A 144,179-nucleotide genomic window follows, 5' to 3' on the forward strand; every position below is an offset into this window, starting at 1 on the left:
GCACCCTCCATTCCACTTTCCCCAGAGCGGAGGCATTTTGCACATCTGCTCTTAAATAAGTAGATCATCGCTGAGCCCTGCCTTTCCACACTTTGCTTGTTTACAGAAAGCAGTTTGTTCCATGCAGTTTTCTCCCATGCACGTTAATGCAAGCAGTCAGGCTTCTGCCTAGCAGCACTTACGTTCCCTTTCTGTTCCAGGCTTCTCTTTTCTTCTGCTCTTTTATTCCCTTGTTACTTATTGATGTGTTTTCCACGGCAGTAGCACTGCAGAGCAGCAGGGCAGAGTGCTCACCTGCTCAGGCTCACCTAGTCCATGCCGACCTCCATCCCACCAGGATGCACCACCAAAAGCACTCAGCTGAACGTGTCTAAAGCTAGAGACATGCATCACATACATCACACACATCAATGCTATGCTGCAGAGCTACCAAAGACACAACAGGCTGGCCAATAACTGAGTACTCAGCAAAGCTCCTATACATTCCCACCCAAAGTATCAAATCCATACAAAACGACATAAAGAACAAGGGGGAAGAACCTAGGTTCTTTTGTAGTTACAGCTTTCACAGAAGACTCTGTCATTTCAAGGTTAATGTTTGATGAGGCAAACAGCCTTTGCACAACATCAAATCTTCCTTTGTCAGTGAGGGAAGCCACCACAGGACTGCTCAGGGCCAAGGAGCCATCGGCCGCAGCGATGTTAGGCTGTGTTTATGAGAAAGAGCAAGAGACACAAAGATGTTAAAGAGGTCTTCCAAGCAGTGCTATACCTGGCGTCACAGGCCTCGGTTTCCTCTGGAAAAAACGAGTGTGTATGGGGTGCTGGTGCAGCCTTTCCCCACAGCACCGGAGCGAGGGCATGGGAAGCTCCCAGCGCTGGGAGGCAGCAGCTGGGACACGGCCCCGCGAGCTGCTGTCACGGGGCCGCTGCTCTGCCAGGAGGCAGAGCTGCTTTTCCCCCAGTCTGGCCCTTCTGCCTACCCTTCACATTGCCCCACTGCCCGTTCCAGAGGGGCGGCTCTCCTACTCCTTCCTTTCTAACTCCACTCTAACTCCACTCACTGGAGTTCCAGCATCATTTCAGAGTTTTAGAACTTCAGAACTTGCCAGCTCCAGGCACTGCTGGCATCCATGTGAAACTTCTGTTTCCCAAGGGTAGGTGATTACTGGTACAGAGGTTTTATAATGGCCTAGTGAGAATTCAAGTAAATTAAAATTCAAGCCTAAGTTACCATTTTCTTTTGCTCACCGCTCGTGGAGTTTTCTAAATGCAAAGATGTTTCAGGAGTCAGGTATCTCTTTGCATTAACTTCACTGTTTGCCACCGCCAGCCTCCCACCCTGCTTAAGCTCTGCCTAGAGCTGCAATGTGCCCTGGGCTCTAACACCTTCATTATTGGCCAAGAAACACAACAAAGCAGAGCAGAGCCCTCAGTGCCGGCGGGCTGCGCGCCTCCCCGCGCGTTTCCGTCACTCACCAAGCCGCGGAGCGCAGGGAGGGCCTGCAGGTCGCAGCAGGCACGCAGCAGGACGCGGCAGCGATCCGGCAGCTCTGCAAGGAGACACCGCGGTGAGGAGGCCGGCTCCTGGGGCACTGCAGCACGCCGGCTGCTGAACCGCAAACTGGGGCACGGGGCTCTCCTGCTTCCGCAGCAGGAGACGAGGGAAAGGGGAGAGGCTTTTTGGAGGGCCCCCAGGGACAGCAAAGGCTGTTCCGAAGACCAAAGCAATTCAAAGCTCTCCCAGGAGTGCCGGGGAACATTCAGAAGAGGCTGATCCACCCTCTCCTTGTCGAACCCAGTCCATCTTCCAGTTTGTACCACAGAACAGGATGGGAGTGGTACAAAACCCTATGCTGACAATCCCTGCCCTTGAGACAAGCCTTGTTAGGGCTGGACAAGTGATTTGGGCCTTGAGTAACACAAGATCCTTTGCTCTCAACACTAGCATGAGCTGCTGACTCCAGCAGAAACACAATTTGAGCAGACTCAAACAGCTGACCTCTCCCTGGGGCAAGGACTGAACGATCCCTTTGGAACCCTTCAACTCTGTGACTCAAAGGCTGCAATTCCTAATCGAAGCACCAGGCACAAAGCAGCTTTTGATTCCTCAGTTAGGCCTGCACAGCAGCAACAGGCACCATGCACAAGGCCAGGTGGTAACACAACACATGCAATGAACTGGGCCCGCTGTTAGCGGCGGGTGGCAAGTGTTACTGCACCACTGGCTCCCTGTTTGCCATTTCTGTTGCCTCTTTACAAATGAGTTCAGCCCTCCTACCTGGGTCCTGTTGGTATATGCATGCACACTGATATTCTGCTGCACATGCCACATCTAACTAATATCTCACTGGACTTCCTTGGTTGTTTTAATGTCAAGCGAGGAAAGAATATGCCTTGGATTTTGCAGGTGGTTTTTAATTAACATTGTGGCGCCAACTAGATTTTGTGGATGGCATTTGTCTGACATTTACAGTTAATCACCTTTTTCAATAGCAGCTAAACAATCCTCTAACTGCAGTGTCTCTACGCTAAATTCATTTTTGCTAAATATATTTTACATGGCAACAATATGTGCTGCTACACAGAAGACAACACCTAATATGCAATCCTCAGTATTTAGGTGGGAAGAACTCTGGCATGCAGCAAGCACAGAAATTAGCTTGCCAAACTGAAATGCCTACTTTCAATGGAAACTAGAGTTGAGCAGTCTTGAGGGAATGTGTATTTTACAAGCAAAATCTGTCAGTGATGGAGGACTGAATTTAACTCGCAGCCAGGATGCCAAGCACAGCGAACCACTGCCACAAAAAGGAACAGAACAAATTACACTCACTGAGCTCACCAACTGCTCAAAAAGAGCAGCAACTGTTTTATACAGAGAGAGTTTCTAGAATGAAAAAAAGGCTTTTCATTCATGGCATACCAGAGATTGCACTGATGAGGAGGTGAGCAGCTGAGAAGAGTCCCTCATTCTGAAGCTGATATTTCTGCAACAACAGCTCATCCTGCAATCTGCACCCTAAGAGCTGCAAGAAGTCATCCAGTTCTTGCTGCTGTGCAGGTTTTAGCTCCTTCAGGTCAGGCCTGTCTCCTGTGCAGATATCATCTAACTGTAAGAAAAGAATAAATAAAAGTAACTTGAAAGAGAAACATTTGTGCAAAAAGAAATGCTAGCTCTATTTTGAAATTGCTTTTAGGAAGCCAGCCAAAGTTCCTTCATCTTACCACATCTTCTAGGGCAGCGACCATTTCCTCACGGAGCAAGAGCTCATACAGGGTTTTATACAAAGCTCTTCGCTTGTCTTCTGGCAGCTTCGCAAGGGGCTGGAACTGAGTATTCAGCCGTGATAGCTCTTTCCCAAGAAAGCAGTAAAAAGTTAAACTAAGTATTGCTGCACAAATGCCAGTAAAAACAGTTAACATTTTTGCTATGAGTTTTAATAGCTAATTTATCACCACATCTTGACATCCTGATTTCCATCTGTGCAAGTCGTAAAGAAATGCTGGAACACATTTCGTTATATTTCCCTAATGAGTCAGTGAAGCATCAACAAAACTTCTGACAAAAAATAAATACTGCTACTAGGGATCAACACTGTGTTCGACATTTTAAGGTTATTAAAATTAAATATGAAGTGGTTAATTCAAATATTGCCTCTCACCTGAAAGTTCATCTCCAGAGAAAGTTCATTAAAGCAGAATGAGGAGTTCTACTCATAACCTGACTTCTCCACATGAGTTAATATGAATGATCAAGCCAAAATACTTTACGACAGGCATATTACCAATAAGCTCAAAGAAAATAAGTTTTTGGAGTCAACCATACCAACTGGAAGGCTGGAATGTATTTTTCCACATTCCAAAAATACAGGCATGCAAGCAATCTTAACCTTGTTTAAAAGAAATTAAAGAAGTTTCCCTTCATGTCACTCTGGACAAGAAATGTGCTCTCTTTAAGGATGCCTTTTATATCTAAAAATTCCTCTGCTGAGGAAAAAAAAAAAAAAAAAAAAAAAAGAAAAGACCCAGCCACAGGCAGATTTTTTCTATCTAATGCAATCATATGACTGCCCAGCCAAATAAAAGAGCAAAAATCAGAGCAGAAAACCCTCTTTAAGTTACTTTAGTAGAAACACTTTTTTTTTTCCAGTCCTTTTAAGAGTTGGTTTCTGTTAAATAAATAAAGGAAACCTGCAAGTCCTGCAAGCAAAAAATGCACAAAGGTATGCAAGCTAACTCACAAGCCAAAGCAGTGGCACAGTGTTCTTTCATTCAAAAGTATTTTCTTTATCCACAGAGATGCACTTATTCCTTTCAAATAACTCTACATTAAATTCTACATTAAGGGCACAACTTACTTCAGCACAACAAATAACTATTTTGGTCATAATTAATCTGCTGATGAAGCCACAAACAAATGGTTAAATACAGCGATCACAAATGCAATGCTCATCATTAGAAATAGCTGTAGGAATTGTAATGAGAACTGTTGAAAAGCAAAAGGGTGCTGAGGCCTTGATTCACTTTTTCCTTTTTTTCATTCCTCCAGACTAATGGCTTTACTTGGGACAATCCTGACTCTTCTGCACAGTTTCCAAATTACGAACCAGTGCTTCAATGACTCTTTTTGAGTTAAAACATAAAGCATTACTAATCTTACAGAGTTTGGCTGGAATATAACAGAACTGACATAAAAACCGAACTTTGGAAGATCATATTTATGACAAAGGGATTCAGCATGTTCTTAGGGGACAGTCCACTGCATATAACTGCTCCAGAAGTAAATGTTTTCTTTTGTTTCTAAGCATTTCCCCTGGAGTTCCTGATATGCACTATGAAAATGAACTAACATAATTTCTTATGGAATATTGTATCAGAATATTTCCCTTTATCATGTTACTTAACTCACTGTAATGTAATCATGTAAAGCATTTCTGGCAATACCTTGTTTCAATGCACTTAAGGAAGCACCACCGGGAATGAGGTTTTTAGCCCCGGAGTATGTCTCATTATCAACAGCATCTGGTTGATACAAGAGAGAAGCATCTCCAAATAGTGCAGAATGGGGAGAAGTGGAGCCTTCTGTGCCTTCTCTTTCAAAACCTCCTTGCTGCTCATCCAGCAGACAGAATTCTGTAATTAAAATTCAATAAAGAAAATCATGAAAGCACACAAGCAAATACTGAATGAGACGCTACTTTATATTAGCTGGTATTTGTGCACACAATTTCACTGTGTCTCATCTCTTCCAGGTGGAAAGAATGCCAAAAACTGCACTCTGTGTGAACTACCCAGTATTACTGAGGCCTCGATGTTTGGAGCACAAACATTGAATGTGCAGGCAGAGGCTGGGAGGTGCAGTTACCAAATATAAAATGTGACACCAACTTCTGTGAATTAAAGGAGTGAAGTCTACAAATAACACGAAAACGTCTCACACACACTGTAAACCTGACGTAAACGTACCACACCGTTTCATAAAAACCCCCGTAAGGGTCCCTTATAGAGATTTTTCTGGCCATGCTATCAACAGACCCCTCTGAGTCAAGCCATAGGTCTACTGCCAAGTCCTCCCACTGAGTGAAAAACTTGGGGCTTCTTAGAGCAGATCTCTTAAGCACGTCACCCAGCCACATCCAGGACCAGAGTCAGCCTTCAATACAGTGACTCTCAGTGTTTCATGGGGAAAACACTGCAACCCTGCTGGACTATCCTTTTTAGATAGGCCTTAGGAGGAAAAAAATAAATAATAAAAAAGCAAGCACTGGTCTACCCTACCTTACCCAAACTGGACCGGCGAGCTCCCGCCACCACACAGCCCTCCGCTCACCTCGTGAAGGTGAGCGACTCAGGCAAAGGTACCCAGGGAGCCTTTTAAGAGTTATACTGAGAAATCTGCAATGTCAAGGTCTGTGCTCAAGCCTTCGGTACTGTGTCTCTAAGCTAGGCAGATAACCAAAGACTCCTGTATTATTTTGATCTTCCTTTAATGGTTCGAACGCAAGATGTGGAACTGTACCCACGGCACACTGCAGCAGGGCTGGCGAGAGGAGCATGGGCAGACTAGCAAGGGAAAGTCGATTTTAAAGTAATACCTGACAGCAAAGGAAAAAAATGTAACTAATCAAGCACAGTGCTCACATGTACCAGGCACAAAGCCTAAATATAACCTTCCTGTAGTCGTAACAGCCTGTCTCACCAAATTAAGGACATTCAAAGCAGATGAGAAAGCACAGAGAGCACTCCAGCAGCAAAGAGCATTTTCAAAGGGGGAACAGAAAAAGAAATCTCTGCCACAGAAAAAGACAGAAACCCTTTTACTCCTGCTGCCCACACAATGCTTCCCAGAGAAAAGCAGGCTTCAGTGGAACAGAAAGTGATTAACACAAATTAAAAAGAACTTCCTAAAGCAACAAGACTGAGGACAGCAGCCAAGCACCACAAGGCCACTCTGCTCATGTTGCTTTCCTTGGTACTAACGGGCTTTCCCATGGGCCCTGAGGAGGAAGATGGTGCTCAGCAACTGGCTGCCCTCTGAGGCAGAATGATGCTCAGAGGGAAACAAGCACAAGCACCAAAGGTACATTTGTAAGAGCTACACACACTGCTGTGCAATCTCGTAGCAGGTCTTAATTCAGAGGGAAATACTCAAAGGTTTGTTTTATTAGGATTCTTTATTAATTTTATACCTCATTAATTCTAGCAGGCTCTTTCAAAGAAGCAGCAAAAGGAAGAAATAGATGAAAGAGTGTACGTGATACTGGAGTATTTTTACTATTAAATTCTCTTACAAATCAATGATAGGCCTCCACCAGTACAGTTGAATCTGACAATTATTCAAAAGGAAATTAACAGAAATGAAAGAAATACAGAGATTAAAGATGAAAAAGAGATTCCTGCGAGCGGAAAGAAAACAAATCAGGACTGTTTAATTGACTGAGATGCGTAAGAGGAGACAGGTCAAACATATACAAGAATATCAGAACAACACAAGTCGACAGGTGCTCCTATTTATCCAGTTTGGTAAAGCAGCAGCAAGGGAGCTTGCAGTGAAACTAGAAGAGACAAAACCGCAAAACAAAAAACTTTAAACAGGAGCAGGTTTTATATCCAATGGGTAATTAGCTTGTAGAAATCAAAGACACAGAGAATGATTACAGAAAAACATTGTGATACTGGAATTAAAGGAATTAAAAGGCTTATATACCATTATTTCTTACAGAATAACTCAAGCCCTGACTGTCAATGGCCAAGAGAAAGGAAGAAAACTTACATGCATCTTATTTCACAGTTATATGTGAAAAAAACTCATTATGTTACACCTGCTGTTGGCGACTTGCAGAACCTTGAAAAAGGATTAGGTTGGTTTCTGAATTTACCTTCAGAAGCTATTTTTATCGCCATAAACAGACACTTGACCACTGCTCAGACAGTAAGGAGCTGAAGACCAGGCTTTGCCATACTTATTTTTAGTGGTAAATCCCTCATTGTGATGTTGGTCCCTCCACTCACTTTGACTTGTCATTCACAATGAGGTAAGAGGAAAATGAGAATGCTAATAAAAATAAATAAGTAGATAAGGAAAAAGGGGGAGATGTGTTGTGTATGAATTCCAACAAATAAAGATGAAACAAGACTTTTTCCTTCTGAGGCTTAAAACATTAGAAAATTAACTATGAAGACAAGATAGGACAAAAGTGGCAAAAGCAAAGAGGAATGCATATCACTAACACCACCCATGTATTAATTATCAGCTAGCAGGTCATAAGAAGTTCTATCTGCAAAAGACATAAGTAGGCTGTCTGTTACATGCCTGTGTAGTCTGATAGCTTTAATTGCACCTGATTACTCTGAATTACAGCTCTATTATAACTGTGAAGTCAATGCCCTCTGGTGTATCTCTGTGCTCACCTTATGTCAAGCCGACTCTCAATTAAACAAAAATATATATATACATATATAGATATATATTTACAAGTTACATGATGTTTAGATACATTCCTGACCTGCAGACCAACTTATTCTCAGAAGTCTATTGAAGAAAGAGAGACAGTATCACCAGCATTTCTTCAACTATTTATTTGGTTTCTCTCTTCTTTCTCTCCACACTAGTCCTTTTCAACTTCCAGTCCATCTGATTCCCTTCCTTCTTACATAATATCCCCTGAAAGCTGCTTTAGGTCTGCGACTTCGATTGAGGATGGACAAGGGAAAAAAAAAAAAAAGAGAGAGATGTTGTTGGAAAGCAGAATTACCATTTTCTCTCCTCCCAAAGCCAAGAAAATAGGATGAGTGCAAGGAAGGGGAGAGGTGGGAAAAAGAAAAAAACAAACAAACAAACAAACAAAAAACACACCAAACTTCAGAAGTTGGCCCTGCTCTGAGCTGGTATGTAGATGACCTCCCTTTCAACCTGAGTTATTCTGTGAGTCTATGATTTATGTAGACTTGTAAAAAAAAAAAAAAAAAAAAAAAAAAAAAAAAAAAAAAAAAAAGCACTTTTTAAATCAGATAAGCAGCATTTCACACTGCTGCTTTTGCTTAAGTGCAAGTAACTATCAAGGCAATGGACATGACACAAGATTGTCAGGTTGGTACAAGGGGCAACAAAAACATTGATCTAGAGAGAGTTCTTTCCACAGCTGAGCCAAGTTGCCACACAAACTGAACTTTCTACTTACCAAACTGGCCGCTCTGCTTTATATACAGTTCAATTACACCATAGGCAATAGCGGTGGCTGGAGGGATCTCTAGGATCACACTGGAATCCTTCATTATGCTTCCATTTTCACTCACTGAAACCTAGAGAACAGGTTTATTCAACGTTTGGTTCATTTATTGTGTAGCCTATGCACAAAATTAATTAAGAGAAAGAGTAAAAAAATGCAGACAAAGAACATGCTTCATTCTCCACAACATTTGACTAAAGCACATGTGATATTTGATATTTATGGAAAAAAAAAAATAAAGCTACGTAAGAGGCAAGATTGAGGTACCAAAGTGTCATGAGCAACTCTCAAATTTTCACCTACCCTCTTCTAGTACAAAGTTGAGCTCCAGGCACAATTTTCACTTTTGCTACACAGGAATGAGAAACACTGTGTCAGGGGAATGTGGCACCCGATTCAGTGTCCTGACCTATCCTGGACACCTCTCCTGCCCAACTGGAGACTTGTACCAGGAGGGCAGCATTGGCACAGAAGACCATGAAACTGTCCAAATTTCTGCCAGTGGAGACTCCCTCTACACAGAAATGATTCATTTGCTGCCTTAAAAACTTAAGCATATATTGGACTTCGGTAGGCATTTTTTTCGGATGTCCTCATAATGCAATTAATCCCTACTCCCCTGACCACAAAAAAAGAGCTTCTCAATAAATATTAAGACTCAGGAGATAATCATTCATCAAAAGTATTTGCAGTATTTGGCTTTTCAAATGAATTTGTTTCAGTAATGCTTTTGCTCTTTAACATTCACTGAATTGTTATATTTGTTCCCCTCATGTTTTGCCGTTGGCAGGAATCTACATAGAAACTGAACCACAATTTGAGAGTGTTGATGGAAACAACAGTCCAAACCCGCACTAAAGGCTGGCACCGTTAGTCAGTGAGGTAAGAGCAAAAACATTTTACCTTTTTGAAGTCTCACAGCTAAGGATAAAGAATTTTTGCAACTGATAGAATGTTAAGAAAAAAAGAAAAAGAAAAAGAAAAAAAAAAAAAAAAGGAAAACACCGAAAGCTATTTGGAGAAATCCTAATTTTTTCCTCAGATAATCTGCAGGATTAGCTAGAAAAAGCATACTATTCTTAGAAGATTTTACCTTAACTATTTTTGCACTCCATCCCACGACGCCACTGATCTTCTCTTCTGTCTGGATATGTTCAGATATCACACACTTTTGAGTTGTTACTATCTTTTCTCTCAAGATGCAGAGCACTTCATGTTTTCTTTCTATTACTTGTTGCAGTAAATTATTGTTTAGATTTATTGTTCTGAAATAAACAAAGACACCAATAACAACATAAATACTAGAAATGAGAAAACATTTTCTTAATTGTTTAAAAACAATTATTTGAATAAGATTTTATTGTAAAATAACAATGTATAAGCAACCTCCACAAAATTATTGGGTCCTCTTTTGTTACTGGGAAGCAGCAAGACTATAAATATCAGTATTACCCAGTAAGTCCAACAGAGAACTAGAGACAACTGAAAGCTGCTGGTGTAACATGAAAACAACCATCCCAGCTAACAGAGACTGGAGCGAATCCTCTGCCACTGGGAATTCTCAGGGACATTATCAGGGCTATGGCCAAGGACGCCAGCTAGTCACTCTCTTCAGAGCCTAATGTTAGCACAGTCTCAATAAATCAATGGATTTCATGGATGAGCTCTGTTTAGAGGGAGAGATTTGCAGCGGCAAAGTCAAGCTATGGGATGTTAGGAAATACAGCAGTTAAGAGCCCTCCCAGGCTGCTTAGTTTCTCCTTTTGTAACCCTGACCCTCTTTTCCTTACAATGCCTCTGCAGTTTTTGGCCTCTGATCTGACCAGATCAAGATCTGTTTCTTCCCTATGCTCATCCATCTCAGCTTTGCTGCAGCCTGTCAGCTTCCCAGTCCCTTTTCGCTTGATCTTCCATCCTCAAAGGAGACCAACTAGCTGCCAACAGCTCCCAGCCTTTAAGTTGCCCTGATTATCACAGCTCCTGGTTTGCACTTTCCAGCCTTGTCCAGCCAATGCCAATCTCGTTGATCTCATCCTTGTCCCCATTTAGTTTTCCCATTTCTGCCTTTGTATGGGAAGCTTCCTTCTGCTCGCAGTAGGTGTCCTGATGTCCAGGCTCTCTCCGGACTGCAACAGCTTGAGGCAACTGTCACCTGAAAGCTGGTTTTGTTTCTGATGGTGCCTGGAAGTCCTGCTCCCAGATTCTTGCTCTGCATTGTGAGACACCAGAATTTTTGTTAAGGGAGAAACAGCACACAAGGACACCAGAGTCTTATTTCCAGTCCTTATAGCCCACTGTTGAGCTGTTATGGCATTTATTTAACGCATAAAGTGGTTAACTGGAACCCTTAACAACATGACCACCAAGCCAAAAGGCTGGAAAAGCTTCCATGGATCCTAAGATTGGGGAAGACTACTACAATCATCCCTACCACACAACGTACCTTAGTACATGTTTAAAAGCTACTGGAGTTCTTCCAATAACTACCTGCCTAGAATGAGCAGAAGTGTTAAAAAAAAAAAAAAAAAAAAAAAAAAAAAAAAAAAAAAACAGGTCCCAGGAACCACAAGAAATAATCGTTTTCTAAGAAAAAGGTGACAAAATACTTCCTTTCTGGGGTCAGAAAGTGTCTTTCTGGTAGAGTTAAAGCAACTTGCCAACTGCTGTCTATTGATTAAAATGCATTAATTAGACTACACTTCTGCAAAACACCCATTGGTGATGCTCAGATAAGACGTCATATTTTCTATTAACAGACAAATCTAGCAAGACAGCTGGAAGATTAAAAGATTGCTATCCCTGACTGAAGTTATTCAGACTTTTCTTCTCCATTTTACTGTAACTGGCTATTCATAGGGCTAAATGGCAATTCCCCAAAACTATGATAGAAAGACATGTTCTGATTCCAATTTATTTAAATCAAGATAGCCCTAGCTTTTTTAATTAAAAAGTTTTAGATTTATTAGATTCTTGGGTTTTGGATTTATATAGTCTGTGTAACTCAGAAGTCATCTCGATTCTTTATTGAATTAAAAATACCCTGAAGCAATTTTTGATCTTTGGAGAGTTATGCGCTTATATGAAAGTTCAATCATTCGGAATGAACTGCCTGAAAAACTTAAGGCTGATTGCTTTAACCAGAGAACCAAAATACCTCAGAAGCAATGCAAAAGCCACAAGTAAAGCTCCCCAAACATTCCCGAGATTATTAATATAACTTTTTTTTTTCTCTCCCTTTTAGTGCAGAGCCATGCTTGATGACTGGAGTCTCTGAAGTAAGCAAAAAATAAAAGAATTGTCAAATGACCACAAACGCTGCTATCCTTACTTTCTCCTGCACTTCTGTTCCTGCCAAAATGCAGCTATTAATTATCATTATATCTTTTAGCTAAGAATCCTTGAAAAATAATTAAGGCCTAGGGAACCTGCAGTTTTAGCACACAACCGAAGAAGCCACATGGGAAGAAATACAATTAAGATGCATAAAAAAAAAAAAAATCGATTTGCCACTTGCTTTCCTGTCATACACTTCTTGCCTGCTTTAGAGGATGATGAACACAAAAGGATGTACTCAGAAGTTGAGCATAAGACACACGAGACCGACAGAAGGTACCAAACCACAGAGCTACTCGCCATGGCACCCGCAGACGCGGCCTTGGAGGTAACTTGGGATCTGCTGCACCAACTTTACTGACCACAGGGCAGAGTTTAAAACCACACAGTTAAAAACACATTTTCTTCTAGAGTTCTGGCCCTGAACTGCCTACGACAAAACACTGGTGGCGTCGCTGGGCGCAGTGCAGAGGGCAACCCCTCTGCTCTGCCCCACGCGATGCTGACTCAAGCGTGAGGTCTATAAATACCCTGCTTATCTAAATTGTCTCTGAAAATAGGCATCAAGGGCAAAATGCAAAAGGGTTGAAGTTCAACAGTCTAATTAGGGCTTAAAATATTGAAGGGCAGTGGCCGCTGAACACACAAGTGTACTTTCGTGGGGCTGAACTCATTTGCTAGAGTGACAATCTGAGTATCGAGAACAGCAAGATGGCCAAGTTAAACGGCTATGAAAACCCACATGCACCTGCAGGTGCTTCTTTTATTCCAGAGGCCACATTTCAGAGCTCCTATTTCTGCTCTGCCACCATCACTCTTCCCATCTCTTTCATAATTTACTGTATGGAAGCCCCCACGTGCCGTGCATGGCCTAGAGGAGAGTAATGTATTCTTGAGAAGCTGAGCTCAAATGTTCAAAAGGAGACACTATAAAATACAACAAGAGGTCATATTCCTAAATCCCATTATCAACACATAGATTATGAAATGATATAAAGAAAGATCCTTTAAAAGATAAAGATCAGAAGGAGGTTGTTCAGTTGTTTGTTCTTTTTAAATAACCTTCCTGAGGTCAATGATTTACTCTGCCAGGTGCAATATGGGCCGCATACGAATGGAAGAGAATTTCTTCAGACTTTTGGTCTTACTCCACTCACATTTAATTGTATTACAAACTTCTAATATCCTAGAGTGCAAAGAAGGTTTCCTTCATTTTTATTTAACATTTTTCATCTTGCATGAGGAAAGAAATGGAGAATATATAGGCATAAAAGGCAACTTGCTGCTGCTCAGAAGTGGGAAAGAAGGGGGAAGTCAGAAACCAACAGAAGGCAAGAGAGGATCCGGAAATACGGCAGGCTCTTGCCGATCACACACCTAAAACCAACAGCCGGTTTTCCTTCATATGCAGGATCCCTGACTGGACTACCCAGAGGGAAGGCAGACCTGGACGATTTTCCCATCAAATCCTGCAGAGACTTCTCAGAAATGCATCCTGCAAATCCTCAAAGCGAGGTGCTTACTGATTTCCTGTGACGACCAAAACCTCAACTCTGAGTTGAGTTCAACTCTGAATACTCTTCATGCTCACACTAAGGTCAGCACATTTTTCTGGATGCACATAGTTTAATTGGCCTAAATTATCCACACCGAGTGACAGCATTTCCCACCTTTCCCTGCAGAACCACCTGTAAGGTGGGTATTTCACAGAACATCTTCCTCAAGAATACCATAGGCCTTGCAGAGTACAAATGGCAGCTATTTCCTCTATTTCCTATTCAGCATCCTCCTTATTTTTAAATCACAGACACATACTGATTTTATTCAGTCCTGTGTCATAGCATTCATAAAGCTCATGTAACACCTTTATGGGAAAACTAATTATCTCATCCTACTCGTAAATGCTCACAGAGTTTTACAGACCCAAAACAAAACGTTTGTGTTTGAATGAGACTTTAAATCTGCCGTGACAGGTCAAGCCAAAAAGAAGAGGGAGATCTCTGCACACAGTGAGGCCAATGCGCTGAATCTCCACTGTGCTCTTACCTAATATTGTCCCACTTTTCTCTCAGATGATTGACTGTACCTTTGAAAGTGCATCTTGAAGTGAAATACATAAGAATGTACAATAGTATAAAAATATCTTTCAACTATGTCAGAGTTTACTACTAATAATATTTAGTCTTTTTTTTTTTTTTTTTTAAACATGCCTATCATGAAAAGTCATTTCTCTGAAACCACAGAAATGTGACAGGCAAACAAACCTGTCTTTTCTGCCCTCTTGGAGCTTCTGCTTTAATCTCCTAACCCAACCCAGTAACATGATAAAAACAAACAAGTGAACTCTTAATCTAGGAGAATTTAACAGACTGTATCCTTCCTACAGTCATTTTTACCGGAGGGGAAAACACACTCATAAATCCAGAATGATCTCTCCAAGCTTGCAGTGTAGGACTGTGCCCTAAAATCAGTATGTTACAGTACCCTGTGAATTAGCATGCTAATAGAATATTTAAAAAAAGGCATAAATATTGTATCATAAAATATGCAAATATACTTTTCCTACAACATTCTATCCACTGGTAGAAACAAAATTTCTAATCTGGACTGATACTGGCTTGCACCAGATGCATGCTAATTTTACAGGCCTGGTACCCACTTTAATCCCAGTATTTTCTGTTTTAATATGGCATTTAATACAAAGATAGCAAGGTGCTGTTTTAAAAACAAGTTTGATTACTTTTGAATGCTCATGAGAAACAGCACAATGGGCCATTGTTCCCAGGGAGACTCAACATTGATTATTTCTAGAATGTCCATTTACCTAAAGAAAATGTACCCAACTTCAGACAACTTTTGCAGGGATAACTAAGAGCTACCATCATCTCTATCAACACATCATTGGGAAAGGCTATTAAAATGTATTACACCAGCTCCTACAGTTGTAGGGCACAGCGCTGTCACATATTAACTACCCTCAGCCCCAAGTAGGCTTCTGCCTGGGAGTTGCTGCAAGATTAAGTCAATCACATTTCAGCCTAGACTCTGGGGTATCCTACAAATTTAAGGTTACATCTTAGAATATCTGTTTTTCTCAGTTATTACTTTGTATAATAGCGATCAATAGTTCTATAAGTCAGTTTTTGTTAAACTACTTGAATGTGTAATCACCACAGTACTCATCTTTTCCAGTCTTTTATCTCACCTTCAAATAACTCCACTGTCTAGCAAAGTCTCTCACAAAAGAAGTAATTTTAAACCCTTCTTACGAGAATACTGGTGGTTCTGAATTCAGTTTCCGTAGCATTTACCCCAAAAATGCAGAGAAGCCAATCCATTTTCTTCCAGATGGCTACTTTAATACAATTCCCCCTTGAAGAAGGATTTGAGCCTTGTCCTACATGGCAATTCATGCAAATATGTATTTCCTGAAGTCCGATAGCTTGACTTTGCCACTCTATATCTCTCCTACAAAACAGAGTTTATCCATTAAATCCATTGATTTACTGAGACTGTCTTAACAGCAGTGAGGTGTTTATAAAACATAGGGGAAGAATCTGATCACCAAGATTTCAGGAAGATAGAAATTTTCATTTTGATATGCATGATTTATGGAAAATTTCATGTGCTGAAAAACAAGAGTTTACCGGAGAAGTAATTCTTCAACTGTGACAACACTAAAGAAATTAATTGCCTAGTGATCACATTAGCCCAAGCCTTTTACCTAATCTAAGCTCAGAAATCTTTCTTGGCCTTTGCAACAGCAGCATTAAAAACATACCTTCCCTTGACGTCTTTCATAAGCTGCTGCAGATCAATCTCCTGCTTCCTCAGGTTTCCAAAGGAAGACTGGCTTTCCACACAGCCCTTCCCTCTGACTCCCAGGCTGATCTTCCCGAATGAAGTATCAATACTTCCTTGAGCAAAATCTTCAAATCTCCCCATGTATTTCACAAAGTCAGACTCCACAATCACTGTGAAAACAATAAAAGTAATTTTAGCATGTGAAAACAAAGAAACAGCATCAGAAGAACTTGGAAAAACAACAAGAATGTTACATAAAAAAATTGAACACTCAATGAAAGCAAGGAACAGTACTGAGCAGGTAAATTAACACTTCCATTGCTCTGCAAATCTTAATTCTTCTTCCTCTATATTTTCATCATCTTTGCTCTGCTGATCTTTGTTCTTTTGCTATTTTAGGAAAAACCACGATGACTAAAATGCTAAGATCAAATGCTATAGAAGACTTGCAAAGCCAAACAGAAATTTATTTTGACTACAAGGCAAAAACTATAAAGTAGAACTGTTTGCATTGTTTGCTTCATATTTTGCTTTTTCCATTATTTTGAGGTATCTCATTAATCAGCCTGTTCCAAAGCTCACCAAAAACCAAAAGAAGCATCTAATGGTATATATATGTATGTGAGACTCAGAGTTTGTTTTAAACCAGAGAACATACTCAGAAAATCAGCTGCTCTTCCAAGCTAGCTACAAGTAAAATCTACGCCTGAGGACTGATCTATTTTTCTCTGTTTTCCTGTATGGAATTATGACATGCCCAGAAATATTCCTGCTGTCACCAACGAGGCCCTGTCCACCCAGCACACTCTCACCCAGAGCACAGCCCAGTTCCATGTTCTTGGGGCCTGCTGGAGTCCCCAGGAGATGTCCCAGGGAAGCTCCAGAGATGGCAGGGAGGATGTCAGAGCCCCTGCAGGGCTTGATAACCTCCAACACTCAACTGCACTAGTCTCTCTAGACAAAACTGTGTTTTAAAAAATTAACATGGTGTTGTTTTTAGCCAAAGGAACAGTCAAGTGCAGAAAATACCCAGTCATCCCATTTCTAAGAAGAGGAAATACTTCAGAGCATCCCTTTGAAAGGAGCCCTCAAGTAACACGATTAAGAAAAACAACAAAAAAGATGAGGCTCTGCATTCTCTTGGTCTGCCGCAGTACTGCTCTTCAAGTGTGGCTTTACCTGGCTTTATAGGCTTGTCTTCAACAAGCACATCACTCAGTGTGACTGTCAAGAAATGGTACTTGGGCTTCTGCCAGCACCAAAATCTCTTCCTCTTTGTAACCAAGCTCAGAAGTTGTAGTTTGTCAGAGGCATTCAAGTGGGAGACAGGGATCAGGTCACCTCCACCGTCAGTTTCCCTCACAAAATTCTTTGTTGCCTTTGCAAACATCTTGGAGAATCACTTAAAGCCTGAAAGATTAAACGTATTCTTAAACTATAGTTTGAAAGTATAAAATATGCACATTTTTCACTTTAAAAAGTTCTTTGCAGTAGTTAGCCTTTTTACACCACCTTCTAGACAGAGTTGGGGATCAACAGCTTGAATAACTTATTCAAAAGAGTAGGATTGCAACCTTATTACAATAACTGATGAAAGAATTTTAATTAGAATTTTAAATATGCAGCAGTGAATAAAGAACGCATTACAAATATAGCACAAAAGGTTTCCATGTTACAATAATAATGTATGTATGGCATTTATGATCATGCGGATAATGCAAGAAAATAAATGTGTGAGAACAGATACATTCCAATATAAAATAAAAATAGTCTTTCAAAGAACATTCACATGTAATTAGTCTGTTAGGGAGGAATAACTTACCCAATCTACCTGAAGTTCTGAGAAAAAGCTTCAAAGCAAGTCTGGGAGCATCGACTAATGAGAACCCTGCAGACACCCTCTGGGATCATGAGGGCACAGATGCAATGGCAGAAAATTCCTTTCTCCACACAGAATCCTTCTTTCATTACCTTACTGACAACATAAGATTACCTTAATCTGTATGAGCTAAGTGGATATTATTCATACAAATTATCTTGATTATAACAATGAGTAAACACATCTAGTGGCAATAAAAAATACTCTGTAAGAAGCAACAAAAATAGTATTGGCTGATCTATGACTAAGTTGTCTTTCTGAACTGCGCCCACGGAAAGCCCCAGTTCATTCCACTTTCTGAACCTTTCTACATTCAATGTTTTCTGATCTTTACTGTCCATTAGCATAACTACAGGTAAATCGAAAATACACTGCCTGCAACTGTCATTTGTAACTGCTAAGCTGTTACTTATGTTATTGTACTCTGTCTTCTAAATTTACCTTAAAAATACTGGTATCTCTTCTTGTGCAAAGTTTCCTTTGTTTCCAGCCATATCTTTTTCTGTGTTTACTGGGAACTTTTTCAACACAGGAAACTGACCGAACTCTCAGAAGAAAAAGCAAAAAATGACCATCACAGAGAAGGGCTAAATGTGCATTTCTAATACACAAAGTTTTAATTTTATAAAATAAAAAAAAGAATTTTTTTTTAGCATTTCAACTGTTTCTTGATCTAAAGATACTGTCAGAATTAAATATATTTTTAAGATGACAGCATGACTTTCAATCCCCCAGTTGACACTGGAAAGTTAAAGTAAAAACATAAAATCTCTTAGCTGCCCATCTTTTATCTTTGAAATGCCATATCTGCACATTCTCAATTAATTACCTGTCCCTCTCCATAGGGATATTAGATTTGTCAATTGTAAGTACAGACCCAAATAAGGTAGGACAGACTTCAAGCAAAGTAAGATACAGCAGTGGACATTCATGATTATTGTGAGAAAATGAAAAACTGAGCAAAAATAGTGGTCAGACCACAGTGTTCATGCTTTAGTACATGTGGGAGGAAGAGGGGGGAAAAAAAGAACTCTTTGAAGATGGAAACTTAGCCTTTTCCTAAATCCCACTGCAGAGAGTACTTCACACAGTATTTACCAGCTCGTGTTTAGGTATCTATCCTTCTTGTGAAATCCCTATGGCCTCCTCCTAGCTCCCTACATAAGCAAAGTTAGTAAAGGATATTTCTCAGCAGCACCAGCACAGAAAGGATTTCAGCAAAGTTGAACTCATGTAACATTTCACTGAAAAGTCTTCAGGGGCTTTCATTACAAACCATGGCTGCAGCATACTTGCAGAGCACTTCAAACTGCACGCACTGGGAATATTATCACTGACTTTCTGCTTCTCTGACCTTTGCCTGAACTGTAAACTGAAATTGATTTTTGCATTTTTAAATTTCCCTTCCTTAAGTTGCCAGTTTTCATCTTGGTGAGAATCCTTTTAACAGAATGGGTAATGGGTTCCATTTACAACCTAAAAACCAACCAAACAAAAACCCCTCAATAGCAGCAGATGTTTATAAGAAAAGAAATAGCAAAAATCAGTTCCTATAAGTTAGCTGTTACACTCTCACTAGATCAACTTTACCTCACGAGGTAAACGAGAAACGCATAAAACTTGTTTCTGGTGCACGACGGGCTGCATTGTGCCCTTACTCACAATTTCCACACTTTTGACTAGCAAAAGGGACACCTGGGAAGGATTGCATCTTCCTAATGAAGCCTGCTGAGACTCACCAGACAGGGGAGAGGGCTCTGTCATTAGCCACAGAGTGACAATATTAATGTCTCCTATGATCTGCTGTGTGGGGAATATCTTTGCAGGGAGCGTATTTGCTGGTGCAGCAGTACCTGCAAGGCAATAATACTCTGGGAAAATTGCTTTTTAGCTGGACATGGTGCCTTGACACAAATTCTGAAAATTCACCCAAGTATTTCATTTTTTCCCCCCCACTGTTTCTCACAATTAAGATGCAGAGCACTGAAACGTCCCTACCAACAGCAGGAGGTCAGTGCAGCTGAGCGGAGCCGTCCTGACTGCACGGGCCCAAAGCGGCTGTGGGCACCGCGTCAGGAAAGCTCTGCCTCCCCTTTCCCTGCTCCAGCAGTTTTGCCAGAGCCCTTCTTGCTTTGGCAGAACCAAAAGGGAGGCATCAAAGCCAGAATGGAGAGCCTGAGAGTTCCTACAGACCCCGAGCCAGGCCTGAGAGCAGCCAAGAAAGCAGACGCGCTTTCCTTGCCCAGCAAGGAATGTAAAATTAGCCCGAATCTGGGTTATGGGAGGAGCGTTCAGCAAAGAAGATGAGATTGAGTGAAGTTGTTCAGAGCAGCATCGCAATTCGGCGAAGCAAAACAAACCCTGTCCCAGGCATTTATCAAAGCCCCTTAACTCTGTATGCTGGAATATTAGATACAAGGAAATATTTTATAGAGCAATAATCAGAGTTTACCTTGGCTGTGAGGTCTGCACAGGTACCCACTATCTCTTACGCTCTGTACATACATAAAAATAAACAAAAAAATGAATTTAGGGGGGAAAAAACATAAGACCACCCAGAGGCCTGAGCAGAGCAGACAGGGAACTTGTGAGGAGGATGACAACTGAACCACCAAACAATACCTTAGCACGCCGGCTGCCCAGCAAGCCGCGAGGAAATACCTTAAAGGGCACGTAAAGGTTCTTTAAAGGGTACTTAAACACTACCTTCAAAGGCAATATTGAACCTCCCCCCGCCCTCTAGGGAGGATGGGGCCGCGGCTCTAACGGCAGCGGGCGGAGGCTGCCGCCCGCAGGGGAGCCCGGCCCCGGCGGGGCGGCCCCGCACGTGTCCGCGCCGCCCCGCGCCCCGCGGAGGGCAGCGCCGGGCGGGCGGCGGGACGAGCCGCAGCGGAGCGGAGGCGACCGACGCCGCCCTCGCTGCCCGGCCCGGCTCCACCGCGGCGGGCCCTGATAACGGCCCCGCTGCTCCCGCCCCGGCCCTCCCGTACTCACGGCTGCCGCGGCCCCGGCCCCGCCGATGCGGCGGCGCCGCCCGCCCCCTCCCCGCGAGGGCGGGTCCCGCCGGTGGCGGCGCCGCCGCCATTTTGCGGGGCTGCGGCGGGCGGTCGGGCCTGGCGCCGAGGCGCCTTCCCAGGCCGGGTTCCCAGGCCGGGTTCCAGGCGTTGCAGCCGCGGGTCGGAGCAGGGCAGCCTGCGCCTGCGGGGCGAAACCGGGTGAAGGGCTGGCTGGCCTTAAATGACCTGCCCTCGCCAGGGATATCTGCTAGTATACGCAGCCCAGGTTGGAGCAGTTTCTTCATTTCTCTTCAACTGGACATTGCCCAGCGCTTCCAGTAAATTTCATCAGATTTGAAGCTATCACAGCCTTCTCTGACCTTCCTCCTAAGTGACAGCTATCAGGAGTCCCTGATAAATAGACTTGAGCTAGACCTGCTCGAAGAGCTTTGAACAAAGAGCAGGTAACCTTCAAGCATCAGGCCATGCAGCAATTAACTTAAAGGGTTCCCACAAAGGCCAAAATGCAAACTGGCTACAAGTGGGAGAAGTTTAGGGATGATTCTCCACCTTGAGCCTTGAGTCCTCATGGAGATACGCACCTCTTCAGTGCTCTTCGGGGGTGTTGCAGCGTCAAAACTCGCAGCACGGTTATTTCATGGCTGTGTGGGAAGCCAGGGGAATGCGCTGGTAGAACTGCGTTAGAAAGGGGTCCTGCAGCAAGAGCAGAAGGAGAAAAGCCCGCACTTTGCCTGTGGGACAAACTGTCTTCTGTGCTGGATTGCTTCATCTAAATAAGCAGTCAACAAAATGAGACAGTCTACACAAGGGTGAAAGAGCCACAGCATAAAAAGATGAGTAATAAATGTGGCCTGTAGGCAGTGGAACACGTAGCAGAGAGCAAGGTAGTCTGAAAGGGAAACGAATCCACAGCAGGATGTCCTTTAAATCTCTGTATGTGGCGCTGCTGTGCGATCCTTGAGCAGTTAGTTCGCCACCAGGTGTCGGCATTGCAGAGCGGTTAGTCCTTCCTACCACTTGGAGAAAACGTCTACCACCCTGCAAGGTTTAGGCATTAGCTTTTCACAAGCTCGTACCATATGGGCTCATTCCCCAGTATGGGCCTTATATTTTTGTAGTCATTGGGATGGGGTATAAGTACAAAATCGTCTGCGCAGGAGAATTCCTATAATAGTTCTCTTTGGTCTGGGTCTCTTAACAGCTTTTGGTAGGGTCAGCATTGACAGCAGTGCCAAAGATACCAGTTCCTGGTAGCCGCCACTGACTTCCTTCAGGCTGCTTCCAGCCTTGCTAGGAAGTGCTCCCTGTGGCTCAGCCTGTGTGTGGAGGTGGCAGGAGCCTGTCCAAGTCTCCCTGTTGTTAAACCTTTGCAGTGGCTGGAAAAGGGTCTGTTGGCTGCGGTTCTGTGGAGGAAATGAGGAAGAAAGTGGGAGACTATTTTGGGCTTCGCTTTAGAACAGAAGGGTACTTGGGGGAGCCAAGTTTCTTTTTAAAGGTATCCAACATCATAAGCCAAATCACCAGTGAAAGAATGACCTTCTTTCTTTCTTCTCTCCCTTTTGCAAGGGCAGTTTTTGTTCTTTCAAAACAACTAACCAACCTGATTTGCATTTTGCTTTAAAATTCAGTGCTCTTTTTGGTGGCCACAACCATTCAGTCCTCCTAAACATTTCCTGTTGCAAACAACAGCTTTCTCACTCTCCCGCTGCTGGGGCTGTCATCAGCCCTTCCCAAGTGCCAGCAGTTAGTGACACGCTTAACAAACAGCAAGTGACTGCAGCCTGCACAGAGGGGACCTGTGGGAGGGCACTGTAAGGCAGGAAGGGCTGTTTGGGCTCAGAGCGTCAGATTTTGCTGCATTTCTCGATCTGTTCGTGTGAGCCCCTGTCCAGAAGGCTCTTGAGGGAGAGGATGTGAAAATAATGGATCTTTAACCCTTGGAAGATGCTGTCTGTGAAATTTGTTTAGCCACTTTTTAGAGGAGATGTGTTTCGTTGTCAGATGAATCCCTGCTACCTTTAGGGGCCAGTATGAGGAGAAAAGAGTGTTGTTCATGAGTGGATGTTTTAATCCACTGAAATAGACAGTGGAGAAGGCAATACTGAGAGACATAGAAGAATGAGGGAGATAGGCCTGATCACTGTAATTCAGTATGGCATTTTACTTTGTAACTTGGTCAGTTTTGGAGTTTGGGGTATTCATGTTGGCATGGAGAGAAATGGTGCAATATTTAGTTTTCTGTAGCTAATATGTTATGGCACAGGGCTCCCTTCTGTCGCTGTAAGAGCTCTCTCATCCCTGCAATGACTGCATTGCCAGCTTGCCCTAACTTCTAAAGATCTTCCTCCGACAACCTTGTGATTATTTTCTGGTTTTCCTGTGATTTTAAGGAAATTGCCAGAAATAGTAGGCTTCATTGACCCTTTATTTCTAGTAGACTGTGGTTACCTAAGGAATCATCTAGCTCTGCGTCTAATAATAATATGGGAGACAGACTGCATGGACCTGCATGAGCTAAGTGCTTCTAAGTTTAAAATGTAGACAGAACTTTCTTTTTATTTCTTTTGCAATATGATAAATGTAGAGCTAGGGATAGATAATGTTTCTTGCGTGTCTCCAAAGTCTTCTTCCATAGTAGTTTATTATGAACCATCTGGTCTCATTAATGTTTTATCAAAGACCAGCTGGCTGCTATATTGTTCAAGCTAGTCAGAGGTAGGACTTCATCATAAACGAAAAGGAATGGCTATCAGCTACTGCCTGAGAGCCTAAAACATTCATTTAGGTCCTATATAAAAGCAATTATTTTAAAAGCATATTATTCCACATTAGACTACATTTTTTTAAATAGAATTTGAAGTGAAACTTACCCTCCATACATTTTTTTCTTACCCTACATCTTTGCTTCTTGGGCAGTTGGAACAGTGCCTATGAAGGCAAATGATAATCTATATGAAAATAAGAAACATCAGAATTTATTTTTGAAAAAGGATTGCTTTCAAACACAAGGTCCCCATCACTGAGGCCAGAGATCAAAGGTGTCCAGAAATGAGATCCTTTAGCTTTGCGTCTAGGGGCGTCCCAGACCTTTCAGACTAAGCATTCTGATGGTCTTCCAAATGTAATTGTACCCAGCACGTGGCACTAAACACAGTTTTGTTGCACCGTGCCTGGCACTGTGGCAGCGAGGTACAACGATTGGAAGTTATTATTTACCATGCATTGATTTAATTATATTTTCAGTCATAATTATTCTACTGTTAAGGGTTCTAAATCAATAACATCGATGTGATTCTAAAGTCAGCACAATTAGTATTGATTGTGTTATTATAAGTAAGTCACCACTGACAACCGCAAGGTTAAAGGCCCTGGGGTTGGAAGAACCAAGTGAAGCAAGTCTAAGAACAGGTAGAAAGTTTAGGACAAAATTTGCCAAATGGGAGGAATTCAGTGGTCTCTGGAAAAGCACCTGTGGCTGAGGTTGCTTGTGGAGAGGAAAGGTGGCTGTGAGGAAGATTCACCTGCCCTCAAATCCAAGATTTATTTTGGCTCGCACAGTTCTTGCCTCCTCTGAAGGGCTGCGTATGTACAGGCACCTTGAACCTCACTCTGTAGCCAGTATCCAACTGTGGGTACAAAGCATTTGGGAAGCATTTTCCAGAGAATCTGCAATATTTGACTGCAGTTCCTTCCAAGCCAGCAGGCCTGATGGTGTTCGTAGTGCAGTGACACGGAACTGGCGCAGAGCGTCAGTCAACTCTTGCAGAACGTTCAAAAGCTGACATTAGTATTTCGTTGAACAACACCAGATGAATGTTTTCATCCACAGTAGTGTTTGTAGTGATAGCTTTATTATGAGTCAAAATGAATTCCGTGCCTCCCTATTGGGTGTTGAGGCTCCTTTGTTATATTTCCCAATTTTGCAAACTCCTTAACCCCCATTCTCATTATTTGTTTTCTGTCAGCTCAGTTTTCCCTTTAGAACTGAACGACAAGTGGAATTCCTGTTCCAGAGCAAACTGAAGGGCTCCCTGAAGAAGAACAAAACAGATGCATTTTTTAATTACCCACAGAAACTGGGGATCTGAGCAGTATATATTCACTTAGCTTCCTTCCCTTACTGGGAAGCGGGGTGTAAAGGGACGCCGCAGCACAGTCAGGTCGTTGAGGCAGGGCCTGGTGAGCACCTGAAGGCTGTGTGGGCCGCGACCCGTCTGCCTGGTTCCGCTTCCTTGAGGACGGTGCAGCAGAAAGGCAGCAAGATGCCATGAGCAGCGTGCTGGGGCTCAAAACCAAAGCGGTAAATGTGAAAGGCAGCGACTGTCCTGAGGGCAGCCAGCACGCGGCAGCGGTATCCGCAGGTCTGCACGGGGTTGGGATCAGGCCTGGAGCCCCAGACACGGACACTCGCTGCGTTGGAGCTACACGTACAGAGCAATGCCTCGTTATGCTGGGAAAACTCTCAAAACGCAGATTCCAAGTGAGAATACAGACGGGAGTCAGGCGCACGCACTCCATCGCAGGACCAAAACTTGTGTCCGCGCTCCGTAACCTGCCCTTGTTGGCCCGGATGACGCTGATTTGGGTGAACAGCATCCGTAAGCGGTGACACAGGTAACGCGCGCGGGCGGCTTCCTGGCACCAGCATCACCCCCTGCAGCCGGGAGAGGACACGGTGCCCGCTCCATGGAGGACGAGGAGCCCCGGGAAGCCAGGGCCGGGGCTGGATCGGGTCCGGCAGAGCTGCCGGCTGGAGCTGGGCATGAGCGACGCCGCTCCATGGAGGGGAGAGCAGCTGTATCCCGAGGGGAAGCAGGAATACGAAAATAAACAGTGAGCAACCAGCACTGGCAAAGCAGGAGCTGCTTTGGGCAAGAACCTCCTGCCTGCACGTTCCAGTACCAGAAAACTTCCTTCAACATATATCCACGTCCCCCTCCCTTCAGAGTAATTCTGTTAACGTTTACACCAGTGTCAGAGAACAAAGCGGTCACCTGAGCATCAACCTCAGGAAGCCTTGGGGCCAGGTCACGCTTTCTGTGGGGCTTCTAGACCCAACAGCGGAGCTCCTGCCATGGCCTTTCTTGTGCTATGGCACAAGCAAGATCCCATTCCTCTCCCAGTGTCTCATGCCACAAACGGTGTCAGAATGTCACATCCCTGAGCTCTCTACCCTCTGTCAACCTTGGCTGAAGTTTTACTGCCTCTCCAAAATAGGAAAGGGGACTGGTCTGGTAAGGGTGGCCTAGGCTCATCCTTCTTGGTGGAGACAGCTCGTGCTTCCATCCAGCTTGCTCTAACTGGGCTATGTGTAGTCCTTTCCCAGCAAAGTTTGCAGTGGAAGTTTCTCCTGCAGAAGGCATTAAGGGTATGTGTTGCAGTATTTTTGAATTTGGTAAGAAATTTGATTTTTTCATCCCCCAAACCTGTGTAGCTATTATATAGCCTTAGTTGCTCTCAAAAGATTAGTTTCATTGACTGAAATGTAGGTATCAGTAAATACAAGTAGGATGATCTCTGGACTTCACTCCATCTTCCATTTGACAATGGTTGAAAAATTGTAAGAGACCCAAGAGTAAACAAAACAGTAAATCTCTCTCTCCCTCTGAGCTATTAGACAGCTTCTCATCTATTGATAAATCTACATAATCTTCCTTGCTGTAGGCTGCAATCTAGCCATTGCAGAGATAGTCTCATAAAATCTAAAAAGCAAAAGATTTTTCAAGGCATGTGCTGCAGTAATTCTAAAGAGCTTTACTCCGTCTTTGCCCTGGATTTTTCATATCGAGTAAAAAAAAGTGAGAAATTGGTAATTTAGGAAAGCAATTTTTATTAAAGAAAAGCAATGTTAACTATGAAAAAAATCATAATTTAAAATTTTAACAGTCAGTCTTTGTAAAATTGCAACGGAAACATCATCTTAAATAAAATCTTAAAGAGAAATAAGCATATTAATACCTTAGAAATAGCTTGATCCAGAAATCTATGGAATCACAGACAGAAGTCTCAGCTGATGCATTTTGTACAGACTCCTCCTTAAGGAATTTATTAAAGGGCAGGTAAAAACTTGTATTGATGAACCCAGAGTCAAATTCTCAGTTAACTTAGGCCTCAGTGTCCTACTCAGCTCTCAGCAGAGCAGTGTTGTTTTACCCCAAATGAGGGTTTACACCTAGATGTGGTTTCTGGCAGCTTTTAACACCATCTACAGACTTAGACTAATCCTGCAAATTCTTGTGCATCTTCTGCACTAGAGGGTCTAAGTCAAGCTCCGTAAATTTAGCATGCAGAGCAATGTTTGCAAGATGAAAGAAATGTAACAAAAAAAGGAAAAAAGAGAAGCCGAGATGTGAAAGCTGTCCTGCAGAACAAGCGCTGCTCAGCTGACAGTGTTTGGTTTCTCCTCACGCTGGGTGCTTTGAGTCATTATGCAGTAAGGGCCGCCTTTAATTAAAGATGACTGGAAGTGAAGAGACAGCTGAGCTTAAACACAAATTGAAAACGGGTTGAGGAGCAGCCCGTTTGCCTGCACAGCCCTCACTCTGCTATGGGGTCCATGTGCAGTTGTGAGGTGCTGACCCCACTTCTGCTTGCCCGTAAGTTTTGGTACCATCCACTAGGTATTTAGGATCTGGGCACCAAGAATGAGGATCCCTCTGCGCTCTCCCTTTTGTAACAGTGAAAAAAAAACAGCTTCTGGGGGTGGCTTTTTCTGTTGACTTGGGCTGTATATCCCTTGTTCCAGGCTTCTGCTAAAGCCTGTGGCATCTCCGAGAGGGGAATCAGCAACGAAGTGATTCCCACGGACATTGTGAGCTGGTTCCGAAGTTAACAACCCAACACAGGAGACGAGTGGCTGCGTTTCACAAAGCAGGAGATGATCCTTGCCCACTGCTAAAGCTCTTTTGGCCACTATAGTTTCTTTTGGCCTTTCTGCTTATTCTGGCATGTACAGCAGCTGAGGATACCATGTGTAGATGACACACTGCAATTTTCCCAGTTCTTCCTGGGTCCTCCCGCTGTCTCTCTGGCCCTCGGAAGTGCTGCAGGGCTGCAGCCAGGAGTTACAGGTGAGTCAGGAATTACCTTCACTTTACATCCAGATGTTTCAAGATCCTAATCCATCCCCTCTGCCTGCCTGCTGTACCAAACAGCTATGGTGGGAACGCGAGGCACGGCTCTTCAGGGCTGCCAGCTGGACTGAATCTGTCTCACTCAGGGAGAAAACACCACGTTGGTACCGCTCCCTTCTCCGCTCTTTATTCTGTATGGTAAATGCCAGGTTTCCATGTTTTTAAAAGCTGCTTTATGGAGAATGTCATCTGTGGTCTCTGCTTTCTTGCTGAAGTGTAACATTTATGTGGCACATATGTCTACTAAAACTGCTTTTCAGCATCAGGTTATGGGTGCAAGTGAATTGGCTTATCCTTTTCCCTGCTCCCACTGCCTGGCTTCACAGTCATGCCATGGCATTGCAGAATGAGTGTAATGGGTAAACAACTGGAAAATTGCACAAGTAACTCCCAAACAGACTGTGAAAATGATAAATAAGGCTCTGACAGATGGAAGCTCCTTCATACTTGCCATTTTGGCGCGTGTAAAAATCACTGAAACTGCTAGACTTGTTCCTGCTTTACTAACAACCTTTGAAAAAAGATGCTTACAACCCCTGGTAAAAAGTTAGGGTGCTCTATGACCTTTTGCAAGAGTAATTTATTAACATACAACTAAATTGGTCACAGAGAGAGGAAAAAAGTAAATCAAGTTGTAAACTGGGCATCAAGGTGCTCCAGGGTTAGTACAGGTTTTTACAGGAAGTGAAGCAGAAAACAAGAATGATCCTGACTACATTCAGGATCAGCATTCTCAAAAATCGGAGTGACATGGTTATTTTAACACATAAAACACCATTCCTTAATCCTGAAGTAATATGCTATCAGAACAAGCAGCAAATTCAGCATTTAGCAGCTTCGCATATGTAATACCTCATACTTGTGATATGCTTTTCCAATACTGGTAGTAGGCAAAGATTTACATAAATACCAGTGTGCCTGACCCTCAGGGATACCAAATATTCCTACAACCACCTTAAAGATGTGGTTTAAAGCACTGAAGGAGCTCATCAACTTGTCTTGATAAATCTCCACAACATTCTTGCAATCTTTACTTAGTTTTGTTTTATACAACAGAACATCAAATCTATAATTTACTTATAGAAAAGGAACCATTAAAATAATCTATAATATGGCAACTATTTATGTGGAAAACTCTTATTGCTTTCAAAAGCTGCAGCAAGAACAATATCTAAGTATGGAGAGATACAATTATATACTTGGTGATAAGTTACAGCATTTACTAAGTTCCAACAGGTAAGTTAGGTAACATTGCACATTTTTGTCAACTCACGACTGCTGAAGTTAGCTGCACCCACCAGTAGCTAGAAAATAGAATGAGTTAGTGATTATTGGTAAATTTATTTATAGTAGGAATGTTTAATCCGTAAATAAAAACACTGCCAGCCCACAGAACCTTCTATTTTGACTTCACTGCTCCTTTGAAGCTTGCAAGGTGCATTCAGCTGCATGGAAAAGCTGCATTTCATCCTTTTCTGTTACACATGCCCTGTGGGTCAAGTTTTGTGTTCTTCTTCACCTTGATCCCCTTGTCTTAGTCATTTGTGTACCAAATGAAGCTGCACTGAACAAAACAAGACGTACCAAAAGTTTCCTACATTAAAAGCTCATCCGGTAGAGCAGACAAAAGAACAGACTTGCACAAATGCAGATTCCAGGATGTTAGTGAGGAGCCTCCCGACCACGTGTGGCCGTGCATTTCTGTGGGGTGCTACCCTGGCCCACGCTGTTCTCCGACTGGTTCCAGGGCTGCTCAGAAAAAGGTCCTTTCCAGTCAGAAAAAGGTATGGAAAGAGGCTACAATGTTTATGGAGAGTTTTAAAAACTGCAGATACTTACTAGATAGCGGCCAAAGTACAACAAGACCCAATCAATGCTACATCAGTGCAAAAAGTTTGGAATTGCATGCTACAAAAGTGCCAGCGTTACCCTAACTGTAACAAAGGTGTAGCATAGAAGCAAATACGAGATTAAGAAAAAAAAATGCTCTTTTAACAGAGTTTGCATAAGGGATTAGCAAAAGCATTGCCTGAACCGCTTCTATGTTTGACATAATTCAAGAGATAGCTAGCTCTAGCCTTAAGTAGATCATTAAAAGAAAATGAATCTCCTCTCAAGCACTAAACTTCTCAATTTTTTGAAAAAAACTTTCCCTTCTCTGGCACTGACCTGCTCAGGTTAAGGCAATCGTGCTTAGACTCAACATTTGTCTTAAGGCATTGTATATACTTCAATATCAAGAGCAGAAGGAGACTATAGCAGCTATTGGCAAGCCCTTCTTAGGATGACAGCTATTATGTTAACATATGTTATACACATATGTATGTATAAATGGGCTCCAGTCCTTTGAACGTGGAAGTAAAACTAGAGTTCCACATTGGCCCCAAGCTCTGTGTTTTGAATCCAGTGGATTTGCCTCATATAAAATAAAAAGTCTTGAAAATGGAGACCAGAAATGGATCGTCTCCCTCCCAGCCACATACCCCAACCCCAGAGCCATCCCTAGTCACTCCTGGACTCCTGTCTGCACAGTGATCTGGCTTCAATAATCTCCAGCTCTTGCAGGTTAAGTTTAAACACTAGACTGCAAAATAAGGTTACTGTGTTTGCAGTCCCCATCTCCTTCATGGCTCAAGTTCTTATTAAAAAAAATACAAATTCTACTTCAGATCCAAAGAAAATTTGTTGGTGTCAGCTCTGCATCCCAAGACCACCAGATCACTCTACGCGCTTCTTCCTCAAAAACTGGGCTGTTCTGGCTCTTGCTCTGCAATATTTATTTCTCTAGCTCTGTATAAAGAGCCTAGCTTCTTTATTGGATTATATTTCAAAAAATGTCTAAAAGAAGTAGATCAATGCTGGCAATCTACCATAGAAAATGCATCTCTGAGGGTGGGAATTACAGAAAGAATATAATGATTAATGGAACACCCTACTTCCACATCAATCTAATGACACTGGAGTGCCTTTTGTTACACAGAGCAGTCTCCCATACAAATTATGCTGTTGCTTCATAACCCCAAATCTCCTAGGCACCAAAATCAGGAATTGTCATGTCTACAGATACTGCTCTTTCTCTAAGCACTCTTACCCTGGCAATTTTTTCTTTCTTTGTTGCAATTTTAATACTGACCAATTGTTTTAACACCCAGAGGCCTGAGCTACTCCATGGTCTTGAGGTAAATTCATAGTTAGTGTTTTTACCTTCTGAAGGGCTCAAAAGGAGTTTTAAATGACTGGTTCTCAAACTGTGCCCCTTGAAACCATGTTATGAAATGGTCAAGAAAGAGCTCTAGAGAGCAGGCAGCAGTTCTCAGGAAATGTTAAGATTCATCCATTCAGCTAAATGTCTTGGGAATTACTGCAGTGTGCGAAAGGAAGCGTTAAATTGCCTGATATTTTTTTATTACTATTTGGAGTAGAAGTGTTACCGTGTACAAAACCTAATTGGGGGAAGAAATGATATCTAGATTTCAGTTTAAAACAATATATGTCTTACATTAGCCTTTTGCAATATGCTAAGTTACACACTAACACATCAGAATTGTTTGAAGTAAATAAAACAAAAAAAAACTACCACAACTTTTCACTTTACCTAGAATAACAATATAGAGGATATTGTTTTCGAAATGATGGATATATTTGTATACACGCACAGAAATAACATTAAGACAATTTTCTTCCATTTCTTAACATACCGTTGACAAAAATTTAACAGCTAAAACCGTCTCTTTCATACAAAATTACCAGGGACAGCTAAACTGGAGCTGGAAAGGTGGCGTCAAAGCATCGTTCACAACTGGTTATACCTGGCTGGCAATTGTGTAACACAGTTGTATAAAAGGAGATATTAACTTGTACAGTGATTTTGCTTCAAGTATTTAAGAAATAAACTAATGCCTGGTGGAATGCAGGGTATTGGGTATGTTAGTAAAATCCTTAACAGCTCCCCGTCCCCTGGGAAGGCTGCCAAAGACAACAATTTATATGAGGCCCTTCTCAGCCCAATGCTCGTCATTACCAAAATAACATTTTAGACACTTATTTAGACTGCATGATACAAGATAACATTGCCAGCCTGAGTTTTCAAAAATTGTAACACAGACACCTAAAATGGTGACATTAGTTTAACACCCACAGTATGTATGACATACACCCGCCCATGTATGACAGTTTTTTTTTTCTCCTTTTTTTTTTTTTTTCCTCTGACCCTTTGATTTTGGATGCCATTAACTATTAGGCCATGTACAAAGCATCAGGAAAAATCCACTTCCATACATCCAAAAAAAAAAGACCTTCCACTCCCCCCCCAAAAAAAAACAGCAGACAGGATGATGAGTAAGTTTAACACATCCTCTATTTCTCCACATATTTTACTTCGTTTCTTAAAAGCTTAAAAAACACCCCAAACACCCTAGCCCCTTCTGTTAAGTGAGCGTTATCTTGAATTTAAATGGTAATGATCAGCAGCAAGGATAATTACAAACATCAGCTTATATCTACACCAAGCTCTGAGAGTGAATACAAAAATAAAACACAACAAGGGATTAAGCTATGAAGAGAGATCTCCACTTTCCTCAATAATCCAAAGATTCAGATTTCCTTTGAAATCAAAGCCCCAATTTTTTCTTCATTTGACTTGAACCCTGCATCACTAAGCTGCTGGCCTCCTCGTCGAGTCTTGAAAAGACTAATGAAAGAATCATGTTAACTTTCCTGGGGGGTAATAAATTACAGCACTGATAGTGATGCAGAATTCCTGCACAAAGCCAATAAAGGTGACAGAGCAATCATCTGCTTCTAAGACAATGAAGTCTCAAGGTTACAGAAAGCAAAATGCAAATATTTATATATGTATCTACTCTCACAGATTTGCTTGCTTTAAAGAGAAAGCATTCTTAGTGCTTCTTTCGTGTTACATACAATACGTAAGTTATTCTTTATACCAGTGCAGGACGTGATAAGCTGTGAACGTCTCTAAGCTCCTAGTTCCTCTAGGAGGCTCCCTTCCCTTCCCCACACAAAGTCCAGTTATTCCAGTCCCAAGCCAGTCAAACATGGCAACAGCAGTTATCACAGGTACAGTTTATTTTGTATTACTAACGTGGCAGGATACACACAAGACAAAGCAAAAGGGGCTGCAGGTGGTAGTAGTGGTGATGAGATATGCTTTTTGAACTTGAAAACTCAGTTGTTGCAAGAGGGTCACAGACATGCAGAGCAGACGTGAAGAAAGAGCTTGAGCTGCAGACAAGCAGGAATGTAAGTTATTCTATTAAGGGAATGACTGCAGCGTTGCTGTTTGAAGGAAAAACAAGAACACTGCCCATCTCCATTATCTTCATTCAAAAGTGCAACTTCTGCTACATCTGTTTCCCACTGTATTTCTGAGCTATTGTTTAGTATTTCACTACTTGATCCATATGTATAAAATTACAGAAAAGAGGTGCAACCAATATAGTGCAAAACACTTAAATATTCATCTGAACATAACAGACAGTGGAAGATCAAAGACTCCATACATTTCTCTAAGGCAGATGGTCATTTATTTTTAAATATAAGATCTTAACTATGCTTTTCATTTCTGAAGAGGTAGAAAATATCAAAATACTACGACAAAAATTTCTAGGTTAAAACAATCAGTTTGCTTAGTCTTTATAAAGTCCTACTACTGCAACTTTTAGTTTAATAAAAACAAATGAAGCTGTGGAAGCACAGGATTTCGTGCTCTGTGTAGACTTTACTTACTGGAAAAAAGAGAGCTTCTTCATCTGTTTAGTGCTAAAGCATTATAAAAGAAAAGATCTCCACTTGCCCTGTTGGAGGCTACAAATCTGAAAATTCCTAGTGGAAAAATTTGGCGATTCCTGAATTCTAGCACTACATTTAGCTGGGTACAGTTTCTGTGTAAGGCAGCAGAAACTCTGATGCGATCAGCTCAGAACTACCTCTTCCATAATGCTAGTAAGAAAACTAGTAAGAACAAAAGCTTATTTAAATCTTTTCCACAGGCAACAAAGAACCATATTCAGATTCCAGCACCAACAGAAAATATCTGTTTCAGCAAATTTGACTAGCCCAGAGACAGCTTGGAGCTGCAAGGCTCCTGCTCCCCCTTCCCTCAGCACAGCCAGGAGGTGCTGATGTTACCATCTCCATTACAATTCAGTAAGGCATAAGTTAACTCAGAACTGACATTATTACACATTGCAAAAAGTAGTGTAAAAGGTCCTCTTTTCCCTCCAGTCATTAACATTCAGGAATATTTATTAAATACTTTATAAAAAGAAGTCAGGGTATTTATACATTCAAACAATCATTGCAATAGTCAGAGTAGAGAAAACAAATGCAGTATCAGATTCTAAATTAAGCACAATTCTGCAGATTGCACACTTGCACACATACACACCCCCCCACACATATATTATATGTGTGCGTGATATATATATATATATGTTTATATATATGTTTCATATATACTTCTTTTAAGTCAGATCTGAGAACACAACACAGAGTATCTTCACTTGGTTCCTCCTTCACCAGAGGACGGGATTGTCCAGCTTGGAAAAACCAGGATCTTTTCTAAGGTCCATGTAGGTTCCATTGCTCACCCAGGAGTCATCTTTGGATTTCCTGTGGAAGACAGAGCAGGGTTCCCAACCGAGGAGCGGGCATTTCCTGCGCACGTGCTGGTGAAGCAGTGCCCCCCTGCGCAGAGGGAGGCGCCCAAGCGGTCAGGCCTCGCCTTCGCCTGAGGTAATGAGCTCACTTCCACCCTGACTTGCCAGGGCTTCGTATTTGAAACTACAGTCAAAGCTTTTTCTGGGTCTCCAATGCCTGCGGGCTGTTTACTGGAAACTTCTGTTAAGAATGGTGTTCCTGGACCTTTTTAAAATCGGAACGAGCTGTGTTTCTGCCCTGAGACCAAATCTGAGTCTCTCTCTCTGCCAAAAGATGACTCACCATGTTCCTTGCATAAAGGAAGCCTTATAGTTCTCAGGAAGGGAATAAGGCTCTTTGCACTAGGTACTCTACTCTGAAGGAAGGAGTCCACTTTTAATCTGGTGTGCCACATTTTTGACACAACAGCAAATTATTCTTGCAAGTATGCTTATGGTTTTAGGAGCTTAGGATTTGTAGAGGACAGAAGTCATTGTGATCAAAAGAAAACTATGTACATAGTAAATATTGTAATTCATATGTACTCTAGCACTGGGTAACACTTTTGCTACTAAATAATAGAAGTGTTTATTCTATCACTTCAATTGGCAGCATTAATTGAACTTTTCAAAGAGCATCCTTCTATCCTTACTCTGAGTAGGCAATTTTGTAGTATTAGATTTTGCTTCTATCCTGTCTTTTCAGTCGTTTGAAAGCAAAGTTTTCTTCTCTGTGCTAGCTGTGGGGAGTTAGCTCACCAGCTCCACACACACCCACAGGCCTGAGCCACTCCATGCCTTGATGTAAATTTATAGCAAAATTTTTCACTTTTTGAAAGGGCACAAAGCAAAAACAGTTCTAGATGAGTTTCTGAGTTACTTCCTTTTGGCACCCATTTGAAACATTTTGGTGTTTCCCAGCGTCCTGCTCCTCAGAAATGCAGCATCTATCTACCCAAAAAAGGGTAGGGCCCCAGACCTAACAGCAACACATAGACCCATTCCTCGCCTCCCTCTTGCTCACTGGATCTTGAACAGTGCTGCAGGGATAAAACCCATCTCACTAGCATTCACTTTTGCCTTTTGATGATTCAAGCCCTCTTCAAATGTTATTTTTTTTTCCTATTGTGTATTAAATAAAGTGTCCTCTAACTCATAAATCTCTCCTCATTACATACAGGGTAATATGTTCAAAAACAGCCCTGGAAATGAATGTCTGCAATTCTGCACACTGCTGCACAAGGAAATCCCACAAAATTCAGTGGGAGTTCAGCAAACATAATTAAGCTACATCCACCCCCTTCACCTTGCCTGAAGGAAAGAAAGATGCTGCATTAGAATATGCCCAGGCTAATTCAAGCTTAGACCAAATCCCATTTGCCTTTGAGGCAAAAGTTGAAGAGAAATTCAGGGATACACTAGTAAAATGGCCAATTTATAATTCTTAGTTTTAACTAAGTTTGAAATGTTTACATTGAAAAAAAAAGCAAGAATATAAAAAGTGAAAAAGGGAACCTAGTACTCTGCTGTAGGTTAGATCCAGAACTCTAATCCAAATTTCAACACACGATTATAAATGCTAATAATTATATAGTACCTGAAGAATCTAGGCTGATGCTCCAGACTGTTTTCTTCCAGAACTTTCCGTCGTTCTCTCTGTAGTTGTTCAATCCTCTGCTTTTGCATCTCAGCTCCTTCGATATTCCCTTCTTCTAGAAACCTGTAGCACAGCAGTGATAGAAGACAATGCTGGGGCTTCCCGTCGGTCCCCGTCTTTGTCAGGGTCTCCGGGGCCCCAGAATCTAGCCCTTATGTTCATAGTATTTGAAAAGTAAACAACTACATCTGCCTACAGCAACACACATAATGGGCTCAAAGCAATTTTTATATTAGATGCTTTTCCTCTGAAGCTAGAAACAGTAGAAATTCTACATAGAAAGGAATTTCAAGTACCTCAGTTTTTGTCTATTCATACACAGTACGCTAGACAGCTGGCTAAGTCTGAAAAGATTTAGCATCTTTTAAAAGGCAGTTATCTAGAAACAGAAACACCCAAAATCAATTCTTGAAAATATTGATCCATACAGAGTAGGCCAGCCCTGGGTAAGTGATTAAAAGGTCCATTTCAGGAGTGTATTAATACAGAAATGGAAACATACTGCAAGTATCTACGCAAGATACTCAAGTCTAAGCTTGAGGAAAAGTGAGTGTATAGAAGTTTTAAAAAATATTTGAGGAAAGAATATTTCAATTTTGCTTATGACAGAAAACTTCTTACCTTTGGTCTGGCCTAAAACGTGTATCAGTGGATGGTAGTAATGATCTAGTTTGCGAGTCCAGTTCATTTAACTCTAATGCGAACTGAGTAAATCCATACCACTGCTCATAATCTTTGGGCATTGGATCTACAGAAGAAAAAGAGTACATTCCAAGTAATCCCAATTAAATGCTTTCATCTTTAGAAGGAGCCGTACAAACTTCCCCTCTGTCATTTGGTCATCTCTTTCAGCCAGGGTCTTGATTTGGTGGGAATCAAAACAGATTTCTCTCAGCTGAGCCACAGCAAAACTACAATGAGGTGCATGGCACCACCCCAGCAGTTTTTCAAACCACGGGCTTGGGTGACGTTCAGGTATGGCTCACAACAGAGTTGAGTTTTGTGGCATATTCTCCAATGTTTAATACAAGAAACCTGCTGCAGTTCTCTACTAAATAAAGTGTCCCCTTCCTCCCTCCCTTCTCAGAGTCCTCAATACACCCCTCACATGCAAATGTGGAAATGATGTCCCCAACCAAGGGAGAATGGGGAAGACAGACACGGAATGAAGTTATCTCAGTATTATTGATCAAGTTACATGGTTTATTCTTCTGGCCTACATATTAAGTACTTGATAAAAATCTATTTTTCCATACAAAGATAATAAGAAATTGGGCCCTAATATGATGAAAACAGACAGCAAGTATATTCTCAAGAAGATTTAAAATTCTGTATGTAATGATTCTGATCACTAACTTGCTCTCCATATGCAATTTGAAGAGGATGGAGTCCCACAGTATAAGCTTTCGTGCCATTTTCCAAAAATTCGATGCACGGCTTTCCCGGTTTTATCCACAACACTGCCTTCAATCTCATGTGCATTTGGATTCCAGTATTTTGCCTAGAATTAAGAAGAACAAGGATAAAAAATAAGCCACATAAGATTGGGTGTGAATGATTTTTACCACGTGAATAGCACCTTGCAGTAGTCTGTTTTTCTGAAATAAAAACTACTCCTTTAGGTGTCAATTATGGTACTATGAACGGAGGACTACTCTTAGTATTACTAATCAGCGCATTAAAATACTAATGTTGACAAATACATCTATTTTGTCTTTTTTGGGACAGTACTGGATGAAGTAATGTTGAGTTTCAAATTTGCCCAGTGCCAGATAACACTGATTTTGAACTGCATTCCCCTTAATCTGCATCTGTATCTACATTCTCCCCAAATTTGAAGAGGAAGAACTGTGAAGGAACTGATCCTTGAAGCAATCTGCACATTCACTGCTTTCAACTAAGTATTTGCATTGCATTTGTATTTAAAAAAAAACAACAGTTCAATGATTATTAGAAAGCATGAAATACTAATGAAAGAAAATAAGTAATGGGAAAAGGAACTGCTCAGAAATGATTATATTAACTTTCCTTTTGCTGCTGACTATGCCATGCTGCAGGTGTATGCTGGAGTACGCGTGGCTTGGAAGCTGACCACATAGACACAAGCTATGAAAAGCACGGCTTTGCTCTAGCAATCTCTTTTGGAAAACTTGGATTAAAACAAGCCTCCCAGCATGCTGCACAAAAGTGTGTTTTTTTTTTTTTTTTTTTTTTTCTTCCAGGAAAGAAATTCTGGCATCATGGCAAGGTGATTTCCCTTTACTTGGAAGAAGTCATTTAATCTGCCACCAAACTAATACTCAGTTTTCAAGGGAATTACTTCAGGATGTCATGTCTGAGGCCTGGTGCCAAAGTAAGAGTTCTGAACAGCAACAGCTATGAACCCCCTCAGTTAAGCTCCTTCAAATACATGGAAAGGGCTAGAAAAGAGCATAGGCTCTCCCATTAGCTAAGCATTTGTGCAAGGGCTGCTTTGACAGCTGCTGGACAAACACGTCCAGAGCGCTCGGCGATCCTTCAGGAGGAGGCCTGTAGCACACCACTACGAGCAGACACCTTGTGTGTGTGTATCTCTAGGGCTCTGATGACATTTCTTCCTTTCCCCTCATACTGTTTTATACCTTGACTGGAATCACCTGAGAAAACTGTTGCTTTTCCTTCTCGCCTGGCTCTACCTAGTGAGTTGAATTTCCTTCAGCTCCTTCAGCACTAAAGTCTCACAAAGAATCCGGGGTAATTACAGCACAACTATAAGAAAACACAGCTTTTAAGCGGTTCTACTCTGCTTCAGCAGACAGCATCCATCCATCCAGTGCTGTGCCAGACAGAAAAGGCACAGCCAACACTGCTGTGGTTACTGGAAGTCACCTTTATAAAAGTCAGTTTGCAGTGACAAGTGTCATCGTTGAGATTTTTGATGATGATCTCTCCATAGTGTTCAATCCATCTTTGCCCACTTAGGATGTTATGGATGCAAGATGTCACTTTGTTCCACTCATAATGGTCTCCAAACCTGAAAAAATTACATAAAAGAGAGAAATATCACGCTATGTTTAAACTAGCACATTAATTTAGGAAAAGATTTGTAAAGAATTCTACTTAGTAATAATAAAAACACGTTCTTTAATGCCTCACCCTCCTTGTCCCAAATAAATCTTGCCTCCTGGAAACCCCTTTTCACTTCTGCTTTTAAACTACAGTCTTTAATTTGATTCTTTCAGTTTCTCTGTCCCTCTTTACAAGCTTAAGTTTCTCAAAGTAATCATTCTAATACACACTGCTTGCTAAAATGCCCTATTTCTCAGTCTCTTGCACAGCCCCCAAGTCATCACATTGTGAGCACAGGGGCCTTTGGAGTCAACACGAGCGTCCTTATGGACTGCACCGAGCTTGACTCAGGCCCTTGGGGCTGACGCCATGTGCACACTCTGCTCAAGAGCCAAAGCTCTCACCAGCTTGAGCAAGATGCGGTGCTGGAAGAGAACAAATGGGGAGAGATCATCAACAGAAATACCGACAGGCAACACAGCATTTCACCTTTCCTTAAAAAAATAGATGTTCTTACAAAGCAACTTTACAGAAGCTCAAACTCTGTTTTCATGACAAGTAAGGTAAATTTGGAGAGCACCAAATTCCTTACAGGAACTGCACTTAGCTCACAGAAATGTGCTTATCAGCACACACCCCTCTAGGATATAAGAAACTCTCCTACATCCACCTTAGTTACTCATTCTCACTTAATGCATTGTAAGAGCATATGCAAGGACAACTCCTATGTACTAGCAGATACGCAGCCAATTTACCCACTGCAACTTGCTTTCCTGCTATCTGCAGTTCACATACTCTATTATGCACATTAAAAATAACATATATTCTCCAAAAACAATGCCAAGGCTTCATTTCTGCCTAGCCTTAGCAGATACAACCTTTTTTGTAACCAGTTCTAGACCAGATGCTTTTTTTCACAGGGATACAAACCAGCACATGCAGAGCACATGCCTCACACCTGGCAGTTCTTCAGCCCTCCACAAGCCCCAATTCACTGGTTATTTTGCCCCTGCACCTTCACTCCCCTGCTGACTATCTTTGGCAAACAGGTTTAACTGGAACACTCCTCAAACTTTAGAACTCTGGCTCTGCAAATAGGATTGACATAGGGCAAATTTTAAGGGATTTTAATTATTTGACCTACAATGAACACCCTAACAAGTCAACGTAGGAACAGTGCACCTATTTAAAGAAGGACTAAATCAACACTTCCCTACATAGGCTGCTTATTTCCTTTGATAAAAAAACACCAGCTATTCTACTGGGGCTGTTGATCACATGTAGTAGTTATTTATCCAGTGATATCAGCGGTCAGTCCCTAACCAGGACCCAGTAGTGTCAGGCACTGAACAAATACAGGCACAGAAACTACTTCTCTTCTACAAAACTCTGTGGCTGTTCTAGGCAATTGAAAAAATAGAGAAAGAATTCGTATCTTCCTCTACAATGTGGTGTTTACATGTAAGGTTAAAATACATGTAAGCCTGGAATTCAACTGTACCAGCGCAAAGCACCACCTTCTCAAGAGATACAGGAGTAACAGCGTTTATTTTATCTTCTGGGAGAGTTAATGATACTGTTCAAATAAAGGGAGTGGAAGGGGGAATTTCATAATCCCTTTTCTTCCCAAGGTCTAATACGGCACTGTACAGCTTGTTCTTGTTTGGCTAAAAGCAGCATGTGTGTATGTGTGTACACAGGAATGTGCTATTGCACCACTTACGTTGGCAGAGTTACATGTGTTGTACCAACTGGAACAATTTCCATGGACTTTCCCCAGAATTTGTTTTTCCATCTTACATCTGAAAAAGATGGGGGGAAGGGCGAAGAAAGGACAGGTTTAGTCATAAGCACCAGTGAATCAATCTATTTCCGTGCTCCACTTCAGTCTCAAGAAAATGAAAAATAACAAAGTGCAACTTAACAGTGTTCAAAGTAATGCTATGGACCTTTGAATGATTGCATGTCTTTTTCATTACATTACTGATTATTAAATTAAAAAAAAAATGGCACCAAAAGAGACTGAGGGAGCTGGGCCTGTTCAGCCTGGAGAAGAGAAGGCTGAGAGGGGACCTGAGCAGTGTCTGTAAGTACCTCAAGGGAGGGAGTACAGAGGATGGTGCTGGCCTCTTTTCAGGGGTGGCCAGCGACAGAACTAGAGGAAATGGCCACAAACTGAAGCACCAAAAGTTCCACAGAAACTTAAGGAAAAATTTCTTAACAGTGAGGATGACAGAGCGCTGGAACAGGCTGCCCAAAGAGGTTGTGGAGTCTCCTTCTCTGGAGATCTTCAAAACCTGCTTGGACGCAGTCCTGTGCCACGTGCTCTAGGTGACCCTGCGTGTGCAAGGGGGTTGGACTAGTTGACCTCTAGAGATCCCTTCCAACCTTAAGCATTCTATGATTCTATGAAAAGTTTAAGAAAAGACATTTCTGTTAAAACTTGCTCAAAAGAGAGAAATTTGAATAAGCTATTAATAGGCATTATACATTCATCTGCAATTCAATAGGAGTGGTGAATGAATGCAGGCATTTCCAAAAACAAAAGCAGAATTTCGGATACAAAAATATACAACCTAAAAACATCTGCAATAAATAAGGAAGCAAGAGAAGGATTCAAAGAGCATGAACTGGAGGGGGTTTTAGTCCAATTTCCCCTGGAAGTATAGCTGGCCTTTTAAATCTGCTTTGAAGCACAGAAAGAACTCTCTCAATCTCATGTCATTTTCTCTACAAAATTTCTCCACTTTCTCTCCCTGCATGGAAGAAAACTCCACGCAAGCCTAAGCAAATTTATAGAGGGGTTTATTAAGCTATTAAAAACACCTGGAAGTGAAATAAGCATGGGGAGAGAAACATGACACAGGGCAGAGAAACAGGACACAAGGAGTGCAGTTCAATCAGGCTAAATAATCAGACAGTAACTCTCATTCAACCTGGGAGCCTGCAGGATGGCATCTTTGCTGTATTAGACACTGGAAACTTCAGCTCTGCTCCTGGTCTGATAATGAGGGAAGAATTCATCTCTGGTTTCAGAAAGATACTAGTGCTAACACTCAAGGAGAACCAAACCACCATGCAAGCGTGGGGAGGAAGCTGCTACACAGATGCTCAGACTGTAGTTGGGAGAGCATCTCTGCAGTACGTGACAGTGACAGGGCTGAGTCACTAAGCTGCCTACTGCTGCAAGTGAGGGAATGGGACACGGGAGAATTCCTAATAGAAAAAATGATTCCTTTCTTATCCCTTCACAAAAAGATACTCTGTTCAGGCTAGTCAGAACAAATTTGATCCAAATTTGCGATTCCTGTACTGTATGATAACAAGTCCAAAACTACCTTGACTATGAAGGCATCCTGCCAAGTTCCGTTCTATCTTTTTCTTGTGTAGTGAATGGAAAAGGAAGGGCAAATGCAAGATTAAAGTCAATAAATACAAAGCTACTTTTACTATTTCAACACGGAATAAACAGCAGGTCAGCATTCTCCAATTATCCACCGCAGGTAACACGAGAGGTCAGGAACACCCCCGGTGCAGAGGGTGGCACTGCTGGACTGCAGCCGGCGGTTACGATCCGCGTTCCCAGGAAGGCCAAGGCTGCTGCACAGTGACCAGGGCACGGGGAGCTTCCTGGGGACCAGCGCGTAACTCCATAATCAAACACTTTAGGGCATCTGAAAAACGCGAACAAACTATGCCCAGACCAGCTCAGGTGCACATCCTGTAAATAACTGGCACTTTCTATTTTAAACTTCTATTGTTCACATATCTGCACTCCTCTGCAAATGAGTGCTGCAAAAAATAGTGTCAGTTTCACAAGGCACAAAAAAACAGTTTCCAAAATAACTGGCCCTGTCAGAACCCAGCCTTCCGGCTTGCTAGAGATGATCAAGAGATTTCTGAATGCTGAGACAGAGGAGCTAAGGTCAGCGTGTGATGGGATGACAGAATTATCTGGAAAACGAGAAAAAAAAAAGCCTGCAGATGTATTTTATAGAAGAAAAACGTAAGTATAAATTGCATTTAATTTCTTTGATACAATAGAACATCTGAATCCCAAGCGCTTTTCATTTAAGTACAGTGACAGCTTCTTAAAAATTACAGAGCAAATATAAATTTGGTCTGTGAACTCTGCCCTGCAGCCTTCTGCGATGCAGTCAGGCATGTTGCTTTGCACCTCTGGCCATGTAGCTGAGGTCTGACTTCTTTTCATCAGACAGTATCATCCGGAAAGCAAAAAGATATTTGTAACCAGGAGAACCTGCGTCATTGACAAGCTACCTTTAGGATTAACTTAACGTTAATCTTTCAAATCTAAGTTAAGACAACCCTATAGCCAGAGCCACGACATTTACAAATTGCCTTTATATTTTGGGGCGGGGGGAATCACTGTCTGTGTCCCACAGGCTCAGCTGGCTGCATTTTTAAAAGGACTGCTGCACTCTGACTCAGTCTCCTGGGGCATCAGGAGCAGCCCCCAGATTCCTATTCTTCTTGCTCAGATTCTCAGCTCCCAATTAAAGACAAACCTTGTTCTCTACATGCACATTACAGCAGTTGACAGATCAGTTTTCAAGATCTGTTAACAAAGAAATCAATCTCGTTAGTTTTTATTAAACTCAGCTTTTATGTAGTTATTTGCTTTATATGTATTTTTTTGTTTAGTTATTATACTTAGGTTTTTTTTTTTTCTATAAATATAGCCTTGTACATACAGCATTCAGTTAGTGACTAAATTTTTGGTCGTCTCCACTTTTTGACAAAGAATAAGGGTTTCTTGTTGGATATTTTACAGAGTAGAGAAATATGTTGAATAATGAAAATCAGACTAACAAGGAGGTCTGATTTCTGTTCAGCATGGCTCCCTCCACAATAACTATAATCCAGTGAGTAGAGTCAATCATAACAGAATTAAAGGCTATAACATGGCTACATTGGGAATTAACAAAACTCTGGCTGAAGGATTTAAAGATATTTCAACTGCTGACATCTTCACCAGAAGTTTTTGTTTGTTTGCTTGTTTTTAAGACTGAATACTAGTCTCTCAGCACAAAATCTTACCACACTGTAATAATATTAATGTAAAAAAGTCATTGTAAATACACTTGTTCTGTTATGCACATTCGGGGAAATTATTTTCAAAACAGGATTGCAACAGCTGCCTGGGCTGAGGATTTAACTTGCAGTTTTCAAATTCTATTGCAGTGTTTTCTTGATTTTTCTTTCCTTTTAAATAGCAGGAGGTGAAATTCTTCTCTAGTAAATGAAAAAAGCAAACTGTAGAGAAAATATTTCAGAAGATTTCAAGAAACACAGGTACGTGAAAAGAATGATTATTTAATGTTATGAACGACTTATAAACTTTTGTAATGACAGAGCATGCTAGTAAGTAAAAACTAAGATTTATTAGAGCAGTTCTGATATAATTTAAACAATTATGAAATTGTTTCATCTTGTCAACTTTTAGATTTTTCATAGTAGACATACAGTAAAACTGCTGAAGACTTACCCTGCCAAATAGCAAAATTGACCGATTCAGCATGGCATGCAGAAATAGGTGGATGGTGACTGACCTAATATCAAAATATGAGAAGAGAAAAAAAAACATTAACACTTGAACAGTCTTTTTTCCCCCCTGTATTTTTCATACAGGGCATTCACAATTTGAACACTTGCTTTCCTTTTGCGTGTCCTGAAGGGGGAGCCAGTAAGATTAGTAAAATGCCGAGGCTTAAGAAGCCTTGAAAGAAAAGGGAAGCACTTTTATTTCAAAAAGGCCTATTTTACCTAAGTAATAATTTAACTATTTATTTTGTTTATTTTCTTGAATGCAGTAATTACATTTAGCCTTAGGGCCCCATTTATATGCTAACAGAAGCTGCACAGAAGTAAAGAAACAAATGGCCAAGTTCTTCTGTACAGTAAATAACCATAAATCCTCCCGATTATGTGGAAGGGGACAGTGCTCAGCACCTCTGAGAGGGCCAAGGAGATATCTCACCATAAAATTCCATCCAGCATCAACTACCACTGTAACAGCATCACCTGACATGTTTTCCAGACTGAAACTTTAAGCATTTTATTCAGCGTTGGGTAATAGCACATACATGATTAAGAACAACCACCGCAATAACAAACCAAGAACTGTAGATAAACAAACAAAAACACAGTGCAGACTATTAAAAGAAAACAATAAATCCTAAAGTGAGCACAAAAAGCCGAGGCTGACAGAGCTTTCTTGGGTGCCCATTTTCTCTTCTGGATGAACACAACTGAGAACCAACCCAGGCCAGCTCTTTGCTATGTAAAGTCTACTGCTCTTTTTACAAAGGCAACTTAATTTTCCAGTAAAGTTGCTATTTCCTAATTTTTATTTCAATTCATAACTGCATACGTGGCTCAAACGCAGTTTCACTTTCCTCTTTGCTACTCATTTAGCAACTTCATTATTGAGCATTTTTGTCACAGGCGTCCAGGTCTTCATGACCTCTAGCTGGTTAAAAACAAAACCAAAAACACTCATGCCCACCCCCACAGTACTAATTACACTCAGTTACCTCTTAATTTACCCAGGGCAACACTGTATATCCCTCACTTACTTCACCCAGATTAACCCCAGATGTCACTATAATTCATGGGTTAAACATAGCTCTCACTTAAACTGTTATAATTCCAGAATAAGCTCCTGGAGGTAAAGAGGGTTTATTCTAAACTCACTCCACAGAGAGAACAGAATCCCCACTGTTTTATATATTTTGCATATTGCATAGATTACATACCGAATTATCTATAGCTAGCACCAAAATGCTTGCTCAAGTAATTAGCAACAGTTCCTGATGGAAAGAAACAGTTTTAATGCTTGCAAGCTGCATGAAATTTCCTTTGTCATGTACAGAACTCCCTTCCTAGTATTCCTGCATTCATATTAATATACTAACTTTACCACTATTTAACTTAAATGTCCTTTATTGCACATACTATAACAATATTAATTAACAGCCCAAGCCACTAGCATTTGAAAATTCCTCTCTAGGAAGACAAGTCCTTGCACTGACTTATCCAGTATTCAGGGGAAACTCTTCTCCTTTCTATCAAATTAACCTTTAATTCAGCACCATGCTTTATTTGTTCCTTTGTTACTCCAAGTTGTGGCAGTGTGCTATGCACTCTACACATCATCTTAGAATAACACAGTGAAGAATCAGACATGTTACTGGAACTTTAAAATGTGGTTCTTCTCCTTCCTATTTTGCTGTTTATATTTTACTTATGCCAGTGACTCATTTCCTGAGACTAGGGAGGGATCACACAGCACTCTTTTGTCAGTTGTGTAGCGTCTTGTACGTCATGTTCTATCTTCAGAGTTTGTCAAAAAACTTCATTTTCTAATGGAAGCCTCTTATAAGGCTTTCTCTGATCAAATTTCAAGGTTATGCCACCCTGCCCATCATACCTTTCATAATTTTTGTTATGTCTATATGGAATGAGAAAGCTTTTAATCATTCTAATTCAGATAGGCATCAGGTTATTTAGGTTTTATCTCTTCTTAACATATGTCTCAACATATGCCATTATTTTGGCAATTTGGCTAGTTTAAGCTTATGTATTTTGCACCCATACTTCTCCTTTTGGGGGATTATTTAGAATAACACTCATATTTTGATGTGCTGTGTACATCCTTCAAGCACTAATCTGTGGTACCAGATTTGAAAGGCAGGGACCACAAAGTATTTGGATAGGAAGGGGAAAGACTCAAATTGCCACAGAAAATATGACTGGTTATTTAACTTCTACTTCAGTCTTCTTATATAAGAAGACATTAAACAACTGAAGATAATGCAGTGTTTTTAATGATCGTAAACATAAAAAAAAAAAAAAAAGGCAAGAGCATGAAAGTTATTGATAGTCCTGATCAGATTTCAGTAGGGTGAAATGCAAAGGCATCTACTCCAGTAACTGGATATCTGGGCTAAGCTGAGTGCTCCTTCACTGCCAGATTTAGTCATCCCAGAGTCAGACGGATTTCCTTAAAGGATGAAGCAATTTCATTCACTTACAGTTCTGCAGTTCCCTTGAGTTTTCCTGGGCTCAAATTTTATAAAATAACATTGAATATTGCTATTAATTCCAGAGGAGTTTAGTCGTGCATTCAAAATTAAGCAGTCTATCAAACAGTAAATTTAAGGGTTGCAGGATCCAGTACCTGTTCTGCAAAAAACTGGAAACCCTTATCTTCACGAATACATTCATAGGTCTCTCCAAGCACAGGATTAAAGGGCTTGCTTCCCGCTCGGTAGTAACTGGATGCATAGGCAGACACTGCAAATGCAGCTATGTACACCTGGGAATAACATGCACAGAGTTTGGATTAATTAGCCACAGTCACATACTGTTTTTACTACACATCCTGATTTTACAGAGAAAAAGAAAAAATAAGTTTTAATTTGACATTGGATTCTATGTAGTCTGCAAAATATGGAAAAATAAACATGCATGCCTGCTACAAGCTAAGTGCTAACTCAAACAATACAGAATTATTTATATCTCACACAGCCCTTTCAAGGGGCCGAAGATGCAACTGTTAGTGTCAAACGGTACAAAAACGTCACCAACTGAAAACGGCATTTCGGAACACTGCTGGAAATAACTTGAAACAGCATCTGAATAACTGGAATATATACAGTAAAAAGCTGAGAGCCACTGTAAGAGTTTGTATACAGCTGGCTTTTGCAGTTGTGGTCCCTGATTCTGTGGATCAGAAAATGGGCATTTCAGCCCATTTGACAAATATCTGAATTCTGTGTTCTGCACAGTTATTGTACTCATTATATAGGGATTGCTTAAGTTTTGAAATCCTGAACATTTCAGAGCAACCCCAGAACCACAGAAACACATTAATAAAAAATAAAACAGAGTTCATCTTGTTAATATAAAGAGATCACAGACGTGTAGTGCTGGAAGTCCCAGTGCTCTTTATGAACATATACACTGTAGCCTTCATATGCATGAGGGAAGTATACATTAGTTCAAATCTTCCTTTTTTACTGTAAATATTTAATCTTACAGAGGAGAACTTGGTAAACAGAACTAAATCTCTCCTTTGCATAATCTTACAGGATGGTGAGGCACTTGAGAAGAGTTACACCCTGTTAAAGTAACAGAAATTATGCAGAACCACCAGAGCCTGGGTGTGCAGGCAGGCACAGACACATACAGTATACCCCAGTGTTCACTCTGAAGACTCTGCCACTCAGCCCAGGGAAATATGGAACAAATACCTTAATTTTTTGGTCAGACTATATTCTGCCTGATTATATTCAATGTTGCTAAATGTTTGGAATAAAACATTTACCATCCTTTCAAATGGATCGGGTGTATGTGCTGCTTTATCTAGCAGTTCACTGTACTCCAGTTCTTCGCAGAGACGTTGCAGGGTGTTAAGTGGTTCATTTAATTCAACAGGCATGGCCACTTTGGAGAGGTCTTTTCCTATGTTATTTCTCAGGATATTCCACAAGCTGATGTTACTTGTATTAGGACATGGAGCTGGTAAACACGTTCTCCTTTTGGAATGGCATCCAATTCCACTTTCAGAAATACAATCTGAAAGGAAATGGCAAGACAAATAATTCACTGGTTACATATAGCTGATACTTTAATGTATATTTGCAAAGAGGACAAAACAATCCTTTTCCCTATCAAAACTTCTTTCCACCCCACACTGTATTCAAATATTTTCCTTATGGTTCGAAGACATCGTGCTATAAAATGGTAAAATTAATATTTTAATTTCAATAAAATTTAACTGATGAAACTTCCAGGTACAAATGAAGCATAAATACTTAAAAGAAAAAATTGCCCTGTTTCTCCTAGAGATTATAAAAAAGTCTCAGGCTTTCAGTTGAATTTGAAAAAGTAAATATTCTAATCATCTTATTTGTAAAAGAAATTTATTCCTATACATTTAAGGGACATAAAGTCTCCCTCCTTGACAGAGCTTCAATTAAACTGACACTTCTCAGAAGGCAAGGTGTAACTTCCAGATCCATGTGTCAAAACATCTCCTATGTATCACTGCCTATTTATCTGAATACTCCTACCAGGGAAATTTACTGTGTCACAGGTTTGCCTGCAGGCTTTTCTACAATGGCCCTCATAGTATAAAGCATTTTAAAAATACTAGTGGTGGTAGCTTCTAAATACAGCCATATATTGGTAGAGTAGTGACCTGTTTTAAAGGTGGAAAAGCTGAAGCAAGTCCTCTGGAGACCATCTGGCCCAACGGTGCTGCCCAAGCAGGGTCACGCAGGGCACGTTGCCCCGGATTGTCTCCAATGGGCTCCTGAATGTCTCCAAGGAGGAAACTGCACCGTCTCTCCGGGCTGCCCTGTTCCAGTGCTCTGCCACCCTCACAGTAAAAAAGTTTTTTCCTTATATTCAAGCAGAGCTTCCTGAACATATGGAAAAAACTTTTTATGGCTTTCCCCAGATAGTTTTGTCTTGGAGATGTGGAAACAGCACACGTCTGCTGCCCAAAGGAATGCGCCCGAAGAATCACTGCTCTCAAATGCACCATTTCAACCACTTCCTCAATTGCTCCACTGAGGCAAGCACGATCCCGGCACTGCTTGAAATGGTGACAAATGACAGACAGCCACAAGGGCCGACTTCCCTATCACCGCCATGAACGCGAGGCTGGTACCTCAGAGGGAAGTTTTCAAGTGTAAGCAGCATCCTCCAAGTTTGGAGGAAAAACTTCCTATCTTTCCTGCTGCTCACAAAACCTGAAGTTCTGACATCTGCTGTGACTGAGTTATTACAAATCTATTTTCATTACAAACTCTTCCTTTCTGCATAAAAATCCCACAGTCATTATGAACAAGAAAAGAAAATCTTAACAGTACATTTTATTTCAGGTAGGCTAAGAGGTCACCTTCTATACCTCCCTTGCAAAAATTTATTTAATATCAGAAGGGACCAGAAATAAAAAGTTTCCTCAGACACATCAGGAGAAAGAGGTTATCTGAAGAGGAAGAAGATTAGAGCTAATAATCTGTTCTTGCTCAGAAGGGCTCTCTGAAATGGGATTAGGCCACGTCCCTTGACGATTTCCAGTTGCACAGAGAATCTGTGTCAACGTAACTCTGTACCCCGGACCAGCCCATCATCTGGGGTGAGCTGCTGAGGCTCCATCTGCCAGTAACAAAGCAGGGGGTCTACAAGAGACAGCTCCAAAACAACTGCAACAGAAAATATGACAAGCCTTGAAATAAAAACAAATGTGCATGGTTCAAGGATGCAGCAGGATGCTCAAAACCCAACGCTGAGCGTTCAGCTGTGCACCTATGTGGAACGTTCCTGTCTGCGATACAGACCACACAGCTCTCATTAATCTCCTTTAAGGTTTCTGGTGCTTGCTCAGTGGTTAGTTTAATCACAGAAGTTACTTAGATGCCTAGTTTTCTACGCATTAAATCCCCTTTTTGTCACTCACAATTCCCCAGAAAAAAGTAAGACCCATCCCAGTTCTGGTTCACAAATGCTGTGACAAATGGCAGCAACACTGGAGGACTTTCGAAGAGATGGACACATTACGATCAGCTGGTCTGACCTTGGCTGTTACAGCAGAGGATTTCTTTAGAATCCCATGTCTTCTGGTTCAGCTAGAGCCCATGTAGGAAAAAGATATCAAATGTGATTACTAATAGTAGCAGGCTGCCTAAAGGAGACAGACCACCAAGGTGGCAGCATGTGAAGGTGCTGCTAACACAGAAGAGCTTCAGTGATAATCCCTGTCAGAAGGAGGAGAAGCCAAACAGCTTCGCTGCCAAAATGTTCTAAGGTCCAAAACACAAGCAAGTGTTCTTACCCTAAAAAAATAAAAAAAAATCTTAATTTTTAAATAGGTACAAAATAAATAAGATCTCCTTGAATATAAACTGGCCTAGGCACACAGGGACTGACTCTTCCATGAAGAGGGCCAATAAATAGCTGCTAGTAAGGAAGCACCATTAGGGAATATTGAGGATGAAATATGCAGATAGAGAGGAAACGATGTTCCAGTCAGCAGAAATGAGAAGGTGGGTGGCACAACATAGGTAATTAGTGTACTTTGACCGATTCCTCTTCTTTTGTTTCTATCTCCAGTTAGCAAGACTGTTAAGTATTTGAAAAAAAAAAAAAACACAAAACAAAATTAAAAAAAAAAAATCAGCATGACTAAAAATGCAAAGAAAAGGTCACACACCAGACCTGGTTCCTTTAAACACTAAGAATTCTGTTAAAAATCTAGAAAACTTTGAATGTAGCTGTTAAATTGCACACTGAAAATACAGACTGACAAAATTATTTTTTGAAGAAAGCAGGTAGGATTTGCTAGTTTCTAGTTCTCATTGCTAGTTGCCATGAGAAAGTGAGAAGAAACTGCAGAAGCACCAGAAAAGTTACAAAAACAGGTGTCTGTTGATACAGATCCACCATCCTACTTAAACAACTGTGCCCTGGTCTTGTTAATCAGATTAGCCAGACCATGTTGTTCAAAAACAATCTGAGGCTGTAAAAGAAAAAGCATTGGCTGTGCACATCTCAAAATCTGTGATATTGAATGACTTCTAGAAATTGGTGGAGAAAATTGAAAAAAAAAAAACCCACTCACCTAAAGTTTGCCTTTCATTCTCCATGTCGTTGCTTAGGTTGTCTTCTGAGACATTGTCACTGATATCACTTACATAGGAATCATCATCTGATACCTAAGTGTGGGGTGGGGAAAGAAAGCAGCGCATGTCCTTCATTAAAATAACTCCACACGAACATCGGAATAATTACTTCAAAAACTATTATTAACAAATTTGGACTGTTTACACTGTGCTTCAGTAGTCCTGAAAAGTCCTAAGCAGGACCGAAAGGACAAAACTGCATTTGGGAGGGATCACCACCACTGACAATTCAAAAAAGATAGTGAAAAGATAGTTCATCTTCTTTGACCTGCACAAGCTAAGTCTTCCTTTCTATTAAGACCTGAGACTTTTAAAGAATCCTGGGGACAGGATAAAATGGATTATTAAGTTTCTGTATATATGGTATCAGCCCCAAGGTAACCTGTAGCTACCATAAACACAGGTATGAATATACACTTCTCTCATGCACTTCAGTACTTGTACAAGGACTCAAGGTGGTCAGCACAGTACAAACACTATCTACACAGGCCGCTAAGCACAAGCTCCTGTTTGGCATTTTCCTCAATGGGCAGCTAGGACTTCTCCATAACACTTACTATATTTTATTGAGCAGAGAAAACAGCAACAAATAACTACACATGAGGTACTAATTTTCAAAGGATTTCACTTAATGATAGTCATCTGATTTGCACTTAGAACTTGGAAGGACCAAATTTCAAGTAGCAGATAATGAATTACAGCAGAATGATGTCTAGTCTTTGGGCTCACACCTCATTTTCCGAAGAGCTGGCAGAGAGCAGGACTTCCTGGGCATCAAAAAATTCTGTGAGGGAGTCAGCAATAGACAGTCTGCTTTCATTGGAGATCTGGTGAACCAGACCTCTGCTTTCTTCTCTTGAATTTTCCTGTTTAAAAGAAACAAAATGCTCTGAGAGGAAAAAAATACCATTCATAAAAGAGCAAACCTACAGCTATAAAACTTAAAGGGCTGTAAAACACTGGGGGAAGATTGCACATGCTCCTCTGCAAATTCTTGAGAGGTAGCATGTGTTTCAAAGATGGGATTAAAGAAAAGACAGACCAAAAAAGAAGAAAGAAAGAAGAAAGCAACGCGCATTTAGTAAATAAGTTGTGGCACTGCATGTGCATTTTCCTCTTGAAATAAGATGTAAAAAGTGTAGTGTAAAAAATGAGTGATTTATTTATCAAGATATATGCAAGCATATATCCCCCAGACATCCCCCAAACCTGCAAAATTCCTTCCTCTGTACTACATAGTAGATTCAGTTTTTATTCTGATCTCAAATGAATTACTCTTCTCTTTATGCCAATTGTGCAGTGCAGAGGTGTGCACAATTCAGAGAGGCAAAGAAGGTTTCTACACAGCAGCAGTGTCTTCCTAGCTCTCCTCCTTCACTAGATTTCTTTCCATGCTGTGTTAATAGATCTAATCTGCACCTGAAGCAAAACCCTGCTAACCAGAAATAGCATATTATCAAAGCCAAAGAACTTTTCTCACTGCTGCCATATTAGACTGCCATGGAGATCTCAGGACCTTTATAATGTTTAAGTCCTGAGAGCTGCACAGATGGATAGTTAGAAGAGTTTCATAAGGTTGCCTACCAAAAGTGAGAAGAGCAACAAGCCTCGTTGTTGCATCCTGTGAACGCAGTAGAATATTTGGGGAGGACACTGCAATACTCCTTCCCCTCACAACTCCATCAGTGCTAAAGAAAAAGGCTGGCTGGCCAAAGGGTTGCATGTTCTGCACAAGATGATTTACTCGCTAGTGACGAGGACTGCCCTCACTATCGGAATTCTGCAGAGCTGCCTTCCAAGGGGATGGATGTTGTGGCAAGACAGCACCTAAGACGTCTGCTGAACTGGTAATAACTCACCATAACTCACTTGTGCTCATACAGCAGTCCTCAGGTACCTAACACTTCACCATTCCCACTCTTTTAGTACATTCTTGCCTACTTATCAGTTAGTCCCAGATTGTCTATATTTAATACAGCACTGGAGTGTTTTACTTTCAGAACAGTATACGCAGCAAGCAAATTGCACTTATTCTGACCAGTCTATAATTAAACATGATCAATTTTCTTTTGAAGCTGAAAAATTTTACTTGTAATCTGGAATGCTATTTAGGGTATGCTGCTAATTGTGGAACAGTAATGAGCCAAACTGTTAGCACACAGAAGCTGTTTCTTATGCACTCTTGATGTCAACCATCAAGAAAATAGGTGATCTCAACCCCCCTGTGAGAAGGCAGAAACATTGCCCTGCAAGCCAAAGAAAAAAAAAATCTATATCCTCAAACTTATTAAGATGAAACGTGTTCAGTCTAAGTCAATTTGCCCTTCAGCTCGATCCAAAACCATGTCATAGGGAATTTGTGAATGAAACCGTTAGAGGACTTCTTGAAAGGTATTTTTAGCATGTCTGCATGTGTTGTGCAGAATGTGTTTCAGAAATATTCTACTGCCATCTCAAGGACTTTACTAAATAAGAAAACAGAGAACTGCTGAGGGTAAAAGGAATGCATTAATGCTTCCCTGGCTGTCAGCCTAGGCACTGCTCAGACTCTCACAGGGTTAAAGGAACAAGCATTTGAATGATTGATCAACTATTTCTCCCCCCACAGTCTATGATCAAATCCCAGCTCTATTAACATTATACTAGAAAAAGTGAACAGACTGAATGACTAAATGCTCTATAATATAAAGAGAAAGAAAATAGTTTGTTATAATGGGGGAAAAAAAACCAATATGATACCCATTTAAATTCTAGTGGCAGATTTATAATAAATGCACAAAAAAATTACTGTATGAGTTAACATTTGGGAAAATCCATCAGAAACAACAGAGCCTTCGCTTCCCTCATTAGCACTATTAAGATCTAGACACCATGAATATAAATGCACTGAATCCATATGCATTCTGTGACTCTGGGAAAGCTGAAAATCAGCATATCTCAGACTGGTTCACTGGATATGTATGAGACACCAGGCACACACACACAGAACTGCTAAAGGGCTCTTGTCTCTGTGTCTCGCTTCCTTATAAGCTCTTGGACATAAAGCATCTGAGAAGCTAAATGAGACATGCGCTGGCCAGTCTCCTGGGCTAGTGGTATGAAGATTGGCAACAGAAAGAACTATGGAGTTTGAAAGTTAGGAACAATAGAGTTTGAAAATGGGAAAAAAAAAGAGAGAGAAACTAGCACCAAGGAAGCACTGGGGAAGCTCTGTTCATGCTGAGTGGGCAGCAGGCAGGAGCTGAGGGAGAATACAGGAGCTAGCAGCAAAAAGCAATGGAAGGGTGATCAGGAAAACTGCTTACAAGTCTTTAAAATTAAATATTACATAATGCATCATCCAAAATGATTCATAACCACGAAAGCAGCATCTTTTTGCTAACACAATACGCTGCGGGGAAAACATGAAGATCAAGACGAGATGCAGCTGCGCAACACTGTCTAGATGTAGGGGCCGGAGGTAACGGACATCACTAGGAGAGGAAAAACCATACCCACCTTCACCAAATCTGGACTTGATTTTGCATTAGATGCTGAATCAAGGATCATAGATTCGGCATGTATTCTGCGTAACCGGTCTTTAAGATCTGTGTTTTGTGCTATTGCCTGGAACATTTAACAAAAATATTGGGGCTATGAAGTTCTCTCAACTAATTTGAGCAGTGGCTTTCTTGTGCAAGAAGGGGAGAACAGCATTTAAAGTGAATAATAAAACAGCAACGTCATCAAACAAGCTTCCAATGGTTCAGCAAATTATTTATTATAAATGCTTCAACCCATGTTCCTTCTCAAATTGAAACTATTTTTTGTGCTATGTGAGAGAAAAGGACAAAACTGGAGAACAAGAGCCGCAGGGAGCTTGGACATTTCAAGTTAGAAGACTGGGACTATGGAACTGTTGCAAGTCACCAGGTTCTGCAAGCTGATTTATTGAGTTATAAACATTTGTAATGCATGTCGGTTGGTTTCTAGCTCCCTTTCCCTATGCCAGGCTAACCTCTCTCACTGTTAATTTATACTGTTGTCACCAGCCAAAGAGATGTTTCATTTTCCCATCAACCTGATGTACTAACAGTTCCTTCAGCCTGCTGCTGACATAGAAATACGTTAAATTTGGGACTGATTTGTAAAATGAAGTTATCTACTCCTTTTGCTGCTGCACTTCAACCACAACTGCGCTACTGGACTAAGCAAGGATGTAGAAAGCAGTTTGGAAGAGTGAAAGATAACCATTACACATGCCATTTTCTTCTCCAGAATTCCACAATGTGATTCGGTTCTGCAGGATCAAACTGAAACCAAGGAAAGCCACACAGCTGTTCTCTGTGCAGTTCGGAGATGGCTAAGATGAGTAAGATTAACTTCTCCATGAAGAAAGACACAATAGAATTAAATACAAATACATGACTTGAAATATTAGCATTGTATCTGTACACTAGTTATATATCAATATCACATTGCAATAGTATTTATGTTTTACTGCTTTAAAATTATACACAAGTATTCCTTCAAATTAGTTCTAGTAGAAATCTCTGCAGATATTAAAGGTGCAACAACCCATTTGTTCCATTTCAAGCACTGAGACACTCCTATGAACAAAAAGGAACTTTTCACTCACACTATTACAGGTACACATAATATATTAAGACTGGATAACAAATTAGTTTTTCCTTTTACAGTATCATTTTTATCTTACTTATAGGAGAGTTTCACCTTGCACATTTGGAGGGGACAGGGAGACCCCACCATGTCCAGAAAGAGGTGTATCCCAATAGCCTTATAAGAGAAATGATCAAGAGAAGACAAAACAACTTCTCCAGCACATTCTCACAATAGCTACTTATGTGGTCAGTCCTGCCCACAATAAAAGCTTGTATTAAAGAAATTACAGATTTTAACCATAAAAGGACTAAATCCCTCCCCCCGCCCCAAATCTCTAAATAATAGTCCCTGTATGGCAACATAACTCTAGCCAAGCTAGTGATTTCAGTACTTCCAGTACAGAAGTGATGGTGATGCCACAGCCCCTACAATACTCATTTTCATCTATTGAGTAATTAAATCCTCCTTCTGCTCCTCCACAAAACAGCTCTTGATGGTTGGAACAAACCGAAGACTTATCTACTGCCCACTTTGGTGATCTGAATCAATATTAGGACGTGGAGAACCCTTCCAATTACACCTCCCTTCACTTTATCCTCCAGATATTTCTGATTTCAGTATTTTTTGTGGAGGTAGTCTTGGGCTCAGGAACAACAGCAAGCTCAAAGCTGTGGTGGTGGGGAACGGGATTATTTTCTGACTCTGCATATGGAATTCAAATATAGACATTCACCATTCTCTCTGAGAAGCAATCAAATGAACAACACTATATATTATACCCACTTTTATGCATATAAGTGTGTATATAGCATATATAAAATTAAACAGTCTTCCTAAAAAGGATTTTACGACCTTCACGGTCTGCTGCAAAGATTTTTCTTTCTTCTACTGTATCTCAGTAAGAAAGTACTTTTCCCCATTATTTACTTTTCGAGGACTGTGTGTGGGTCAAGGATAGTGTCTCAGTGACAAAGAGGCAGAGGAACAGCTGCTAATTTTGACTACTCTCAAGCTGCCAGTCCATTTTGTTTTTTTATTCCTCACGCACAGAAAACAATCTGAAATTACCAACAAACACTAACAATGAAAGGCTTTCTGCCAAGGAACAATCTCAGAAATATGGAAAGTTTATCATATATTTCCAGAAGCCTTCAAAGGAACCTCTTCTCCTTGCCTACACTGTACTGCATGGTATGGGGCGACAAAATTCCTGCTGGCACCAGGGCTTTACAAAGACCCTTTGAATACAGTTACTATGCAACAGGCTTCTGGTCCCTCCAATTTCTGTGAAGGCAGCATGACCTCTAAAGGTCCAGGCAAAGAGCTATGTTATAAGCTAAAAACTCTAATCGCATATAGCTGTTGTACAGCAAAGGACAATTTTCATATCAATAAAATTCTAGTATTATCTATGCCACATTTACCAGTGCTTGAGTCACTGCTGCCTCTGACTGGGAATTTGCAGCATACACAAAAATGTTAAGACCATGCTAATGATGGCCCTATTACGCTGAGATCGGATCATCATATGGTTGATGAATCCAATTATGAAATTCTGGTCTTGAGCAACTATAAAAATCAGACCTACCAAGAAAAACACATTTTACAGAGCAGAATCTCTTGTCATTAGAGCTTTGCTCTAAGAGCTCCATTGCTGCTTTTAGGTAACTAGCAGATAATTAAGGTTGCAAGTCAATATAGACAAATCACACTTGCATCTGCTTTACACTATCTCAGTGCAGCATAGTGAAGCTCAGATGAGTTGGGACAGACAAGCACTCTGCAGACTTGACTTTGTGTCAAATAATGTTTTGACTACCTGAGTGCCATTTAAGAAAAAAAAAACGAAAAAGCAACCTTCCAGACTTGAGTGATTAAAACAAAATGCATGTTTCAGAGAGAAAGTAGACACACTGTTACAGAACAGCTCTCTGATACTTAGCATCAAAACATACAGATTATATTGCACACCTAGATAAATCTGTCATATCAGTGATTTCACAATTCCTTCATATCTTAAGAAAAAAATCCCTGAAAAGCACTGAATATAATACCACACTATGCTGAATACCGAAATTCTAGCAAAGAATATGTATTAAAGAAACAGATATTAACTTGTATAAAATTTAAGAGTGACTGATGACAATGACACTTGCTGAACTTCAGCACGACACTTACGGATGTTAAGGCATTCTTCAAGCCAACTATTTGTGCAGATGGAGACAGGGATGCATCATGTTCCAGCATCTGCTTCAGCTTCTCTCTCTCTGTAGATATGGCGCTGAAAGCTGACTTCAGGGTGAAGAAAACTAGAACCATTTTGTAAAATGTAACAGTTAAAACAACTATGAATTCTATACAGACAAGTAACATAAAACTTCAGTGAAACAACATTTATGGTGACAGAAACTAGAATCTAGGTTGAGAGATCCAGGGTGGGTTAAGAACAAGCGATATTAATCAAGGTTATAGAGTAGATATTTAGTAGCAGAAATGTTTATGGTGAATGCTACACTGTTGACTATATTAACCACGTTGAAAATTACTCTGATCATTTGTGACAGATGACGGCAAAGCTAACTAACCACATCTGCTCTTCACTTGTTTTTTGTTCCCCAATTAGCTTGAATCTTCAGACAGTCCTGATTATTTCACATTCATTTACGAAATTCAGTGGGGTAGAAAAGAGGAAATGAAGGGGGGAAAAAAACAAACAAGAAAAAAAAAAGTAGTCAAGAAAGCAGCTATGGCATTTACTGTGCTGTAGCTATGACAGCTATTTTGATCCCAAGCAAGTAAAACTGTGATGCTGAATTTGGTTATGTCGTTTGGGGATAAGGAAATTCCAGCTTGTTAGATGATTTAATGACTCAAAAGGTAAGAGCTTTAATGTTTAGTGTGTATGCTACACTGCTACTTCCGCCCCTTTCTGACTTCTTGCTGAATTGAAGCATGCATTTCAAACACATCATGCAAGCTGAAAGTCCCTAGATTTTTAAAATGCTGTGCATCTTTCTTATTGTCTGACCTTTGGAACTTTTTTTTTTTTTTTTTTTTTTAAGTGCCACAAGGAATAAATCCTTGAAGTAACAATGTACTCAGAAAATTTCAACATTGATCTATCTGGGAAATTAGAGAATTTGCAAGAACCCAATCAAAAATCTTGTTGTAAAGCCACAGGAACTAGCAATGAAAGATTCATCAATTCACAGGGAAGCAGAGAGATAAAATTTACCTATGAGTGCAGGTCTATATTCATGCCAGATGAAAAGGGTAAGAAAAAAGAAACTTTCATGCCTCTCTGTCATGCACACAGTACTAACCTGAACAATCATTAATCAACTTGAGCATCTAAGGTACCCTATTTTACTATTTTTATATATATATATTTAAAAAAATACACCTAAAGAGCATTTGAACATGTAAAGTATTGCCACAATTATGTCTCGTACTTCAACCTACTTCAAAAACTCTTTAACATCCTAATGTGGGAGAAAGATGTATTCATTATGATGCACTTCACATTAGCTCTTCACATGCAGACGACATGACCAGAATCCTCAATTACCTAACATGTCCTTTAAGAAACCATATATCAACTTAAATTTGCAGGAATCATTACAGATTAAAGTCCTAAAATTACATTTCATTTAATTTTTATCAAAAGACAGAGCAAAATTTTTCTTCAAAGCATTTTTTTTTCAGAGCAGCAATAACACTAAGCAACTTTGGTAAAACACCCTTTATAAATTGCTACTGCATTAAATAGCACCTAGTTAACTGTGCCCCAAATGCAGGGATTAATCTGACCAAAACTATTAAACAGTCATTTTGCTTAAGATGATATTGAGGAGATCTCGTCAGCACCTTTGGACAGATTTTGCAACAGCTCCCCACCACTATTTTTTTTTCAAACATACACCAGTTTTGACTACATTTGACTTTACAGACATTACTATCGAGACAGACACAGGCCTTATTTAATGGAATCAAGACACCACATCACTAGAGAGGAAAAAGTCGAGCAAAGAATGCTTAATGAAAACACCAGTCACCATTATGTACAAGAGGGGGGCAGAATCAATTCCAAAAGCTTTTCAGATACGAATGCACAAATGCCTTCCTTGCCAAGATCACTTAAACGATTAAGACATTTCTGGTGCAAGAGTGATGGAGCAAAGCATTGCTAATGAAAAAAGGGCTTTTGCAGAGAACAAATACTTCTAGTCAAGCTGCCCCGCTGGCTGCTTTACCCGATTTTACTCTTCTGTATTCACTAAAATTAGTTTACAACCATAGGAACCCTTACATCATCAACAAATCTGGACTGAGGTATAGTGAACCACTCCAAATATATAAACACACACGTGCTCATACACACACACAGTATAAGTTGCTGTTGCATTTATAGCAGCTGATTTTTGGACTTTCATCTTCTGGCAGTATATAAAATCAGTTTCTGGCACATAAAGCACAGGAAAGAAAGTCCTAAAAAGCCACTTAATGATGAAGCCATTTTTTCCCCTTGATTCAAGGCCTCAACATTTGCAATTCCTTGAGGAACTACAGGAAGAGGGGTGCATCAGGCTGTTTTATTATTATTAAACAATTAAACAGGAAGCAATGTCAAAAGTAACAGAAGATCTCAGAATCTCAGAAGGTGAGGTGATGCAAACCCACAAATGAAAGAAAATTTAGCTTACCTTTATGTGCAATGTGGAATAAGTCTTCTTGCATTTTAGTAAATTCTGATGATGTTTCCGAGCCATCAGAGTAATTTTTCTCCTCTACAAAATCTATAGTAGATAAATTAGGATTGGAAGCATGCAGTCTCATCGGTGCAGAAAATACTGAAGGCACCTGTAAGGAAGATACTCATACGTGACATTTTTACAAACTGTCAAGGAAGCTTTTGTTATCTTCCCTACTGGATTAGATGCTGGAGACACCAGAAAGGGAAGAACTGTCAGTTAGCAATAGGTTTGGAATGAGCGACAGCTGGCAGGTGAAATCACAGGTGCAACTTTGCACAAGATGTCATAAATGGAGACTTGACAAAACTCCACAGAAACAAGTCCTCAGAGAGCTATAGCATGCGCCTTTTTTCCCTTGCTTATAGATACCTAAGGACAAGGTGTCTAGAAAAAAGTTTTCACAATAGTTTTTCTAACTACGTCTAGATTTGCAGATATCTGCGCGGCTGAAAGCAAACAGCAACAACTGGATGCAGATTGAAAACATCTAAAAATCACAGCCAGTCTTCTGAACGAGCCAGCAGAGATCCTGATGCAGATTTCAAAGACATTTGTATTTGGTCTAAAGTATTATGATGAGCTATCACAGGAGACTACTTCAAAGGGACTCAGATTTCCTAAATCAGTAGGCTAAGAACTAATCACAAACAGTATCTGGAGAAAGAAGGTCTACAGAAAGGACTGAAGTTACCTGTAACATTCCTTTAGGCTCTTTCCCAACAACTCTGGATCGCCACCTCCTGTGTGTTCTTTTCTCCTTTTTAGGGCTTTCAAAAGGTCCAACCTTTTAACGACACACAGGACAAAAGTAATATGGTTTACCAAAGAACTAGAAAAGTTAAGAAGTAGAATTATCTTTACCCCATGCTCCTTTCTTTTCTCCCTTGGAATGGCAAAGGGAGAAGTTTTGTCCATTTTTTTAAACAACAAACCTGTATAGCATTTATAGCAGGTGCTGAATATGTCCTGTGAAGAACATCCATACTCTGTAGCAGCTGGTTCATTTCCAGTAAATAGGTGTGACAGTAGGAGAGGTCTGTTTTGAACAAAAAGTATTTTCAGTTTTTCTGAAGTAACAGACACACTGAAAGATTTTGTCCATTCACAGCTTAGTCTAATTTTGATTTCATTTGTAGCTAGCTTAAGCTATTCTTAGACAAATAGTACTAGATTACTAGTAATTAGATTACTAGATTACTGAATAGAAGACCCTGTATATACATATACCTGTGTGTGTGTGTGTGTGTGTTACATGCATATATACAAAATGTACTGAAATATTCAGGTTCCTTTAGCAGGTTCCAAAAATTGAGGCAACCACATTCAGAATTACTACTCTTTCAGACACAAGCTAATAGCTTGTCAATGAACAACCACTCCTTTCTTCCCTCCAATTTCAGAAGAAGCTTTAACTGTAATGACCACTTATGCTGTGCTTCTGTCATTTTCAGGGACAACCAGGGGATTCATTCAGTGTTTTCTGTGTGTGTGTTTTCTTTCTAAAGTTCAAACAGGAAGCAATCTCAGAAGTCACATAATTAAGTTGCGATTATGTAAAATCACAGAGTATTTTCAATTTCCTTCAGATATCCTTACCCCTTGAGCATTTTTCCATATCTTCAGAAGACTGTAGCCAAGATGGAATCCGGGACTCATTACTTGAATAGGAAAAAGACAAGCTACCTCCAGCTGATACTGAACTCTGCTTGGTCAAGCTGCCTGCCTGTTTGAGGAGAGCAGATATATTTTTAACACACAGTATTTTATTGCTTTTCGCAAATGTCTTGTCAACCAATGGTTGAGGCAGATAATCATTGACAAGGACTGAATTAACAACTTTAAAAAATAGGCATTAAAAGTATCTTAGGCATAGTCATTGGGCATAATGGCATAATGTTGGATATCATAATGTATTAAGAAAACTGACTACCAGTAGTAGAAAAACAGATACTGAAGGAGCACAAAATTTGCTGAAAATTAGATTTTGAGGAATGGCAAAGGTCTGCACCAGTTAAGTCAATTTACGATGATTACAATACCAGATATGGCACAGGACCAAGGGAAGACATTCTCTTCCTTCTCCACTCTTCCAAAAAGCTCCAGAAGATAACTTAAATGTAACATGCACGGATTTGCTGAAATATTGTTTTTTTGTGACAAAAACAAGACCTCCTAGATGCTTTCTGAAATATTACTCAAGGTCATGTGCCTTTAACAAGGATTTTGCTTGACAGTCCCCGATACATTCGTGATCACACATCTCAAACATGTAGAATCCACCATTTTGCAACCTCCTAGTAGCAAATTGCAAACTACCTTGTGTTCTGCAGTGGCCACTGACAGATGCTTCAGAAGGCACTGGAAAGTCTCCATACGAGCTAATTAAGCAGTACAATAAGTACTTTTTAATGGGAAAATATTCTATGCAATATTATTATCAGTTGATAGTGGCTTAGAATCCTGTTGTCTTTTCTAGAGTAACTGCAACTGCTATTTACCCAAAAGCCTAATTATTTTTTTAGACCTTATAAAACCTTTTATCTTTTGTAGCATCTATGTTAACAAAGTGTACAAGATAATTACATATTTTGTCAATATCTTATTTAAATACATTTTAAATACATTGTTTCCTCTGAACTGCCACTACATGACATCTTTACTCTAGGGTTATGAGAAGAAGCTGATGGGTAATTTGGTTCCTCTCTAAATGATATATTCTTTACATACTTGGTTACCTCTTGTCTCACCTTGTCTCAAAATCTAAGGTAGTTCTAGCTTTTAATCTACTCCTAGAAAATTTCCTTTATATTTCAGTAACAGCTGCAGTTGTCTTAGCTTTTTAAAACTCACAGTATAATGACCCATCTTGAGGTGTTGGGTAAAAATATCCATGTGACTATCCATGTGACTTTATTCAATATTATGATCCCTATTTATACAGTCAGATTGTCTCTTCAGAACCTATTGCATATAATCAAACTCTTTTCTAGAATTCACATACATTAAGGAAGAAGGAAAAAGCCATTGCCAAGGAACAGGGAAGGGATCAAGTCTGTACAGCTCCACTTATCATACTTTTGCCAGTATGGCTAAAATTTAGAATAGTGTCTATAAATAAGCATGTATAGACACATACATCCTCTCCTCCCAGACTTGAAGATTGACCAGGTGTATCTAAAAGCAAAAAAAAAAAAAAAAATGCAAAAAGCATTTGATAAAGAAAAGAGATTGACAGCAACTAGCATTAACCTAGGGTTGGTATAAATGGACAAACCTCCATCACCTTCAGTAAAGCTAAGGTGATTAACAGCTCCTTAAGAACTATCCTTTTTTTTTTTCCACATGAAAATAAGCAGGAATTCTTTGCAGTGCAAATCTAGATTAATAAATTAAGGGTGAATGCAAATCTTTTATGCCAAAGAAGAAACGGTTACCGTTCCTGACAGCGAACTTGCTGAAACTTCAAGTTCCAGTGAGTTAAGTAACACACAGCTTTCAGCTGCGTTGGTCCCCCAGCAGCACACGTGCTTTTATTTGGACGGCACAGGCATACCGACACCGCGGGGTTTGCTGTCGGCTGCTTTGCCCTCGGCACGGTCCCCTCTCCCACGCGGCCACGGTGCCGGGAGGCTCTCCGGGGCCTGCAGGCGCAGCGTGGGGCGCGCTGGGAGCCGCAGAGGTGCCGGGGCGGCGGGAGGGCTGCGGGGCAGCCGCAGGGGAGCGCGGCCCCGCAGCGGGACTCACGCCTCTTCCTGCTCACCACATCCCTCCTTGCCGGCCGCTGGCAAGGAGCTGCGCGGCCACACGCGCGTGTCTGGGAACGCTCTTCCCCAGGGGCAGTCCTTGCGAGGGACAAAATCCCTCCAGTGTCCTGGAGACAAACACTAAGCTCCACAGAGCAAACCGAGAGGCTTTAGAAATAAGGACGCTGCTCTAATTAACGCAGCTGTCCCAAGAACCAAACAGCAAGTTGTGCGGCAGTAGAGCTGTGGTTCTGCACGGTTAGCAACGTGTCCTTTTGAAGTCAGGGCCACGCGCTCAGGCACAAGCGGCTGCCTGAGGCCTGGCAGCCTGTGCTGCAGGGCAAGGAGGAGACACGCCAGCACGTGAGAGGACTTCCCTCGCTGTTCTGCTGCTGTCAGCATTGGGGCACACAGTGTGGCATGTGGGAGCAAGACTAACTGGTTGGTTCCCGTCACCTTCCTAAACAGCCAGGGCGCTGACTGCTGGGGCTATGGAAATCCTGTCCAACTGACAGTAGCAGTGGTGGCCTTTAGCCAAAAAGGAGCACATGGTTGACTGAAGCCACCCAAACCACATATCCACTCACAGCACAATCCTTCTATTTGTTTGAAGGATGCTTCCACCTCAGTTAAAAATATAAATGCTGGCCAAGACAATGACTCTAGAATAATCCTAACACACTCCTCAGCAAAGCACAGTCTGATGAATTAATGTAAACAGCGAGCAGTCTTGCTACCCAGAAATACAAATACAAAACAAAGCTGAAGAAAAGAAATCTAGCTGCATGTTCTGCTGTGCCCCACAGTAACATTCACCTGCACATATTAGACAATGATGCACACTTCCAGTTCTATAACATCTTATTGTTTCAGTGAAGTAAATTATATTTTCATGATGACTTTTAAATTTGAATATTAAGTTAGAGTCTTCATAAGTTTTAGCAGCATCACACTCAAAATGATCGGGGAGCAATTCTATAAATATCATTTTGCTCTTGACATTTAGATCATAACTTGAATCCAGCTGCAAACTTCCATTATGTTCTCTACTTAATAAACACAAGTTGGGCTAATTTAATCCCCGATGAAAGCTCATTATCTATAAATAACAACCATTACCTTTCTACCTGGAGCAGAATCACACACACTAGGGACTGAGTCCGCAGTAGAAGACACAGGGAAGAAAAGATTACTGACATCGTGGGGAAACATGGAGATTTCGTTCTGACGGTACATTCGGTGGTGGCGAAGTTTTGCTACCCACTCATCAAACAATTCCTGAGATTTCACCTACAAGAAATCTCACGTTTTAGAACATTCACATTCAAAATGGTTAACAATCAAACAAATCAAAAAATTCCTAACGTATTTTCTGCCCATTAGGCAGTTAGCCTGACCAACTTTTACCGGCAAGACATCAGTTAAATTTTCTGATGCTTTAATGGAATTTTGATTTTTGGTGAAGGATTATCACCATATTATCACCTGCCAATCAAACCAATTCATTACACAAAAAAGAACAGCTTCTCTGTACAGAAAGCTCTGCAGATAGGATGAACAGCCTGACAACACTACTGATAGTAGAACCAGTTGTGCAATAAGGGCATAAGCTTTGCTGAAATGATCACTGAATGAACAAGGCTGCCCAATATGAGGCATCTTCCAAGATTCTATTCATAAGATAATTTTGTAACAGAGTTGCTCATCATGGGACAGTGCAATAAGGTCTCTCAAATTATGAAGTGTAAAACTAGTTTGTTGGGGCTAAAAACTAATCAGGATTATAGGACAAATAATAAACCTCCTACCACCAAAAGAGAGAAAAAGCTGATGGGTGAGAGAGAGCAAAAGCACACATTAAAAGTGAGAGAATCTGCCTAGGCCTTTATACACACTTAATATTGTTATACTCTCACAATTTAGGGAGCAAGATTAAAACTATCTGGAAGACTTACCTTCAGATGATATATCTGCTCTTCTGTATCCAAATCGATACATTTTGTTGATTTCTTTACAGACATCACAGAAAGTCCAACATCAATACAGCCATGAAGCTTCCCTCTTTCTATCTGCATAAGTAAATAAATAAAAACAATTCCCCAAAAGAAAACAAAAACAAAAAATAGCATTTACAATAAAACCACTGTGATTACTCTGGAATGGAACAAAAGGACAGACATTAACTGCTAGTGCCATCATCCCCTCCAAATCCTCTTTCTTCAACCTTATATGTAGAATTGTTGAAACTTTATTTTCACTTCCCAGCAATACAGAAATAATAATATTTGAGATAAAACACTTCATTTACCTTATAATGGCCTTAGATGGTTTAGGACTACTTACATCAGCTTTGCATTTAGAGTATTTCAAAATCCCTCTGTCCAAAAAGAAGTATCTCTATAAGAAGAAAAGCAGAGAACTCTTAATTATTATTCTTTTTTAACATCACTACACAACTTACATATTTCTGAAGAGAACACATTCTCTACTCTTAAATAATATTTTGCAATGACAACATATACCATGCAAGGCACATTCTTATGGCATTAAGCTTTCAAAGAAAAATATCTTTCCTACCTTGTGCCAGCCTTTCAAAGGCCATTTCCTCTTTTTCAGCAAGCAGCCTTCCTGCTTCTGTGGTTCTTGAGTACAATTCATTGCTCCCCTGAGCCCTTCTACAATTTCCCAGCTGTCCTGCTTAAATAGAAAATACAAACCTAGCTCTTATTTTCTTTTCAAAGAACAGAATTTACAGAATTGACAGGAGAGGTTCAAGGAGAAGGCTGTATGTAAAAGAAAAAAAAAAAAGGATGTTGAAACCTAACCTTAGATCTAACCTTTTTATTATTTGTTACATATCTCCCAAGAGACTAAGTCTTTTAGACTGAGAGAGACAACACAAACTAAGCAAAATGCTATTTTTCTGACACCATCTCTTGCAGGATGTACATGCTTATCAGAATTATATAGATATAAAATATATATGTATCTACTTATACGCAGAGTGCATAGGCACAGGCTAGTCACAGTTCACAATAAAAAGTTTTCTGCTGTCAAGGGCAGAAACAGCCTCTGCTAAAAGGACATATTTTGTAGGTTACAAGGTAGAAATAAAACACTGTGAAAGCAAAGACCTTTCCTATAACCTTCTTTTGCCTGTAGTCAGCAACTCAATATTTTGTGTTTTGCTGAGAGTTGTTGTCTCCCTAAAGTAAAAAGATTAAAAAATACATACAAACGAAAAAGCCAGGGAAGCAATGCAAATACTATGAGGAACACTATGTAAAGGCAGAGAATGAACAATCATCCAAATCTTTAATCTAAAGATGATCTCTCTCTGATATGAGCAACTCTTAAATGAAAGACCCTGCAGCAACACACAACAGAGAATAAACTTGGTGATAGTTTTAAAGTTCTTGCTTATGGAAAAACTGCTATACAACAATAAAACACAGCAGTTAAACCTCCTGATCTGAAATCTCACTCTCATAAATTATCTTGTCAGCTATCACAGGAACTAGAAATTATTATTAATTGATAGAAAATTGCAAATTATAACGTGATTGCTGCATATATGAAAAAAGATAGAACACAGTAAGCTGCAGAATTTAATAATGTAAAGGACTACTAAGGGATGTAAAGAAACACCAAAGGAAAACAGACCTCTACCAGCTAAGCAAATATTTGCAAGCTTCTGTGTAAATTACATAGGGAAGTATTTTCCATCAAACTCCATATTTACTCTTCATCAAATACACTTGTTCCCATTTAATTTTGTTAAGTGCAAGCATTAAGTACAATAGGTTACTCCTAGGATCCTTAGAAGGGGGATCAAAAATAGTGAGTAAAAAGTCTGGTAACACGCTCATCACTAGAGTAACAAGGCACACCTGCAAACTGTCCTGAAACACCAATTCATTACACTCTTATTTGCACTGTTTCATTATTACTGTCCTTGTACCACGCTTCAAGGAACCAGCTGTAAGGACACTCTGCTTCCCTAGACGGGGGTTCATCCTTCCAGCACTGCACAACAGGACACAGGCTTTAGGAATGCAAGGCCAAGCAGCTCCCATTATTAAACACCCTAGAAGAAAACCCAGCGCTGTTCTACCACCTGTACGGAAGCCAAAATTGCAGCTGTCCTAGATGAACTTGTTACCATAACACACATCCTGTGCCCTTACAGAGTTTGGTTTTATTCTTGGCAGTTTTGTAATAAGTAGTGCCTTTATTCCAACCAGTTTGGAATATTTTTGTCGGCTACTTAAATACCATTATTTTCAACCAACAGTCACAAATTCACATTTTCCCCTATTGAAAATCAGACGCTGTGCTCCATATTCTCTACTTTTGATCCTTCCTTAAGTGGGACTCACTTGTAATTCCCAATAATCATCAGCTTGTTCCTGCTTTGACACCAATTACCAGGATACCAAGTTGGAAGCAGAGAAGTTACTCAGAACCAGGAGGGAGTGGGTTGAAAAGAGCACAAAACCCATTGGGGCCGAGCCTGGGGCTGCATCTCCAGCCCGTGAGCTCAGCGCAGGCTGCAGCGGAGCCCCCTGCTCTCGCCGGCTGCTGGTGGCCAGCAGCACAACACGGCAGGGCTGTCCAGGCTACAGCTTTAAAAACAAAGCAATTCTACCATCTCTTTCACCATAAATGGAAATATTAGACCACTAAATGGGTGTGGCTTTGGATTTTTTTTTCTTTTCATTTGAGATCATTTATTAATCTTTATATTAATCACAAATACTGAATGACATCACAAGATGCTAATTTTGATCATGGAATACTGTTATAAAACTAATAATTTTATAAATTCCTATAAAACTATGTAGCATGCAACAGGTCATTGTGCATTTTGCTCTCTAGTTTTCACTGCAATGAAATCCCATCGCTGTATCACTGCCTGGAAAGCCCATCCTGCCCCCACAGCCTCTTGCCCAGCACCCCCCAATGCGGCCCCGGGGGATCTGCAGGATCAGCAGCACCCGCAGCCCCACAGGCACGAGAAGGAAAAGGCATTACTCCATATCCAGGCAAAGCTCCGCTCCCATCCAGCTCCCAAACGAGGGAGCAGTGGCAATCACAGGGATTTATCTTTCAACAACTTGCTTCCCTTCACTACTGGGCAGAGTCTCGGTTACACAACCTCACCCCAATTCGCAGCATTAGTGCAGTGCCAAGACATCCTTTAGGCTGGTGAGCTGGAAGCATTAAAAAAAAAAATCTCCATCTCACCAGCTCACATTTTCATGCAGTAACTAGACGCTTCCTGGCCAAGAACAATAGTTTATAGCCTGCAAAATGGAAACGCTGCTTGTAGTGCAGTTAACAAATGAAAGGTTGACAGCGTTTGCTGTCTGGGGCAAGAAATCAATTTTATAATTCACATTAACTGAGCAAGAGCTATATTGAATGCTACAAAAGGGTCCATGTGTGGACTAAATTCCCTCTCGTTAGGAAGCATGTTCTAGTAAATGAGCCAATACAAAAACTAATCTTGGCATTGACCGATTTCAAGGCAGCAGCTTGGAAAAAGGTAAATATTTTTTAAAAGTGAGAAGGCTGAAGGGTTTTATAAAGAAAGTACCTACAGTTTAAAAAGAAGGATGGGTTTTTTTGTTTGTTTGTTTGTTTGTTTTTCTCTCTCTCTCCCCTCTTTCTTTACATTGGCCAGAAAACCTTAGAAGTTCTTTCGCCTGATTCTGCCAAGAGGAGCTTACAAGGCAGGTAATTTCCATTGCTTTAGCTAAAATGTGTAAAACCGCATCTCCCACACATATTTTTTCCACTGAAAATTAATCTGATAGCAGTCAAGACTACTAAACAGTAGATCCTTTTTAATATTGTAGCATTAAACCTAATGAAGCAAGTTGCTTTAACATTGGATCCAATTCCCATGGACTTTTGCTGTATGGTTGATGCAGCCCTCACTTTCTTTTCCTGGTCTCCATGGGGAGAAAGACAAGGTTTTGTAATTAATTAATGTAATTAATTTAATTAATGAGTTTAAAAAAAAAAAAAAAAAAAAAAGGAGAAAGAGCTCAAGCTTCCCACTAAGCGGGTCCCAGCAGAGACTGAAGGCCTGTCCTAGGGTATAGTTACATGTCAAGCTCGTAACACTGCATCTCAAATGAGAAAGTTTCCAACTGACATTTCCTGTTCTCTGGGAACCACAAGCTTTCTGAGTCGCAAACTTTAGTTTTCAAGCTTTAGGAAAAGTTTGGGACGTTTTAGAGCCAGCTGAACTAGATCGGTTAAGAAGCACAAGGGCTTCTCTTAATTAACCTCCAAGTTAGCCAAAGAATGACAGGAAACAGTAGAGAGAATTAACAGTTTGGGGAAATTGTTAAATAACCACAACGCTGCAACAAAACAGGCATTTATTTGGTCCTGTATCACAGCCATGTAGCCAGAAGAATCTTTCTTTTTTCCTGTCCAAACCCCTGAATTCCCACAATTCTTAGAACACTTCTGTGACTGTTTTTGGATCCATTCTGTTCTTCATCACATAAGTCCTGCAAGATCTTAATCAATATTTTAAAGAAAAAGAAGTTTTAGTTGCTATTGTAGAGACCAGCTGCAAAAGAAAACTGCTCATTCTCTAAAATTAAGGCAAATGACTCAGGCTGGTTTATTATCATCTGTTCTCATCTGTTTGAAATCGCAGAGGAGCAAGTTGGAAATACAGGATTTCCTGAAAGCTGCTGGAAGCATTTCGATTATGCTCCATTTTGCTGATTCTTATCTCACAGCAAGGAACTGAAAAAATACCCCACATCATAGTGATAACAGAAAGGCCACAGCTGAATGGCGTTAATAACACTGATATAGGCCTGATGCCCAAGGCAGTACAGTCTAAGGGTTATGACACAACAAGAGATTTTATAATACTGCAGTGGGCTAATATCTGCATGATACAATTGCGGCCTTTGCTGGCTGACACAGGACTCCCAGTCTAGGCCTAGGGAGGGATATACTGCTCTTACTACCCTCTGATACAGTGGTCCTCCTTTCAGATCAGCATTAGAAAGTTGCATGGTAATTATTACTTGGGTTATATCTGCTATGGGGCTGGAGAGAAAAAAAAGAGAAAATAATAATAATTTTAAAGAAAGGATGCAAACCACACACCATGGTCTTCAGAGATAAGTCTGGCATTAGATAACTCCAGTTATTTTATTCAACAAACTAAAAGCACCCTGATTTTCTGCAGTATTCTGTACCATACTACTCCCCAAGGCCACAAATTATTTCAGCAGAAGGAATGGAGTTAAGGAGTCTGAAAGGCTCTCAGACAGATATTTGCTCCTGTAGCTCCCTGGACAGAGCAGACGAGAGCGCCAGGCTTTCTCCCAGTGTAAAATGCAGTCAGTTGTACCGCACATTTTAAAGTGCCAAAAATAGAAAGCCGCTTTGTGGAGGATAAGGGTTTGCATCAGCTGCAACTAAAGCATTTATTACGGTTCATAAAATTGGCAGAAGTGATTTAATTTTCTTTTTTAGAATATAAGACTTTTTTAAGCAGTTACTCTGTCATGAAGCTTTTCCCTACTGCATCTATTTAAAAAATTGGTTAACATATTAGACTTTAAAAATTACTCCCGTAACAGATGTTCCTTTGATCACAGGCCAATTTCAATTTAAAGATGATCAACCACAGCTTTCCTTCCTCACAAAACAAAACACAGAGCTGTAGCTCTGAGGAAATCACCCCTTCATGTGAGTGAAGCAGAGTGGGGTAGAAAACAGTGCAGGGTGGAAGTGGCAGAAGCCTCCCTCCTGCTATGGGAATTTAAGGTCAAGGGGAATTCTGTGGGAAAAGATTAACTGTCCGTGTCTTCAGGTCACTCTGCAAAGGTGCTGCACCTGGCAAAGACAAGGACACTAAAACTGGCAGAGGAAGAAACGGGTCTCTTGGAGCCCTGCAGCTCTGCTTAAATCTGCTTCTGTGTCACACCCGACCAACTTGGGCATCACAGGCCTCTGCTTATGCTCCAGAGCATGTGAACATGGTGCTCTACAGGGAGCACAACCAAATTTCAGCAGCCATACCTGATCCCACAATGATTCCACACCCTGTCTCAAGGTACCTGCTCCTGCCAGTGCATACCTGCCATGAAGCTTTTTTTTTTTTTTTTTGGAGAAAAAAACCTAGCATGGGTCCTTTACTCCTGAGCTTTTCACTGTTTCTTTCCACTTAATTAGATATAAAGAATTGCCTTGCTACACAAGCAGCACAGTCCTTTGGCCAAACAGGAAGAAGCACCCAGGCAGATCTGTTGTTATTTAGCAAGCAAAGAAGAGCCCGGTTCTGCAGGTGCCCAAGAGGGGTACAAATATTTGCAGTAAGTGTAAGGAGTCTTCTGTGGAACTGAAACGCAAAGGAAAGAATCTTATATTTCAGCTTCCACTCAGTATACAGAAAAAAATACTTGCATTGGTGTTAAATTGTATTCTTTTCTGCCAGGGCTTGCAAATGAAAATTCTGCTAGAGCTAATTGTGCATACGGTATATTTTTTTAAATTTGAATTAGGGAATTCTTACTGTTTTTTTTGTTTGTTTGTTTTTAAAGTTTTACAGAACTTTATATTGTTGGTTTTCTCTTAATAGAGTACCCAAAGTGTTGTAATTTAAATGAACATGCAGATGAAAAGGTCAAATTAACCTTATACGTGTAAAGCAAGGGTACACTTAACGAGACACAGACCTTTATGAGTTGCAAGACTGGAAGCCACTTGGGAGCAGAAGGGAGAAGCGAACTGTTCTTCACCCAAATGACTGCTTGTCTGGGCTCGTGCATCAGCCTTGTGTAGTGCTGCCTCTGCTAATGCTAACGGCCTCTCTTTCCACATGGAGCAAGGATAACCATTTATCAAAACATTCACTGAAACATGCTACCAACCCAAAGTACAACTAATAAAGAAATCTTAAAAACAAGGGAAAATAAGCAGCACCAAGTTCTTTTTCAAGTAAATATTCAGGCAGTTTGCAGATTGTATAGGATATTAAAATCGTTGTTTTCCACAGCAAAACAGTTTGTTCTGCAAACTGCATGACAACTTCAATGTGAAAAATCAGTCATGTGTAAAACAGCAAAAGCATCTGGGAATTCAGAGAAAACAGCAGCAGCACAGCCATGCACGTAAACTGACAGCTCGGGAAAAATAAAATCATGATTTAGAATTAATTGGTTTGTATTTTTCCTTTCTAGATTTAGCTAGATTGAGGGAAGACCTCTCATGACTTCAGCAAGGGCTGGGTAGGTGTAAAGAAAGTTCTAAGCATCTAACCTGGGCAGTTACCATGCTTGGTTCAGAAAGGAGAGGAGAAGGTATTGCAATTGCAAAATCTCTAGCAAATATTACAAGTTCTCCTTAAGAAATGACAAGAAGGAAAACATAAGCCTTAAGAAACACATGTGACTTCTAAAAGAGTGTTCCTACATTCTCTGCTTGCTTTACATTGGACAAAGCTTTTAGCATTACTCGGTGATCATTTCACAGCATAAATAACAACGTGAAGTCCCCCAACTTCTGCAGCTTGGGTCTGTCATTGACAGAAGATTTGGACAAGTTACTGAGCAGAAGCACTTCAGGTTCCCTAGATGCAGAACTAGACTATTAGTGTAACACTTGGTGCTGCAATGACTAATCATCACCAGAAGAGAAATACTGAAACATTAATCACGCATAGCACAGGAAGCAAAAACTGTGTTGACTTCATAATATGTTGGGAAACAACCCACTTTATACCTCAATTTAAACTGACCTGATAGGTGCATGAGGCAACTTACCATCTGCCTGACCAAAGTAAATCAACGTATATGTACCAAAATTAAGAAGTTGCATCTCTCACCTCTGTCAGCTATACCTTGCATTTCCGTACAGGCTAAAAAAGGCTACAAGTCTGGAAAGAGACAAGGTGATGTTAAACCTGACTAATTTTTTCCCTTTCTGCAGAAGGTGTGAGAACTTTTGGTCCTTTGGATAAGAAAGGGGACTGGCTAACAGTGCAATTTCTGGACCAGGCAGCTGAGCTATTCAATAGATTCGGTAGTTCAGTGGAAGTAAGGGGGCTTTTTGCAGAAATTCCCTTTGCATATGTGCTTTTACTGACTACATAATTTAATAGCGGATTAAGTCATGCTTGTGTAAATCTTATTATTAAAATACCATATAACATCACTTGACTGGCATTAGCTGTTGGAACAGACAGTACTAATGTCTCAAATTGCACTTTATTTGAGGTTATATCATACTGAGAATAGATAAATAATATTGCAAGAAACCAAGAGCACCCTGAAAACAAGGATTTCCTAGCTCAGAGTACTAGAAATGCATACCATTTCTTACAATTACAGCACTTTAAAAGGTAGAACTTATTCAGAAATTTGCTTGTCTTTCCAATCGCGTGCAGGGCCAGAAGTCCCCAGAAAAGCAGGTGCTATTTTGAAACACAGCTGAGGTCTGCAAAGCTTTCAGGGCACTTCATTGCTCAAATCCAATTAAAATTTCAACCAGAGGCTCCACTAAGGCAGCATCTGCACAAATAAAACTTTATGCTGAGCACACTGCCCACACTCTTTATGCAAGCATGGCTGGTTCATGTTTAAATCTTAACTCTCAGTGTGGCTGCAGGTCATTTTTTCTTGTCCACACACAGAGTCATCCTCAACACAGTCTCACTAGTCTGGTAAAACCACCGATAGGCATAAATTTTAAAACCACAAAGTTAAAATAACAGTGTAAATAACTTCTGCAGAAATCAAAGCATGCTTTTCTTTTTTCATACAGTATCAGGCATCAAGATACATCATGCTACACAATTTCTCAGCTGCAGTTCTACAGCACAGACCGGCACTTTTGGCCACACTTTCAGTTTCGATAGGGGCTCTATGTCACGTTTCAGAAAAATTGCATTCTTTTTCACACCAGCATACACACCTTTCCCTGGAAGCTTGAAATAAGGCAGAGCACATGCACAATATTCTTCCATGGAAGTGGCACATTTTAGGGAAGACTGGGGATTTCAGGGTGAAAGAAACAAAGCATCTTCAGAAGCAATGTTGCAATACAAAAGCAGCACACAATGAGATAAAATTCTGAATTAACTGTTAACCATTCCAGTGGTTACAAGTGCCTGATATCTAATAACATGTGTTTACTGCACTTGACTGAAAACAAGAAGCTGCCAGCAGCAAAAACAGAAGGAAAGACAGAAACATGATAAAAGAAACAAGCAACAGGAAAACACAGTTTGAGAGAAGCGCTTGTACCCAAAAGCAAAAGTAACTCCCAATCTCAATAATTCTTTTAGCCTGGGGTGGGGGAAAAGTAGTTTTACCTGACGACTTCCTTGCTTGGAGGAGCAGCTGCTTGTACTCCTGGAAGGAGACAACATTTTCTGCGATGCACCAAGGCTTTTCTCTTCATTCATGATTCAAAACAATTTGTTTCACATGAACCCAATTACAACACTTTTAAAAGGGCATTAAGCAAATGTATTGGAAGACTCCTGAGAAAAATGCAGGACTCATCCTTTGCCCAACACATGATCTGCATCTCATGGAAATTCCTGAAAGGAAAAACAAAACGAACAGATTAATCAAGCACAGTCTCTTACTGTCATCCTGCAATAAAAATTAAGAAATCACAATAAAGCCTTTGGTAATATAAACTGACTGCATTACTGTACACCATTAGAAATGAATTCAACAAATGCTTTAGGATAATTTTCAAGCCTCAAACAGGAACAACCACCAATTTGGGTTCTAAAGGCCTGCTTTAGTCATCATTACTTATCCAGAACACAATAGAAGTACAGTATCAAGCACATTTTAAAAGACTTAAATTCATAGTAAAAAAAAAAAAAAAGATGCACCGAATACAGTTAGTATCCATACAAAAAGGTTGGTGCATGCTCAAAAATCAGAAAAAAGCATCTAAAAACAAACAAACAAACAAACCCATCCATCTATTAGATACCTCTTTTCCCAGTTCCTTAATACTAAGGTCGCGTGGCTTCAGGATGAAGGGAATAAGAGGGACAGGCTGAAGTAGAGATCACACAAACTCAGCTACCTAGAGCTCTACACAGCTAATTCTACCCACAACTCATCCTACCTGGAATCAGAAATTTGTAACACTAGTCACAGCCATTCTCTATGTCAGTGGCTGGAAGAATAATTAATAGTTTGTTTAATAACAGTGGTGTTTGCAGAACGTGCAAATAAAAGCGATGCCAGTAACTTCAAATAACGGATTTCCAGTGTGGGCAAGAGTTGCCATGGTAACTGCACTTTTTATTTTATTTTTTAAATCAAGCAGAGGACATAACAAAAGGCTGATGCTTTCCAAAACTCTGGGGAAGCTAGTGCGGGCTTTGCAAGTTGGATGCTCCTTTAGATTTTACTGGTTTGCACATTAAGAAGATTGAAAGAACTATGGACTAGGAAGGTAAAGACTTTTCCACGATGAGGAGGTAAATCCCATTTCCAAGGTAGGGACATAACTTTGGAGTCTGCTTGCTCCCTTACTTAGGCTCACACTCCTGTACTGTACTGAATGAGGCTCACTCAATACTGACTAGCATTCATTCTTGCCTTGAAGAGGATCAAAAAGCTATTCCAACAAAAAACAGATTTTAAGATCCCTAGTGAATTTTTTTGTGTATATTTTAAGAATTCAGCTTTCCTCTTTTAAAAAGCAGATGCTATATTTAAAATGAACACAACAGTAAGCCACAGAATCATCTCTCCCTACTGCTATAGTTTGCAAATTTATGCTACATAAGAGTGATGAGCCAGCCTCAGTCTCCAAAAGCCATGCGAGAAAGCAAGCTCTGCTAAGACTGTTCAGTGGTGAGTCACTTTGGCAGTTATTTCCAGTAACCACCAGATACAAAGTCAACAAACACAATACAAGAACTTCAGAAAAGCAAAACAGCTCAGTAATGTGGTAACAAGAGCTGAATTGAGCTTTGTGCACAGATTTTATGCTTAAAGCACTTGTTACTAGTAGTGCATGCTGGAGGAGGTATATTCTCCTCCTATCTGCAAGACAAATTTTCCACGCAGCATTTCACTAAGCACTCTCACTCTAAAAGGATTTGTTTTAGCTCACTTTATGCAGGTTTTATGCTGCTTACTAAGCATAAAACATGACTTTCTTGATGAGGTTCAAGCTGCATTTACTAAGACAGTTTAATGGCAGCATCTCTGTTTATGAGCAGAGATCAAATATTCAGGACAGGAATGTCTGGGACAAACTCACAGTCCAGATAAGCCCTTAAAAGCACCATGCAGCAAGTGCTTTGCGAATACACTGTTTACTCAGTAGGCAACACAGCTTCACCACTGCTCAGGGTTCAAATTAAGCAATTTATCGCTTTGTTTCCATTGTTGATTATCTGGCATTTTGGCAAAGATCAGCACACTCCATGACAAGAAACAGGCAGCTAATTTGCAGCTAAATGCACAGAGAGTTATCTTGATGGGGACCCTGTGAGGACAGTAGATCCCCAGGGCATACTGATATACGCCACTTGCCCCCCACTTCGCCCATTTCAAATACCCAGCACAACGGAGGTGATGTCCTGCAAGTTTCAGATAACTGGGAAAAAATAGAGGTGTCACTGATTTCAATGAACAAAAAAGGAGCCATGTAATCAGAGCAATACTTCTATTATCATATATACTCAGCGTGGAGCGTCGATGGAATCAGGGCCGTGGCACAGGGGCATTTCAGCACAGAGGAGAAGCACACTTCTGCTGCACAAATCCCCTGTTCGCTCCTCACATGAGGACCCTGGGGCTGCTCCGCGGGGCAGGGCTAGCGCAGCCGCTCTGCACAAGGCAGCAGCCACGCTCAGGGCACACGCCTCGCGCCTGCGGCGTCCGGCCCGCAGCATCGCCCCGGGGCTAATCCCAACGCAGGTACAGCTCCACGTTGGGCCTCCCCGCCAGCCACCGCGCTGCAAAGCTCCACGCGATCTGCGCTGCCCTACCTGCTCACGCACGAGACCAAGCCTGGGCCGTGCCACCTAACTGTGGGCACCCAGCTAACCGCATAGGGGAACCCATTTGCCCTTTTGGGCACTTTTCCACATCCAAAGACACCAAGTCTCAACTGTCCTCCACACTGCACAGCTGAAGATGCCATCAGCCATATAATCTGAGGCACTTCAACGAGGGGCAGGAGGTAGGTGGGAGCAGCAGCATTTTGACACTGTCTACATTTAAAGTAAGATGTTTGTATTTTCCTTTATTCCTCCAAGTCAACCTACTTTGTGAACTGAGGAACAGGCTTTTCCCAGAAAAAGGCAAGAGTGAAACTTGTCCTCTGTTTCACATGTTTTACTGTTTTATTGGTGTTTCCCAGTAACATAAATGATACTCTTGGGAATTCCAGATCTTAAGAGGAGGAAGCGCGTGCGACTACTGAACATGCCTATAGCCACAGCCAAAACAGCTGCATCCTCCAGAAGCCACCCTGGCCTCTTTTTTTAAACGCTCTTCTTTTTGAAGTTCAGGAAGAAGAAAAAGCAGTTGCCTTCCAGCAACAACCAAGTTATCCTTCCAGTAAGGTGCAAATACCCTGATCCTGCATGCCAGACAGACTCTCAAGCTCTGGCCACCAGCAGCAGTGACTGGGCCTCCCTGGGGCAACTCATACTTTGTTACTTCTGAAGCTTACGGCTGTAAGGAACAGGAGTAATTAAGACTTTAAAGCAGGTACAAAGATCAGTATTATTCTAAGCCCAAATTTCAGCACGCTGCCATGTTTTGAGGTCATAGTGACACACATCCTGCCCATGCCACCAGATTTGCTTCCGCCTCCCCCCTGAAGCACACGGTACCAGCTACCACGGTCTCCTCCAAAAAGCCAAGTCAAAGCTGTGAGGTTGACACAAATTCTAATAAATTCTGGGTGGGGATTTTCACAAGTGCTCAGTATTGTCCTAATTCTCTCTCAAGGCAACTGCCTCAGAAGTAGGTCAGGAGAGTACTCTTACCAATGACATCTCAGGTACGTTTTATGGAATTAAGAGCAAAAGGGTAACAGATGTTATCTCTGGCTTTTGCATCCCACCTATATATAGCACTTATCTCTACTTGCCATCTACTTTAAGAGCTTTATCTTTCTAATTAAAGCAAAGGTACATATATGACAGTATGTACCACAGGAAGACCTATTAAAAAACAAAGCACCACATTGAGCTACCCTTAAAACCTTAAGATCAACTAATTTAAGGCAGTTCTTCAATATCAAAATTCTTCTCTTGCGGCTCTCAAAACAATAAGGTCGCAGCAAAACACAAGTGTTCCCACAGCTCCCAAAGAAGAAAAGCAGACACAGAAAAAGCTGGGAGACTGCAGTATGCAATCAGCATTATCAGCATAATCAATTAGTTTTGTTGTGGCTCCGGAAGGAAAATAAAGACTTAACAGCTGTTTCAGAGCTGTTTCAGCAGAGAAAGAGCACTGTAAAGAGCATTTAAGCAGCAAGACCAGACGCGCGCATCTTATTCTGTAGCTGTAGTCAATTAATGTCTTGTGGATAACACAAGAGCGACAGCAGAACGCCTGATGAAAGCCATGTGGAAACAATAAATGCATGACTGAGAAATGCAAATCAGACTTGCAAACGTCGACTTTCACTGAATTAAAAAGAACAATCCATGCTAAAACCTTTGCTTCCTAGTAATTATTTAAAAGGTTACATTCATTCACATCCACCTGACATCCACCTGTCTTACTTTCCAACTAATGCTTTCATGGTTTTCTCCATTATATTTCAGACTGTTGGGTTTAATCTATTCAACAGTGCTCAGCAAAGAAAACAGTTATTTATAGGCTACAGACATGCCATGTACAACTACTAGAGATGCCTTTTCAAGAAAGTTAACTGCAGTTCCAAAACTACCATTAAATTTATGCTATAGAGGCCATAAAATGCCCTAAAACAAATACTGCACTATTTCTATGTATCCACTTTATGAGGGAGAAAAAAAAAGTAGAAGTAATTACATAAATTATTAAAATGAGTTCTGAATGCAAACATTCATAACAAATTAAGAAAATTAGCAGTAGCAGGAAGTGCTTCAGAACAAACAGATGCTGTCTCTACATTTGTCCAAATCACAATGTCGCCTGAGCACATCTGTTTACTGCTTAGAGGTACAGGTTCATGACATGGCTTCAAAATACTCTTGCACTGCAAACAGTTACTTCTATCTAGTCCACTTTAAGGAAGATATAGATGTAATTAAATCACACTACTCTTGCAAGAGAGGAAAAGTTTAAACAGGGGGCAATGAAAAAGGGAGCAACGAATCAAGCGAGATGTCAAAGAAGAATATGCTTCAATGTCAAGTCTACTCAGCCTCTTCTGAGACAATGCAAGTGTCTGCTGTTTCACTAACCCTTGGGGTGAATGATGCAGTTCCTTACATTACTAAGACCTCATATAAATTTAGAAATAGGTCAATATGCATCCTGAAGTATAAGCACATATAAAAATACCACCTTTGCTCAAGTTAGACATACATTCTAACATTGCATGTGACATATGATTAATTTTACATGTGTCATGTTGACACTTTCCTCTCAGGGAGGAAAAGCAGTACTGGCTGCATTACTATTACTGTAAGTAGCCATCTCCCATACCACTCTCTTAACCCACCTCTACAGACAGGTCGATGGTTGCACAAGGCACCAGAATGCGGGGGGTGTCCGAGGTCCCCTTGCCAGCTCCTCGTACAACCTGCACGCAGAATTCAAGGGCGAAGCCACAAGCCCTGGGGCCAGAGGCACCAGTTTGAAAACTGTGCGAGAGTCTCCCCACAGTCTCTCTATGAAGAGGATGGAGGAGAAAGTGAGGGCTGCTGAGCTGTAGTCAAATCCTATCCTGGGAGCACGTATGCTTCACCCAGAAGGGCTGATGAGGTTGATAGCCCTTATTGTGCTCAGTTAACGGCGGGCAGCAGGATGTTCGCAACAGGAACAACATTTATTTTGAGAAGGGCATGGAAGTCACAAGAAAACTAAAGGACGATGAGGCAATGGAATTAAGAAAAAGGCTGCGTGCTTCCAGTACGCAAAGTCAGGCACACGATATGATTTCACAGTGTAAACCAAAAGCTTTGGAAAGGACCAGCTGCTACCACAGGTGAATGAGAATGTCCCTGGGATGGCGCAAGGAGAAACATCACAGCTTTGTCACGAGCTTGGCAGCCTTTGGTTCTTAGATTACCTGTTACTATTGAAAGCTTTCTTTACTTAATTAAAGCAAAGATATTCCATCATGCCCCAAGCTTTTTCGTTTTGAAAACAGCACTAGTTATTGCTAAACTGTTACTGAAATACAGTGTCATTTTGTCTGCATTTAATTTTAACAGGCACAGTGCAAGTTCTGTGCTTAGTGCCTTCTTGTGGCACTGTCTGCCAGCATGCAGCAGTTTGCGATGCGAAGACAGCACTGTCTGTACATTAAAGAAAAGACATCTCTCTCCTGTCACATCACTGAATTCAATGAAATTTCCTATCAGACTGTCTCATTTGTGAGCTGATAAACTGTGTAATACTGTAAACTGCATTAAGCTACCAAGGCTGACATCAAGCACTATATTTTATTAAATGAACTGACATAGCCGTAGAGAAACAAAACCAAAATCAATCATATGTGGTTTTAGGTATTACAGCAAACAGGACTATTTGAAGAAGAGTTTCTGTGACCCAGGTGACCCTTACCACAATGTGAAGAGAAACATCACAGGGTATGTTTTATGAAGAGCAAACAACTCTTCTTTCAGCTCTTGCAGAAAGCTAGACATATTTATTAAAGAGCTGCAGGATCCAAGCAAGTCTGTTTTGTTCCCTCTGATGCGGTGTATTAGCTTTCACACTTCAGTATCATCTACTTTTCCAAGGTTGTAAAAAGCCAAAGGCCCCTCTTCTCTAGATACACACACTCTGTTTTATCTGGGTACTCACAATTCTCAAAATTTGTAAAAAATAAAATAAAATAAAATACCCCACATACACCATACATCCTTCTGAGGATATTTACTGTTTCTTCCTAATAAGTGGGCACATTAACTCAGAATTCAAATCCCATTAATTTTAATGCCCACAGTAACTAGATTCAGTTGCTCTTTGGAGATACACAAATTTGTGTAAGCGCCTCACAATGTGTAATGACCACCGGTTAAAAAATTTCACATTTCTTCTAGACCAACTTACTGTATCTTTAGAATCTTCAGCCTCTTATTTCAATCCACCTTTTCCAGGGCACTTTATGACACTGATATTTATAAGCAAATTGCTACAGTCAGACCTACAGCTGTCTTTTAAAGGCCAACTTCATTTTCATACTAAGCTAGCCTGAACACACAGGCCAGTGCATGACCCAACAGCAGACAGTTGCAAGCACAGCCTAAACCCTCTCTAACATCTTAGACTAGGGGTCACTGACTCACCTATATTGTTTCTGAACATGCAATACACAAACAAACTTTGACACGTCAGAGAAGTGTTACAGGGAACAGTATTTATGATGTATCCTGAGAACATTTAGCGCTACATTAAATAAGTGCTAAGTATTTTTCTTATTAATGCAAAAAGGTAAAAGCTTGTTAACTCTGATCTTTCAATGGAAGAAAATAAATTGGCAAATATAAAGGAAAACACATTTCTGCGTACATTGTTAGTGTTCATTTTATTGAAAATGTTAAAGATGTTCACAAAACAGCATATCTAAAACATCTCTAGGATGTCCTCACTGCTTGTAATTAAGGCAGGTAGTTAAGGCACATATATTCCTGTAAGATGCTCCTTTATAAGTCATCCAGACAGACTTCATGAGAAAAACAACACAACTTTGCAGGTTCAATAACAGACTTAAATGTATATACACCATGAAGATGAGACCATCTGCAGTTTCACAAATGAATATTGCTTGGTCAATGCTTATCGTGACAGTAAAGCAGACCAACATCAAAACACACCCCTTCTGAGCAGGGTAGGTGTTCTGGGTTGCTCCGTCACCTCTATAATTGTCCAGATTATTGAAAGTCAGCACAGAGGAAGGACTATGAATAGGCTCATTCATAACAACAAAAAAGGAAAATTCACAAACAAATAATCAAGAAAGTACCCAAAACCCAACTTGCATATGAATATGTGGGCTGAAACACTCTCATATCTGAAAGAGTTCATTTTACTCGCAATCATGAAAGTTTGGCAGAGTGTATGAATTCCTGAAATACCACTCCTGTGAAAGGCTTCTTCCCTGAAATAGCAGTCACTGTACACACTGTGTAAGGAAGGGGTAAACATCAAAGCAAATAGTGTATAAACACACTTAGCTGCCTGGTTAAACACAGAAGTAGGAATTCAAAATAGTAGTAGTAGCAGCTTGAATTTTATGTCTAAGTTCGTATGCTCCTGAAACCTCTATGTTTTTCATTTAAATATTGGGAGAGAGTTTCTCAGGCTCCTATTTTATTACAAATATAAGGATATTCAATACATCGATCCTACGGCATATAAGTATGAACACTAATTCTGTTTTTTTCTCGTGATAACCTCACCTCTGCACACACACACACATCCCTACCAGAGAGGGCAACAAGCAGGTAACATCCCATCCATTCCATTCTTTTATGTGAAATTAGAGAAAGCATAGGTAAAACAAACTTAAATAGCGTCCTTTGCACAAACCTACGACGGATTCTTCCCATACTGAATTCCTGACAAAAAGTATTTACTAGACAAGGAAAGGACTCTGCACATAATAACCTGAATAAATAGAGGGAAACTGAGGAAGACTAAGTGGGAGAGTCGAACAGAACAGGAAAAGTTCTTTCTTAGGAAAAAGTCTCAGGTTCATAACACATCCCACCATGACTAAGAGTCAAAATGCTACTGCTGAAAAAAATATCATGATAATATCATAAATTCCGTTGGTGTTACTCTGATAATATATATTATCCTGCATTCACTCACCCTGGTAAAGTCTCAGTTAAAGTACTGTACCCCAATTCGGTTGTCATGTTTTGGATACAATTTGGCCCTAAAAAAAGACCTAACTCTGCAAATTAGAGAGGAGTAAAAAGACAAGACTCCAAAAGACAATCGTAAGATTGGGGTTTCATTAGCATAAATGAAGACAGAGGTTTATCATCAGTGAGAGGTGGCCTAACTGCACGTCTCCTGCCCCAGCAGCACCCTAAGATCCCACCATCTGCCTCATGCAAGAGCTCAGCTACAATAGTTCAGTCATCCAGCAAAAAACCAAAACTTTTGCAGAGGAAGAGGGGGAGTAGGATTGTTTTTTACATTTCTAATAAAGCTAAGTGCTGAAGTGATTGCCTAAGAATATGGTTGAACCTCTATCATCTATCTTGATTTTCAGCAACCTTGGATCAACTGTCAGCAGTGTACCTTGCCCAGCAGCAGAATGGTGAAGTTCTGTACCTTGCCTTTTCACTCCATTTTCTACAACTCTATGTTTGTCAAACTACGTTTGCCTAAGTAAATACTTAAGTGAGGTAAGTACCCAAGTCTCTCTAAAATAGACTCACTTAAGCCTTGATGAAGGTTAAGAGAACAGAAGAGCCTAGCGCCTATTTTCAGAGGAGATCCAGAGCTTAATCTTATCTGACATTGATTGGAGAATCCTCCTTCCTTATCTAGGGGAAAACATGCAATATAAAGTAGATGTATCTTTGAAATTTGATTTTTAAAAGGAAAGTTGCATTTGTTGTTCCTCATTGCATGGCTAAAATTCCCCTTTGGAGGGAGTAATATATTAAAATACGGCTTTGGTTAAAATTCTATATCTTTTAAGTTTCTGCCTGCTTTTTCTTCTACAGAATATGCATCAAAACTATTTGGGTAGAACATCTGTCTTAAAAGTTGCTATTTATTTCACAATGATTTAGGCTAAACATTCCTGAAGGACCCAGGGAATCAAAGTCAGGTTTAGGACAGAAAGCTGAAACAGAAAGGTAATATTTTGAAGCCAAACATTACAGGAGCAAAACAATAAGAAAGACATTTGAAAAGGCTCAGGCTAGAGGTCCTCACGGACAGAGGACAGTGCCTGCAACCATCCGTTTTGCTGGGAACATAACGCACACAGGCAACAAGGACAGCGAGAAGCATCTGCATATGGAGTGAACCATTCTCTTAGAAGATGTGTTTATATTACACATCCTAACTCCATTCATATTTATGACTGTAATGAACACCTCGACAAGGGGGAACAGGAAAGAGGTTCCATGGATTTTTTTTTTTTTCTTCTTCATCTGCAACATTATCCTCACAGCAGAGATTAAACATGAACTCAAAAAGCCCTAGAATTTGGGAGATGCAAGATGTAGGGAAACAATTCTTAAGTTAGAATAACACACACAAAAAATGAAAAACAGTAAAATTGACGTGTGTGTGTGTGTACATATACACACACACACAAAATGATTTAAATATCTGTCAAGTGATGACATCTGAAATACCACCTTAGGGAGCCAAGAGAGTTACTTGAGAGAAACTGCACAGAAATTGGCTGCTTCAAGATGACTGTGACAAAAAGACTTTGGGCAAATTGGGCCAGCCATGACACAAAGGCTGCTTCTCACTTCTCAATTAGATGAGGCATATGAAAAGAAATTATATGAGACACAAAATAACTAGTCCCATCAGGAGGAAGAATTAATCACAAAAGCTGGGTTAGCAAGAAAAGCAGCAGGCTCAAGAGTAGGCTCACCATAACAGATCCTCTCCCCACCTCAAAAGGGGGAGAAATTAAACGAGTTGCCCTATTTGAAAGTGCCAAAGGAGGTGCTGAATCTGGAGACAGGGTTACCTTAGAGGTAACTTCAGGCAAACTGAACCGGTAAGAGAACTTTTGTCAGAGTGAAAAAGGTCAAAAGAACAAAAGTGAGCATGAAGTCACAGAAGCAGCAGTTGTGCTTGAGAAAGAAAAAAAAAAAAAAAAAAAAAAAAAAAAGGTCCATTTCAGGGCATACTTTCACATCAGCTCTTGCTCTACCAGCTACAATGGACGAAAACCTAAAAGCAAGTTAGGACAGTGGCCAAGGAGGAAAGCTTCAATTAAGAATCAATGAATAATTTAATATTATTATAGGCAACCCAGAACAAGGAAGATGTATACAGTTTTAATGGACTGAGGTTGCTTATACAATTCAACTACGTGATGGCAGCCCACTGTAAAATACAGCCTCCCTCCAGCAAAGATGCTCTCAGATCCCCCAAGACCTTCCAGGGCTTTTGGCAGTAGCTCAGAGCTTCCACTCACAGGCTGTGGCTCCAACTCAAACTCCCTTTGCAAACTGCCACAGCAGTTGGAGATATTCATGCTCCAAGCAGCTTGCTGCTATCCCTTCACTGCAAAGCAGCCTTTCCAAAATAAACAGACAAATAACTGGCAGGAGCCCTCCATAACTCAGGTCAGCGCAGAGCCAGCTGTCTCAGGGGATGTTCAGGAATTTTGCTCTGCAGAGCAGCAGGCAGGTAGCGAGGAGGAAGTGAGATTATTTTCAACTGATCCTGACAGATCTGAAAGAGATACTATGTTCCTACTTTTATATGTCTGTAAATCCAAGCTACTGGCTATCTTGAACTGAATTAAAAACAAGAGAACTCCTACTCGATTAAATAAACTGCAGCTAGGCAGCAGTATTTTACAGTGGGCAGCTTCTCAAGCATTGTTAGAGGTTTAAAGACTGGAGTTTTTAAATCAGATCACCTCAGCAGCATAGAAGAATAACAAATTTACAGAAACAACAACAAAGAAAAACTGGGATCAGTGAGACAGTGCTACAACTTTGGAACACTCAGCATTCTTAATGAGCACAACTTCAGTGCTATGCCCTGCAAGCAGGCTAGATATAAAACTCTTCATGTTGTTGTCTGCTGTAATTTGTGTGTGGTCCAGTATCTTTCTTGCTTTGTAGCATTTTTGCGGTTGGTTATACTTGAACTACAACCAACCAATCTGGATTTTAATTGCGGATTATAAAAAAAGCAATAAACAGAACTGTTTACAAAAAGCTTTTAATACTAAAGAGTGTCACCATTGCTGTTGTTCCACTCTCTACTCTCTTCCTACCATTTTTGTGTTTGTTTCCGAAAAGCCTGCATATGGGACAGGCTTTGCTAGATGTGCAGTAAACATAAATTAAACCTGTGATTAATTCTGAGTAGTGCAGCACCAGGTGTAAGCTGGCCTACTTAACAAGATATTCACCACAGTTCTTCCATAGTGCAACTGAATTTCTGAAAAGGACAAGAGACCAAAAAAAGAATGAGAAAAGAGTGAAACGCTTTTTTTTTCTTTTGATAAAACCCTGTTGAAAAGAATAAATATATGCCAATTGCGCCTCCATTATCATGGTAGATCTGCATATCTTTCCCTAACTCTTTTCTTAATGCTCATCTTCAATGTCATTCACCATGCTTTTTATTTGACAGCAAGCAACACTGATAAAAGTGATAAAGTGATAAAATAGAAAATAAATCAGCCAAATAATAAAATAAAAAAATGTATAAGACTTTTATGCTCTAGGCTTTACAAAAATGTTTATTTGCAACATAAAATTGCATTTTCAGAGGCTGCTCAAATTTGCCTAGACAATTTTTGTTTAGTCCTGTCCACAGATCTCCAGCTGTTCAAAAATTATTTTCATATCAGCAATATTAGCAATTAGCAATATTTTCACATTAGCATTTTTTTCTAAAAGGAAAAAACACGTTTGCCACACAACTAAACATAACACTTGGGGCAGAGTTTCATTCTTCTTTTATTCATTCTATTGCAAAAAGGTAGAAAGAAAATGAACAGCTGGAGACAGAGAAGAGCTGGAAAAGGTATATGAAAAATAGAATTACTGTAAATGCTAACCAAAGTCAACATAACTCAAAATTCCAGCATAAAATGCACCCAATCTCTTCTCCTAAGCATGTGTTTTGGGGAACACAAAGTGTCAAAGATGCTCAGATCTTTTATTTTTGTTACTCCAAAATGACAAGGATTTACATGGAATGCCAAAGGTTAATTTCAGAATGACTGCCAGCAGCTGGAGGCATTATGTTTGGAGAGGTAACATAGAACAGCTTCTGCAATCCTGCAGTCTGATGTTCTTATTTTTCATAAAGTCACTGTCTGGGCCAGCCACAGACAAGGAGGGGGAGAGGAGGGAAGAGGGAGGCTGGAGTCCCACAGGTCTGACACTTCTGCCTCTCCTCATCACACCTGCACATTCACCTGACTGCTCTTCAGCATCTGGAGGAAAAAAGCTCAAGTAGTCTGAACAAATTTTCCCTTCTCCACTAGCAGTATAAAGCCTGCTGCAAAAATTCATTTTGGCAAGGCTTTCCTGGGTAGAAGGGAAAGGCTTTTTATGTAGTAAATTCTTTATGCATAAAATTTCTATGAGAAGTGTTCTGGAAACAGAGATGTTAAAAAAAGGTATCGCATAATCCGATAGCCTAACCGGAGTCTGGAAGTCTGCATACACAGGCAGAGAATTCAAGGCCATGCACTTTCGTCCGAAAGAGCAGCCCTCAGAAGTCTCTAGTTATGTTGACCTTCCAGATTAGAAAACAAGTACTGATCTGGAGAAGCAAGATTAGGATTCTTGTTGAAACTATCCCTACATTGTTTGAAGGGCAAGACGATCAGAAGGACACTCACACGAGTGTGATTTTACCACCCTAATCAGAGATTGAACAGTGAAGGTGGTAATGCTTCAGGTTGCTGACCAAGCTAGGGCATAAGACAGATACAGTGACAAAAGAGACACCATCTCCTGCAACACTAATATCCGTGTCACTTGAATGTTTGGAAACAGATCACCGATCACGCTGAACAGGTATCATTACTTGCAAAAGGGTGACCAAAGAAAGTCACACAGACTACAGCATGGGACATTTCTTGAGCATCTGATACAGTATTCTATGCTGCTACTCTAAGTGGAATGAAAACACTGCCAGAACAGAAGGTCAGGTCATTTGGGAAATCCACTCATGGAAATATAAATTATCTGGGTTTTCATCAAGTAGAGAATAATCAATCCATCAGTATCACTCCCAAGCACAGGATGTAAAGTTGCCTTTACTCTCTGTAGTGCCCAGCAGCTAGTTTTGACAAGCCCCTCACCTCCTCCTCCAGGCTGTTTGTCCAGTTCTAGGATACAGTGCTCCAGGGTACAGCTTTCCACAAACGTTGCAGTCTGTTGCTTTTGATTCCTTGCACAGAGAGATCCGACTTCTTAATTTTGCCTGGGGACTCAAGCTTGAATAGAGTTTGCATCTGCTGCTTTAGTCCATACATTTACAGCTCCATCTCCTCTCTCCAGCTTTCCCCTGGCCACCTTCCCAGTGTCTGGAATACTCTTCTAGAAGCTGGGCCAAGATATGGAAGAGTGTCAGGCAGTTAAAAACAGCAGCTTTACCATCTCGTGCAGCAAGTTCAAGAGTCTAAACTCAATGGGCACAGGAACTGCCACAGGAAAGTAATGCAGCAAATGCACTTCTTCCTATGTGAATGCAAGGATTCTCAGCTAATGCATCTAAATTAAGCCATGCACTAGTTAAGTCTGCACACAGCAGAAAAACAATTAACACTATGTACATAAATCAACCTTTTTATATTCTAGGGATGCTGCAGGCCTGATTTTCCCTCAGCTGAGAAAGTAGTAAGATGTTACTTGAGGAATATCCACTTCGAACAATCTGCCTTCATGTCTTTGTGCACAGAAGCAAGATATGTAGCAAATTAGGTAAGCCAGCAGAAAGCCAACAGCTCAAATTATGTTGCCATCATTTGTCCAAAGTCACTAAACAAGCAGCCTTCTGTTTGACCTTCTGCATAACACACAGCATAGAATCGTTCACTGCTATTAATAGGAAAATCAGCAATGCTGATTTGAATGACCATTTCAAAGCAAAGTAATACAAATAAATTCAGCAATATTAGTACTTTTGTGACAGCAGTCAATATTCATTATAATAGAAAGTCCTTTTCTCCTTACCCTACATTTTTTAACACTTACTCTTTCACAGCAGCTATATACCAAGCAAAGACCTCGCTGAGGACCCTCTGCTAGGCCTCAGAGCTACCTGTTCTCAGCTCAGCGACAGGAATTTCACTGACTAAAAGTTGTGGCAGTTGCAGCCTGGTGCTCTGAGGCCTAAGGACGATTAAAGGTCACTGTCCACAAGATTATACTGGCTGCTCGAAGGGGATTACATGGATGTTGAGGTGGAAGCCAGCTAGCTCGGAGTCACTGCAGCGTCACAGCAGATCTGGATATGCCAGTGAGCACCTGCGTCACTTGAGCTTTCATAGCCAGCCCCTGGACCCACAGATCTGTCTACGTGCCAGCTTTGTCTGGAAGCCTCAGCTTCAGCACATCATTCCTCTTCAGCAGGATACATCTTTACCAGCTCTATTTCATTTGCCAGGCTAAGCAATTTCCCAGCTTCTGCATCTTCCATGGCAAATTGCAAATTAAAGTTTCTTAAATTCCAGTACCTACAAAAAGTATATGCAAATTTATATACATTTACTACACATATGTGTACAGTGCTGCTCTCTTTTTATTCAAGCACTATTTTAAAATAAACCTTTTAAAATAAAGGTTTTTTGTTGCTAAAGTGAGCAGATTTAGTTTTTCAGCAGCACAGCCTTTGTCTTTTAACTGCATATAATGTGCGCAGCACGCTGAAACCACAGTTCTGGGCTGTAATTTATAAATATTCCCGTTTATGTAATTAAAAAGGAAAGAGAGAAAGGGAGAAGAGATGCTTACAAATGAGGTCTAAATCCACAGCGGAAGCAGAAGTTTCACTGCCCAACTGGCCACGCAGGCAGGTGTCCAGGCGGAGTGCTGCGCTCCCACCCTTTGCCTTCCCCTGCGCGAAGGGCCCTCGCTTACAGCCAGCAGCTCAACGCTCCTGCTTCGAAGCATCCATAACAATTCCTCCAATGGCCATAAAATGGGTTTGAAGTTGCTAAGGAATCCCCAGATATTCTAAGCTTTCTGAACAAAACACACCAAGACACATGCACGTCACCCAAGGTACCTTCTCTACAGCATTTATGTCCTCCTCCACTAGAACTTCAGGAAAAAACGCAAACTAAAACCAGCATTTACACTAAGCTGCATTTCACCCTTATTAGAAGGCTTGAAAAGCTTAAGATTGGCTTTTTAAAAGTATAAAAAGGGCAAGAGATTGACAGCAATATAGTAAAAAGGTCCGAGAAATATGATTTTGACCTGGTGGTGTCTTACAAAAATCTGAAATGTGTTCATGATTTGAAAATGTCCTTCTATTTCTGCTTTAAGAGATATTGGCAGTTTATCTGTTATAAAAAGAAGATGCACCTGATCTTAAGTGCTTGAATATTAAATTATAAGAAATTTATCACTCTCATTGTTCCTTTTCCTTTCTTTCATTCCGTGTATTTCTGTAAGCCTGCGGTTAGTGTCCACTGCACCATGCAGCCCTCCATGCCTCCCACCACCACGCACAGCTGACCACCACTGAGGAGCTCTGCTGCTTTCCTGCCAACACAGCCACTTCCACTAAAACATGACTCATTTTAGTGCTGCTATTTTGGAAAGAGATGCTCAGTGCTTAGGAATGTTATATTTCTTCTTTTGACAAATACTTCTGTCACAATGCCCAAAAAATCTTTCATCTGAAATATAATTCTGGAAAACAAAAATCATACTTTAGAGCAGTCACAACCAGGGAGAATTTGCAGACTTTTCTCTGGGGACTGGAAAAGAACAACTTCAAATGAAAAATAGAGTTTCTTATGGCAAGTACCTTCAACAAGACGTCTCAACTTCACATTCAAGTGTGATTTAATGAGATAGTGTGAAGCCATTTAATTGACTGATTTGTCTTTGCTTTCATTTCAAGTGGTAATTTTCCTTTTACAGAAGAGCTCCTCAGCTCCTTATAGTCATTGTTCTATATCTATCTATATGTGTGCATATGCATACATATATATATAAATATATATCTATTTATAAAGATGTCCTGGCATGGAAATAGTTGCCGATACAAGTAATATAGCGGTGCCTTTCAAAACCGTTTATTTACCACAAATAAAAAAGTCAGTCCCTATAAAATAATTTCTTTAGCTTCATGTGTGCAACCCAGGAATGTAGGTACTTACTAGAACAGAAAGTGCAATTTTTAAAAGTTTGGGAAAAAATCTGAAAGACATTTTCACACCAGAGCATAAGCTGTCCTTTATGTGGAGGAGATTAGAAAGCTGCCGACAGAGGCAGATGTTTTATAACTACCCAGGATAAGGCCTGATGCAATTTCCTCCGCAGCATCTGCGATTAGGCAGTGGCAGAGACAGTTATGGAAGGAATCCCATGGAATAGGGAAGAAATCCCATGCCACATACGCACTGTGGCCTGCATCTTTGCACAAGCCTTTTTTCACTAAGCAACTTGCAAACACAGGTTAGACAGAAAGCTCAGGAAATGACAACTGCCAAGTAGCTGGGGGCTGGAAATGTTAGTAACTTGAGAGTACTAAGTCTTACTCATGCCTTTTATTTATTTATTTTTTTTAATATTTCCTTGAGAATTGTTTGGCCCTAAACAAAAGCAAACAAAACCCACTACACTAAAATTGCACAGGTGAGATAAACCAAATAGCCCACGTATTCTTCCAAACTCAGTATCTTACATAAAGCATGAGTAACTGCATGAGCAAAGAATAACTTTAGATTTAAGCATTTCATTAAGCATTAATGTTAGCTTAATTAAGTTCATTGAGCAAATGTTAAGCATTTAACACTTCAAAAGGTTTGGAATTCCCACTTTTAGGATGACTTTGAAAACAGGCAAGTGAATTTCCTCACTCTCCAACTACGCCGCAGGCAGAATCTGAAGTAGGAGGATAGAATCCTTGTTTCCAAATTTGATTTATTCAAAGCATTGCTTTGCGGAAGTATCCAACACAGCCTACTTTCATAACAGAACTCCTACCGCAGAAAGAAAATTAAACTGAAAACCCCACTTCTTCTAGACAGACAACCAGGATTCTCTCCTTACCACCACTACCCTCCCCCCTTCTTCTCTAGACAACCCCCAATGCAAGTGGTTGAAATAAAATGTGTCAAATACTCTTTTAAAGGCAATTAAAAGAGTTTAGGCTTCATTTCAGACAGTTTGTTTACAGTTTGTTTGAAAGACAAAGACTGCTATAAAGGCAAAGATGTAACATATACAGGAACACATTTTTCATCCTTACTGGTTTGCTACGAAAGAAACTTAAATGACTTTATCAACATTTCCGTTTCTTTACTTTTACTTAAAAAGGATGAGTAAACCACTGTATCCATTAATGCCCTTTCACACTACAACAGCACCAGATTAGAAATCTTGAGTTTAATGAGCTTTGCTTTAAAAGTCTTTAGTAACTACTCCTATTAAAGTGTATTACTGGAAACAAGTAACTATCTTGCAGTTATTTATACCATGGCTGTTAGAGCTGTCGCGTATTTTAGACCTGTAATCCTTCCTATTAACACAAGAGAAATGAAGGACTTTGTATTCTCAAAAAACAAGGAGATTCTGACACCGTGCATTAAAAATATTCTAATTTGAATCACTATGGGCAGTCTCAAAGGTTAACAGATATAATTTTGTGAAATATACAAATGCTATTCAAAAATGTTTTTAAATCTTAAAGTTTGTATTTCTGAAGTTATGATTACACTACCTGACTATAGCCTTAAAATTATTTAAAACAACAAAAAAAGGAGGTTGAAGGAACATACGGGTAACAGCAAAGTTTTAAAAGTATTTCAGCCATGGGATTAGGAAAAGCTGCTGATCTACCACTTGGAATCAGTGCGGTCAATAAAGTCAACTGGAATTTTAATATAACAGCATCTTCTCCAGATACTTCCTTTTGCCTGCCCTTAATTGCTGTATATTGCTCATTCAAAATGGGGAACACCGCTAGGAAACGCAAAACTGCTATTTCTTCACCTACTAAATGAACAAAATGACACCTTGGGCAAGAGGATGAGATTGGCAGCTCCTATATTTCTGAAGGACAATCACAAGTCAGCAAAATACATTTCTGGTTCAATAATTCTGTGCACGGTGCACATTCTCTAATTTCATAAGAATATGCCTGTTTCTGCATTTTAACCAATTTTCATGCAAAAGCAGCTTGCCATGGATCATATGCAGATTATCTTAGTCAACATTCTTAGAGCAATAAGAAGTTTGAAAAATGCGGATCTAGCACAAAATATCCACTTACAATACATTCCTTTAACAAGGTTCAATATTTTGCTATCTTCATAAAAGAAAGAAAAAAAATTAAAGCCACCTAATTAATCATTTTTCTTCTCAATTAATCCAGTTCCACAGGTTTCCAGTACCACCTGGATTTGCATCAGCAGGGAGACACCTCACAGGCTTCCTCTCTGTGGGTAGAGAGCAACAATACTGCTACACACTCCCCTGGTGGCATTTTTGCATCCCCAGTTCCTTGGAACAGGCCCCATTTAGTGAGAAGTTTACTAGCTCTGACAGTCATCTACAGGCACATAAGATTTGCAAGTTTATACCACCTTCATGACAAATGTAAATTCACTGAACACTTCAGGGCTTACTTCATGCAGCACATTTTCCACTACCCAGTGGATGATCTACAGCTTAAAAGTCCCAAATCTGAGCTAAATGAAGCATGTCTTTTTTTCCCCACTTTTCCTGAATTTAATGTTTTTTCCCCCCCTCCAAAGCTAAAAGAAGCTAAGAGATAATATAGGTAAAATTATAAATCAGTTCTCCTTGGGAATATCTTTCTTTCAGAGAGTGTTTAAATTGTTTTGTCTGGTGCAGGAAATAGCAGGTCATCTAATGTTGAAAATTTCTTTAGCAAACAATTTCAACTTTTAGAAGCAAAGATTTGTTGCCCCACAAAATTAGTTAAAACTGCATATAAACAGACACTGCACTTTTTCCAAGTGCTTTTTATCCTTACAAGGAATCCAGGAGTCTATTGACATTCTCTCAGAAAAATATTACGGTTTTTCATTTTAAACACAGTCAGCATCATTTTATCTCTTGGTTATTAAATGCAGCTGACAGCATCTACTTTTTTTGCTAATATAAGAGCACACAAAAATTAAAATCTATTTCAGTTTGTAGCACTTGTGACAGCTTGTAGGCATTTCAAAACAATTCTCAACTAGCAGCCCAACAGAGAGGCAATGTGTTTAGTATAACCCTTTATTAAAACATTAATGTTAAATGATTAATGAACAGTAAAAATTTCAATTTCCTTGAGCTTTCTGAAAATCTGATATTTCTATTATTTAAAGCAAATCACTACCAGCAAATATATTTGTGAACAGTTGTCAAATTGTTCAGATACTAGTTAAACAACAGGACTAAAAAATTCCAGGGGATAAATGTGTGCCTTGATATAACAGAGATGGGAGAAAGCAGAGGAATAAAATGTTTTAGTACTCTTTAAAGAGAAACATCATACGAAATCTACTCTCGGATCAAGCCTTTTTTCCATAATCATTTGTCATTCTCCAAGAGCACAGCAGTACTAACACTGCACACTTAGTGGTCCAAAGGGCATGGGAAAAATAGAGCAGGTTGCAGGTAGGCTCCTACAAGCTTCGTAACATAGTTGGGCAGGGGACAACCTTTTGGCTTCATAAATTCTGTTCAGATCTGAAACAGCAGTCATAGACTTCAAAGGAAAGTATAAAATGACATGTAAATAAACCCTAAGCAGTTATGTATAGTTTATATTTATATATGTACAGGTACACATACAGCCCTTCACGCGGCCATGTACACAACAATTCATCCTCTCTTGCCAGGGTCAAACACTTGCTCTTCAGTATCCATTTACTTTAGGAGAGGACACTCAACACCGGATCATTCTACCTCCAAAGAGATTTACACACTGCCAGCTTCAAGTAAGCTGGCCCTCCTTCAATATAATCTTTATTTTTCCTTGAAAAGCACCCACTTTAATAACGACAGTAATTTTTTCAATTTGTGTGGGAAGTTTTTTTAAACCTAAAAGAGCAATTCAGTTTTCATTTCTTCTTCAAATACCTGCAAAACCAACATGAACTTTCCTTCTGAATTAAAATGAGAATGTGACCTTTCCCCCAAAGAAAAAGAGTATGAGGTATTTAAACTAGGAGTTGGAGAAACAGCAAAGCAGTCACTAGAGGCCACAAACATAACTCATCTGCTGTAATACACATGCAGGATCAACGCTCACCACCACATCCTCACCACGTAGCGCTTGCGTCAAAGGGATCCACCAAAACCCGAAATCTTCTCTTCCTCTCTCATGCAGTTAGTTTTAACTTTGTTCTTGCAGAGATGAAAAACCGGAGGCCCTGAATCTATTCAATGCTTGCTCTTCACAAATAAATTTCTAACATCGTCTTTGAGAAGTGACAACTCTTCTGTTTCCTGGTGTGCCTGATTTATTACTCATTTTACTCTTTATCTGGCAGAGCCATAAACAACTTGTCAGAGTATTGTAGATGAAGACAGGGCACTAGCAACACATGAAATGTTAACAGTTACCGTTATTTGGGGATCGTACCAAATCAGCAGTCCACTTGTTCTATACAGTCCCTCTCTCTAGTCAGCTACTGTCTTTTACATAAAAAGAGATTTTTTCCCCCCCTCTTAACGCAAAAGCTTTTTGCTAGAACTCAAAATTAGCAATTACATACTTGGGAGATAAAATCATCCTGTTCCCTCACCCTTCCCTTGCTTAGATGTCATCTGTGATGCTCAGCTGGAGCTCACTTTAGTCTTAACCAACAACACAAAATTGAAGTTATTTCAACAGCTAGGGAGAGAATATATTTACAATCCTGCTTTTTCCACTTCTCCCCCCCACCCTTTTTTTTTTTGGCACAAACACCTACCTGTGCTACCACCTATTGAACGAGTTAGTGTAGAATATTCCAAAAACAAACAGAATGAAAATACACGTACACACAGAGTAGTATTTGTCTAAGGCAAGTAATTTGAACTCATAGATATGAACCTGCACAAAGATGAGCTAAAGTCAGGTGCACATACTAAGATCTGACCTCAAGAGCATTTTCCTCCAAAGAAACAAGTAACCAAGGTTTAAACTTATTTGTGAGCGCAGCTCCAACAAAACCTGCAGCACTGTGTGGCATAGCTCAGTAAGGAGCTCATAGCTTGGCACAAAAAGCTTCTCGAACAGGACACTTTCGGTAAGGACTTGGATACTGGGAGTTGCCAGTATTCTCCACATTTCTGTCAATATTCAGCTTATGAAATAAATCTTGTGAAAGTATTTAATTAACTTTCAAATCAGTGTACGTAGTATTTGTACTAAGGGGTTGAGCTTGGAATTTACAGTTGGCAAACAGATAAAATACCAAAGGAGGAATAGACCAGAGCTCCATAAGGTTCCTCAAACAGCGTTTACAAGGGATGAGGAATGAGGATTACTTCTGTCATGATGTTTCCCAGTGAGCAATGCAGAATTTTCAGAAAAGTCCTTCAGTAGCAAACAGCTTCTGTACCTGCCACAGATTCAGTTTTCAACTTTGCAAAGCAAATTTAAAATGACTTCACTATAATATGAACTTACTTGGAATACCAAGTACTGTTTCTTTCCTTATTCAAAGGAACTCTTCAATGAAATTGCACTATTGATATGAGATTTAATCTAACTTAAAATTACAATGATTGATGGAGTCCAAGAGTTTGCCAACAGGACGACGTTACAATAACTATGAAAACAGTGTTATTAAGTGGAATACTAGCTTTCACAGAACTGTTGCAGAAGGCCGCAAAGAAAAGCAATGAAGAATTTCCTTTTTCTATTTGTTCAAACTCTGCCAGTTTTGTATCCCTGCAATTCTCCCACCTTTCCCCTTGGCAATTACTGTTTTATAAGGCAGAACAATATTATTACCCTGAGAGTGAAGGATTGAGACAGAAAGAAAGCAAGGCTTTACCCTGGCTTCGTCACAGGCTTCCTGTGCGACTGTAAGAAGTCATTAAGGTCCCTATTCTTCAGAAACCCTTCCTGCAAACAGAACAGCCACACGCTGCACAGGGGGGTGCAGCAGAGTTATAGTCATTTCTGACAAGTACACCGAATATTTTTGAAAAATCACAAAATAATCATAAAACGTCACTTTGCTATTTACATATAAAACAAGCCCACATAACAACCTATTTACTTTGTAATAGTATTTGATAACTAACTATTGTATCTTCATAGGCAAAGTGGCCCTGTAGCAAGTGGGCACCTCCCAAGGAGAGCCCATTGCAGTGCCTACCAGTACCAACGAACCAAACACAAGCAAGATTTCTTTCCACTCCCTGCCCTCTTCCTCCTACTCCTTTCCAGCTTCTAATTTGTAGAAGCTGCAAATGTGCACAGATATTAAGGTCCTTTACAACAGCCACGTCTAAATGATTCAACTGCATCGACAAGCCCTCATGCCTGCTGGGTGCTTAGGTTTTCATGACTCATGTCCAACTTTCCAGGAGAAACTTAAATCAGTCCTACAGGGACATGCACAGCTAACAATACCCTGTATAGGCTCACAATGGAAACCATGAGGAAATGTACCCAAAACAATTCACCAGGCTAAACATAGTAAGACTACAGAAACACAGACATAAATACAACGGGGAATTAGTGCAAGACAGCAGTGTTACGTTCTGTTTTACGGGTCAAACATCCATGTCAGCCTGTTAACACATATTTCAAAAAGTTAGCTTTCTTTTCTTGCAGCTCTGTGATTGCATATAACTACAGGGCTCAGGACAGCCAATCTCCCACTAGTGTAGACAAGTATGCAAGTTCCATGCAGAAAAGGCTGACATCCTGTCTGTCCTACATACCCCACACCACCAAGTTAGTAACAGCAGCTCAAAAGCTCAAGCATATAAATAAAATGCACCGCAAGAAGCTAGGTAGCAATTTCAAAGGCTTTATCATTGCATCAAAATGAGACAGAAACCACAGAGAACCTCGCTGTGCACTGGGGTGGGAGATCCCCTTCCTGTCCTGGTAGCTGACCTGTGGAAATCCCAAAGGCTAAAATTGAAGAGATCCCAAACACAGTGCAACACCAAAAACGGTATTTTTCCTACTTCCTTCTCAGAAGTAACAATGTTAAGATACTTTCAAGCCACTCATCTCAGCAGACCATTGGGTTACATTACTACAGCTCTAATATCATCCCATGCATTTCCTTCCTACACCTTCATTTTTACTTCTAGACAATATTATTTAGCATAACATCTATTTCCAAAAGCAGATGGAAATGCCCAGTTTGTGCCAGCCAGACTGCACTCCTCTCCCATTCTCCACAGATGCTGATGAATCTTCATAGCAAGAAGCTTCTTACACAGCATCAGCATGTACCCTGTAGGTTGAAGGAGACTCCACATCAATTTACCTTCTACTTGCCTATAAAAACGACATCATATCTGTGAGATTAGAGACCTACAGTAAGCGTGCGGTCTCCAAGTGTCAAATTTCTAAAGAATCCAAAGCTCCTCTTAGAGAAGTGAAAATCTTGGCAATTCCATCAGGGAAAACCTGATAACCTCCCACCAGTCTGGTGTCAGATCTGAAGATAAATAAACAAACCAAACAAAAACAACAAACTAAAAGACCTCAGTTATTTATAGACCACATTCTCATCCTCCTTTGAGCCCCTCAGGTACGGAAGGGGCAGCATGCGGTTGAGGAAAGTTTTTAATTTAAAAAAATAAAACTAAAAGACTACACCTTCCCATCCAGAAGACTATATTTTAGTTCAGGTTAGCAATTTTCTGCAGTATAAAGCAGCCAAGTTTTAGATTACTTGTACACCTATAGAACCATGCATTTTGAAACATTTTTTTCTTGCCTGGGGCATCCAGAATTCTGTACAACAAACACATAATTCTACACAGGTGGAATAAACCCACTCACAAAGATCTTGTCAGCACGAGAAAAACAACAGACTCCTGCATGGGCAGAGAGAGCAGAGGGCAATCTCTCCGGGAGATGCTTACACCATTATTCAGCTGTTGCTTCAAAACCACGAAAGTGCCTCTTTGATATTCAGTCAAATGCACTTTTCTTGCAAACAGTCCAGCTTGCAGTTTTAGCAGCCTGTAGGTTTTCACCGTACAATATGAGCACCAGCACTCAGAAAAGGCCTATGACTAGGTTTGGTACCTTGAGTTCAACTCCGGTTAAAAAGGATCAGTGTTTTACTTTCTGTCTATGCGCATTCACCTTCATTACGATCATTAGGTTTGATCTCTGTTGAACCAAGTCAGTTCCCACATCAGCTCAATAACGATCTTCCCAAAAGCATGATTAACGTCAAGCAAAATAGCATCTTGGTACTATATAGCATTTACTATTTCTAAAAACCAACATATCATTAAACTTCCTCTAAAACACTAAGACTTTCTTCAGCTTTGCTCAAGATTGAGGAAATCTCTGTTCTCTCATATTAAGGTACCCTGGATTTAAAACTGTATACAGTGCGCAAGCTTCAAAAATAACACCACTTTAGCAGCTGTAATTTAACTTTTTTCCCCCTCAGTTATTATTTCAACATGCTGCCAGCAGTCAATCCAGCTTTTCATAACACAACTATTTAATACTTCAGCTTCCACAAAAGTATTGGCATCGCTGCCGTCATTTACTATTATTCTTGAAACATCAGCATATTTTCAAAGCAAGAAGGAAATTCCTTTCTCCATATTCAACCCACTGGGTTTTTTTCAGCAATACGCTTGCCTTCTCTTATTGACTGTCTGTATTTAGGAATCCCTAATTTCATGCTTATGCTCAATTCCTCACTTCTGTTGCATTCCTGAAAATGTCACCACCCCCGCTGGTTTGCAATCCAAACATCTGTGATCTAATTTTAGGACTAGATCTTTCAGTGCATCAATGTATGTATTTTTATAATAATCAAAGTGCTAAGGTTGAAAGTTTTACAAAGCATAGCAAGACAAAAACCTTGATGCATCAACTTTACATTAATTTAAACTCTTCCTTTATCCTGCCTCTTATGATTAGGGAACTAAAATAGCTATTAATGCAACAGCCCATTGACATTTTTAGCCTGTAGGAGCTTGCAGTGGGCAGAGACAGCTGAAATAACAACACATTTGAGTGACAAACCAACCTTAAGATTTTATTACTCAAGACATTCCCAAATCTGTGGATGGCATTTTTCCCAACAATTAAAAAACGCAAATAACAAATGTTTAAAGCATTTTATTTTTAAAACCTCTACCTAGATTACCTAGTCCTGAAAAATAGTGCCTCTAATTCTTGGTTTCATTTAATCTTGTAAATAACAAGAAATGGAAAAAATATTTCATCCGAAATAGTTAATTACATTTGTTATATGCCATAGAAATAGCAGTGACCCTTAAGAGAAGTGACAGATACCAAAGAATACAGAAGCCTTCTCCTTCACTAGCCACATGAAGCCATTAGCAGCTCCGTACTGACTTTCAAAACACGTTATGGCTTTCTGAGAAGATTTATGCCTTCACTAAAAAGGAAGAAAAATAATCAAGCTTTTCAACAGAATCCAGGTGGTCAGGCCTTAGGCAGCAGCTCTAAAAGTTCGGAAACAAGAAAGGGAATTGCCTTTGACCATTTTAATTTCAAAGTCTCCATTTTAAGTTAAATACCAGACAAAACAGTATTCTGAATTTACTGCATTACTCTGCAACCTTCCGTGTAAGAGTTCAGTCTTGCCATCACAGCTGCAGATCAGTGAATTATTCACCACTTCTAACTGCCCTCTAGGACAAGCCAAATGCACAGGCCTTTACCTTGAAGGGGGTTTCTAAAGGGGCCTCAGAAGTTCATCAGGGAGCCTAAGGTTGGATCAGCTGCTCACTCAGTTGCTCCTCAAGGCCACCCAGTGGCTCTTCCACTATTCTTCATGTTTCTGCACATACTGTAATCCTCCTTCCCCGTAAACCATTGATCAAAAGGGTCCCATGTTCCCCATTGCTCCCCAGGCCTCTGTGCCACATTCATCTGGTCTCATCAAGTAGTAGAGGAATGTGCACCCAAAAATGCCTTGATGGCACCCTAATAAACTTTTCCTTAATCTACAGCATTTTATCGGGTCATAGGAATACCTACATAGCTCAGTACAGCTCATGAACATTCATTAAGTCCTTGCCACAACTCATCTATTAAATAGGCCAGCAGGTAGAAACCTGTTTTTTTAGACAGAGATTTTCTGTTTCTGAATTCTTTGCAATACAGTCACACTTTCTGAAATCTGGGAAGCAAGGCCAGTTTAATTGCAATAATCCTTTCCACTCTATTGACTGACCTGTATTGTCTCTACTACTTTTTTCCTAGGCTTCTGAAGGACAACTCCAGGCCTGCATGCAATACTTCTGGATAGCATACTTACAAAACTAGAAAAATTCCCCACTAGAAAAAAAATTTAAAATTTGATAAATTGGCATAGAAAAATAAATGAACAATAAAAATTATCTGACAGTGGTTATAGCTCATGTTAGCAACACAGAAGAAAGCTCATTAAAAGGCAGAACCTACAACTCATTAAGTTGTTTTTAACAGTATCCGTTCCAAAGAAACTGCACATTTCCAAGAAACTGCACATTTCCAAGTGTATTTCTAGAAAAGTCTATCAAGAGCACACTAAACTGAGGCATAACCTAGCAATAAAGTTCAGGTTGGTGCAAGTCTGGAGCACCATCCAGCTCATCTCATTTCTCACCATAGCCGTTCATTTCTGCCTGCAACTCCTATCAACACCAGTAGCAACATGACCGCAGAGGGGAAGAGAATCAGGCAGGAGGCCAGTTAAAACCTGAGCCAGAAAAAAATGCCAGATTTTCAGCAATACCTTTTATGTACTGCATGAACATTTGTGCCACTACATGGGAGAGGAAAATCAAGCAGCTGCAGACAGGAGGGTAGGGCACTACTGTTTTGAGAAGCAGCACAAAATTACACCGGTTTACACTGAAAACATAAGTAGGATTAAAGTAACAAGGAACAGTGATAAGGCAAGCATCCTGCCAGAAGCAACTTGCAATAACTGACAACATCTTGTCAAACTCAGACTTCAAGCCACGTGAGCAAAAGCTGCCAGTCTGAGAATACATATTAAAATCTTACAGCTTACATGATGGATGGGCTAGTTACAAGTGTCATTATATAGTGCTAGCTTTAATTGCTCCAAGCTAAGTATAAATTTAAAATTTAATAGCTCCCCCTCAGCTATTGTGACATTCAAAATGAAAAAAATCTGCAAGTCAGAAGCAGACCTGGCACACACCATTTCACACCGCCACAGACAAGCATGAAGAAAATCCCTAGGACAACTAAGCTAAAGTCTCAAATGCTCACTCAAAACTAGTCTTTTCAAGTAAACTATTTGCTTTACTGTTCCAAACCTCTGATTCAAATCACAAAGGCAACTGAAGCACACACACCTGCTCCTTTTCAAACTTACACCATTTATTTGTTTTATTAGCAGACAGCATTGGATCTTGCACACACACTCAGGCAAAATGCAGCTGTCCCAGGCAAGCAGCCCTGGTGCCCACGTGCTTCATTCTGCATCGCCAGCTAGAGTGCCCCAGGGGAGGAAGAAGAGGGGCAAGTCTCCCGCAGCCCATGCATAGGCCCAACTTACCTTACCAACTTAGTCTAAAATCTGCTATAGCAGCAGAGGCTGCAGCGCCCTGATGGGTAACAGCCTGGGACAAGCTCTCTTCTGCCTTCCTGAACTCAATAAAGACTTGCAAAGGCTTTAAAGTGCTACGCAGCAGGTTCCAACTTTCCTCTTTGAGCTGATAATGGATTTCAGGCACAAAAATTAGCTGACAGCTAGATATATGTTCTACAAATTCAGCATTTCTGTTCATCTTAATTTTTCTACTTTAAATGCCATTATGTAACTGAAATGTTCCCACTTTTTGTACAATTCAGGAACTAAAAGGAGGCACTTCTGTAAAGACATGCCTTTCCAGGCTTTCCTTTGGGCCACGGCTGCAAAAACCCCATTGCAATTTTCACCTCTTTGACCCTTCTACCTATTTCCTCTCTCATTTATCATCCTCTTTTTTTCAATTAAGCTAAACTCTTAACTCTAATTGTTATTAAGTTCTGGTCTTCTTCATCCCCATCTTTGCTGAGTGGGGAAAGAGAGAAAAATGCTGCTTAAAAAACCCCACACCCCACCATAAGCACTCAGGTCACACGAATTACTGAATGTCACAGGAGAGCTGCGAAGATGGGCAGGCTAAAACTCCAGCTTTGCCGCTGTCAGGGAGCTGCATGTGGAGGCATGAACTGGAGCTCGGCCAGGGAGCACCTACTGCTCTGCAAAAGACCCCAGCCAGCACACCAGGGCTTTTTTTTTTTTCCAAGCTCCCCTGACACGCAGACCAGGCTGGATACAACAGCCTAGAGGAACTGCAACTATCTGTTTCTTCTCAAAGAGAAGTTTGGAAGGAAGTGAGCCTCCCAAAAGGCACCATTCGGCAGAAGCGCAGTGGTTCCACTGCTGCCTGAGCTAGCACGCAAGAGCAAGCCAGGGAGACAGGCCTTATGATACCAGGGCAGACTATTTATCCACTTTTATTCACCCACTTCAGCTAAAGCAGTGTATCATCATGCTCACTGCCATGAAGACTTTTTTTATTCGTAAGTAACAGATTAAAAGATAGATATATTGCATCAAAAATAGGGATAAATGTTGTATGCATTAATATATTTTCTGCCCTTCTGCCCTGCCACTTTTGTTTTAAACCTCTACCAGTCAGAAGAGGCTATTTAGTACAGCTGAATGTTTTTAAAATGTCTTGTGCGTCCACATCACAGACAAATATACTCTTACTGCTATATGTTAACAAGACTGAATCGGAGGTGAGTGACCCATGGGCAAGCAGATATGGCTGCAGCAGCCTGGGTACCAAAGTCTTCAGCACCCTCTTCTCACATTTAAAACAACAGCATAGGGTGCATCTGGAAGAAATACCTTATTAAAAGACAGCATATGGTGTAAGAAATAAAACATATGCAGCAAAAGGAGTGAAGAGCAGTGGTCATCAGCCAGAATAAATGCAGATTAGTGTGGGAAAGGAAGCATACAGGTGCAAGAGCATTATGCGACTGACCAGTAAATTCCTACCTATGGATTATCAGGAAAGAAAAGACACTGGAAAAAGGTGATGTGTTACCTTGCGTTGGTAGCACTGGGAAGACTTTCCCTTCCCCTCCAAAACTGGGGGGCCTATGCAAATACAATCCTTTCTTCTTTCTCCCCTCACCTCACACAGAGGCACAAGAACCCCACCACCACCAAGAGCATTACCTACTTTGGGTCAGAATAGTTCTCAAGTCTAAGTGTTCGCAGAACTTCCACAGATCAATCAATCAAAAAGCTACCAAATTAAAACAACAAGATCCCCAAGGATAAGTATATGCCACCTTTCAGAAACTGCAACCTACTTACAGTAAGCAAGAATATTTCCCATGGAAAATAAATAAAACTAGATGCGTCCAGTCACAATGTTACACATTCCAGAATCTCTCTCTTTACCAGATGTTTTTTGCTGCATCTGGTAACTTGCAAAATTGTCCCAACTGTGGCAGTAAGTGGTAAAAACCTCTCGCAAAAGCTAGTAATACATTTGTGGCTTTATGAAAAATATTTAGGTCATACTTCAGTGAATGCTTTCACTCTCAGACCAAATAATTCACATGTGACTGCCCTTCCTCCTCCTCCTTACTCTTTAATTAAGTATTTCCATACTGATCTGAAGCTATAAGCTATAGCATTGCTGGGGTTCAAACTTATTTAGAGTACAGCATGGGGGAGGGCGGAATCCAAAACTTATTTATAGCAGGATCTCAAATAGTTGATCCAGCTATACCTCAAAGGATTGGATAAAGAACATTAAAATACTTAAGAGAAATAAGTGGGTCAAACACTTGAGTGTTCAAACTCACTTATGGAAACAGATCTCCATCATCATCTGAAGGACTTGTTTATGAGACAAAACACAGGTTCCCTGAGACGGAGTGGCTGACAAGAAGGGATTTATAGATGAAACTGCGAAGTGAAAGTTGTCAGGCACGTTTGCAATCTTCCCATCTGATCTCACCGCACCAGCACAGGAAAATGAGGCCAAGAACTACTCTTATCTCAGAAATTTTGATAAAAGAATGAAAGTCCTAACACATCAATGAGAATAGGGGGACAGCAGGCTGCCTATGTAAACAGGAATGGTCAGATAAAGCATCTGGAGTATTTGCATAGTAATAAAACAAGGCCTATGCTATACAACTAAAAAGTTCAAATGAGGTATTAAATACAAGGCTAGATATCACAAGGGTAACAGAGGCTTGGCGGGTAAAACATGTATTTGAGAAGTTGATGCTAATCAGAAAAGCCCGAAATAAGTAGAAGCAGGAGTAATACATATGTTCATATGTTAAGATAGTGACAAACTTTAAAAAAGCACCCCACCCCACACACACACACAGGGAAAAAAAAAAAGTGTTCAGGCTAAAAAACAAAACAACAACAAAAACAGACAAAAAACACTTTGAAGAAGGATAGTTGAAGCAGTCCTATTAGGAGAGCGTTATTAACTGGTTGCTATAGTTTCCAAAAATCCAACCTTGGTACGGGCTTCGTTTTAATAGAAGTTAAAACACAGGAGACCTCATCACAGAAAATTAACTTCTCTGACAAGGTGAATAACAAGCAAGAAGAACTAGCTGAGGAAGTCAGGTGGGCTGAGAAATTCAGACTTTCCAGGTCAATAATACTGAGGTCCTACTTCATTAAAGGTGCAAAAGCCAATCTGGAAATGCCTCAGTGAGGCGGGATACAGGAGACAACTTGGTAACATAAAACAGGCCTAACTAGATCAATAACTTTCTCAGAGCCCCTCAAAAAGGCAGGAAAGGAATTCATTGAATTCATATGTTAAAGTACAGGGATGAACTTAAAACCTTGCCTCAAAAACTGGACTAAGTTTAGAGAGTTCTTCATCCACACACCGCAAAAATAAACAAAGGAGTAACCCCTGCAGTAAAAGCTGGTTAGCAAAGAAACAGACAGGCAGGATAGCATGAAAAAGGCCTGGAAATCATCACAACTAGCACAAAATCAAGACTCTTAAGAGCTTCCTGAGCGAAAGCAGGGAAACAGACAATGGTCTTACACAGTTCTGAAAGAAAAGGCACAAGAAACAGCTGCAAATAAAGTTTTTATGCATTCAGACGCCTCAAGCTACTGTGCCTACCTCACCTGTAGCCAACAGAGGCATTTAAAGAACATGGTCTGCAATTTTTAAGCAGACCAGAAGAAAATATGGAAGATACTCTGTGATGGCACAACAGCAAAGAGTACTGATCTTTAAAGCTAGGGGTGGGGAAAAAGGAAGGAAAAGTAAATCAGGCCTACTATAGCCAGTGGCATGCAAGATTTCAGAGCAAGTTGGGGACACAGACATAAATAGTAGGTAGGCCTAGCAAAGGTCAATGGTGTGAGATTAACTAGTGTGTAAATATATATAATTGGCCTGAGAAGATAATCAGAAAACATCAGGCTGGACAGGCAGCATCAAGAGTTTACCAAGAACTGTCCTGGGGCTGGTTTAATAGTCATAAATGGTGAGAGAACATACCAGTTTTAGCTGGAGGTACACACTGGCTGTGAATACATTTAGAATGCTAGAATAAAGATTTAGTGAAAGCAGTGAAGTTTTGAAATATTCTGTTTATGGAACAATTAGAAACAAATTGAAGTTTTTTGTTTGTTTTTTTTTTTAATGAAATTTGCTGCTGGCAAAAAGTAGAGAGGCACCTTTGATGCACTGAATGCCCAGAGAAAGAGGCTGTGAAAAATGGGAGCAGTGACGAGGGCCACAAGTCTGCAGGGCCAAAAGCAAGGCCAACCATGCAAGGAGTGAGGCGAGCAGAAGTTCTGCTGCAGGCAGCTGCAGGTCACGGTACTTGCATGTCTAAGTTGATCACAGAGGCACACAAATCACCAGTTTGATGAAGGGTTGAAGAGAAAGACAAAGCTACCCTTTGATGTGAAGTAGAGCATTTCCTAAGGAGGCAGGGAAAGAAGCACTAAAGAAGTCACTCCGTTAGGCACTGTAGCATCTCATCTGGCCAGAAAGCCAAGACCAGCATGTAAGACACAGCTGAGATGTATAAGCTTTTATTTAAGAAAGGTGGACAGCATAATATTCCCCTACAGCGACTATTACGAGCATATCTGATCTTTGTCTATCCCAAGATTCTCTGAAATCTCTTCAAGCCTAGCTGAAGGCCAAGTAGCCTCAACAGGGGAGTGGAGAGGCTCTCCTGCCTGAGGAACAGAAATGTAACCCAGCTCAGCTCAGCAAAACAGGGCTGAGGGGGAATGTAGCTGCTCTTATAAATGCCCAGAGGAAATACCAATTTCAGCTAGACAGACACACTGGTTGTGAACACAGTTAGGCAGAATTCCAGGTTTTGGTGAAAGCAGTGAAGCTCTGAAATATTCTGTCTGTGAGACAGCTGGGGTCAAAGCTCAAACTGTTTTCAGGACGTGCCTTGATTAACTGACAAGAGGGATTAAGAAAAACAGACTGCTACAGAAACACTGAACACAAGTACATCCACTGGTGTATCAGTATAGCCACTTTCAGCAAGACTGTCTTATCTGCCACATTTAAGTGTTACTAATAGTGATTTAACTTCTACTGCCAACTGACCTTGACCAAATATTTTAAAGTTTTCTCTAATAAAAGATGAGTTACTTTGGGTTTACTCACCTTCTAATTTTACTGTGTAATAAATGAACCCTTTTGTGTGATTAAGTACTCCCTAACTCAGAAGAATATATGAGCCTTCCTATATAAACTGCACGGCTCAGACTATGGACGAAGGGCACAAGGTAAAACTATGCATACAAATTTTTTTTTTCCCCGCCTCTGGAACTTACCTGATATGTTGTTTCTTCTTAACAAATAGTCCAAAATACTTCCTAGCTTATAAACATGAACATCCTTTGTCATGCTGTCACATTGTCACACAGTCAGTCCATGCTTTTGGAAACATAATGAAAGAAATCTGTTAAACTCCCCCCACACACACAAATTGTCACAAACTGGACTATGAGAATCTAACCTGTAAATTCAGCTGCTCCAAAGTATTTTTTCCTTCACTCACAAACAAGCTCCATGGTATTGCCCAGAGTGAGAACACTTAGTAACTCGATTCTACCTATCAAGGTGTCGCCACTATTCTACCAGTGAACCACACTGAAACCAGAGAAAACAGGTGCTTGAAAGTAAAAAGATGGCTGAAAATACAGCTAAAAATAAATGGAGTTGCATCCTCCCTGTTCAGCTTATCATGCTAATCATCTAGGACTAAAGGCAGACTATTTAAAGCCTGCCTGATAACAATAATGACCTTATGTACTTTTGAAAATGCTCAAAGGTGTCCCCTTACTTGAAATGTAGTATTTTAAAAATATAAGATTATCTCCAGTAAAGGGTCTTCAGTACACTGGAAATTACATCCATAGACATGGCAGAAAAAAAGATCTTGTATACTTAAGTGTATACTTAAAAATAAAAAAAGCATTTAAAAAGTTATTTTGTGAAAGTCGAGCAATACTTTTGTTTTTATTTAAAAAAAAAAAAAAAAAAAAAAAGGTCTCATCTGCCAATTTGCGATCCTGGCAATCACTTTATCGTTGACTTTGCAAGGAGAAGTTGTTGATATTGCCAAACTTCCAAAGGTACAGGGCAATGGAGTACAATGCCTAGAACAGCATGAGGCCATGTGCTTGTATGTAGAAAAGCCTATGGTTCAGCTACCCTGTGGAAAAGGCTGCCTCCACAACTCTGACTCCAAACTGAGGTTCAATATTCACTCATATTCTGCACAGGGATCTAAGGGGTCTGCTGAGCCTAGCAGCAGTAAGCAAACAGCATCTCAACTGTGGGACATCTTATTCGGTACCTAGTGATCCCGGGGTATTTACTGATGCTAGTACAGATACACCTACTGATTTTTTTTAAAATTCACTGCCTAGAAAAAGGTAACCTTCATCCAGGACAGGAAAATATCCTGTGGAATATCCCAATTCTTTTCCTTCCACTGTTTGGAATTATTACGTTAGTAAGAAACGTCAAGTCTTCCAACTCGGTTGTAATTAGAGCTCTGTAACAGGGCCACTCTGCTACAGCCTAGATTCTCCCCTCCTCAGATACAATCCACAGCTAATTACCAACCACCATCAGTTCTGTTTCAGAAGCGGACTTGAAGTCAGCTTCTGTCAGACAGATACCAGCAATCTGCCAGAATAGTTTATTCCAACTACTCTGCTATATGAAAGGTTACCTTCCTCCCTGTGTAATGATCCACTCGTGACCCAAGCAAGACTGAAAAACATCACCAGGACTGCTAAGAGGCTTTCCCAAAACACTTGTAAGTCTAGTCTGAAAGAACAGAAGACCAGAGCTGCACAATTTCAACATGTTCCTCCTCGAATCAGAGTTCTGATGTGCTTGTAGCCTTATATGTGCAAAACTTATCCAAAGCTCATTGCAAACTAAATTAAACCTCAAAATACTGTACAGTTATATATCTGAACAAGTGACAAAAATATTATCATGTTATCTTCTAAGGAAACTAAGCATGGCTGTTGTTGTGAGTGACTCCACTAGGCATAATCTACAAGAAAGATGCAGTTCTGTGACCTTTCGAGGACACTGCAGCACCAGGGTAGGCCACAGAGGCTAATTAATTGTCCTTCCTTACTAGCAAAATAATGTTCCCTCCACCCCAAATTCTAACTTTTCATCCCCTTTCTCTAAGTACAGTCTTAATAATACTTTTAGCTGGTTCTTTTTTGTTGTTTTGCTTTTGTCCCACTATTGCTTATTTTAAAAACAGAGACCTGTGATCTTGGCTCTGGGTACTCAGCAAGTAAGGCCTACCTGCCTCTGGCAAGAAGCAGAGCATCAGGAGGGAGATCCGAGAAAATCGCTGCAAACTCCTAGCATAACTATTTTAAAAAAAAACAGCAAGGATGCTGAGGAGGCTTCACCCCTTTGAGTCTGGCTTTTGGCAAGCAAGTAACCACCAAGAGCAAAACATCAGGAATCCCTTCAGCACCGGTGATTTACACTCAAGTTATTTTAAGACACTCGAGCAGCTTCACACAAGATTAAAAAAAGAAACAGCAAGCAGCTGGTAAGGCACACAAGATGGTCAGAAGAGGATGACTGGTGACCATTTCACATTCATACCGAAACTCTTCTCCCCATTAAGGCACAAGATGCACTTAACACCCATTGCCTAAGTTTTCAAAGCTGTCAAGAACAGTTCACTGTCGTGAGAATACAGCATTTTATAATAATATTATGAAACAAGTCTATTTCCAATAGCAAGGGTAGTTCCAGATGCCTTACAAACAGAAGACACATTCTGGACCCTGTTCTGGGGTAGACAATGCTATTAAGCTGCCCAGACTGCAGCAGTGCCAGAAGCCTTCGGATAAGGGGGACTTGGGGAGGTAGCACCGGCTTCAAAGCCAGTCCTCGCCTTGAGAAACAGGACAATAAAGGGCCTCCCATAAAAATAAGAGTTATACATTTTATCCAGGAAACTAAAAGCATTAAGAAATTATCTCTATCTCTTCTCAAGGCTATCCTTGTAGATGCTTTGACCAAACAATTATTTTTGAGGAAAGAAAGACATTTTAAAAGTCTTTTTGTTTGTTTTGGGGGTGCTTTTTGGTTTATTTTTAAGTACGAGCAAATGGCTTTCAGGATGGTGGAGGAAAGGTAGTGCAAAAGAGCTGCATCCTGCTCTGCTCATGTAGAAATCTGAAGGACAAGAATTAACCTACTATAACAAGCAAAATTAAGAACGACACAGACGGGTTTGTGCAAAGGGAGAGTAGGTCTCTTGCATACATAGTTCTCTTGCTGATTGACCAACTCTGAAGAGTTTGTCTTTTCTATAGGATTAGTTATTGCCTGAGCAGAGGGAAGTTAAACTCTGAGGGCAAACTGAACCACCCATGCAATTGTTCCTCTGCTGAAACTCTTAGGATCAGGAACTTTGCTCAGTGTCATCAGCAGGTAAACAGTAATTAACTGCACAAATTCAAGTCAGAACAGCAACACTGTATATGCTGCAAGCCTTCAGAACAGCAGGAGGAAAAGGGCACAAGTCAGAGTATCGGAGAAAGGTGACTTCAAAGTGACCTAAGTGATGGCCACAATAGGTAAGAGACGACACTCATGTCACATTTTTGCAGTATTATCACAAGCAATAGTAACGTGAAAGGTAGAAATCAAGAGGAGGCAGGAGTAGGACTGCATTCAGCCAGGGAAACATGTTCCATACTTCTGCTCTAAAAACATCTTTAAAAGGAGATACCAAATGTCAGAAAGGTCCAACACTTCACAGATTTTACTAATACAACAAAAAGCCTTTATTGCAACTCAACATTAAAATTTTACGTATACCATTCCAATAAACACAATAATTATAAATTAATGTTGATACAATCAGGCATTAATTTCTCACCTTTTCCATTTTGCATTGCTATTGTCTTCATTCTAAGGAGAAGTGTTAGATACAACACAGATGCTGCACGACTATCGTAGCACTAGATATTACCCATATTTTTGCCATGACACTTCTTACAGGTTTCTGCTCAACAACCATGCAAGCAGAACCTGAAGTTCTCAGCATTAAAAGAAATTAATATTACGCAAAGATGATTCTAAAGAAACTCTCCTTAATTCCCAATATGAGCATTACATTAGGAGGCAGAAGAACACAAGGATATTTACTTGCTTACCTAATGTGCTTACCTAACATTAAGTGCCAAAAAAAATATCCAGAAGGAAGTAATCAACTGTTGACATGGCAGCTGATCTAAATATGATTCAGCCAAAACCCCACAACTTAGAGACCAAACAGTGAATCTTCAGCTCAAATATTTGCCTCAACACCTGGACTTGAAAACTAGAAATCTAGAGACAAAGACAGATATAAAACACACACACCTCAGTCAGAGATGAGGAATAGAGCTTGGCTGATGTGCGGTATGACAACTGCAAAGAAAGGGATTTCACCTTCACTTTAAACTGTTACAGGGAGAAAAAAAAAAAAGTATGAAGGCCCAGAGAGAAGAGTTTTATCTGCAGCCCTCCTTCTGAGGGTCATCCGATGCTATTAGACCATCACTGTCTGTGTCTGCCTCCCTTAAGGAATAATACATTAATAAGTTTAGAGAACCCTCTGAGAGCCAGAAACCTCACAGCAGCTCTAAATGCACCATTTCTGATCAGAGCTTAGAGGTCACTGAAAGTCATTTTTCTCTCCTGTTGTACATAACCAGATTTCTTATCAAGTCATGTTCATAAGTATTTTTCACCTGAAAAACACTCAGGAACCACAACTATGATAGGTTTATAACCAAAAACTAAGAATCAATAGCAAATAGGCGTTGTAAAAACTGCTTAGCACCTTCTTTCAGAAGTGGTTCAACTGGAGTCTTCTTTACTTTTGTGATTAGTATCACAAAGCACCCAGAGACTAAAAAAGGATTAAGCACTTGCAGCGCTTATTGACACGTGACTCTACTAGCCTAAGGAGCTTGCACTGACTCAGGGGTGTTTGAGCACACCAGACTGGCTGAGCTGCACCACACTGATCAGATGCATTTCTCAACCTCGGCCTGCACTCTTAGTCAATTTAACCATACATGATGCAACAATTATGATTGAGCATATTAATCCACATGGGAAAAAAAGATCAAAAACTAGATGAAATAGTTATACAATCATGCTTCAGTAAATAGTCACATTAAAATCAAACATACTAATAATGTATATATATCAGATCTATCATTGATTTCTTTTATGTATAAATGCAAATGTGTGTGTGTGTATATATATATATATATATATGTGTGTATATATATATATATATATATATATATATATATATACACAAAAGCTCAAAACATTTTTTAAAAAATTGTATCTCAGCTGAGACACTTATATCCGGAAAGTTAGAAACAATTTGGGCAAACATCAAGGTTCTTCCTCCACTGAGTCTGTCCTCAACTTTTGCAAGTTACTTGCAACAATAACATGCCTAAAATGTTAGGCATGTTAGAGCTTCAAAAAATAAAATATTGCGTTGATTCAAGTCAAACTTGATGTATGCTTAGAAGTACCAGATTCCATTATACAGCACATGATACATGAAAACCATGAGCAGCATCAAGAATTGCACATAAGCAGCAAGCTAACAACAGAGTGAAAGGAATAGGAGTTATGGATATTCAGCCTTCAAGCATCAGGTCCACCGGAAAGCATTTCCTAACTATCATGTTTCCTACTCTGTGCTACCTGAATTCTTATATTCTTTACCAACACCCATGCCACTGAATGGTTGGTGGACAGCAAACTACTTTATGTTAATTAAAATACATTCCCTTCTCTTAGTTTCAGTTTCTGTGTTAACAGAAGAGGACAAGCACTCACAACAGGCATTACAAACACAAAAACTCTTCATTCTTCAGAGGAACAAGAAGCTAAACTAACAAAACAGCTTGATTCCAGGCACAGTGTTCAAGGATTCACGTATTTGTACCACAGGTGACAGCTGCACAAAGCTGAAAAGAATGCCCATCTCCTTTTTCTCCAAAAGCAGAAGACAGTCAAACAAAAATCCAGCATCAGAAAGACCAAAGCTGGGGAAGTTCTGCAACAGAAACACACTAGCACTGATGCGGGAAGTCGTTTATCAGGTCACAGAGTATCTGCTTCCTATATCAGAAGCTTGCTATAGGAAAGGAGGCTTCAGCTACCCAGGAGTGCTATATACCACACTACCCTCCCCGTAACGTTTGCCAGAAAAACTGTCCACTTTTGCTGTGACTCAAGTCTTAACATAACTGAAATTAATTAAGAAATTCCCACTGACTTCAGTAAGATCAGAGTACGTCCTGATACAAATACTAGGTTCATTCTGAAGTACAGAAGCACCTTGTAACTGAACGAACCCATCTTCATAATGCTGCTCCACTCACCCCTGCATTTTTTGAAATATACACTTCTAAATTAAAGCTAAAAATGTGTTATTTAGAAAGTGAGAAAAGTCTTCCTATGCAAAAGATAACATATAGTTTTTCCTCCAAGAACACTGGTGATGGCAATTGAAAATTGATTTTTACAATTAGAATCCATAAATATAAGACTGCCAGAATAATACAGCATTTCTTCAGTTTACTTTCTGCACAGTGCGCAATAAAACCTATAGATAAAACAAAGGAAAGCCTGGCACAGAATGGCATGCATCTGTTGATAACAGCCATGCTTTTACCTTGTCCACATTCCACATAAGATGACACGCATACCACCGCACACAGCTACTGCACAAGTAAGGTTTTGTGTAAAACACATTGCACCTGCACTTGCAAAGTAAATGAACTAGCTGCACGTGCAGCGCTGCAACACACCAGCCCTGTGCGAGTCTCGCCTCCAACCCCCATGTTCCCCTTCCCACCCTCCCTACATACACACTTGGATATCACACGCAATGAGAGGACAGAAAGGGGCCTAACACGAGGGGCCTGATTAATAAAACAAAAATTAAAAAATAAATAAAAATAAATAAAAATGTGAATAAAGAATTATAAACTGTACTGTTTAATCAGTCTCTGAACTACAACAAAGATGTTTAGCTTAATCTATTAAAATACATACTGGAGGTTATTAGTTACAACACCTTTGTCACACTTCCCGTAAAAAGCTGGGGATTAAAAAAAATAAAATAAATGGGTAGCTAAGATTACTCAAGGCTCTATAGCAAATGCCCAAACAGGACAAGCTCTGCTGAAATTAAGTACAGAGAAACATCATTCTGAACTCTCTGCTTAATCAATGAAAGTCTAGGAATGAAGCAACAACCAGCTGTTCTCTGTGTCACTTTTCAAGAAAGCAGAAACTGCTACAATCATAAGAGGCCCAAGAAAAAAAAAAACAGTAAAGCAGACATATTACCTTACAAGGAAAAATAAACCTAGTGTCTTTTTCTATAGCTACTTCAGATATCCTGCTAGAAAATAAATCAGCAACTGCCAGTTTGAAGCACAAAATGGTTTTAAAGTGATGAAGTGTTCAAATGCTCAAGTTGCTTAATTTGCCCTCAAATTGAAATTACATCATACTGTACTCAAGTGAATGGATTTAATTAACCTATTTTCTTGAATAAGTGGGCAGAAATGAAGGAAAAAAATAACGGTGGCAATTTCTATTTTACACTAAGAGAGAGACAAACCAGGGATTCCGGCGGGCTGCGCAAACACCCTCCTCTCTGAGGATTTCTGAAGTTACATCCAGCAACCAGCCGGCTGCCAGCGACACTTTCCAGAGCTCACGGCGAGAGGGGAAAAACCCGCAGCGACTCCCGGGAAACTCGCCTCGGGAGCCCCGCCACTCCGAAGCCGATACAGGATTATATTTTGGGAGCAGATGCCCGGTTTAGCAGCTAATCTCACAAAGCGCACACCGGGAGTTAAGTGAGTGGCGAGGCGCCCTCCGCAACACGCTGCCCGGCGGGGAGCGGCTCCCAAGTTGGCCGTGGAGCCCGGAGGGCGCCTGCGGGTGGCGGGAGGCGAGGGGCTTCACCCCGGTGTCTTCGCAGGACGGTGCGGCGGGGCTTTTCCCGCGGTAAATAACGACGCGCCTCACGGCCGCCGCGCTCCCGCCGCCAACGGCCCCAACCGCCGCCCCGCAGCGGCTACGCCCCGCCGCGCCGCGCGCCTCCCCGCGGCGCCGCGCCCGGCCGCCCACCTGAGCCCCTCACCTGCCGCCGGGCTGCGGCTACGGCCCGCCGGGCGCGCCCGCCATGGCCCCGGCAGCGGGTCCCCGCGGCCGGCGGGAGGAGCGGCCGCGCGGCAGCGACGAGCGCAAGGAGCGGCTCCACCTGCAGCGGCGGTGCGGGCGGGCGCGCGGAGCGGCGCCTCTGCTCGCCCGGCTTCTAGGGGCCGCGCGCGAGAGGCGCCGAGGGGCGGGCCCGCCGCGCTTGATTGGCAGCCGCGCTGGCCAAAGGGAAGCTCGCGCTCGGCGCCCCCGGCCAGTGAGGTGCTGCCCCCGCCCTCGCCGGGGTGGGGGGGAGTAATGACGCGCCGGGCGGCGCCTCGCGGACAGGTGGAGAGCGGCGAAGTGAAGCGGGCGGGCGTGGTGCTGCGCCCTGCGCGCCGCTGCCCCGAGGGGACGCGGGGCCGGTGCTGCCGGGCAGCCCCCCGGCCGGGCAGCCCCGAGCTAGGGGACGCGCTGAGCCCCGGAGCCGGCCGCAAGCAGCGGGGACAGCGCAGGCTGCCGGGGCCGGCAGGACGGCTCTGCCGGGGAGCCGCCAACCGCCGCCGCCGTGAGAGGAAAAACGGCGCGAGGAGGGAGCCTTGGAGCCTTCCCTTTCCCTCGGGAAGAACCCTCTGGGTCCAAGAGAACCCACCCCCCCGCATCTCCGTCCCTGTGCCGTCATCCTAAAATTAGCGTGTTCCGCTGAGTCTTGTTTAAAAAGAAACAACTCGAATGACTAATTGGATCTGAGTCGTTAGAAGTGCCCTGGACTGTTGCCATAAATTCTTTAATATGCGCTCTAAATCTTTCCAAAATTATAACCACTCGCAAGGATGTGGCTGCGATGTGACCTGGGATGCAATTTGCGCGGAGCGAGGACTAGCTCATCCTGGCTTCAAAGCAGCGGAAGGAGGGCTCAACCCCCCTGCTTGTCCCGCTCGGCCTCGTTTGCCCTAAACCCACCAACTTCTTCTTTCCAAGTTCTTTTCTGAATGTAGTGCCTTTCTTAACCAGAATGATCATTGGGATCATTCATTGGTGGTTCATTTGTACCACTCACTATCCAGAGTTTCATACAGCCGTGTTAGCAAAGGGCTGAAGCAGTTGGAAAAGTAAGTTTAAGTAATAGCCCCAAAAGGTAGGGAGGGTGTCCCAGGTGGGAGCTTGTGGAGCCTGGGAGCCAGACTTGGCACCCTGCAGCGGAGCAGGTTTGCTGGAGGGGCACGAACGGCACAGCAGAGCACCACAACACTGAGCAATTTTTGTAACTTTTATAACATTTTGGTCAAATAGCAAAGTCAATGAAAAGCAGCAGAAGCAGGTTTACTTTCAATTATATTGTTTAATAGAGCTGCTATGAGGGAATTTAGGCAGTGCCAGAGGCTGTTTTTTCAGCTTGCAAACAACTGGAATTTAAAAATAACATACTTCAATTTCTTAGGTTTCTGGTCCTATAAAACTTTGTGTTTTTTATAAATACAAGCTTTAGGACAACACTAGTGTTGTTTTAAAGAACACAACAGTTGAAGTGCAGCAGCAAATCGGTGAAGGAGATGTAAGGCACCAAGGCTATGCCAAAGGTACCCTTTCCCGGTGACTATATAATCCAAACCCCACATGTGTTAGGTCCGCAGAGCCTGTGTGGTCTGCTCCAACTCTCGCTGAGAGTCACACTACCTCTCCATTTAGAAAGGAGCAGGACGGCTCCCTGAAGACATCCAATCTCCAGGCCGTGCAAGAAAACAGAAACAAGCAAAGCAAAAATCAAACTCTGCTCCAGGCTTAAATCTCCATCTGAAGTCCTGCCATAAATACAGATGCTTGCGATTCCTGAAACATTACATTTACTGATCGTGTGTTCCTCAGAGCAAAGAGCGAGGACTAAACACATATCTGGGCTAAATTAAATTAGTTCATTGCAGTTCTATCGGGAAAGAGTTTGATCTTTCTGTGAATTTAGGACTTGGCTTTCTTTCCTTTTGTGCTGCTGTCTTGCTGAACAGAAATGATGGAAAAAAATGTTTGAGATGTTCCTTTTCCTGGGCTAAATAAAAGTTAAAAAAAAATGGATGGTTAGACATTTGAGAGCAAGATTATCCTTTCCATCAGAAAATCAAAACAGATAAATAGTGACAAGTCTGTTAAATGAGATGGCAAAATGCAAGATGGTTATTATACAGGCCTGGGGAAAATGCATAGGTACAAAATCTCTGATTATAGCTCAGTGTTTTTCCCTCTTAATAGATGTTAACAGAATAGATCTTAATGGTTTATAGGGTATTCCCCAGTCCTGTGCACTTAACCTTCATTTTATCCTCGCTCCTTGTTTTTTCATGACAATGTAATCCTTCCAGAGCTCTTAAGAACAACAATTCCATTCTGCATATTCCAACAGGTAATTTTTCTTAATTCAGTTTCCCTTTGATCTAATATAATTTAGAACTAAATTGCATGGTCTGAATTACAACTCTACCACTGTGTGTGTCAGTTTAGCTTGCTCTTTCCTGTGGTTTTCTAAAGGCAGTTCACAATTATGTTTTCAGTGAGGGCAATGAATGTGATTGCCTTTTGATTTCCAGCCTTTTTCTTTTCTTTTTTTTTGTTTTTGTTTTAATAATTAGGTGTACATAATTACTGCTTCTCTGATGAACTCAGTAACACGCAATGACCTTTTATGTTTGAGCAGACTACTCCTACACTGTGTCTGTGGACCAAAGACAGGAAAAAAGCTTAGTATGAAATACAAGTATTATATCCTGTTGTGTGAGCTGGGCAACTAAGACAAAAAGACAAGTGCAGAATTTCTGCATATACAGAAAAGGAACATATTTAGCAGTATCCTGGTGGCAGAGAAGTTCCGAGCAGCAGCAGTTTTGTACACAGCAAACACTGGATTAATCCACCTTTCTCTCTGATAATTCTGCACATATCTCTGCAGGCCTGGGCAGGAGTTACCTGTCTTAAAATTCAGCAACATCTTTCTTTGTTTGCTAAAAGAAATTTGTCCTTGTAACATTTTTTTTTCTATCAGCTCTTCCCATCATATTGTTTCTGTCCTTATGCTGGTATTTTTTATTTCATTTTATTCTCGATGACCACTCAGAAGCCTTCTGTCTGACTTGCAATGCTTTGGCAAATGACACAGTTAGCCAGGCTACTATTATGTGAGGTATTGGCACTACTTTTATGTGTCTTTCCTGTGGATATTTCTAAACGTTTATCTATCTGTTTCCTCCATCTGCCCAGCCTTCTTTCCACATGACCCTATTTCCTGCATCTTCTTCCCTAGCTCTTTGTGCTTCTGACCTTGATTTATTTGGCTTTGTTAAACTCCTTCTGCAGTCCTTCTGAATTCTTCTGAGGTGCAAAGTTTGCTCTCAAGTGCCAGGTGCTGCAATTCCCGTGCACATGCATCTCCCATGTTGCAGGAACTGTTGCAAATACATTTAGCAATCAGGATTCCGCCCTTTGCTTGTCCCATAATTAGAGCTCTACAGTTGTGGCAGGGAAGCAGACCTGCCATTGAGGCAACCTTTACCTCCTCCTCCTTACAAACCACTTATCTGGCCTAGTTTATTCATTCAAAGAGGGCAGAGAAAGCAGGAAATCTTAGTCCTTTCATACTGGCAAATCAGATCAGTGGCAAGAAGTGGTCAAAATGGGAAGGAGAGATCTGAAAAGGAATGAGTGTCCACTGGCTCCGTGCGTCAAAATGGGTTACTCCTGCGGACTGGACCACGGTGAAAAAATAAGGTTTCCTTCCTCATACCCCAATTTCCTTTCAAGTAAGAGTCCCTGTGCTGGACAACGAAGTTCACTCTGACCCAAGGTTTACAAAAGCATTCGACCACAAAACGAACATGGACAAGACACACAGATTTACCAGGGCTGCCAGCGCCGGGCACAGCAGGGACAGGCCGGGTGACCTGACACGCGGGACACGCGGGAGCTTTGCAGCTCTTCTCTTTCCACAGCCCCCCAGCGCAGGGCCAGCACACCCCAAGTGAACACAGGAGCTGTGCAATATAAATCCATCCGTTTGTTTGTTTGCACAGCACCACTTTCCACAGGAGGATTCTTGGGCACTCGGAAATAACTGTAGTAGCGTTTTCCCTTAAGAAAAACTAAGCAAACTATTATGGATATTTCATTCCTGTACTGGCTTCATACATGCCAGAAGCTGTTTTATAACATTTATTCTCCTCCTCCTTGTTGGTGACTCTTACTCATTCTTTGGAGTAGTCTTGGGTTTCAGTATTTATCTAAAATGCAGTCTGATGGGAAAAAAAATAGTTGTATTCTTCCCATATTATTTCAGATAGAAATTATCAGAGTAAATTAAAATTTACCATGCCCAGAAAGTGCGTTCACAGACACATGATACAGGTCTCTGCAGTTTGACACCCAGGTGCAGTGAGGGCAGTACATTTATTAAGAACCACAGTGTAATTCAGTGCACGGGGGGCCAGATCCCCCTTTCCCACCTGTGCACGCCTGTTTATTCACGTTGCTGGTAGGGGGTTCCTTCTTGAGTAGGAGTCACAGAAATTTCCTGTGGGATAGCAGGGATTAGGACTTGCACCCACAGGTCTTTTGCCTTTCTAATGTGTTGTCCAGAGTTTCAGCTGACTTCACGGGGTCAGAGCTGAAGTTCCTGCATGAGGGTCCCTGCCCTCCTCTCTGCAGAGTCACATGCAGGTTCTTTAGGCTGTCATATTTGCTGCAGTTAGAGTAGGATCCGTATTTCTCTTACTAGGGCAGGCTTTACATGTCTTTTTCTTTAAATTCACATAATAGGAAAAAAGATAAAACATTAATATAGACAAATGGCTGGCATAGGGTGTTTCATTTTTTCAGGACCATGAAAGCAAAAGGTAAAATGTTTTCAATTTATATCTGTGTTGTATTCACATACCAGGCCATGGATACCCACTCTTTGCATTTCACTTCAGAATGCAAATACTGCATGAGGGAGGAAGAGAGAAACGGATTATTTGAACCCTGTCAGTTGTACCTACCAGCTCTATTTCCTGCCAGCACTAGCAAAATTTTCCATTGTGTGAACTCCTTCAGGCTGCCAGTTCTTCATTTGAGTGCATGTGATCAGCAGTGTTCGGTGGCAACGGTAACAAATGCAGTCCTGAAAACATGTGCAAGTCCAGCTACATTCAACTCGGTAGCAAATAGTTATTCCTGGCTGACATGAGGATGGCAGAGCAGAAAATGAGAGCTCTGACACTGAGACTTTTGGCTTCCAACCGAACAGCTGTTCCAGAGCCTTTCTGCTCCCTGCTCAGATGTTCTCCCAGCTTTCGCACTAGTTACAGCCAGTTTGTGCCTGTTGATACTTTGCATCCCTCAAGCTGCACCTCAGTGTAGTGGCTAGTCTGCCTGTTCACTGGGGCGGCTGTTGCACCTTGGATGTGCCTGGTGCCTAAGTTTGTGCCTTGTACAAACACAGGCAAGAGGACAGCAGAACACATGCCTTGTACTGCAGTAAATTGACCGTATGTACATTTTGCAGCAGGAGATTTCCAAACAGGAAACTATTTGGGGAAGAACAAAGCTATGTGGATTGAGTTCTGCTGCTAAGCAGTAGCACAGCCATTAGTGTCAGTGTCTCAGTTTTAAAACAATTCAGAAGTGTCTCCCTGTGGCTTATTTCCCATTTTCACTGCTGGCAGCAGACCTTATCTAACAGAGAAATTCTACATCTTCCCAGATGTCTTAACCTTGGCTCCACACGGAGCAGGTCAGTAACTCCAGACAGATTTGCTTTTTTGCTAGAAGCTAGCTGCAAAAGCAGACAGAAGAGATATCCAAGAAACAAACTCTTATTCAAAGCAGCATTTTGGTTCCAGGCAGCTGTGTTGGACCAGATCCAGAGCTGTTAAAAGTCAGTGGAAAAAAATCACCCTTTGAGTTCAGCAAGTCCCGAGTCAGATGCTTCACCTGACAGGTCAAGTGTTGAACTTCCCCTTGCATCTCAAGGCATTGGTGAGAATCCCAGCAACTGCTCGGGGCAGAATAACCCTCCCTGCAGTTGCCTCCAGGATAGTTCAGGCGAGACAGGCTACCAAGCCTGGTGTTGGAGGCATCCATTCCTTCTCGACAATTTTCTAAGCATTTGCTGCTGAAGGGTGGGTTTCCATGTGGTTTAGAAAGCTTTGACAACGACCAAGCAATGAAAGCCTTTGATTGCGCTCAAAGGTATTTGTTGAAGAGGAGGAGAACAAAAGTTATTTAAAGCGTTAGTGCAACAGTCTGACACGACTGACTGGCAAAATAAAATGGAGGGAAAGCAAACCGGCCAGGCAGCCTGCCATGGGCAAACACAAATAGGGAGGTCACTAGGAAAAGGCAGGAGAGGAAACGGAGTCACCTGCCGCCCAGGGTTAGCCCGTGTGGTATCACGATCACCACAGTCCAGCCAGTAGCTGATCTGGCAAGTGGTTCCTTGGGGTAAATTCAGTTAAAGTCTCCTACACCAGGAAGGAGCTTGGCAGCTGCCTTTCTGTACTCCTGCCCATGGAAGAGATGTGAAAAAGAGGTTTTTTAAAGCCTCCCACTTTGAAAATCTCTCTTTTGAATACAAATAGACACATTTAGCATTTCTTAATGAGCTACTGCTTCCCCATGGATTAATGAGAAAAAAAAAACTGTTGAAAATTTAAGCAAAAAAAATTGAAGCTAATGGTGTGTACACATTTGTTGGAATCAAGAGTAAATAAATGTATTTTAAAGTCTTTAAGATCACCTCAGATTAATGTAATATATTCTGATAAACAGCCACTTTGCGAGAAGAAAATTAAAAACATAGCATTTACTATTTAAAGTGGAACTCATACAGACTGTAGAAATCATGTAGACTATAGAGAGTTAGCTCAGTGCTGAGCTGGAGAATTAAAAGTGTATTTCTTAGGCTGTTGCCTGGAATGACAGGGAGAAAAGCAAGCAAATAGGCCTCCTATGTACCAGTTTTAACCAAATAAAGATACTTGCTACTAGTAGAAAGTCATGTTATCTAAGACAAAAACTTTATTTCAGTATCAAAATAATGGCTTAAGGATGAGGAGATGCAAATAATTTAGAGCTTTAAGATACTGTTGATAAAGTTTTTTTCAAAGAGGCTAGAAAAGAAACTTGATAATCAGGGTGAAAGGTAAAATTCTGTCATGAATTAAAGACTAGCTGAGAAGCCTACGAAGAACTAGAATAAATTACTGTCTCTTAGAATGGAAAAAGGTTAATAGCAAAATGCCCCAAGGACCAGCCAGCGTTCACTGTATTATTCAGAGTCTGGAAGGGCAAATGATCTGTAGTGAGATTTGCTGCGATACAGACTAGTTGGGTTTAGCAAAGCTTGGGAGGACTATGAAGAATACCAGATGTGTCTAATAAAGCTACTGAAAATGTTTGGAAGCTACATACTTGTAAATGAATTGTCAACAGAGAAGGTTCAAGATATTGCATGATGGAGGAAAGTGAGGCTGCATCACGCTCACGTGCAATGGGTTCTGAGGGAAAAGACCCATACATTTTTGAGAGCTAGATTCAAAAATCTAGAGCTGTAACTGGAGGACTTGGCAAAGCTGGTGGAGGAGCAGTGTGAGGGAGGTGCACATCTCATGGGAGGCTGTCAGAGCTGCGAAAGCACAGGCTGGGCCAAAGGGGTGGGTTGAGGGACCTCAATCACTCAGAGCTAAATAAATAAATAAAACAAATAAATAGAATTAATCTCTGGCTTTAGTAGGGATTACATTACCCCAAGAAGATGCAGTGTTTGATGCCTCTGCCTGACCTAGTGAGTTTAATTACTTTTAGACCAAGAGAGGCTTCATGCCTTTCAGCCAAGCAAATGCTTTTGGCAGGTCCTTAAGGCTCCCACATCCCAGCTAAGGCTTCCTTACTGAACCGTGGGAAAAATGGTGGTAGAAGCAGAAACAATGATGTCAGACAGATAGATTATATTTTCCTCTATTTTCTTCTAGGCAAAGCCTTTCTCTGAGGCTGACTGGAATATTTGTGTCAAATGAATCATTATTTTTCAGGGGTTTATTTTGGTAAGGAGAAGATAAAATGCACTTTTGACTACAACCATTTTTTTGTTGTTTAAATTGTCCAGTTTAACTGTCAAATCAATTATTTGTGCTACCTAAGATGCACTTGTTGACAGCTCATCCAAGACACCTGCTAAGCACTTGCTCAGAAAGTGAGTAAACAATAAGATTTGTAAGAAAAGAATGAAAGATAATAAAACGATGTGACACCATGCTGTGTTCCTGTGGACTTTGCTTTGTCAGTTAACAAAAGACTGTTACAGAGAAAGTTTGAAACTTAAGGACATTTTTAAAAGACATCCCATGTCACTTTTTGGTTCTACTTTTTGCACTCCCAGGAGCTCATTTCTTCTATTCCCTTTCTCCTTCCTTCCTTCTCTTGACATGTACCATGAGCATAATCCTCAAAATTCACTACCTTTCCCTTTCTTTCTCTCTTAGCTCCTCCGATTGCTCTCCCTTCACCTCTCTTGAGATAAGAGAGTAACCTGAATTTGAAAGGCACCTTGTTTAGCAGGTGCATGCTAAAAATTCCTATGCTTTCAGTTCTTGAAATTTCACACTTACAAGAGAAATGATCAAGATGCAGCCAGCTGACACTCTCACAACTCTTGACTGTCGTCATAAAAGTATCTTAGTATCAACATGAGATATATATTCAGTTTTCGTCTCCAAAGAGGAGGAAAGGAAAGAAAATGACGTAGACAATATGTGGGGAAAAAAAAATGGAGGGTACTGTTTGGGATGGTGTGCTTACAAAGTAGCTCAGTGAGCAGATATAGAGTGTCTGTTTTTTATCCAGAAAATGTAGGTTGAATGGCAATGACATCTTCAAGCTGCCAACTGAAAAGTCTGAGTCATTCAAGAAAGATTTCTGAATATAAATGGCAAAAAAAAAAGTTAAAAAAAAAGTTAAAAAATAGTTCAGAGGAGGAAACTCCAGAGGCAAAGCAAAGACAGTATTTCATGGACAGCAGAAATACTGAAGTGTCATCTACAGATTGGTGTCTTTAGATATCCATAAAGATACACCCCATAACTCCAGTTTTCCCCTCATCATCTCTGGAGTTCCCACTATAGTATATTCAGTTTCCTACCATGCTTCCTACAACCAGTCTTCCTACACTGTCACTCTCCAATCTATCCATGTATGCCTAAGCTTTCCTACAGTAGTCTCACCTCCTTCCAGGTCCTCCAATTGCTCCACCAGGCAGGGAAGAGGCCAGATGTTCTGTGGCCGAATTAGAACTCTGCACCTGGTCAATTAAAATGCACACGCTAATGAGCCAGCCCCCTCTTGCCCAAAGGCACAAACAATGGCTGCATTCTTCCTGCTTTCCCCCTCATCAGGAAAAAATGGGATTTTTATATCTAATCGCGGATTTTTACGTGACTTGCAAGAACTTTGCATCTCTGCCAGATCTGGCTGAAGTCAGTCAGTAGGTTCATAGTTATTAGGACTGAATTGATGGATGAATAAACAAGTTGGCTGGGTAGGCATTGTTTGATTAAGAAGCTGGACTAAAAATAGTTTCCCGTTCTGAATGCCCAACACTGTAGGGGTTCTTTCACGATGAATAATTTCCAGCTACTTTAAAAAGAGGTAAAGCCTAGCTATCTGACCCAGCTGAAATAACTTTGTAAATGGAAATTAGCTCCTGGAAATACAAAGGAAGTAAAGCAAAAGAGTCTCTAATAAAAGATGGGTTGTAGGGAGCAGATTGCTGCCATCATAGCCACCAGAATAAGCCAGTCTTGCCTTTTTTAGCTTATACCAAGCACAAGTGGCTTTTAAGTGATAATAATCAAGCCAATACAAAACAATTGCAGGCTCCTCCTGGCTGTCAGTGGCAGAATTAGCTGGGTGGTTTGGTAACAGTGTTGTCTATGCAGAGACACAGGCTCCATGTGAGCCGACTTAGATGTAGAAGCAATACACCCACGTTCTTGTGGGGGTTCACTCTAGGACTTACTGGGCTAAGCCCAGGCTAGTTTAGAGGGCACGTACTGCAGAGTCATCTATGCTGATGCCTAGTTCTGGCTGTTTTGTATCAACTTTTTTTTTTTTATTGCCTTGTTTAGTTTATCTAAGGCCCTTTGGGTCTAGACTAAGTGGGCAGGACTGTATTAGTGAATTTGGCTCTGCAAACCAGAGGCTGGCCTGGTTGGATCATGCCGTGGAAGACAGAAATGGCCAAGTTATCACCCTTTAGATTCTGTCCTGTGCTTCTCCTCTCATATTTGCGTTATAAACTAGTTTTTCTCAGGCATTCACAGGTATTATTAACACCAAAGTCAGTACAGAGGAACTTGGAGATCCTCCTTAGTGAATGTTAATAGGCGACAGATTAGCTGGGTTTATGTATGTGTGTGCAGATGGGTGCAGGTAAATGTCTGCAGCTGAACTTCTGAACCCTCAGGCACAAGCCTCCTAGTTGCTCCCTGCAGCTGGTAATAGTTGGTTGTAAATTGTGGTAATGCCTGGACTAAGGCTTATCTTGAATTCTGCAATTAATGAAGAGACATGAGACAAAACTACCAGATTGGATGTTGATCCCACATTGTGATTCTGCGCATTGACTATTAAGACTGGGAGAACTTGGGCCTTCTGAAAAATAAATAAATAAATAAGAGAGCTGGTACTGAAAACGAAGGTTCTTGAAAAGAAGTGATTTTGCAAAGAAGGGGGCTGAAAAGAAAGTGAAAATCTTGGAAGATCCTGGAAGTGAGGGAAGGTCCTGAGGATCAAAGAAATGCATGAAGATCTTGGACACTAACACACAAGACTGGTAACTGCAAGCAGCTGTACAGCATGAACTGACATGACTTTTGGCCCAGCCTTCTCAGACCAGCAGCAATTTCCCTAGGGAACATAGCCCTGGAGTGTGGTGGGAGAAGTGAGTGGGTGTCTGAAGTATTCAAGAAGGGTAAAAGTTCTAATCTTTTTGATCGTTAAATGAATTCCAGTATCTGATCCATTATGAGTAGTTGTTTAGTCTGTCTTGCCTGTGCTACTACCCAAACCTTGTTAAGGTAACCTGTGTTTCCTGGGCCAGAGATGATGCCAGCTTGTGTGTGACTTGTAGCAGGGGACTTCTGTGCATTTCTGTTCTGTTGTGACACAAAATATTAAATAGGACGTAAGTGGTGTTTTCTGCAAAGCTTACTCAGCCAGTATCAAAGCATTCCAGAAAATCAACGCATCACACCTTTCTGTGGTAGATGAACTCTAACACTTCTAACCTTGCAAGCAGGCACCTGAAGTGTAGTAATGAAATGTGAAAGGTGAACACGGGTCTGCTTCAGAAATTGATGTTATTTTAAACATTTTGGACCATATAGTGCCTTTTTCTGGATGTAATAAAAAGAGTTAGTACGGAAACTCATCAATATTAAGTAGTTTGCAAACTGTTAAAAGTGTGCGTAATTAAAAACATCTTGTCAGGAATCCTATTGATTTACAATGCAGTGAGATTGATTAATGTGTAGCTGAGTCATAGTAATACTTATTTCTTGGATAGTTTGCTTGTATCTACACAGATATGCCTTTGAGTGACTGAGCCCAAGTTTTTTCATAGAGTGGAGTGAAGCTCCAGAGATTTACGTCCTCATTTTACATCTTACCATGCAAGATTTTGCATGGTACTAACTTTGACAGGCAAGTTAGTAGGCACTAGTCTTTGCAGTCTACTGCTTTTTCCTCTCTGGCTCCACAGTAAATTCTTCACAACTCTTTCTGATGGTCAAATATGTAGTTCATGAGTACATTAAGCTGTCTGTGTGGACAAAGGCCTTTGAAGACAGCTTTCAATAGTCTTGTAATCAGAGCTGAAAAAAGACAGAGCTCTTTAGTGCATCATTTACAAAGATTCCCTTTCTCTGGTAGTGCAATCCCTTGCAGCAGCCCGAGGCAAGCATTTTCTTCCAACAATATTCCAGCAGTATAATCATAAAAGCTGCAAACAATTATCTTCTCAGAGACTGCAGAACTTGCTGGTGAGGGGAACAAGACAAAGTATTGAGGATTTGTCTCTAGGCTAATTCTTGGAAGGAAAGGAGGGCGTCATTAGTGAGGTATGTAATTCCAATTTCACTTTTTACTGTTAGTTCTTCACAATTCTCGATTAGGACAGTAATAAATTCTGGCCTTCCTATCTTCTGCAGAGTAAACTTGCACTGTCTTTTTGGTTCTGAACCATTTCTGCAGACCAGGCTTCCTGTCTCTCCACAAAAAATATTTTTTGTTGTGTCTTTAGTGAAATAAATATTGCGCAAAACCCCTGGTTTGAAACCGGTCTTTCTGGTTGCCGTTGCTTCTCTGACAAAGTATGGTATTTCCTTATTCAAATCCTTGGAAAGTTTCACACTCCTGTACGTCAGATCGCACACACAATGAATTACATGGATTCCAGAAGACCAGGGGTAATTAGTTCAAATCTTTTCTCGTTGAGGTACCCCACGACTTTGTTGGAGACTCACAGAAATGCTATTGCTGTTGCCTTTTGCCTTAGAACTTTGGTAAAGATCATGTCTTAAAAGAGCATTACACTAAACTATGAAAGGGTGAGAAAGAGATCTTTTCAAAGGGGTTAGTGATCAGATCTATTGCAAATTCTATTTCTGGAACAAGGTAGCAAATCTACACTTCAGTCTCTGATTAGTACTAAATCTGAACTAGGCAGACAACCAAGTAAAAATACTCAATCCACCAAGCAAGTGGGGAATATCTCTATCGTGCCCTGCTGGTGACTTTTCCACAAATACTACACCAACATAATTCCAGTTCCTTTAATAAATAGCAGCTTTTTCAAGATTACATCTTTATAAGGCCTATTTAGGTTTGCAAAATGCCCACACTGATGTGTATACATCAGAAAGGTGACTTCTGATACATATTCTACGTATATGAGCTGGATCTGTGGTGACTTTTGCCTCTTACTCTCACAGATAATTGCCCTAAAGGAGAGAGCATCTATCTCAACACAAATACCGTAGAGCTGTGTTTCTTCCATTTGCTGGCTGTGCTTTTCAGGAAGTTGTTTACGTGCTAGGAAACACTGTCTTTTGCCATGCAGATTATCAAGCAGATGTGGAGGTTTGAGCCTGATTCTCCAGCCATTGCTGATGGGGGAGCTGTTCCAAAAACAAAGTCATGGCAAAAAAAGAGGAACAATTTATTCCATTAGCAGTAAAGAAAATTAAGCATGATGTCCTATAAGTGTATTTTCTGTGTCTTGTACACTAATACATATCTATAATCCAGCTCTCACCTAAGTTTCGTAAAACACTGCTATCACCAGGCCCCCAGAGACCTTGTCTCCCTAAGCCCACATCTCTCTATATCTCCTCTTATGCTTCTTTGAACTGTTCATATAATGTCGAAAGCTCTTCTTATGTCCTCAATTTACAGCTTCAGATTTCCTGTAGAACAAGATGTAGCACAGGATATGAAGAGCTACAGGGGCAGTTACTAGTTAACCAACTGCTGCTGGAGAGCCAAACCAGAGCCTAGTCCCCTCCGCTCTTCCCTCGAGCCAGCCCCTACCCAATCGTCTGCTGGATCTTCACAACTCTGAGACCCCCTTGAAGGAAATTGCCCAACAGGTTCAAAACTCATGGTAAAAGGACTGCTGACAAAGATGGTGACAAAGACTTAATTTCATTAAGGCATAAAGGTTAAAAAAAAAGACCACTCTTTCTAAGAGAGCTGTGAGGTGACATCCAAAGCATTACTGGCATCTTTTAGTCTGCAGATAAGAGCTGACCACAATCCCTGATGGCTCTACCTGGGCGCTGAGCCCAGTAGGCCCATCACATCTGAATGGGAGGCACCACAGTTCTCTAACATCTGACTTTCCACTACAGCAGCCTTCCCCTGCCTTCAGATATTGCCTGAAAGGACACAGAAATGTTATCTTTATCAACATTAACAATTTGGAGAAAATTCAGTCTGTTGTTCTGATCATCACTCTTGGTCTCCCTCTGCATGACGCCTCCCTCAGTGGAATACAGGGGATCCTTGGGTCATTTATTGTAGGGAATCTGAGTTAGCTGCAGAGAATAAACTTGAAATCCTTCATTCAATAATAAATGAATGTGAGCTATTTATATGAGCACACGGCTCACATGCAAGTGTTGCAGCTAAAATCAAACATACAAAGGATAGGAATGTCCTGCTTTCCAACAATATCCTAATAATAGGCCTTCCACCAGCAGTTCAGTAGAGCTTAGAACAGATACTTTTTAACTTTGGTCCTGCAAGTTTCAGGATAGGAGTAGTGAAAGTATGAAATTCAGCTGACAACTCTGAAAACCAAGTCCTGGTTCTAATCCCAGGGCCAGGCATTTGTCAAGGTATGAAACCCACACACATACAGCTTTGCTGCTGTGAGAGATCATTAGCCTGACTAGCTGAAAAGCAACAAAGATGATTCATATTTTTAATATTTCCCATGCAAAAATGTGGGTGTGAGTTCTCTTAGCCTTTTACCAAAATCTAAAAGAAAAAAAAAAAAAGGAAGAGCTTGTTTTCTATTCAATAACAGAAGTATATAGCACAGTAAATTAGTCTGAAAAATGAGACACAATATAACATAGTTTCTTCTTTATTGCTCCATTTTGTTTAAATTTATGAGATTCACATGCTGTGTAAAGGCTGTTGAAGAGCTCTGTCAGCCAAAAGCAGCAAATAAAAGAATAAGAGGAAGAATGTGTTTGAAAAGTTGTAAGGAAAAAAGGCCTTGTTTTATCAGACCTCTGACTAATAAATACAGCACAGCTGTGATAAGATCACTCTATGGGAGCTGTCATAACATGTTTTGACTTATACAAAAAGAAAAGAGAAAAACAAAATTCTCAAGCAAGGATCAATATAAATAAGTGAATTTAATGATCTGAATTCTTTAAATGGCAGCAAATGAGTACATGAGCTCTTGCTTCAAGACACTTTTCTGTACTTCACTTTCAGCCAAAGTCACAAGGACTTGCTTTTCTTCTCTTAACACTAACAAACTGATGGTTGACGCAGATTTTAATTGCCTGGTATTTACTGAACACTGTCCGCAGTCTCCTACAAGATGCCAGTGGAGCCTGACCAATTTACACAAACAAGAAATCTGCCTGTGAGAAAGTATAAACAGAAACTGCGATGTAGGAGAACTGTGATATGAAGTGAGCGATGAAAAGCAGGATGAGATTACAACTTCCAATAGCACCTTGAATTTGGAACCTGTATCTTGATTCTTCAGAAGAAGTGCTGGCATTTTTATAAAATGATACTCCAGAATTTAACACATGAAAAGAAGAAAATGTGTTAGCAAGAACACAAAAAAATCCAAGGAAATTTTCAACATTCCTCTCTCTCCAGTACTCAGAGGCACAAAGTTACATAAAATGTCACTCTGAATCATATTTCCTGATCATTCAGATCAGAGTAGTGGTGATAAATCTTTTTATTTACCTCCAATATATGCCAGTAATTCGGATTATTGTAAAGATCTCGCTGTTCTGCATGGTTACCTTGGGGTAACTGTACATGACCGCAACTACAGGAAAATCAGTTTAGATAACATTTTTTTAAAAGTTGCCCTATTGCCAGAAGAATTCCAATGAAAGAACAGCTTAAAAGGATGTGCTTTCTCCTTATCCTGTATATATTTATAATTTTACAACTTATCACCGAATAGGAGAGGAGTTCAAGCTATTGGAGCTACAGCAAGCTAATGGAGACAAGCCAATTCTTAATACTCTGAATCCAGGCTCTATTTCCACATTCCCATCCACCCACTTGTCTTGTATTCTTCCACAAAAACACCTCATTCTTGGAAATTTATTTTCAGATGAGTTACTTTTCTTTCTACTTACAGTGAGAGAGTACATTGCCTTACCAGTTCTATACGAAGTATGCTAATTTTAGCGTCATCTAAATAATTTCAGGGAGAAAAAAAAAGATCAACTCTAAATAAAGAAGACAGTGAATGAAAGAGGAAAGTACAGGCATATACAGCAATTTCAGGACAATGAGCCAGGTCTTTTAGAAAGTTACAAGATTTTGGCAAAACTGTTTTATAACACTGTACACAAAACACAAATATAATAAAGAGCCTGCTCGCCAGTGCAACTGAGTGCAATTTGTTTCTTTATATAGCTTGCAGCCTGCAAAACTTTGCAAAGAGAAGGAAGAGTTGACAAGAAGGATGAGTCGGGGACTTAGAGAAGGAAAGAGGATTTCAGACATGCGGTGGTAGGAGTGACACAGCAGTCCTTTGCTATAGCACGCTGCAAAAGTGCAAAACAAAGTACACTTAGTTTGTCTGCAATGGGACACTTAGTAAGTTATGTTAAGTAAGCCAACTTGTCTGACCATGGGAAATCAATATGTGTCAAAACCCCAGAAGTATGCTCATTTAGGCTTAAGGTGGTCCTAATGTGACTAAAGCGGTCCTTAATCCTCCTTAGAGATTTAGTCCTTGGGGAAGGAGTGCCCTCAATTGATCTAAAAGCATTTTGCTGCATGTAGTCTTCAACAAGTTGGTTTCTCCCCTGTTAAGGTATGCCAGCTGACTTCATATGTCTACTTGGCTCACTACAAGGTTACTGATTTCGCCCATGAAACACAGCCTTAATTTGAGGTAAGAGCATTCAAAGTGACAGGATGAAATAAGTCCTAGGCAAATTACAGCCAAGCATCACATCGGGAGCACTGGAGAAGACATAATATCCTTTAGCAAACAGGTAAAACCAGGGCAAAAGCACCAACCAAACTTAATCTGAAAGAAAAAAATCAACACAGGAGCCTGGACAAATAGCACACAAACAAGAGCAGAATACCTTGGCACACACTGAAATTGTCTTGGGTTTTACCTAAGGTGGAATTTTCCAGCCGGGCAGACTTGCCTTAGTTCAATAAATTGTGCCATGTTTTTTGGGTTGCAAAGTGGAGAGCAGCAGGTAGTTGGGGTTTTCAAGGATTATCTCATCCACAGGTAGCTGGGGTTCGTTGTGATGAAGTTACAAGGGTGTTTTGGGGGAGAAAGCAGTGCCTGCCTGCCATGGGCACTTTATGTGTCTGTATTTCATGATCCAGAATGCCCTACAGTACTTATAGATGAGGAGAATTACACTCCTGACTTCCCCCTGTAAGCCCATCTGTACCAAGGCCTAAGAAGATAAACCCTGAAGACATGTTGATCCCCGGGGCACATCCAGCTCTCAGCCTCCTGCACTTGGCTTCAAGAAGGGATGTTAGCACCAAGTACGTCAGACAGGGCAGAGCTCACCCATCTGCTAGCGCCTGGGCACGGCTCGTGTTAATTTTACATGGCTCCAGCAGCTGTTCCCATGTAACGGCTTCCTTAGGAACAGCCAGCAAATTAAAACTGACATAATTAAAGGAGCAAAATATCAGCCAGTTCCAGCTTCCAGGGACACTGACAGCTGGGAGTGTCTGGGGATCGTTTCTGGCACTCACATGCCGGCTTCACTCTTGGTTTAAAATCTTCCCTCTTTATTTTGGGGGGCTATTTGTTGGTGATTTCTTGTAACAGGCAAAGCCTGCTTTTCCATAAGGTTTCTCATCCCTCTGCCTCATGCCCTAGAAATTTAGTTCTCTTTGTCCTTTGAAAGGGTTTGGTGTTTGGCCAAGAAATTATACCTGATGCACTGTTACAGAGCAGCCATATAGAAAGCACAAAGGTTACACCATACTCTGAATCTTTTAACATGTTTTCCTTATCTTATAGTGTGAACTTACATGCACTTTGAATTGTTTGTGGTCTACTTGCATTATCAGTTTCAGCAAATGTTTTCTCTTTTGTGATTTCTGCATGACCTGAAGTGTGTGGGAGACATTTCCATCTTAGCTTCACTCATGTTGAAGAATTAGGCCTCAGGCTCCGCAGCTCTGCTGTGCTGGCCTCCTCCACCACAGAAGTACAGAAGAGTCTTAACAGGTCTCTCAGAGGCCTCATATAAGGGCCTGTGAGGTAAAGATACTCCTGTGGTCAGCACTGGGCTAATTTCAGGCGAAGAAATAGGCCAGGCGAATGAGCAGGGCTAATGCAATTGTCTCCGTGAACGCCAATAAATAGTCAAATATGGTTTGAGGCACTGAGTCCAGCTACTCTTGTCTGCTCAGGGAGACAGTTTGGGCCAAATGCTGAAGAAGAGCTTGGTTGCGGGTGGGGCAACACAGCATCTGTTATTTTCTCCAATACATGGTGCAGCTCATGAGCTACGCATGGGTGGCTGGCAGGTTGTGAGGGTTGCTTTGGGTCTTGACTTTCTTTTAAGATGTCAGTGCTCCAGGATGAATCTAATCATGCAGAAAAGGGAACTTCCTTCCAGTCTGATGGTATCAGAATCAGGTCACCAGGCGTGAGAAAGGTCCTGTAGAAAACTCTGTGTGTATAAGAGTGGCAGAAGACAATCTTGACTTTCTCTGTGTCAGGATGAATATGTCTGGTCTGGCAGTAGTGAGAGGAATCTATGTTAGTCTGCTTACTTACCCAGGATCTGAAGCACACAGTAAAACAGTCTCTGGAAGCCTGGAAGTCTCCGGAAGTCAGAGTTTGACTTCTGCTGCTTAGGACATTTAAGAGTGTGTTTCACAGACTATACTGTCGTGGGCTGCTGCCCAGAAGTTAGCTGTGTTTCTGTGAAGGCAAAGCAAAATGTACACAACAGAGGAGAGATCGGGAAGACAGAGGAGTTGAGGCAGAAGGTTGTGCTGCGGCAGCGTTCCTTGCACCCTTGCAGCCAGGTTAAATCCACTGCCCGCAAAACCTGGCAAGCTGGCATCAGCGTTCAGCAGCTTTGCTACATATCTTTCTAATTCAGCTGTGACGGAGGTGTGTGGCCTAACTGCTCAAGGAGAAGCAGTCAGAGGAAGAAAGAGGAGGATACAAAGAGGGCACGTTGCTACTTTGGGGAAAGAACAGTAAGTCCCAGGTATAAGTCAGGGGAGATGATGATGCCTTCTACGGGACTTTCTTTTTCTTGGTATAATTAAGATGATAAATGCTGATCTTTAGGGAAAAGGAGATGCGAGCCCACAGTGTCAAACAGCATTTCAGGAAAAGATAAAAGTAGAGATCATGTTTGTAAAGCTGGATTATAAATTCTAGCTTGGTCTTTCAGTGTCAGTGCCAAATTGCAGATCTAAAGGGGTGCTAGCCAGATTGGCTAATCCTCTCATTCATTTTGTCCAACAGTAAGGTCTGATCTGAGATTTATTAGCAGGAGCCAGTCTGATTTCTTGCCATGCATTATTTGCCAAATATGGATTTTAACACAAGCTTCACAAGGCATATTATTTATGGGCTATTTTTTTTTGCCTTATGTGTTTTCTGACTTAAAAAAAATAGAGAACAGAGTTTGACTTTTGCTGCTTAAAACACCTAGCAGTGTAGTCCACCAACACAATATATGCTATGCTCTTTTCAAGGGCATTCTGCAGGTCATCCCAGGGCATCCCAGGTGCAGTGCAGAACAGCCCAAAGGAGAGGGGAATCGGGGTTGCAATTTTGCAGCAAACAATTTCAAGAATACATCATGGCTGTTTTCATCTCATTATATTCTGATCATCCTTTAAGAAGAGACTGTCTGGAACATTTGCAGTAGGTTCTGCGGAGGAAATTGTTGAAGGTTATGCAGAAGTATGTGCATTCTTGACCATGTGCTTATGAGACACAGGGATGTAACCCTCTTTTGAAATTGCCCGTTATACTCCTGTGTCTGAACATTAATCGCTGTTGTGCAAAGTGATTTACCTCTCAAGAAAAATTGTACAGTCTGTGAGCTGCAAGCTACTGCTCAGTGTTAAATTAGATTTTCAAGTTTATTTCTGCACTGCCTAACTTGCCACATCATAGTCCAAAAGAATTTCTTCTCATTTGGCTAAAGGAAAGTGAATGTTTCCCAGCAAACCACTTCATCGCTGGATCCACAGATAGTGCATCCAACACATAAACCTTTAGCTGTTTGAATTGTTTCTCATGCATAGTTAAATACACAGTATTGCTCATTTAGACTTCTTTTATTTGCTGTTCTAATAAGCTAAGCATTAATGCTGATTTATATACCTGCCTGCACTTAATATGAAACTTGGCACTATAGTCCTTCTCTCTCAGGACAGCCAGAGCCTGGCATAACAAAAGATTTCCAGCAACTTAAAGGAAAGATTATATACTGTCCTACTGCATTAGGCCTAGCTAATCCCATTAGCTTTCTGAACAATATATGCCGTTGCAGTGGAACTTCTGCTGGCATTTTCCTAGTGCAACTTTCAGAAGACCTGGGTCTTGACTCAGCTTGATGCAAGAGGATGGAGTAAAATCGATAGTACCGTGCGAGATGCCGTGGGAAGCACTGGCTGTAATGACTGCAGAAACTCCCCTGGTGCTTCCCCGCACGCCGGTGTGCACCAGGTCCCCACACGGAGCAGGGTCCAGCTCCGCTCCGGTCAGAGGGAGAAGCAAATCAATACCCAGATCAATACCCGGGTTGAGGAGCCAAGGATGCAACGGTCTCTCGGCCTTGCCACGTCCCTCGGGAAGCATCAGGCTGCCGGGGCCGCTGCACACGAATCGCTAATATGTGAACTCCTCTGATGAATCATCGGGGAAAGGCAGGCTGGGGAGCGGGCACTGCTCGGAAATCTCGCCCGCATCTCTGTGCCAGGATGTGGTACCTGACCGTGATGCCCGACCTAGAGCTAAATATGCATCTGAGCTCGTTTCTCAGCAGGAGAATATGGCTCTCGTGCTGTGTTCTGCTAAGGCAGCTCCTACCTCCTGAATAGCAACGCTAGTTCAGCGTGAGCTGGGAAATCCTTATCCCGTGCTGTAGGTATATTCCCGCAGCTGTATCTAGTGCTCAGAGTGACAAAAAGCCAAGAAAGCATAGGGCAAGAGAATAGAAACTCCTTTTTTTTTTCTGCTTTACCTCAAAGTATGGAGACGCTTATTCCTAAAAGAATTTTTACTGAGCTGTTGAAACGATCTTTTAAAAAGACCTTATCCTAAGCACAAGTTCAGAAAATAGAGCGAGCTGATCAGAAAATAATGTAGTCATTAAAAATCTAGCAGTAACATGCCCTCTGAGGCACAAAATCTTCTTCAAAATGTAATTTCTAGTTGAAATTAACCCTGTGTCTCAGAAGTTCCTAGGTTTTTACTTATTCTCAGAGCCTATATACTTTCTATTATTTACATGTAAGGAGCAGTTTGATTATTGTTGAACTATAGCCTAAAACTATTAAAAGGAATTCAAATATAGTTACTGTTGTAATTTTGCCATCTGTATTCCAAAGCAATTTTAATCAAAACCCTATAAGACTGCCAATTTTCAGTAACAACTGAAAGATGCTTCTGAGCATTTCCAGTATTTTATGATTTGCAGATGAGTTCAACCAGTCATTTGGTACTACCAGAGATATTCTTTGTTCTGAAATTCCAATCAAGAAAATGGGATCATGGGTTCTCTCCCTGCTACATGTGGAACAAATTTAAGAATTTACATTTGTACAAATAAATAAGGTGCAAAGCTCAAAACCATATCAAACAGAGCATAGTTTGCTCAGTATTTTGGTAAGTATGGCTTTACCTGAATAATTGAATTGTTTCCTTATGTACCTATGTTCTGCCATATGTGCTTGAATTATCAATGAAGTAATTGCATAATATGTAAGATGAAACTTCTCGGTGTTTCTCAGCTGTCACCTATCTTTTAATTCACGGGATGAGACCATAAGCATGAAAATACACTTAGCTGAAGAGCTCATCACAGTGGAAATTACGCTCCATTCCTGCAGCTGCTGCCTGCGCAGGCACAGAGCTTTGCTATTGTAATATTGCTTTTTGCTGCAAGATTTTTTTTTTTTCAAATTCTTATGGACTTTCAGCAATCTGAGTGGAAGATCTGTCACCTTTTCAGAACAAAGCAAATGAGCCTGATACAGCCTGTATTCAAAGCAGCAAAATCTAGGGAAGGAAATTCTCAAACAATTACTCATTTGGTCACAGGACAGAATGCTGGATGGGACAAGCAGTCAATAAAACAATATTTTCCAAGTCCTGCTGTGACTCCTCCTTTCCATTTCTTCAGCATCATCCCTTTATGTCCAGTTGAATTTTCTCTATTTTTTTTTCCTTTCTCACATTTATATCATGGAAATCCTTCAGTCTTTAAAATTGTGCTTACTTTTCCCTCCTCTTTCCCAAATTCAATTTCCTCATGATGTTGTCTTCCCTGTAAACATTTCCATATCTGCCTCTTCTCCAATTTCCTTGTGATCACTTCACTAGCTTTCTTTTTCCTTCACTATCTCTAGTTCTTTTGTTCTGGTCTTCCTGGGAAACGGGAACCATGGGGGCCTTCTTTCCCCCGCCAAGACTCTTAGTCTTCCCTTTAGCTCTTCCCGTCCTCCAGTTTTTCCTTAGTCCTTTCCTCACTAGATTTTTCACCTCTTTCTTTCACAGTGCCTGTGCCTTTCTCCATCCAGCATTCCTGATGCCATCCCCATAAATTCTCGTTTTTTTTCTCCTCATGGTCTTGCCAGTGACTGGAGTTATGTAACAGTTTTTTCTGCCAATCTGAAAAAAAACCTCGGCTTTTCTTGGTGGCACTTCAGCTCTGGTTACAGTTGCCAAAGCTCATGTTCAGTAACAGGCAGCCATGCCAGGTATCTGTATCCTGTGGTGGTGAGGGACGCAGGCAACATCCTTGCACAGCATAGGCAATTCTTTAGTCCTGTGGGATGCTCTGTAATTCCTGGGGAAAGGAATATGAACACTTAAGCCAGTGTGTATTAGTGCTTAATGACCATTACTCTTGAAAAAATGGAGAGAGAAATAGATGTGAGCAACAAGGTGGATTTTCAGTTCCTGCTGTGAGATCATTTAGTAGATGACTCCTCTTCCCCTAAGGACTTGATGATTTTATGTTGCTGTCCTTTCCTCTTCACTGTAATGAGTCGCCGAGAAAATTTGCTCTCAACTTTATTTACATTCCTGCTTTCTTGCTGCATTATGGAAGGGGCTATCATTTCCACCACGATGCAGTGGGAGCAGCTGGGGCTGGCTGGACTTCTCCAATTGCCTGGCAGAGAAGTCAGATCCCTGGGCACAGCCCAGGAAGCTCCCGGGGGCACGGCAGGAGCACTGGCATCACTCTCCTGCTCTGCAGAACCCCCTGGATGTTCTGAGTTCCTTTCTTTCTTCCAAGTGACCTCACATCTTCTACATTGATATCCGAACTCAAAAGTGAACTAAATACTCCCCATTTTGTCCTTCTTAGGCCCCAATTCTTTTCTCTCTCCCTCCTGCTTTTATAGTCGTGCAGGTACATAGTCATGCCTAATCTGCCTTACTGCAAAAAAAGGAGAGAATCAAGCATTACAGTTGTAAACAAGAAATCCCCTGAGACATAAGTGCATTCTTGTTTCTTGCCCACTTTCATTCTTTATTTTTTTTCTGTAAGCAAAAGATAATTGGAAAAGCTTAATTGAAATTGATCCAGATCTTCTTCAACATTAAATGATGCTGTCTTCAGTAAAAATTCTAGCACTTATTCATGTAACAATGGCAAAACTGCAGAAAACAAAAACCCTCCATTGTCAAAACAGTTAAGAACTCTTATCCAGACTATTGTTTTTCTAGCTCAGGTGCTAATGGACAGTGGCACAAAACCAAGCCTCAAAGTGGCATTAGCAGTAAAAACTACCTTGGAGAAGACTCATTGCTGACTTGGCAGGAATAAGGGATCTTCACCAAATCCAGATGGTAATGCAGGAAAGGGCAAGGCAAATTAGCTAGGTTTGATATACAGAGGCGAGGATGGATGAGAAACAGAATGAAACAAGTCAAAGGGTGACCAGTCCCCCAAACGAGTCAGCCCTGAGTAAGACTATAAAAACTATGAAGCAGCAAAATTTAGAATATGTTTCCTTTTCTACTGCAAAGAGAAAAAAGAGAACAAGATACACAGAGTAGGCTTTTTAAAATGATACGTGAGAACATATTTAGCTCTGACATTTATGCTCTTGCCTGCAATTTTAATTACATATGAACATTAGAAAACACTAAACAGTCTGCAAACTGCTTTTTTTTAAGATGAAAAAAAATAGTGCAACAACAATTCATCATATTATTCTAGAGAACACTGCTGTAATCTTAAATATTTTTAGAACTGCTGTCCTGAACTGGTTATCTATGTGGGTTAGCTGAAATATCTGAAAAAGTATTGTCACACATGGGCATAACTGCCAAAGTAGAGCTTGCCTTCCCGTAAATACTTACTTCTAATCCTGTTAATGAAGACATAGCCTGCTAATGCACTTCAATGTTTTTCTTGGAGCAAGAACCACAGCTTTCTGGATTTCAGTCTATAATTGTGGTGCTATCATTTCTGATTTTCATCACTCTCCTAAGTTGCAGGCTAGCTATTAAACTTAATAACAGCCATATCTTTGGAAAAAATAGCAATGCTCTATGTTGGAGGTGATTACCAAAGCCTTTATTACTCAAGTGCTTAGAATCACAGGATCACTGTAACATCTAAATCCCACAAAAGCTGATTATTTTTCTCCTGAACTTCAGAAATCGGTCAAGAAAATGCATACGAATAATATGAATGGAGCTGCCAAAATAGGGATGCTGAAAACAGAACCCTGAGCTAGGTATCTTTATTCAACATCCTATTTACCACTTCTGAACTATTAGGACCATTAATTTAAAAAGTTCATGCATGAAGCTTAGCCTCATGTTGTGCAGACTTTAATCTCTAGATATCTCTATATGTACTATGAATCAGAAGTAGAATATGGCTGTATTTGAGAGATCAATGAATGAGTAAACAACAGAGCAATACTCAAACAAGACTTTGGCCAGAGACATTACAAAAAAACACAACTTTTTCAGAAAGAGCCAGAAAGGTTTTAATCATCTATTCAATGTAGACAAGCTCTTTCTGAATGGGCTGTTTAAAACCGGGTGAGTGAAGGATGAAGAGTTGATCCTTCTGAGACATGAGTCTGTGAGTATAGGATGTCTTTACAACTGAAGTTGTTGTGTCAGTCATTAAATTGACCTTTCTTTCTGTATGGCATTCAAGGGAACGGCAGTGTTTATTTGTAAGTATTTGGCTGCCATTCCCATGTCTTCTATAACATGGAATTCAAACCAAGCATGCACAGATTTCCTTCTGAGCTTAAGTCCAGCTATAATATTGGAAATAAATAATTTGGAAAAGGACATAAAAGGCAGAAACTATCACAGCTGAAAAACTAAATGCAAAACTTTCAAGCATGATAAATGCCCCAACTTCACAAGTCCAAATTAAGACGCTTTAATACGATGATCTACATCCAAGTATCCTGGCCAATATGATGACTAGAAAAGTTTTCTCATTTTGTTCATGGTAAGAAGGAACAAAGGCCAATGTGAAGGGTATTACCCACGAATCCTTGACAAGGAAGTCTGAGTAGAGAAGCCTAACTTTCGGAAGCCATGTTGGAAATATATGGCCATGTTAATTTCTAGTTGACATCTGAAATATTTTAACACCCTATATTTAATGAAACTGGCAGGGAATAGGCAGTGAAGTCTGCATTTTTGACACACTTCGTACATGATCCCTAGATTTACTTACACTTGCATTTGCTGTGGTTATATATACACTGGCAGACTAACAGTTTCATACATCTACTAGCACAAAAGAAAAAAATCCTAGCATTTTAATATCCTGTGAATAGGGAAATCTTATCCTTCATTAATCAGATAAACCCCACGCACCACTTGAAAGGAAACATTTGCAGAAGAGTATATAAACTCAGACTCATTCTGCCTATTGAAATACACATTTACTGGAATGGATTTAAACAATAATAAACTAACAAGTCTTAACTTAAAGAGGCAGCTTCACATGCTCTTTTTGGCATGGGGAAGGCTTCCCAGAATCCTAGCCTGATAGGAGAGCCTCGCAGCCATGGTGAAAACGCCACCAGGATCTACCAGGAACCAAGTTGTTGTGGGTACACAGT

General features: G+C 40.7%; 2 protein-coding genes across 3 annotated transcripts; both read right to left on the reverse strand.

Annotated features, from left to right (window-relative positions):
• Positions 1-466: 466 nt before the first annotated feature.
• On the reverse strand, positions 467-17,313 carry GSDME (gasdermin E). The gene is made up of 9 exons (XM_010222111.2): positions 17,049-17,313; positions 15,847-16,039; positions 9,826-9,997; positions 8,685-8,805; positions 4,948-5,136; positions 3,229-3,356; positions 2,927-3,113; positions 1,480-1,553; positions 467-707 (listed from the first exon to the last, which is right to left on the reverse strand). The coding sequence occupies exons 1-9, from the start codon at positions 17,257-17,259 to the stop codon at positions 477-479; spliced, it is 1,506 nt and encodes a 501-aa protein (XP_010220413.2). The 5' UTR covers positions 17,260-17,313; the 3' UTR covers positions 467-476.
• Positions 17,314-34,130: 16,817 nt separating this feature from the next.
• Positions 34,131-118,100, reverse strand: OSBPL3 (oxysterol binding protein like 3). 2 transcript variants are annotated; one of them, XM_088519699.1, is made up of 23 exons: positions 118,087-118,100; positions 76,434-76,664; positions 67,655-67,771; positions 67,421-67,474; positions 67,033-67,146; positions 66,197-66,367; positions 62,931-63,057; positions 62,267-62,370; positions 62,026-62,118; positions 61,284-61,440; positions 58,759-58,889; positions 55,477-55,584; positions 52,710-52,844; positions 51,918-52,011; positions 48,615-48,865; positions 47,466-47,603; positions 44,772-44,835; positions 40,986-41,064; positions 39,083-39,227; positions 37,571-37,715; positions 36,836-36,962; positions 36,155-36,277; positions 34,131-34,531 (listed from the first exon to the last, which is right to left on the reverse strand). In XM_088519699.1, the coding sequence occupies exons 2-23, from the start codon at positions 76,524-76,526 to the stop codon at positions 34,435-34,437; spliced, it is 2,667 nt and encodes an 888-aa protein (XP_088375825.1). In that variant the 5' UTR covers positions 76,527-76,664; positions 118,087-118,100; the 3' UTR covers positions 34,131-34,434. The 2 variants fall into 2 exon arrangements, with proteins under 2 accessions (XP_088375825.1, XP_088375826.1); XM_088519700.1 differs by lacking the exon at positions 55,477-55,584.
• Positions 118,101-144,179: the final 26,079 nt, after the last annotated feature.

Source organism: Tinamus guttatus, unplaced genomic scaffold (assembly GCF_059628265.1).
Source record: "Tinamus guttatus ecotype Peru unplaced genomic scaffold, ASM5962826v1 Tinamus_guttatus_pri_ptg000067l, whole genome shotgun sequence".
Lineage (NCBI taxonomy): Eukaryota > Metazoa > Chordata > Aves > Tinamiformes > Tinamidae > Tinamus > Tinamus guttatus.

Coding starts and splice junctions, on each gene's coding strand:
- OSBPL3 (XM_088519699.1), bottom strand. CDS start 76,526: ATGAATGAAGAGAAAAGCCTTGGTGCATCGCAGAAAATGTTGTCTCCT. Junction 67,147..67,420: donor ACTCTAAATGCAAAGCTGAT/GTAAGTAGTCCT, acceptor TTACTTATGCAG/ATAGAAAGAGGGAAGCTTCA. Junction 58,890..61,283: donor ATTCCACATTGCACATAAAG/GTAAGCTAAATT, acceptor AAATGGTTCTAG/TTTTCTTCACCCTGAAGTCA.
- GSDME (XM_010222111.2), bottom strand. CDS start 17,259: ATGTTTGCAAAGGCAACAAAGAATTTTGTGAGGGAAACTGACGGTGGA. Junction 3,114..3,228: donor TCGCTGCCCTAGAAGATGTG/GTAAGATGAAGG, acceptor CTTTTCTTACAG/TTAGATGATATCTGCACAGG. Junction 1,554..2,926: donor CCTCATCAGTGCAATCTCTG/GTATGCCATGAA, acceptor GTCTCCTTGCAG/AGCTGCCGGATCGCTGCCGC.